The 144179-nt window shown below is 39.6% G+C and overlaps 1 protein-coding gene and 1 pseudogene across 1 annotated transcript; both read left to right on the top strand.

Annotated features, from left to right (window-relative positions):
- Positions 1-82275: 82275 nt before the first annotated feature.
- On the top strand, positions 82276-83025 carry LOC115851214 (BTB/POZ domain-containing protein KCTD5-like; annotated as a pseudogene).
- A 2832-nt stretch (positions 83026-85857) lies between these two features.
- On the top strand, positions 85858-143675 carry NOX3 (NADPH oxidase 3). Its single transcript, XM_030852849.2, has 13 exons — positions 85858-85905; positions 86525-86620; positions 86737-86847; positions 87849-87933; positions 96240-96385; positions 98855-99036; positions 102544-102673; positions 107798-107890; positions 109804-110057; positions 116321-116483; positions 127691-127837; positions 132585-132709; positions 143549-143675. The coding sequence occupies exons 1-13, from the start codon at positions 85858-85860 to the stop codon at positions 143673-143675; spliced, it is 1707 nt and encodes a 568-aa protein (XP_030708709.1).
- The last annotated feature ends 504 nt before the right edge of the window (positions 143676-144179 follow it).

Raw genomic sequence — 144179 nt, 5'->3', positions numbered from 1 at the left:
ACTAAATGAAGAATAATATTGTAAAGGAGAGTAGACAAATATATCCAAATTCAGAAAAATCGGAGAGGCCAAATGCAGGTGCATTTTTATAAGGAACATTAGGATTATATAATGAACATTGTATATAATAGTAATTTTATAAATTATGGAGAAGTACCCTTTATAAAGTCATTTCTTAGCTTGACCTTGGAAAAGGTGAAAAACATGTCACTGTATTGGAAACTTGTCAAATCACTTCTGCAGAAAGTTGAACACTAATGTGTTCCAGCCTTGTAGCATTTCAGCGACCTAACTTGATACAAGGGTAGATCTTAGAGAATATGGAGAAATGAATGACCACTGCTTTTTAAATGGTAAGTACTTAATTTTTATAATTTTGCACATTAAAATGTCACCAATTCCACAAGAAATCCATGTTTTACTAAAAAGAGTAAGTTCCGTTGTATCCTTAAATATTAGTTGTTTAAAACAGAGACCATACAAGAGACGTTTTGTATCCCTGAAAAGAAACAACCCACAAATATTTATCCAAGAGCCCATGGTAAATTGGGACTGGGAATACATTGTTAATTCTTGTCGTAGATTTTCAAACTGTAATGGTGATTAAATATTGATCAGTAAACGACTTTTTCCTTGATATTTTTTTATTGTGGTTTAAAAAAAACACACAATGTTAAATTTACCTTCTTAACTATTTAAGTGTACAGTTCAGTGGTGTTAAGTATATTCACATTTTTGTGCAACAGATCTCTAGAATTTTTTAAACTTACAAAACTGAAAAACTCCACTGATTCAACGCTAATCCCCTTTCCTTCCTGCTCTTAACCTTTGGAAACCACCTTTCAACTTTCTGTTTTGACTAGTTTAGATTCTTCATATGAGTGGAATCTTACAGTATTTGTCCTTTTGTGACTGGCTTGTTTAATTTAGCATAACATCCTCAAGGTTCATCCATGTTGTAGCATATGACAAGACTTCCTTCTTTTTCAAAACTGAATAATATTCCATTACATGTATATACCACATTTTCTTAATGCATTTATCCATCAAAGGACATTTGGGTTGCTTCCACCTCTTGGCTATTATGAATAATACTGCAATGAACATAAGCATGCAAATCTCTCTCTAAAATCCTCCTCTGAATTCTTTTGAATATATACCCAGAAGTGGGATTGCTGGGTCATTTGGTAATTCTACATTTAATTTTTTAAGAAGCCTCCATACTGTTTTCCATAATGGCTGCAACATTTTACATTCCCGCCAATGGTGCACAAGGGTTTCAATTTCTCCATATCCTTGTCAACACCTGACATTTTCTTTTGTTAGTGGTGATCCTAACTTCTGTGTTGCCCTATCAAATATCAACTGTGCCAGCCAGTCTCGTGATAGGAATACTGTATAGCAAGCAATTCAAGATGGAGGTTGTTTGGATGCCCTGAATTGTCAGGGTTGCAACAATCTTAAATGTATACATTTAATTAATTTGAAATGGTTTAATAATGGTGGGCAGTCAAATAGTGGTGCCCATGCTATACAGTAGTGGTCTTTGTTGATGCAGTAGTCTTCGGTAACGTGGTATAGCGCTGTCAGAGAAGACGGCTTGAGTTTCCCAACCCTGATCCTGCCACTATCAAGTTATAGGATGTGGGAAAATACTTAACCACTCTGAGCTCATTTCCCACATTTGTGAATTGGGAATAATGATATCTAGTGCACAGCACATTGTTGGCATGAGGATTAAATGAAAGGATGTACGTAAAGTGTCTGGCACATAATATGCTATCAACAAATGTTAGCTTCTTTTTGCTTAATCCCCAAATCCATTTCTCATGCAAGTTAATATATTGAGAGATCAAGCCTGAATTTTTAATAAAAGTATGATAGGAAGTTTCAGGAGACATTCAACAGTCACTGTAATTTTAAGGAAGATTTTTTTATAGTAGTCTACACCAGACATTCAACCTGAAGCTACCCTACATGAAGAGGAATCTGCCACCCCAGATAAGATTTAAGCAATGCCTTCTGCAGAAGAGTTGCCTTATCTTTATCTTTAATATAAGATGTTAAATCAAAAGGGCTTTCATGAGTGAGTTGTCCTAGCATCTTCAGCAACTGGGGTCTGAGAATCTATACTCATAGGCCCAGAGGAACATGGAGAAGGCCTTAACACTGATGTCTTTGGTAGTTTACCAGTCCATTCTATTTAATAAATGCATTATTAATCTATTTTCAACAGATCAGCCAGAGGGATGTTCTCTAGCTATTATACCTCTTAATCCTGTCACACCTCCAACAGCTTTCTACTAGAAAGTTATTAAGCCACAGATGGCAGGAATCTCTGTCCGTTTTGATCACTGCTTTAAACTTAGTACATAGAATAGTGCCTAAAAGATAAGAGGCCCTTAATAACTACTTATTGAATAAATACATATATGAGTAAAGGAATAAACGAAACAGTCAAACTGAAAGGATTTCCATACAGTATCCCAGGTTCTGATTAAATGTCCTACTTCTTGTCAAGGCCTTCCTTGACTTCTAACCAAGGTCTCTGAAATAGAGTCAGGAAACCAGTCAACCCCTGGCGATGCAAGTGTGTGTCACTTCCTCTCTGATGTTTGAATCTACAGTCAGTACAAACATCTCTCCCTAAAGATTTCCAGGCTTGAACACTGTAAATTGCTTTCAACTCCTCCCCGCCCCCCACCGCCGGAGGAGAGACCTCACTCCAGTTCAGGCTCCAAGTCGGCATAAAAACTCAGGGCATTATTGGGGAGGGAGAAGCAAGTCTAGGGCACCATTATACTTTGAATTCCAACTAAGATGTTCTTCTCACGGACAAACAAGGATATGCTAAATAGTCAATTATCAATAAATTTTTGCTCCTTCGATGCAAACGAGGTTACCGCAAGATTTATCTTTGAGTTTCACTTAAATATATTGAGTTGTAGTTGTGAGTTTGATCCAAAATTTCTCTTGCTGGATAGGATATCATTGTAAGAACAATGGCCTATTGGGAAACAATATCCTAACATTATCCTAAGCTAGGTAATCTAGCAATAGAATTTTTTTTTTTTTGCGGTACGCGGGCCTCTCACTGCTGTGGCCTCTACCGTTGCGGAGCACAGGCTCCGGATGTGCAGGCTCAGCGGCCATGGCTCACGGGCCCAGCCGCTCCGCGGCATGTGGGATCTTCCCGGACCGGGGCATGAACCCTTGTCCCCTGCATCGGCAGGCAGACTCTCAACCACTGTGCCACCAGGGAAGCCCTAGCAATAGAATTTTATTAGAACCATTTCTATTCTTGACATTCGGACTCCCAAAATTACTGTGTCAAATAAAGGGTGCCTCAGACATATAATGCTTAACCAGCTCTCTACTTGGGACCATAAATCTGGACTTTCATATGCCTACTGGTAGTGTGTGTGTGTGTGTGTGTGTGTGTGTGTGTGTGTGTGTGTGTGTGTGTGTGTGTGTGTGTGTGTGGTGGAGAAACAGAGATAGGGACAGAGAGAGAGTGAGAAAAAGAGAGAACATACTCAGAGCTGGCTTGCCAATTAGTCAATCAGGAATTAGACATAGATTCTCATTGGTTTACATTGAGATAGTTTAAACATGACCTGATTGATACTGATTTCACTCAGTGTGATCAAGAAGTCCTGAACTCCACTAGACACGTGTGGTTGGGTGATATTCTCTCAAAAACACAGAAAGGAAAAAAACATAAGTAGAGAAGAAAGGTTACTATATTGAAGTATCAATAAGTTAAATTTAGAAAACTGGACTGAAGGCCTTAGAATATTGTTTTCAGAATTGAAAGTGCACACATATCACCCAAGGATCTTGTTAAAAATGCAAGTTTTTGCTCAGTGGACCTGGATTGGGACTGAGATTCTGCATTTCCAACAAGTCCCAGGTGATACTGATGCCTGCTGGTCCACAGATCACACTTTGACTAACAATGTTTGCAGACATGCTGACAAAGGCCTGGTCCCCCCAAATGAGAAAGAAGTCACCCAAACAAGGCAGGTCAAAGCCCAACGTGATTTTAGAAAGCCCCTGAATCATTGTCAACTCATTGGAAGACCATGATTACATTATGGGAAGAAATCAGTATTTTATCGTGTGTTATAGTTCAAGCTCCCTTCCTGTCACAAGCACGAATCATTGACGCTTAGTCTGCGGTTGTTGCCATGAGTTTTTATTGCTTGAATTCAAGAGCTACACAATAAGTCTCACCTTTAGCACATTCCACGTTTATAGGAAAAAGAAATAGAATCCTGTGCAGCAGCACTGTATAAAACCAGTGATCAGGGCTTCCCTGGTGGCGCAATGGTTGAGAGTCCGCCTGCCGATGCAGGGGACACGGGTTCGTGCCCCGGTCCGGGAGGATCCCACATGCCGCGGAGCAGCTGGGCCCGTGAGCCATGGCCGCTGAGCCTGCGCGTCTGGAGCCTGTGCTCCGCAACAGGAGAGGCCACGGCAGTGAGAGGCCCGCATACCACAACAACAACAACAAAAAAAGAGTCACATCTATCCAGACAAAATTTTGTAAAGAACGGAAGAGTCAGGATTGAGTTTGGTGAATGGCTACAGTTAGGAAGAATAAAGGCTGTTAGAAGTTCATCTGTAGACATGATTTGTCCACTTAGCCTTGAACTTTAGGAAAAGTCTTTAAAGTGTGACCAGGCGCGTTGGGCAAGAAGGCCTAGAGAAGCTCTGCACCACCTGGATGCCTGCAGCTTGCCGCTGCCTTGCCTCCTGGGGGCGCTCTGGTCCCCTGCCTCCTCCAAGCACCACGCTGGGCCACGGCGAGCATCCCTGCCCCTCCCCAGGACACATTCAGCATCAGAGGCTACACCTGACCAGCACAGAACAAAAGAAAGGAGACAATTATGTGAAAAAGCCTAGGGGGAAATACCAAATAAAAGCACTCAGAAAAGCTCTTCAACTTGCTGAAAATTCATAACTTGAGTAAAAGTCATTTACTTTTGAGCTTTTCCTACAGAATTCTCTGGCGTGTCCTGTTGTGCTGCATTGAGAAACAAAGCAAAGTCAGACAGTTATTTTCCTCACTGACTGAGCAGAAGTATACGTTGGAGTAGATGTGAGTATACCGGAAACAGCAAACTCATCCACCTACGGCAAAGAGAAGACGCAGAGACCTTTGAATTTGGAAGTTTCAAGGTTTGACTTCCTTGTTCAAATAACAAAACATAATTTATGGGCCTTATATTACCATAGTTCTAGACAAAATGGTTTTGGCTATGACACATCCAATTGAATACTGAGGAGAAAAAACAACTTATTCTTTAACAGTTGTCAGGGTCAGTGTGACTTGCCTGAATATTGAAGCACATGTTCTGTGGGCGGGTAGGACATTGTTATAGGTTGAACCCTATGAGTATTGGAGTGAAATGGGTAGGAGACATTGAGGGCCTAAGGAATGTGTTATTGAAGAAAATATAACGAAAGACAGAGCCAAGGACTTAACTTCAGGGAAATTTTATACTTAGGGACGGGAAGAGAGAGAAGAGCCATGAAAAGTCACTAAAAGGACTGGTCAGAGTCAAATGTATTAGCACAGAAGCCAAAGACAAGAAATGACTTGGGAAAGGGACAGAGGTGCCCAATTGCATTAAATATTCAAGAAAACTCAAGAGGTATGAGCACTGACAAAAAGTCACTGGATTTCACAAGCAGCATTTTACCTTGAGTATGTAGCGTAATTAGAGTTAATATGAATGACATTAGGAAGGGTTAAATTTAAAAGATAATGTGTTCGCAGGGAAATGGAGAAGTTTAACCTTGTATGAAAGAAGGTTAAGAGGGAATAACAAAATTAAGAGTTTTGAGAACGGGATGGAGAAAACACATTTATGTCAACGTAACATGGAGAGGATCCATGCCAGACGGGTCAGTTTTCTAGTCATGGTAGGTGATGCCACATCATTTCGGAGAGGGACACACGGAGCAGAGCTAAAGGAATATAATGGGCTTTGCTCTGAAACAGTTGGGAAATTAATATGAGAAGGATACAACGACTGCTCTGTATTTATGTACAAATATAAATACACTTAAAGTGGGTATAATTTAGCACTAGAATGACCTTAAAACTCACTTTATAAAAAAACATCGCTCATTTCTTTGATTTCTTGGAGTTATTAGTTTTATCCCTTGGTAATAATACTATCGTTTGATAATAATTTTATAGAAAAATCTTTCTAAACAAATGTATTATATTTATTTTTTCTGTGCACATCTCTGCTCAGCCCAAGTCAGAGCAGCAAACATGGAAATGAACATGGCAGGAAGAGGCCTTGGGAATCTTCTGGTCCAGTCTGAGCCCATTTTTTGCCTCACTGAATATGCAATACTGTAATTATCACTCATGGGTGTTACCCACTGCCTTCCCTACTCTCCATTCTTCAGAGGAAGGAAAAAACATAAAGATCCTGTCATCCTCTTGACATTACATACCCAACTGGTGATAGATAAAAAATGCCAAACCTCTGTTTAAGACCCAGTCCTCTGTCTGTACCTCAGGCATAGCCCCCTATTTAGCCAGAACTCTTAACCTCTTAACAGAGACCTGAGTTCACTCAACATTTGATCTATTTGGTAATCAGTCATCTTAATAGTAAAATCTAAGAGGGTTCACCAAAGGAATGTGTTGTCATTTAAAAATATTTAGTATATTCAATAATAGTCCTATATAAAATAACTCAAGACATTATTCTATTATTTATTTATTTTATAAATTTATTTTATTTATGTTTATTTTGGGCTGCATTGGGTCTTTGTTGCTGCATGCAGAGTGGGGGCTACTCTTCATTGCAGTGCGCGGGCTTCTCATTGTGGTGGCTTCTCTTGTTGCAGAGCACGGGCTCTAGGTGTGCGGGCTTCAGTAGTTGTGGCGCACGGGCTTAGTTGCCGTGGATGGCACATGGGATCTTCCCAGACCAGGGCTTGAACCTGTGTCCCCTGCATTGGTAGGAGGATTCTTAACCACTGTGCCACCAGGGAAGCCCTACTGATTATTTTAGGATACACAGTTATGCCAAACAGACTCTCCCTGATTGCCAATTCTGCACACACAAATCCTTGGTTTTTCTTCAAAAGTAACTTGCATGTGTTTATATTATCTTCATATAAAGATTTGTCCCTGCCCCCTAGTCACCAAAATGTGTATCTGTATGTGAAACTCAACACTGGTATCATTGGCCCTGGGCTACCCATACTCCTTTGCTTAGAATCCTTTGTGATGGAGTGTATATTCATGCAACTTTTGACCTGCTTAAGTGTATCATCCAAATAAAACAGTCATTATTTCTTTTGTATAAACATGTGGTCTATATGGAAACTAAGCCTAAGAATTTGGACTCATTAGCATGATGTTCAAACTGGCTTTGTTAACTCCCAGGAGGCATTATTACCCTGAAATATTTTTATTTATAAATCAGAATACAATCTCATGCTAATATATCAGTATTGTCGGAAAGGGTGGTGCTCTAGGAAGATTTCAAAAATAAAGCAAGGAAACAGGATCAGGTACCACAATACAGGCAGAGACACTGGTACACACCAAACGTGTACAGAGGTAAACAACAAGAATCCTGGTCAAAAAAAGAGCGGAGGGTCAGAAGCCAGCAGTTCATGGTGATCTGTGCTGGCTGATCACTCAGAGCGAGGGAATGAGGAAATACACAGGCACGAAGGAAAGACAGTATGAGTTCAGAGAAGCAGACGTGCTCCACAGGAAGCGAGGGGAACACACTGTGAGGTCAAGTTCTACCAGAGCCAGGAATTTCCTCCCACATGGAGTATCATTTTTGTTGCAAACAAACCACCTTAGAAATGAGTGGTTGAAAACAATATCCACTCTTACGTAACACAGGTATAGGGACCCACTGGACAGTTATTTCTGATGATGTGGGCCAGGCTCAGCTGATCTTGGCTGAGCTCCTCATGTGTCTGTGCACAGCTGGGGTGTTGGCTGGGGCTGGCTGGCCTCGGAGGGCCTCGCCTCAGAAGACTCAGCTCTTCTATTTGTAATGAGGTGGACAGACCTAGAGTCTGTCATACAGAGTGAAGTCAGAAAGAGAAAGACAAATACCGTATGCTCACACATATATATGGAATTTAAGAAAAAAAATGTCATGAAGAACCTAGGGGTAAGACAGGAATAAAGACACAGACCTACTGGAGAACGGACTTGAGGATATGGGGAGGGGGAAGGGTAAGCTGTGACAAAGTGAGAGAGAGGCGTAAGGTTGATAGCTGGTGGGAAGCAGCCGCATAGCACAGGGAGATCAGCTTGGTGCTTTGTGACCGCCTGGAGGGGTGGGATAGGGAGGGTGGGAGGGAGACGCAAGAGGGAAGAGATATGGGAACATATGTATATGTATAACTGATTCACTTTGTTATAAAGCAGAAACTAACACACCATTGTAAAGCAATTATATAAAGATGTTAAAAAAAAAAAAAAAGAAGACTCAGCTCTTTTCCAGGTTAGCCTGGGTATGTTCTCACAGTGAAGTACAGGAAAAGAGATTACACAAGTGCCTTTTTCAAGCCTTTGCTCACATCTGGTCTGCTGTCGCCCCATTGCCCAAAGAAAGTCATGCAGTTAATCCTGGAACTAATATGGAAGGGCACAACCAAAGAAGATGGTGTTAAGTTGGAACCTTTCATACAATCCATATACCATACTAAGGAGCCAGTATCAGGGCATTGGTAGTTTGGAGCTAAATGATAAGGACAGGTAAGTGCACATACCTTCTGATGAAGAAGAGCCTGGGAACTGATGCAGGGAAGGCAATATTTCACTTGTAAGTACTTGCTGAAAAGTAATTAAAGGAAGACAGGCCACTCAAAACCTGGCTGCACGTTTCTACCCGCTAAGATTTCAGGATGCAGCATGGGAGACTTAGGCTAGATGTAAAGAAAATCTCGCTGACAATGAAAGTTTTTAAACACTGCAATGGATTACTAAAGGAACCTGTAATTTTCTTTTAAAGTACTTAAAATCAAACTAGCTACCTTGTTATCTGGTATGTGCCCTTGGACAGAAGCAGAAAGACGAACTAGTTGACCTTTCAGAGTCCCTCCAGACCTATTATTGTCACGCTGAACCTATTCGCACCGTGGAAGAAAGACTCTAACAGCCTGCCTTTGATTCCTACACTAAACGCACATTTATTACAGACCCTCTCTGTGCTTGGCACGCTGCTTGGTGCTAGAGATATAATCTCAGCCTTTAAGGAGATCACAGGCTTTGGTCAAAAGGTGAAGCAAAAATGCTCCATCTACATAAGTGTTAACACATGGGTGATAGAAGATGCTATTTAAAACAGTGAATGTCTTCAAAGGACAAAGGCTACTGTGAAGGGGAAGACCCCTTGCCCTGGGTCTCTGCCTATCTTTTGAGCCGCCCAAGAGACCAGAAGGCTCTTTTGTTCAACTGGGCCCATTGATGGGTTTGAGATAGACAAAGGGACTTAGAGCAGAGTTACAGGTATGGGACTGGAGAGAGCAGAGTTCTCTGCATAATTAAGTGAGAATTTGTGATTTGCTGGAAAACTTAGGTAAGACTGGGAGCAGAATAGGGATGGAATAGGGAAGGCAAGAGTCCAGGCATTACATGGGGTAACATGGCCAGGGAGAAAGCCCTTGGTCTGTGGTGGCTAAAGCATATCTATGAACCTAACAATCTCACTTTTAAAAAGCTAACAAGAGAGACTTCTGTCCAAACAAGATAACTAGTATAGACTCGTCTCTCCCTACTTTTTCCTACTTAGGATAACGATAAACACTGGAAATAATGCAGGATAAAATCAAAGGAGAACTCTGAGAGGTGGTTGGTGAAAGGCAAACTGCTTTAAGGAGCCCAGGACCGAAGACACAGCATTATGTCTGGGCATCTTACAACCTCATGCCCAACAGAAGGGCACACGGTTGGCATTTCCCAACCCCCAAAACTAACGACAGAAGGTGTTAACGTAGTCCACAGGGGTTTGACCGAAGCCCCAGTGAAAACAGGTTACCCAGGGAAATATTCTCCTTCCCTGACAGTCCTAGGACTCCCCTCTCCTACTCAGAGACACCCACGAAGCAGATCCCACCACAAGCACCTTCCCAGGAAGCCCTCTCTGTCCCCACAGGTCAGAGACTTCATTTTCTCACCTCGAGATTCAGGACAGGTGACACACCTGATGCCATTCCTTCCACCCCTTCAAGAAGCACCAGCGAAGATCTGTTGGAGTCCCATGGCTGACCTTAAAGAAGGGCCAGAAGAAGTTCTTCAAACAAAAATGAAATGAAAAAGAAGGTTTCCAAGCCACGAAGAAGGAAGAAAAAAACAGCGAGAAAAGCAATACGACTGTCATTCTTCTCTTGAGTTTTCTAAAATATGTGTTATGATTGAAATTAAAATTATAACACCATCTAATACTTAAGACAATGATATTTAAAGTAGAGAGGGTAAAAGATAAATTGAAGTGGGGTTTCCACATTTAACTGGAAGTGGCCAAATGCTGATACCAGTAGTCAGTGGTAAAGCATGTATATATATTGTAATGCCCAGAGCAGATACCAAGAAAACTATACTAAGCAAAATTCTCAAAAATACAAAAATTACATCAAGGTGGAATCTTTAAAACATGTTCAAGTAACCCGCAGGAAGGCAAGGGGGAAAAAAAACAAAGAACAAGAAACAGAGGAAATAAACAGAAAACAAATAACAAAATGTTAGATTTAAGCTCTAACACATCAGTAATTACTTTAAGGGTAAATGGTTTAAATATGCCAACTGGAAGGCAGAAATTGGCAGACTGGATTTTTTAAAAAATGATCCAATTACGTGCCGTTAACAAGAAATTTACTTCAAATTCAATGGCATAGGTAGGTTGAAAGAAAAAGGATGAAAAAAGGCATATCATTTTGTTTATGAAAAGGGATTGAGATACATGCATAAGCTTGTATATGTATAAAAATGTTACAGAAGGGCTTCCCTGGTGGCGCAGTGATTGACAGTCCGCCTGCCGATGCAGGGGACACGGGTTCGTGCCCCGGTCTGGGAAGATCCCACATGCTGCGGAGCGGCTGGGCCCGTGAGCCATGGCCGCTGAGCCTGCGCGTCCGGAGCCTGTGCTCCGCAACGGGAGAGGCCACAACAGTGAGAGGCCCGTGTACCGCAAAAGAAAAAAAAGCACTGAAAAAAATGTTACAGAAGGCTACAAAAAACCATTAACAGTATTTAGTTCCAATGAGGGTAATTGGGGATCTGGTATGAGAATACTTTTCACTGTCTACCCTTCCATGCACTTTAAAAAATTAACACATGCACTGGTAAAGTTTATGCAAGTTTATGTAAAAATAAACTGAAGAAAATAACTTTGGTTAATAAAACGTAAGGACTATCTACTAAACAATGTTATGTTACTATAGTAGTGGAATAATAGACCCCACCAAGGCCAACCACAAACCATTAGTAAAAGTCCCACATTATGTGATTTATCTGCATTAATATTGCTCTAGAGTTAAAGGAGAATCATGGAAAAGGATCCACGTTCCCTCTTTGTGTCAACACTGGGACTGAGATATAGGAATAGCCACAAGCTAAAGAATGAAGAATAATAGCTCAGCAGAGGCAAGAGAGAGCCAAAGTTGCTCATAAAAATATAAGTCCCCCTTGCCCTCCCATCCCCACCCACCAGAGAGTCACAGAAATCTTGATGAAGCCATTGAATTTTACAGTCATGTGTGGTTGTTCAAGCTCATCTCCTTTTCAGCTCAAAGAAGAGAGACTTTTAGCTGACCATTAGGTGACAGCAGCATGACCTATACCTTGGTCTAGGCCACTTGTGTCCACTTGTGGAAAGACAGCCTTAAATGGTTTGACCAGGGCTTCCCTGGTGGCGCAGTGGTTGGGGGTCCGCCTGCCGATGCAGGGGACACGGGTTCATGCCCCGGTCCGGGAGGATCCCACATGCCGCAGAGCGGCTGGGCCCGTGAGCCATGGCTGCTGTGCCTGCGTGTCCGGAGCCTGTGCTCCGCAACGGGAGAGGCCACAACAGTGAGAGGCCCATGTACCGGAAAAAAAAATGGTTTGACCAAAAACAATTCATCCAGAGTTCTCAAAATTTTTCAGTGGTAATGCCCATTGACAAGATTTATTATTTTAATTACTTAAGTATTATTTCTAAATTATAACAAAAGAATCATGTTCCTTAGATACAAGCTACTTAAAGCATCTATACCATGTTTGCAATATACCTACATCCATTTTCAAATTCAGGAAGAAAATGCCCCATGATCAGAACCCTGATGACAAATTCTGTTTCCTCTTTCATGACAGTAGCAGTGGGTGAGATAGATGACTCAGTGCTTTCATACATTATGGTTTCCCCATTAGCTATTTATACGGAAATCTTTTAAAAATGTTTATGCTTAAAAGTTTAAAGTGTGTTTCTCAGGACATTACACTGACAAATAGATATTCTGTAGGTTCTTTCACTCCAGACAATTTTATTGCCAAAGGAAACAGAAAATGTAGAACGGTTCAAGTTCCTGATCAAAACCCTTAAGTAGGGACTTCCATGGTGGCACAGTGGTTAAGAATCCACCTGCCAATGCAGGGGACATGGTTTCGAGCCCTGGTCCGGGAAGATCCCACATGCTGCAGAGCAACTAAGCTCGTGCACCACAACTACTGAGCCTGCCCTCTAGAGCCCACGAGCCACAACTACTAAGCCTGCATGCCACAACTACTGAAGCCCATGCGCCTAGAGCCCGTGCTCCACAACAAAGAGAAGCCCCGCTCACTGCAACTAGACAAAGCCCACGCGTAGCAACGAAGATCCAATGCAGCCAAAAATTAATTAATTAATTTGTTAAAACCTCAAGTAAAAAGAGAATTTCTTCCTAGATAAAAAATATTATCCAAAAATCCTTAAATTAAAAGAAAACAAAACAGGATTTTTTTCCCTAGAAAAAATACAACAGTACAAGACAATACACTTGTAAGCGTGATTCAAACCTAGGAAAGAAGTGGTATTTGGAGGTACAGGAAGAATATTTAGATTAAATGGAAGAAATGACAAGAAAAACCACCAAAGAGGAGTTGGTCTTAAGGACCCCATTGCCTATCCTTGTCACCCGTCTCTTCTGTCTAGTGGCCTTAGAAGTGGCACATTTCTAAGTGAAGAGATGAAGAAATTACTGTAGCGGTTGCCATATTAGAATTCTATCTACCTCACTGTCAAGTGAAGTTCATTTGATTCCTGTGCATAACTAAGGTGCATTAGTCAACACATTGAGATGGAGCGGTTTTTTATATAATCAAATGACCTATTTAATTGAAAATCATGATTTCATCTTGGACAAACTACTTTTGGCCTATGCTTGCCTAACAGTAAAAACAAACAAAAAAAAAAAAACAGACCAGATCTTGCACTAGCATTCACCAGTAGGCTTAAGCTTCTTGGATACACTCAGTTTCCTTAAAGCCAAGAATACAATCTTCCACTTGGCTCCCAACCAGAGACGCCAAAACTCATTGCCTAATGCTGCAATTTATTTTGTGACAGCCCTCTTCTTAGCCCATATTTAAATTCCAGTACAAAATAGATACAGAAGGCACTTGGGATTTCAACTCTCTCATGGATTATATTGTTTAAACCTAGAAGAACAAAATGCCCTAAAATAGTGTATGCAAAACATGTATAAGTATTTTGAAGATCCAAATTTCTTTAAATCAACATAGTATTCCCTTTCTGCTTTCACTATAGTACTAAGTGGCATATGTGAAGGACATAGGCAAACCTGTGGAACCCGAGTCTGAAAGATTTTAAGACAGCAGCCCATAGAATAATAAAATCACTTTTAATTCAACAGAGTTACTAGGATAACCTAAAGTTATATACCAGCTTTTTAAAAAAATATATACAAAGCTTAATTCAGCTGACTCCCCTAAGTTTTTTCCTTGTATTCAAGGAATTTGTAACTGAATAGTATAACCAGCATACCAAATTGTTCAGTGATGCAAAAGATTATAAAGAGAAGAAGAGAGGTAAAGAAGGAAACAAGAGCCACCATTGGAGAAAGGAAGCAATGATTTACATGGAATATTTGGCATGGAATGCTTTACCTTGTCAAGACTTGCTGTGCACTGTAAAATCCTGTTTAGAAACTATGGCAGCATATTAAGGAGATTTAGTGTTATGAAAACAAATGGGGAACTAAAAGTAATAAAACGAAGTTTCTAATGTCAACTGACACTAAATGTGTGACCTCGAGCAAGTCACTTAACTTCGTAAGTCTTAATTTCTATGAAGGCCTTAAACTAGAATTATTTCTAAGCTCTACACAATAGGAAATATGTTTTTTAAGTATTAGGAGTCAAAATTTTAAAACATATTTTGGAAGAAGTAATACATTGACTATTGTTTCTTTTAGAAAAAAATTTTTACATTTGATATTTTGCAAAAATAATTTCTATTAAAAAAGACATCTATGATGTTTTTCTCAAGAATTTTGCATTATTAAAGGTTGGAAAGTCAGGTGAGACTTGAAATGTTTCTGAATAACAACTATGTCTAAAATGTTTTTAAATTATTCAGTCTTCAAACAAGTTGATAATTATTTATTTTAAAAATATCTTGCAATATGATAGCAGAACACGTGATACCTGTAAAAATCTTTTGTCAACTGAAAGGCAATAAAAAATATAAATATCACTGCTATTATTGTTAGTGCTAGAAAATTCTACATACGCTGCTGAGTTCTTAGGTTTATGGATTATTCCTTTACATTTTTAGTGACGATAAAATCTAGATGTTAAGTTCTAAGCAAGATCCTATAATGAACAGCTCATATGAATGTTCTTTCCCCTTAGCTTTTAAAATATTTGGTAAACCCAGATCCTATGCATGATTCTTCAACAGTTTTATTCAAATACAGTACTAGTACTGATTTTAACTTAAGAAGATATCCATTGTCACTCATGTAGCTCTGGATGAATGAATTTTAATTTGACCCTCAAGAGTCAGTCTAGCCAAATAATAACAATGAAAATGCATGAGAACAGTAATTTCAACCTGGCTATTTCACAGACAAGCTTATTTTATGCATCAATAGCAAATAAATCAAGAAATTGGATGGACTTGCTGAATGTCTTTCACTGCTCTAAGTAAATCCATCTAGCTAGCGTAACAAGCAGTTCTGAAGATTGGAATGTAAGCAGAGAAGAAATATTGATTGATTGCTTTATTTAGAGTAGAACTGTAACACCACCTATGCAAGGCATTTAGCATATCAAGCTAGGCAGTACCATCTTGTTGCTATAAACTTAACTGCAAGATAGATTAGACACTGGTGTGTGGAGTCTGGTCCCATAACTAAGAGCCATCTCTAATGGCAAAGCAGCTCCTACGAAAGGCATTAACTTTAGGGAGATGCAAGTGACTGCTGGCTGGCACATTGGATTTCCATACTGCAACACTACAGGGCAGCTGAGCATCTGTGGGAATGTCAAAATGCGCGTGTGGGAGTGAGTTGTTTCCAATCGACCTTGTAGGCACTTTAAAGAGGAAGAACGCCAAATTCGTGCACCATTTTGGATGTTTGGACATTGTTATGGACACGTAACAGCAAAGCACCCTCTAGAACAGTGGTCCCCAACGTTTTTGGCACCAGGGACTGGTCTCGTGGAAGACAATTTTTCAACGGATGGTGGCGGGGAGGGGGATGGTTCAGGCGATGGGGAGCGGCAGATGAAGCTTCGCTCGCTCACCCACCGCTCACATCCTGCTGTGTGGCTAGGTTCCCAACAGGCCACAGACTGGTACCCGTCCACGGTCCAGGGGTTGGAGACTCCAGCTCTAGAAAAACCTCTCCTTCCTTCTCAGCAATTCTTATTGTTGTTGTAATTATTATTTCACAAATAGAAATAATACAAATAAGCCCTGGCCCATCATCTGAGACCTAGTAGATGTCCTACTGAGCCTGAAAGAACATAGAAGAATTTAAAGAATGGGAAATACCTGCATTAGCAATATACCTGCCTGGCAGAGACATGTTTAAGTGCTTATTCCATGATGAGCAGCATCTTAATAACAATGCCAGCCCTGAGAAAAACTGGGAAAAATAGTTACCAATCTCATAAATTTCTAGACTAATCCACAAGATTATCCAGATCACTCAAGTTTTCCAGTTGATGTTTCTCTGGGATTGACACATCTATTCTGATGCCTTGCTTGAACAGCCTCCAGCCGGGGCTACATTCATGGGCATTTGAAATGCTTGCCTATGCCTGGTGCCTGAGTTTTCAGGGCACCCCTCATGCTCCACGCTCCATCTCCCACTTGTACAGTGTTGATGCAGACACTCCTTGGGGACCTTAAAATATGGGGGAAACAAACTTTGAAAGGAGACAACTAGAAATTCAAACAATTGGTTACCTTATGCCAAGAAACCAAATTGTCCGAAGTAATAGAGTGACTCGACATTCAGGGAGACCTAAATCCCAAGAGCTTTGCGTACTACAAATGAACACCCAACAACATAGCTTATAAATCCTTCTATAAAATAAAGCAAGTTATATCTGAAAAACAGACTCAAATGATGTCTGCAATTGCTCCAAAGAGTTACCTTGAATATCATAACCAGTAGAGGAATCCCAGTGCATGGAATTCCAACTGCTTTTTCAGAAAAATGACAAATTGCTATAGACCCCAAGCCTTGAGGAGGGTCACTTGTAAATGTAACTGCTCAACCTTAATTTATTACCGTGTAAAACCTTACAGGCATTCTTATCAGAAGAAGAATGTTTGTTCTCACAAATAACTTGATATAATCAGTTGTAATGTGATTCAGAAGTAAAATCATTGGTTATATTTGATACAAACGTCAAGGGAAAGTGTTTAAATATATTTTTAGTACAATCAAATGAACATTAGTAGTTTGTTAACTTTAAAAGAAGAACACGATTATAATTCTTTTTAAAGGCTTGGTTTACAAAGATCTTCTCCAATAGCCTTCAGAGACTCTCCTGTGAAACCGATGTTTGTCTAGCTTTTACTCTGCAGTTATAGTACTCCAGCGAATCCATCATGACAAGCCTTCTCTAAACACCACAGTTCCTACACTGGAGGATTACAGAAATAGGTGATATGTTCTACTGAATGTTACAGCTTTCACTCTGTTGCAGTGATGTCACACAATGTAAGCATCACTTGTGTGAAGGTTCTGGAGCGACCTGACCTGGGTCGCTCTCCTTTTCCCGTGAGACCTCACCTCTCCTTGGTGCTCCTGCAGTTCTCTTTACCTCGATCCTGGCACATAACCCACCGTGTTGATATTAATCCAAACATCATGTGAATGAACAGACAATAAGCTCTACAGGAGTAGGAGCTTTCTGTTACTCAGCTTTGTGTCTGCAGCCTCAAGCAACAACTGCACGTCACTCAAAAGTTCACAGAACATGTTCTTACCGGTTGAACTGAACAGTGACCAGGCATTTGACTATGTCAGCTTATTTTTTCTTCTTTTGTTTTTGCGGAATCTAAAAAAAAAAAGATACAAATGAAGTTATTTACAAAACAGACACAGGTTCACAAACATAGAGAACGAATTTATGGTTATGGGGCTGGGGGGAATAGATTGGGAGTTTGGGATTGACATGTACACACTGCTATATTTAAAATAAAATGCCCTTCCATATGTCAGCTTTCTATGTCTAAAGACCAATACTTTCATCTGAGGCCCCAAGAGGCATAACCAACCAACTTCCTGGCAGCAGCTCATAGGACTTTTTGGTCCTCAGGTTTTAGAAAGGAAGCTACTGTAACTTTACACAGCAATGCTGAAGGAAGATCTAAGTGCCTCTCTGTGAGATGCAGAAATGGGAATAGTTTATCACCTACTATAAATAGAAAAAAATGAGCATGTTTACTCTCTTTTCTTGTAGTACAGTATGAAAAAAAATTGAATAAATATCCTTGATGCCAAACTCATTAGGTTTCATTCTAGAAATGATTGTGTGAAAAGGGAGAGTTTCAGAAAAGCTTTTTCAAAATGAGACTGTTTAAGTAGGTTTTTTTCCTCAATCCAAACTACAAATTTTGATTTATAAACCACAAGCAGTTTCAGAAGCATCTCTGAAAAGGCTACTTATACTCTTCCAGGCAGGAATCTGATAGTGCTGGGTGGTTATTTTTCTAGAGAAAATGCTGTCTTCCAACAGGTTGGGCTTGCATTGTTCCATAGGAAACCACATTTCTCCCATCAGTGAGATCTCCCCGCTGAAAAGAGAATTCCATTTTCTTGAACCTTCTTTCTGCCACATCAGAGAATAAATACCTAGAAGTTTGCACAAAGCTTGCCGAGGATTGAGCTGCAACAGCATGAAAAGACTGGTAAACTCCCCACCTCTCCCTATGGGCATGGTGGCATCACGCCACGCGACTCCTGTGGCGGGTATCACATGCTCTGTCATAGAAGAGGACAGAGCGTCTGTGTCTATTCTAGATTTCTCTAGCAGTGATTTTCCTGTTCCTGTTCCTATTTGAATTGCCCCTTCTCTTTCTTCACAAAACATATCCCAGCTTCATTTTCAAGGCCAAGGAGGAGAGTAAGCTGTTTCCATCCAAGGGTGATTTTCATAATTAGTCAGTTCATCCCATTTCACATTCCCAATTTATTTCATGTATCTTCCAGTCCCAATAAAGGACCATATGAGCATTTTTATTTTTTTAAAGATATTTTGCAAATGGAAAAAAAAGAACAGTTTTAAAGTGTCCTCTAAAGTTGTCAGGAACATAAAATTAAAATCCCTTTAAGATACCAAAATCAACCTAATGAAGAACAGATTAATAAGATTTCAGGAAACCTTTTTTTATTCCCTTAATCAGCTCCAGCTAAGAAAAATATAAATTCAACTCAACAGTAAATTCTTTCATGAGAAATGATTAAGGTTTGGAGAATGAAGTTTAGGAAGGGAAGAGGGAGGCCATTCTTCCACAGTGAGGACTAATTTCTAAGGTTAACATCATTCACTCACATACAAAATGGTTCTGAAAATTTATGTGGACAACTTACTATATCTACAGAGTAAGGAAACCATCATGAAAGATTTCACCCATGAAGGATTAACTGCTATGAAAATTTCCACCTGCAATAAACAACTAGAAAACGAGACAATATATATGAAACAAATATTTTCAAACAGTGAACACCAGGCAATGTGTAGGTCAGTGGTTCCTAAGAGAAGGAGAAAATGAAGTAAGTCCTACAATTGCCCTTGTTTACTGCCTGGGGTCAGTTTCGAGGTCCAAAACAGTGAAGCAGGAAATAAAGAGAGGCTGAAGTTCTCACTGAGTTGAAGAGATCAGGTTTGGAGTTTGATTATCTAAGCCAGATTGTCTAAAATTTACAGAACAGAATAGGGGAGAGGAGGGAGCTACACAGAGGTAGCTCCAGAGATCTGCAGAAGTGTCCACTGAAATCGTTGCCTAAATACTAAACTATGCATGTGTATGGTAGAACTCCAGAATGCTGGGGGAAGAACCAGAAAGCAGTAGGATGAAAAATTAATCTAAGAGAAGGCAGGAAAAACAGGAGAAAACAACGACCAAAAAACCCCAGATGGGACAAATAGGTAACAACTAGCAAGACGGTAGATTTAACCCAAAACTTGTCAATAATTACATTTAATATAAATGGTCTAAAAACTAATTAAGAGACAGAAATTGTTAGATTTAATAAAAAACCAAAACCAGCTATACGCTAGCTTCAAGAAACCAATTTTAAATATAAATACTCAGATAAATTAAATATAAAGGAATGGAAAAAGATATACCAAGAAAAATAATCTAAAGAAAGCCAGAGTGGCTATATTAACATCAGACAAACTAGACTTCAGAACAATAAATATTACCAGTAATTAAGAGGGATACTTCATCACAATAAAACAGTCAGTCCAACACAATCTTAAAGGTGTACATACCTAATAACAGAGCCCCAAAATATATGAAGTGAATATTGATGGAACGAAAGGGAGATATAGATGAATCCAAAATTATTGTTAGATATGTCAATAATGTTTTTTTCAGTACCTGAAGTGACAAGTAGAGAGAAAAATCATTAAAATATTGAAGACTTGAGGAATAACACTATCAATCAACTTTGACCTAACTGATATTTATAGAAAACTCCACTCAAAAACAGAAGAATAGGGCTTCCCTGGTGGCACAGTGGTTGAGAGTCCATCTGCTGATGCAGGGGACATGGGTTCGTGCCCCAGTCCAGGAAGATCCCACATGCTGCGGAGCGGCTAGGCCTGTGAGCCATGGCTGCTGAGCCTGCACCTCCGGAGCCTGTGCTCTGCAGTGGGAGAGGCCACAACAGTGAGAGGCCCGCGTACCGCAAAAAAAAAAAAAACAGAAGAATAAATATTCTTTTCAACTGTAGATGAAACACATTTACCAAGATAGACCATGTTCTGAGTTATAAGACAATAAATTTATTTATCTCAATAAATTTAGACAGACCAAAATCATATAAAGTATATTCTTTGATCACAGCAGGATTAAACTAAAAATTTAAAAAGATATCTGGAAAAATCACCAACTATTTGGAAATTAAATAACACACTTCTAAATAATCCAGGGGTCAAGAAAAATTATAAGGAAAATGAGAAAATATTTTCAACAAATGATAATGAAAATACAACATTTGATATCTGTGGAATGTAGCAAAAGCAGTGCTTAGAGGGAAACTCAAAGCTTTAAATACTTATATTAAGAAAGAAAAATGGTCTAAAAATTATTATCTAAGAAATTAAACCCAAAGTAAGCAGAAGAAAGGCAATAATAAGAAAAGGGACTATGAAATAGAAACAGGACACACAATAGAGAAAAAATCAGTGTAACCAAAAGCTGGTTATCTTAAAAAAAGAGAAAGAATATAAATTACCAATATCAAGACTAAATGAAGTGACATCACTTCTGAGTCTATAAAAATTAAAAGAATAATAAGAAAATACTATAAACATATTTATACTAATAAATTTGACAGCTTAGATAAAACAGAAAAATTCCTTGAAAGACAAAAAAAATTCACTCAAGAAGAAATAATGTTAAAGACCTATATCCTATTCAAGAAGTTGAATTTATAGTTTAAACACCATCCCACAAAGAAAATTCCAGGCTTAAGTGACCTTATTGGTAAATTGAACCAAACATGAAAGGAAAGAATAACACCAAAGCTTCCAGAAAACAGAAGAGAAAGGAATATTTCCCTAAGACCAACACTATCCCGATTCCAAAACAAGACAATAAAATATTACAAGAAAAGAAAACTACAGTTGAAGATCTTTCATAAACATAGAGGTAAAAATTTTTAATGAAATATTAGGAAATCAAATCCAGCCATATATAAAGACAATGCACCATGACCAAGTGGGATCTATTTCAGGAATGCAACATTCAAAAATCAATGTAATTCACCATGTTAAGATGTTAAAAAAAAAAAAAGCAAAACTACATGATCATTTCAATAGATACAGAAAGAACATGTGAAAAAATTCAACACATACTCATATCAAAAACTGTCAATAAACTACAAAAAGAAAAAAACTTCCTCAACTTGATAAAGAACATCTACAAAAAAAAATCTTCAAATCACACTGTAAAGAAGGTAAGTCACTCTTGGAGGAGATATTTTCAAAACATATAGCTGATAAAGGACTTTTACCCAGAATATCAAAATAAGTCATAATTTGTTAAGAGGAGAATCCAATAAAGACTGGGCAAAACATGTGAACATTTCTTAAAAGAAGATATACAAGCGGCAAATAAGCACATCAATAGGTGCTCAATATCATCAGTCATTAAAGAAATTCAATTGCTACTCACGCCCACTAAATTGGCTAAAATTAAAGACTAACGCTACCAAACGTTATTGAAGATATGGAGTAACTGAACTTTCTTACATTGCTTCAATGTATAAATAAAATGAAACTTGCTATAGCTACTACGCGAAATAGTTTGGCAGCTTCTTAGAAATGCTGCAAGTACATTTACCATACTACACAGAAATCCCACTCCTATATATTTACTTAAGAAAAATGAAAATATATGCCATGCAAAGATATACCTGAAGGTTCATAGCAGTTTTATTCATAATAGCTCCAAACTGGAAACAAGCCAGATATGCCTCAAGTAATGAGTGAATAAACAAATGGTATAATTATACAGGTGACTACTACTCAGTCACAAAAAGAAATACTGAAAGACTTGAAGCATAGATGATTCTCAAATGAACAACGCAAGTGAAAGAAGCCAGACACAGAGAACCTACAGGCCAAATGACAAAGACAAAACTAATGTCATGCAAAGATCAAGAGTTTCCAGCGTCCAGAGCAAAGGAGAGACTGAATGCAAAGGGTCATAAGAGGATTTTAGGGATGATAAAAATGCTCTATATTTTTATTGTGGTGATGCTTACTTAGCAGTATACATTTGTCAAAATTATACATTTAAGTTGATTAATTTTATCGTTTAATTGTTCATCAATAAAGCTTATTCTTTAAAAATATCAGAAGGAAACATAATAAAAAGAAGCCATCATCATTTATTTAAAATTCTATGCAAAAAGATATTGCTCTTTTTTCCCTATTATTGTGTGTCCTGAGGTGTGTTTTATCTTTTATCGAATAGGGGAAAAATCAAGCTATTTTAAACTGAGATTATGTGGAAAGAGCTTCAAGTGGTATAAATACATTTATATTAAAATTAGAGTACTTTACAATAACTAATTGATGGGGTTTTTTTAACATATATTTTAGAAGTGCAGAGAATACACATGGATGCTTATCTTTTTAAAATTAATTTTTATTGGAGTGTAGTTGATTTACAATGTGTTAGTTTCTGCTGCACAACAAAGTGAATCATCCATACATATACATATCAGATGCTTATCTTTATTGTGATTTATTAAGTAGTTGGATGGCTCTACTCAAATCTCAATATTTACTACTTTCAGTACTTCATTTGAATTACAGTTTCATTTAGAGAATTCTAATTTTTATAATCAATAAGTCATTACTTTTCACATACAATTATAATGAACATAACGTTGGGATAACATTATGTTTACTGTTTTGCAGTTTCACTTCTAGACTATTTCGTAAAAAGTTGAAAAACAAATTCACTGATGGGAATAGATTTCCTCTGCTTGGCTTTCAAATTCATTGTAATCAATCCTGTAACATTAAGCACATTTCCTCATCAATACAAAAATTAAACTTCAGGGACTGACCTTATAAATAGATCAGAGAAAGCAGAAGGACACTGAGAATAAGTTAACAACATTTCCAGATAATCAAGCCCAATAAAAATGTAGTGTTTGAATGTGAATTTGCAAAATAAATCAAATTGAAAGGTATGTTCCCAGACTTTAAATAGCCTATGCTGGGGCTTCCCTGGTGGCGCAGCGGTTGAGAGTCCGTCTACAGATGCAGGGGACGCGGGTTCGTGCCCCTGTCCGGGAAAATCCCACATGCCGTGGAGCAGCTGGGCCCATGAGCCATGGCCGCTGAGCCTGCGCGTCCGGAGCCTGTGCTCCGCAACGGGAGAGGCCACAACAGTGAGAGACCCGCGTACCGAAAAAAAAAAAAATAGCCTATGCTGAAAGAGAAAAGAGTAACCTAGTAAATCTTGATCACTTTAAATTGGCAACACCGGAGGCTTCCGGGAAGATGGCGGAAGAGTAAGACGCGGTGATCACCTTCCTCCCCACAGATACACCAGAAATACATCTACACGTGGAACAACTCCTACAGAACACCTACTGAACGCTGGCAGAAGACCTCAGACCTCCCAAAAGGCAAGAAACCCCCCACGTACCTACACCAGTGGGAGGGAGCTGTGAAGGAGGAAAGGTTTCTACACACGAGAAAGCCCCTTCGCGGGCGGAGACTGCGGGTGGCGGAGGGGAAAAGCTTTGTAGCCGCGGAGGAGACCACAGCAACAGGGATGCAGAGGGCAAAACGGAGAGATTCCCGCACAGAGGATCAGGGCCGACCGGCACTCACCAGGCCGAGAGGCTTGTCTGCTCACCCGCCGGGGCGGGCGGGGCTGGGAGCTGAGGCTCGGGCTTCGGTCGGAGCGCCGGGAGAGGACTGGGGTTGGCGGCGTGAACACAGCCTGCAGGGGGTTGGTGCACCACGGCTAGCCGGGAGGGAGTCCGGGGAAAAGTCTGAACCTGCCTAAGAGGCAAGAGACTTTTTCTTCCCTCTTTGTTTCCTGGTGCGCGAGGAGAGGGGATTAACAGCTCTGCTTAAAGGAGCTCCAGAGACGGGCGCGAGCCGCGGCTAAAAGCACGAACCCCAGAGACGGGCGGGAGACGCTAAGGCTGCTGCTGCCGCCACCCAGAAGCCTGTGTGCGAGCACAGGTCACTCTCCACACCCCCCTTCCAGGGAGCCTGTGCAGCCCGCCACTGCCAGGGTCCCGGGATTCAGGGACAACTTCCCCGGGAGAACGCACGCCGCGCCTCAGGCTGGTGCAACGTCACGCAGGCCTCTGCCGCCGCAGGCCCGCCCCGCACGCCGTGCCCCTCCCTCCCCCCCACCCCCGGCCTGAGTGAGCCAGAGCCCCGGAATCAGCGGCTCCTTTAACCCCATCCTGTCTGAGCGAAGAACAGACGCCCTCCGGCGACCTACACGCAGAGGCAGGGCCGAATCCAAAGCTGAGCCCTGGGAGCTGTGAGAACAAAGAAGAGAAAGGGAAATCTCTCCCAGCAGCCTCAGGAGCAGCGGATTAAAGCTCCACAATCAACTTGATGTACCTGCATCTGTGGAATGCATGAATAGACAACGAATCATCCCAAATTGAGGAGGTGGACTTTGACAGCAAGATTTATGATTTTTTCCCCTTTTCCTCTTTTTGTGAGTATGTGTATGCTTCTGTGTGAGATTTTGTCTGTATAGCTTTGCTTCCACCATTTGTCCTACGGTTCTATCCGTCCGTTTTTTTTTTTTTGTTTGTTTTGTTTTCTTAATAATTATTTTTTTATTTTAATAATTTTATTATATTTTATCTTTATTTTATTTCACTTTATCTTCGTTCTTTCTCTTTTTTTCCTTCCTTCCTTCCTTCCTTCCTTCCTTCCTGCCTCCCTCCCTCCCTTCTTTCTTTCTTTCTTTCTTTCTACTTCTACTAATTCTTTTTTTCTCCCTTTTATTCTGAGCCGTGTGGATGAAAGGCTCTTGGTGCTGCAGCCAGGAGTCAGTGCTGTGCCTCTGAGGTGGGAGAGCCAACTTCAGGACACTAGTCCACAAGAGACCTCCCAGCTCCACATAATATCAAATGGCAAAAATCTCCCAGAGATTTCCATCTCAACACCAGCCCCCAGCTTCACTCAACGACCAGCAAGCTACAGTGCTGGACATCCTATGCCACACAACTAGCAAGACAGGAACACAACCCCACCCATTAGCAGAGAGGCTGCCTAAAATCATAATAAGTCCACAGACACCCCAAAACACACCACCAGAAGTGGACCTGCCCACCAGAAAGACAAGATCCAGCCTCATCCACCAGAACATAGGCACTAGTCCCCTCCACCAGGAAGCCTACACAACCAACTGAACCAACCTTAGCCACTGGGGACAGACACCAAACACAACGGGAACTACGAACCTGCAGCCTGCAGAAAGGAGACCCCAAACACAGTAAGATAAGCAAAATGAGAAGACAGAAAAACACACAGCAGATGAAGGAGCAAGATAAAAACCCACCAGACCTAACAAATGAAGAGGAAATAGGCAGTCTACCTGAAAAAGAATTCAGAATAATGAGAGTAAAGATGATCCAAAATCTTGGAAATAGAATAGACAAAATGCAAGAAACATTTAACAAGGACCTAGAAGAACTAAAGATGAAACAAACAACGATAAACAACACAATAAATGAAATTAAAAATACTCTAGATGGGATCAATAGCAGAATAACTGAGGCAGAAGAACGAATAAGTGACCTGGAAGATAAAATAGTGGAAATAACTACTGCAGAGCAGAATAAAGAGAAAAGAATGAAAAGAACTGAGGACAGTCTCAGAGACCTCTGGGACAACATTGAACGCACCAACATTCGAATTATAGGGGTTTCAGAAGAAGAGAAAAAGAAAGGGACTGAGAAAATATTGGAAGAGATTATAGTTGAAAACTTCCCTAATATGGGGAAGGAAATAGTTAGTCAAGTCCAGGAAGCACAGAGAGTCCCATACAGGATAAATCCAAGGAGAAATACGCCAAGACACATATTAATCAAACTGTCAAAAATTAAATACAAAGAAAACATATTAAAAGCAGCAAGGGAAAAACAACAAATAACACACAAGGGAATCCCCATAAGGTTAACAGCTGATCTTTCAGCAGAAACTCTGCAAGCCAGAAGGGAGTGGCAGGACATATTTAAAGTGATGAAGGAGAAAAACCTGCAACCAAGATTACTCTACCCAGCAAGGATCTCATTCAGATTTGATGGAGAAATTAAAACTTTACAGCCAAGCAAAAGCTGAGAGAGTTCAGCACCACCAAAACAGCTTTACAACAACTTGTAAAGGAACTTCTCTAGGCAAGAAACACAAGAGAAGGAAAAGACCTACAATAACAAACCCAAAACAATTAAGAAAATGGGAATAGGAACATACATATTGATAATTACCTTAAATGTAAATGGATTAATGCTCACACCAAAAGACACAGATTGGCTGAATGGATACAAAAACAAGACCCATATATTTTCTGTCTACAAGAGACCCACTTCAGACCTAGAGACACATACAGACTGAAAGGGGATTGAAAAAGATATTTCATGCAAATGGAAATCAAAAGAAAGCTGGAGTAGCAATTCTCATATCAGACAAAATAGACTTTAAAATAAAGACTATTAGAAAAGACAAAGAAGGACACTACATAATGATCAAGGGATCGATCCAAGAAGAAGATATAACAATTGTAAATATTTATGCACCCAATATAGGAGCACCTCAATACATAAGGCAAATACTAACAGCCATAAAAGGGGAAATCAACAGTAACACATTCATAGTAGGGGACTTTAACACCCCACTTTCACCAATGGACAGATCATCCAAAATGAAAATAAATAAGGAAACACAAGCTTTAAATGATACATTAAACAAGATGGACTTAATTGATATTTATAGGACATTCCATCCCAAAGCAACAGAATACACATTTTTCTCAAGTGCTCATGGAACATTCTCCAGGATAGATCACATCTTGGGTAACAAGTCAAGCCTCGATAAATTTAAGAAAATTGAAATTGTTTCAAGTATCTTTTCCGACCACAACGCTATGAGACTAGATATCAATTACAGGAAAAGATCTGTAAAAAATACAAACACATGGAGGCTAAACAATACACTACTTAATAACGAATTGATCACTGAAAAAAATCAAAGAAGAAATAAAAGAATACCTAGAAACAAATGACAATGGAGACACGACGACCCAAAATCTATGGGATGCAGCAAAAGCAGTTCTAAGAGGGAAGTTTATAGCAATACAATCCTACCTTAAGAAACAGGAACATCTCGAATAAACAACCTAATCTTGCACCTAAAGCAATTAGAGAAAGAAGAACAAAAAAACCTCAAAGTTAGCAGAAGGAAAGAAATCATAAAAATCAGATCAGAAATAAATGAAAAAGAAATGAAGGAAACAATAGCAAAGATCAATAAAACTAAAACCTGGTTCTTTGAGAAGATAAACAAAATAGATAAACCATTAGCCAGATTCATCAAGAAAAAAAGGGAGAAGACTCAAATCAATAGAATTAGAAATGAAAAAGTAGAAGTAACAACTGACACTGCAGAAATACAAAAGATCATGAGAGATTACTATAAGCAACTCTATGCCAATAAAATGGACAACCTGGAAGAAATGGACAAATTCTTAGAAATGCACAACCTGCCAAGACTGAATCAGGAAGAAATAGAAAATATGAACAGACCAATCACAAGCACTGAAAGTGAAACTGTGATTAAAAATCTTCCAACAAACAAAAGCCCAGGGCCAGATGGCTTCACAGGTGAATTCTATCAAACATTTAGAGAAGAGCTAACACCTACCCTTCTCAAACTCTTCCAAAATATAGCAGAGGGAGGAACACTCCCAAACTCATTCTACGAGGCCATCACCTTGATACCAAAACCAGACAAGGATGTCACAAAGAAAGAAAACTACAGGCCAATATAACTGATGAACATAGATGCAAAAATCCTCAATAAAATACTAGCAAACAGAAACCAACAGCACATTAAAAGGATCATACATCATGATCAAGTGGGGTTTATTCCAGGAATGCAAGGTTTCTTCAGTATACGCAAAGCAATCAACGTGATAAACCATATTAACAAGTTGAAGGAGAAAAACCATATGATCATCTCAATGGATGCAGAAAAAGCTTTTGACAAAATTCAACACCAATTTCTGATAAAAACTCTGCAGGAAGTAGGCATAGAGGGAACTTTCCTCAACATAATAAAGGCCATATGTGACAAACCCACAGCCAACATCATCCTCAATGGTGAAAAACTGAAAGCATTTCCACTAAGATCAGGAACAAGACAAGGTTGCCCACACTCACCACTATTATTCAACATAGTTTTGGAAGTTTTAGCCACAGCAATCAGAGAAGAAAAGAAAATAAAAGGAATCCAAATCAGAAAAGAAGAAGTAAAGCTGTTACTGTTTGCAGATGACATGATACTATATATAGAGAATCCTAAAGATGCTACCAGAAAACTACTAGAGCTAATCAATGAATCTGGTAAAGTAGCAGGATACAAAATTAAGGCACAGAAATCTCTGGCATTCCTATACACTAATGATGAAAAATCTGAAAGTGAAATCAAGAAAACACTCCCATTTACCATTGCAACAAAAAGAATAAAATATCTAGGAATAAACCTACCTAAGGAGACAAAAGACCTGTATGCAGAAAATTATAAGACACTGATGAAAGAAATTAAAGATGATACAAATAGATGGAGAGATATACCATGTTCTTGGATTGGAAGAATCAACATTGTGAAAATGACTCTACTACCCAAAGCAATCTACAGATTCAATGCAATCCCTATCAAACTACCACTGGTATTTTTCACAGAACTAGAATAAAAAATTTCACAATTTGTATGGAAACACAAAAGACCCCGAATAGCCAAAGCAGTCTTGAGAACGAAAAACGGAGCTGGAGGAATCAGTCTCCCTGACTTCAGACTATACTACAAAGCTACAGTAATCAAGACAGTATGGTACTGGCACAAAAACAGAAATATAAATCAATGGAACAGTATAAAAAGCCCAGAGATCAACCCACGCACATATGGTCACCTTATCTTTGATAAGGGAGGCAGGAATGTACAGTGGAGAAAGGACAGCCTCTTCAATAAGTGGTGCTGGGAAAACTGGACAGGTACATGTAAAAGTATGAGATTAGATCACTCCCTAACACCATACACAAAAATTAGCTCAAAATGGATTAAAGTTCTAAATGTAAGGCCAGAAACTATCAAACTCTTAGAGGAAAACATAGGCAGAACACTCTATGACATAAATCACAGCAAGATCCTTTTTGACCCACCTCCTAGAGAAATGGAAAGAAAAACAAAAATAAACAAATGGGACCTAATGAAACTTCAAAGCTTTTGCACAGCAAAGGAAACCATAAACAAGACCAAAAGACAACCCTCAGAATGGGAGAAAATATTTGCAAATGAAGCAACTGACAAAGGATTAATCTCCAAAATTTATAAGCAGATCATGCATCTCAGTAACAAAAAAACAACCCAATCCAAAAATGGGCAGAAGACCTAAATAGACATTTCTCCAAAGAAGATATACAGACTGCCAACAAACACATGAAAAAATGCTCAACTTCATTAATCATTAGAGAAATGCAAATCAAAACTACAATGAGATATCATCTCACACCAGTCAGAATGGCCATCATCAAAAAATCTAGAAACAATAAATGCTGGAGAGGATGTGGAGAAAAAGGAACACTCATGCACTGCTGGTGGGAATGTGAATTGGTACAGCCACTATGGAGAACAGTATGGAGGTTCCTTAAAATCTACAAATAGAACTACCATATGACCCAGCAATCCCACTACTGGGCATATACCCTGAGAAAACCATAATTCAAAAAGAGTCATGTACCAAAATGTTCATTGCAGCTCTATTTACAATAGCCCGGAGATGGAAACAACCTAAGTGCCCATCATTGGATGAATGGATAAAGATGTGGCACATATATATAATGGAATATTACTCAGCCATAAAAAGAAACGAAATTGAGCTATTTGTAATTAGGTGGATAGACCTAGAGTCTGTCATACAGAGTGAAGTAAGTCAGAAGGAGAAAGACAAATACCGTATGCTAACACATATATATGGAATTTAAGGGAAAAAAATGTCATGAAGAACCTAGGGGTAAGACAGGAATAAAGACACAGACCTACTGGAGAACGGACTTGAGGATATGGGGGGGAGGAAGGGTAAGCTGTGACAGGGCATGAGAGAGAGGCATGGACATATATACACTACCAAACGTAAGGTAGATAGCTAGTGGGAAGCAGCCGCATAGCACAGGGAGATCAGCTCGGTGCTTTGTGACTGCCTGGAGGGGTGGGATAGGGAGGGTGGGAGGGAGGGAGACGCAAGAGAGAAGAGATGTGGGAACATATGTATATGTATAACTGATTCACTGTGTTACAAAACAGAAACTAACACACCAATGTAAAGCAATTATACTCCAATAAAGATGTTAAATAAATAAATAAAATTGGCAACGCCTGGAGTGTGCTCTGCAGAAGGTTTGTGTCAGATACACACACACATACACACCATGGGTTCATTATCAAACCAATCACAATAATGTAGATGTAAACAAAATAAAACCAATTTTCTCATATCAGGACGTCTCAGAACCTTTAATATGCTAATCTACATTGGGATTCTTACTGGAGAAAGTTGCATGTACCACAAATTATTTAACTATGAAATCTTTTATCCAGGATCAGCTACTGGAGTTTGTATTTTAAAAACGAACTTTGGGAAAGCTGGCCTAAATTGGTGTTTATTTTCCCAGAGAAACTCTTACATATATGAGCACAGTTCTCTAAACCACATCTTACTTAATCTTTTAATAGGTATGTTGTTTTATTTGTTCTGTTTGGTAAATGCCCGAAATAATTATTTTGTTGCTTGTTTTTTAATAATCTCTTGGAAAGTGTTTATTTGTACACATTTTCAATAAGTAAATAATTATAAAATGTATGTATATAATTTAGCTAATGATGAATGGCTCTATAACATTTTCTAAACCTAGGCAAAGCTAGTCTGCTTTATAGTAGATAGATATACCCTCTTATCTACAAAGGGACACTTTTTAAACAAGAGCAGTTGTTAGAAGACAATTCTCCATGGGTCTCATGCATTTCTGCATGTCTTATGACCAGAGGCATTGAGAGTTTTTTCAGTACTATCTTTTGAAAGACATTTGTCTAGCAAACAGCCTTGGAAGATATAGAGTCTTCCTCTGGGGCACAGTACTCCAGACAAAGGTTGGGCAGGTTTGCTAGCAGTCCCCTTCAAAAGAATAATTCCTTTAAAGTTTGGTCCCTGAACTCCCTTTAAACACTCAGGGCTTCTCAGCCATGAGACAGATGCACTGCATTGGAGTGTCCACCTGGGCTACTCCGTATCACACCCACGGGCCTCACGGTGCAAGAGGAACATTGTGAACATGAAGTTCAAGCTTCCTGCTGTGCCATGAGTAATAAGATCCTTTGTCTCTGACCCAGGAGTCTCGTATCTGCAAGCATCCATGAAACTGTGACAGGCTATCATTAGCTTGCAAATAGGATAAAAGCTCAGACTTTTCATAGTTCTTGGCAGCGGTAACATTTACACTGAGGTGACACTTTCAGGTGAATAACTTCCTGTATAACAGCAAGAAAAGTTTGAAGATGTCAGTGGAGGATTGAACAGCACAAGACAGGGAAGGAGTAAGGAGGCTTAGTCTTTTATTTTATTTTATTTTTATTTTTATTTTTTGGCTGTGTTGGGTCTTCGTTGCTGCGCACAGGATTTCTCTAGTTGCAGTGCACGGGCTTCTTACTGCGGTGGCTTCTCTTTTTGCGGAGCATGGGCTCTAGGTGCACGGGCTTCAGTAGTTGTGGCATGCAGGCTCAGTAGTTGTGGCACATGGGCATAGCTGCTCCGTGGCATGTGGGATCTTCCCGGACCATGGATCGAACCTATGTCCCCTTCATTGGGGGACAGATTCTTAACAGCTGTGCCACTAGGGAAGTCTCAAAGGAGGCTTAGTCTTATTGAAAGAACCAAATACATACCATTGGTTCCCAGGAATGGCCAATGTAAGACACAATGACAAAGTCAGAAAGAAATAACAGAGGCAGAATTTCAGAACACAGTGATTTTGTTTTCATGGTCCAGCTGTACCTTCTACACAGTTTATGGGACTTACAAGCAGAAAAGAGTGACAGGAAGCTAGAATCTGGGAGAGTCAGGATAAGTCTATTCTATAGGTCTGCAAGAAAAAATCTAAAAAGCTAAAATAGTTCTGTGTAAACTGTAGTACGTCTTATTTTGGTTGCTCAGGCATGATCAGAATACGTACTTCATGCTTGCAATTCTAGAATGGAAGAAAGGACTTGAAAGGTAACTTGGAATAAGGACAAACTGCAAAGGAGAACATTCCAGAAAAATAAATGCTCTAGAATTAGAGAAATAAGATCCTACTGTCTACACTCATGGTTAGCACCTAACAAGTTATTCCTATACCATTTTGTTCATTTTATTCTTTTAGGACCCAAAAACCAAAAATCCCAAAGTTTTGGATGATGAAACTCTGGGTCTTATTATTCAATACTGTGGTAAGCAGAATAACAACCCCATAAATATTCATGCCTTAATCCTCTGAACCTGTAAGTAAGTTGCAGTACATGGCAAAAGAGACCTTTCAGATATAATCAAGGTTACAAAGTTGCAAATGCGGAGATTATTCTGCCTTGTTTGGGTGGACCAATCTAGTCAGGCAAATTCCTGAAAGCAGAGAACTTTTTTCCAGCTAGAGCCAGTAAAGATGCAGCAGTGGGAAAGTCGGGGAGATTTGAAGCATGAGAGGGACTCGACTAGTTGTTGCTGGAGGGGCACCACATGGAATGCATGAAAAGGAATGTGGGCAGCCTCTAGGAGCAAAGACCAGCTAGGGGCAAGACCTTTGCTGACCATCAGCAAGAAAAGGGAGACCTCAGTCCTACAACTTCATGGAACTGAATTCAGCCAATGACCAGAATGACCTTAGAAGTGGATTCATCCCAGAGCTTCAGAAAGGAGTGTAACGCTGCCGTCACATTGAATTCTGCCTTACAATCCTTTAAGCAGAAGACCCAGCTAAGCTAAGCTATACCCGGAAATTCTGACCTATAGAACTGTGTGATAATAAATGGGTGTTGTTTTAAGTGCTAAATTTGTGGTAATTTGTTATGGCAGAAATAGAAACTAATACAACACTAAACTCCCTCTGTAACCGCTGATGGACAATTTGTCTGAAGATTTTATATTTGAGGATTCAAGAAGTGATGTCCCGATAAGCAAACCTATGGAGATGGTACCAGTTTTTAATTCCGGTGTCATTTATTTGCCTACAGACATTTGTCTAGTAAATGAAATAACTTGGTGAATAATTGAAACTTTGCTATTTGATACCTTTTCAATTATTCAGTAACAAAAGAGAATAACAGTATCATTCCCAGAGAGTTTAAATAAATATTTCTCTCCTGAATTTATTTAACTCTTACACTGTGACCACAATGTCAAGGCTACCATGCTGACAGTGAAGATTGGAAAACTTCTTTTGAATTATTCTTTTAGGCATTGCATGTGAGGTCGCTGTAGGTTAGTGAAGCACATATGTTAGTATTTGCATCAAGATGCAGTCCTTCTAAAAGGATCTTTCTCGTTCCTTTGGACTAAGGAAGCTAACTTTGAGAATAAAATTCCTTGACAATCTAAACAGTAGAATTGGAGTGTTGTAACTTTGGGGAGATGGTTATATAGCTGATCATTAGTTAACTCACTGCAAGATTATTTTTATTAACAACACAAGAATAGTAGTAAAGAACGGAAAAGAGAGGAGTGGTCTCTCTAGGATACAGTGAGTGGTTTGGAAAGATCACGATTATTTATGTGGTAACTCTGAGTCAATACTCCAGAGGAGGGAATGCTTTTCAGTATCACTAACGAGGTCTTAACTCTTCACATGTTTTCTCCCCATCCTTTCATTTAATATTAAGGTACGTTAGCTAATAATAACAGATTACCAATTACCTCCTTCCAAACATAAATCTCAGAAGCAGAAGATTCTATTTTCTGTCTTCTGACATCAACAACAAAACTAGAATAGAAAAAGATGCTGGTACCTCCCTAGAAAATGTTCTGCACTGCAGAACGTGGTAGAGAGCATTAAACCCCTGCCAGGAGAACTTCCACTTTGATAATAAGAATACACCATATCTCACTTACAATGTATGGTCTCCAGTAAAGGAGTATCAGAAAAATTGAGGGGAAATTCTCCTTATTGAGTCAACATTTATTTTTTAAATTGTACCCGGACATCTGTAAAGGGCAAACTCAAAGTGGAGCTTACTATGTAATATGTCCTCTTCTTAAGAAGGACAATACCATCTCAAGTGGATAAAATTTCCTGGTTTGAAAAAGTCCTCTAGAAAGGGGAATTTCCCAGTGTCCTATGGCAACTCATATTGATATAGCATTTTTGGAACATTTATTGTCATATGTAACTCAGCTGTTGAAGTCTGCTTCTTCTTGAAAAATCTTTCAGTCAATATTTATTAAGTACCTACCATGGTCTGATTCTTCCTATCTCCTATTTAACAAAGTTATTGAGCTATAATTCACATACCAAAAATTCACCCATTTAAAGAGTTTTTAAAGTGGTTTTAGTGTATTTAGAGTTGTACAGCCATCATCCCAGTCTGTTTAGAACATTTCCATCACTCCAGAAGGAATCCCATTAAAAGTCTTCCCAGCATTCTTTCTTCCCCCAGCCACTGGCAACCACTAATCTGCTTTTTGTATCTGTAGATGTGCTTGTTTTGGACATTCAATAAATATATGGAATCATATCTTTAAGACTGTTTTTTTTCACTTAGCCCAATGTTTCAAGGTTTATCCACACTGTGGTATGTATCAGTTCATCATTCCTTTTTATGGCTAGATAATATTCCACTCTATGAATATATAGCATTTTATTTACCCATTTATCAGTTGATGGACATTTGGGTTATTTCCACTTTTTGATCATTATGAATAATGCTGCTTTAATCATTCATTTGTCACACAAGTTTTTGTGCAGATGTATGTTTTCATTTCTCTTAGATACGTACTAAGAGTGGAATGATGGATCATATGATGTGGTTAACATTTTGAGGGACCACCAAATTTTTTCCCAAAGTGGCTGCACAGTGTTACATTCCTACCAGCAATGTCCTACACATCCTCTCCACACTTGTGATTTGTCTTGTGTCTTTTTTCTTACTGCCATTCTAGTTGATCCACAATCAAATTTTCATGTGCTAATTAACCACTTATATATCTTATTTGGATAACTGTCTATTCAAATAGTTTGCCCATATGTTAATTGGGTTATTTAACTTTTCTATTATTGAGTTGTAACAGTTCTTAATATATTCTGGATACAAATATTTTATCAGATACTTGATTTTCAAATATTTTCTCCCATTCTGTGGGTTGTCTTTTCATTTTCTTGATGGTATTTGCTGAAAAAACTATTTGTTTCTCTATTGAATTGTCTTGACACCCTTGTCAAAAACCATAAATGTATGGGTTTATTTCTCAACCTTGAATTCTATTTCATTGATCTACATATTTTTTTTTTTTTTTGCAAGTACCACACTACCTTGATTACTGTAGCTTTGCAGTAAGTTTCAAAATTGGGAAGCATGAGTCCTTTAGCTTTTTCTTTTTCAAGATAGTTTTTGCTATTCTGGGCCCCTTCAGATTCCATATGGATTTTAGAATCACTTTATCAATTCCTACCACAACCAAAGAAAAAGCAACTAGGATTTTGACAGAGATTGTGTTGAATCAGAAGATCAGTTGGGGAAGTATTGTGTTTTAACAATACTAAGTCTTCTGTTTTGTGGTTTGCACTCCTTTTGTTAATTTGTTTCTTTTGTTAATGTGTTTTACAATCAGTCCCATGAATTAACTGTCACTGTGCCTACTGACCAGGCAGTTTGACTTGTTATGTATAAAAGTTCTTTAAAGCTGCAAATTCTCTTTTCTGTTGACTTTGAATCTCCCACAGCACCCAGTTAGAGTATAAGATACTCCACAGAAAGTTAATTTGTAAGCACTGAATAAATAACTTTTACTGAAAGTTGATTTATTACCTATTGTGGGAGCTGAATGATCCAATGATCACGAACGAGGAAATGAAGATAATATGCCAAAAGATATTGGAGAAAGTCACCCCAGGATTGGTTGCTGAAGACAAAAGATGCAGTCCTTGACTTACAAATGATCTTTGGCTGTATAGCAAATGCTGTGGCCTTTACATTTTTTTTCCACCTCCAGAAACCCAGACATCCATAAAGGCGGGGGGCATAGGCACAAGAAGCCTCTTCAGTCAATAGCAGTGTCAACATTTTTATTCTAAAAAGGATCGATAGTAAATACGTTTCGGGCTATCTGTCCTCTGTTACAGCTACTCAGTTCCACCATTGTAGCACAAAAGCAGACACAGACAAAACATAAACAAATGAGTGTGCCTGTGTTCCAATAAAACTTTATTTACAAAAATAGGTAGCAGATCAGATTTGGGCAGCAATCAGTACGTAGTCAACTCCTGGTCTATCATGATGTACCTAGAACACAGTGCTGTCATTACAGACCTGTTTAACTAAACAGCATGGGCAGAGGGTGCTAGTTCAAAGAGAAATCTTTTTCATTATTACAACCTAAAGTATCAGAATCACATCTGTATCAGGCATTCAGCTGACCAAGAGGAAGATAGACTGCCGATTCTATACCTTCAGTGATGACTGACTCCTGAGGAGGGAGCTGGGTTCATGCAGCCAGAGAATGGGGAGCTACAACTGCCCAAGCCTTCTGGATTAGTTTGCTAGGGCTGTTGCCACAGACTGGGAGGCTTAAACAACAGAAATTTATTTTCTCACAATCTTGGAGGCTGGATGTCCAAGATCAAGCACGTCAACAGGCACCAGTCATATTAGATTAGAGCCCACCTTAATGACCTCAGTCTAATTTAATCATTTAAAGACCCTGTCTACAAATAGTCACATTCTGAGGTACTGGGGGTTAGGACTTCAATGTATGAATTTGAATACAATTCAGCCTGTAATACCTTCTCTCAGAGAAAACCCAGAAACACTTAAGTGTAAAACCAGCCCCTATATTTTCCTTTTCTTTGTTTCACCTGTCTCCGTACCCGTACTTCCCACTTCCCTTTCCATGGCCACCACCAGCTGTGTAGGATCTGGATTTCTTCCCATCCTAGTCTACCAAAGAACAGATAAAATCTCCCAGCTTCTTCCTTATTTCTCCAGCCTATAGAGCATGCTCATAGCCATCTGAAGATTTCCATATGTTTAAAGTAGTGTGTAATAAATATTCTTTCCCTCTTTCAGAACTTAAACCTTGTTAGGACAGACATAGTTATACTAGAAGAGATCGTTGTATATACAATGGACAGAAGAAAGATTTGTCTAGTTTACTGTTAATAACACTAACTCACATTAACATCAAACTTTGCCGGCCACCATAATATACATATACATATATCATCACTTTTCATCCTTATGGTAGCCTGTGAGGAAAATAGGTCACCCCCAATTTACAAATGAAGATCTGAGCTTTAAAGAGTTTCAGTGATTTTGCCTAAGATTATACAACTAGGTTATACAACCAGAAAAATCCCATGGCTCTGACAAAGACTTGGGGCTATTTGTACCTGATATTATTCAGATATTCAAAGCTAGAACCTTCCTATTTTAAATGTAAATGAAAGTGTGTCATTTCTGTCCATCAGCAGATGAATGGATAAAGATGTGGCACATATATGCAATGGAATATTACTCAGCCATAAAAAAATGAAACTGAGTTATTTGTAGTGAGGTGGGTGGACCTAGAGTCTGTCATACAGAGTGAAGTAAGTCAGAAAGAGAAAAACAAATACCGTATGCTAACGCATACATGTGGAATCTTAAAAAAAAAAAAAAGGTACTGATGAACCTAGTTGCAAGGCAGGAATAAAGAGGTAGACATAGAGAATGAACTTGATGACATGGGGTGGGAGGGCGAAGCTGGGGCAAAGTGAGAGTGGTATCGACATATATACACTACTGAATGTAACATAGTTGGCTGGTGGGAAGAAGCAGCATAGCACAGGGAGATCAGCTCGGTGCTTTGCAATGACCTAGAGGGGTGGGATAGGGAGGGTGGGAGGGAGGCTCAAGAGGGAGGGGATGTGGGGACATGTGTATGCATATGGCTGATTCACCTTGCTGTACAACAGAACTAACACAGTATTGTGAAGCAAGTATACTCCAATAAAGATCTATTTTATAAAAAAAAGTGTGTTATTTCTGATTGAGAAAAAGGAGGTAAGGATGGAGGGTAGATTTGCCCAAGGAGTAATGAGCAGATTCAGTCCTAGGAGAAACGGAAGAAAATATGTAAGGTAAGTAGGCTGCAATATTCAGAAAGTACAATACAAACCCCAACCAGGAGGGGAAATAGTGTGCTTCCCCTCCCCACACCTCTGCTAGGCTGAGGGTCCCCAGACAAAAGTTTGAAGTGCTAGCTTAGGGGAAACACGAGGGAGAAGATAAGCAGAGCTGCCTGGGCTTCCCAAAACCATTTTCTAAAAGGAAAGATGGCAGAAGGCTATCCCAAGAGGTAGCTGCTCCCACGACCACGGGGGAACAAGTTTGCAGACCAGTTTCAGGTGTTCCAGGCCAACGTTCCTTAATATGCAGCCTATGTATGTCAGACACAAGTAAGCCTGGATCTGCCTGCAGCCTGTTGACAGAAGAAATGGTCTGTCTTAGGTTTATCTTAGGGATAGTTTATCTTAGGGATAAACCTAAGAAGAAATCCTCACGTTGGAATACTCAGTGTTGAAAAGAAATTGTACAATCCTTCCCTCCCTGCCCTCCAGAAAAGGCTTTTTATTTTCTAAAGGGCATGATGCTTAAATTGTTCCAAGGCTGTGCAGAGCTCTTCAAAGGGGCTTCTGTGGCTGCCCTTGGGAGACAGTGCCAAAATACATTAGATTTTGAAGCTCTAATTTGAAAAAATGTTTCTCATTCAGATCCTCCAGTTTCCTTTAGTAAATATCACAGTATTATTTCTTGTTATACTTCCTCTTGGCACTGTATATAATCCTACCCTTCTTCTTACCCTTTAGCTAGCGGTCAAGAGTTATTGCATCTCTCCAATTCATCACTTAGTTAAGACGTATAAAGCATAGTGAGTTATTTTAGCCACCTTTCTCAGGCTTAAATCCTTAACATGGTCTCTTTATCGTCCCTAGCACTTTTCTGGCAGAAGATCTCAAAGCTGGGAGAAATTTTAAAGATCACCTTAGTCCAGCCACCTAATTGATATCTAAATCCCATTCACCCAGAAGACCAATAAAAAGAACCCCAAATGGCTACTCAGCCCTCAGGTAACTCGGTACCTTGTGAAGCAACTCTTTCTTTGGACAGTGGATATGGTTTTTCTGTGTGTTCTTTTGTTCTAGTGAGGGAAAAAAAACCCTGTGGCTTCCAACTATTGTTCCATGCTCTTAGCACTAAACAAGAGTCTATTCTTTATACATGCAGCTGATCAAGTATTGAAAACAAGTTTCGAGCTCATTGACTATCCCCAAGACTCTAGCTAAGGTCAGATAGTAAGGGCGTACGTTAAATTTAACTATGAAGTACGCAAATTGTCTACCTACTTACTCATTAGCTTGACTGGAAAAAACACAAAGAAAGCATCCAAGTGCTATTTACGGAATTTCCACCCTCCCCATGTCTTTTTTTGGTCAGTGTCCTGCTTGTTCTCCCTGGAGAGCCTTTACTTTTACCTTTTCCCCCATCATTTACCTATATTTTCCTTAAGTCCCTACTACGTAATTGGTTAAAAATCTAACATGTGAATTTGAACGACTAAGTGACCAGGACAGAATGACTTAGCCTTCTCTGACAACATCATTTTATGAGAGACCATCAATATTTAACACTAATAAATACAGGATAGTGCAAACACCAGATGACCTAATAGTTTGAAAGGGGTGAGACCCTGAGCTCTGGAAAGTAATTTTGACCCTTTTAAAAGTACATTGTTTATCTAGCCTAGGGCTCAGTGCTGGAGAATAACAATAATGTGTTTCAGATTCTTGAATAAACCTCCATGTCAACGTTAAAGAATTGCTTATGTTTTTTTGTTTGGGGAGATGACTCAACACTTCCAGCGTAAGCTGCAAATCAGCTCAGCTGAATTGCATTTGCATCTGGGAAGTAAGAAGCTTACCATAAGCATTCTCCCTTGATTAGTCATATATTCAAGGGCAGAAAGGTCTTGACTATATCTTTACCCTCATTTCTAGAAATCCCTTCATTCTATGGACAGAGAGACCCATTAGCTTAGCTGTTTCTCTACCAAGGCAGCACTCCTGCACCTTCTCTGACTGATGAGAAGTTAAAGGTTTCCCAGGAAGCAAATGCCACTGACTCCTGTGGTTACTTTTGTCAGTGTGGCACGTAAATATGCCTGTATGTCGCCCTGCCCCTCCCACCCTGATTCCAAACCCTCTGAGCCTCCCTGCCTTTTTCTACTATCCCCATGAAGGCATTTTTCACCCTTCTGGTCCTGACAGATTCATCTTTGCTGGGCCAGCTCTGACCTCAAAGAACTCCAGACGTTCCATTTGCTTCCAGAGTAAAAGCCGAAGTCTGACCAGGCATTCCAGATTCTTCCTGAGTGAGCCTCTTCCCACTGACCTGAACTTCAGTGGGGCTGTGACTGACCTTCCCACTGGGGCTGACCTCCCATATTCCCTTCACAAATCCTCTTAGGCAGAGCTAACCATTGGGCTCACCTCCCATAAACACAGACCCTTTCACACCAGCCCTTGATGTCCTTTCTGCCTGGAACTTCCTTTGCTACTTGTTCCCAAAGGGATACGTTCTGCTGCCCCTCAGAATCTAACACTAATGCTTCCATCAAGGGTTCTTTGATATTGCTCATAACATTTCCTTCTAAACTCTCAGGAGACTGGCTTTATTACTTTTTTGTGGTACTTACAAATAGCCTAACTTGCACTGTTTTATCATCTTCCTACCTGCCTATACTAATGTCTTACACCAGCACCTAGTACTGTGTTTGAATCCATTGGCGCTCAGTAAGTGCTTACCAGATGGCAACAAGCTAAAGCCATTAACCTGAGTTTATTCATAAACTCAAATTCCAATGAAAAAGACATAAGAAAGAAGAGATATATAAATGACACATACACATGTTCACTTTAGGCCCAAGACCAGCTTTTTAGAATATGGACCTTGGGCACTTGATCCAAGGCATTTTTGTGGTTGTATCACTGAGTCCTATGTTATTTATATATTTTGCTATTAGAAGACAATGAAAAAAGCTCATCACCACCAAGTTTTAGTACTGATAAACCACCCTGGAAACTCTTTTGTGTTTCATTCATTGCTGGCTCCGTCACAGTGTTGCATTCCATTGGTGCTCTTGCTTTCCTTTTAGCATTTCCGGGTTGCTCTCTTAAAGTCCTTGGAGTTGTTGCAGAATAACATTGTGTCTTGTAATCACTGAGAAAAATGGAACAATTCAATTTCCCACCAACATAACTCTGGGTAATCCTCCTTTGCTGCTAATTCTGGAAAGGACCAGAAAACACAAAGAAAACTTCAAAGTGCTCTTTCCTGAAGTAATTCCATTCTCCTCAGTGCCTTCTCGAAAGTGACAGCAGAAGCAGAAGCTACAAGGTGCAGCTCGCAGGAGCTAATGACAGTGCCGCAGTCCAGGACTGCAGTAACTGAGTTTTAATGTCCTGAGCTGTTGCTTGTCATAAATCCTCTATATGTAAAACTCTAGCCTCCGCTAGGCGAGATGAATGGTTAGCAGTGTATATATTATTTATTAAACCTCTTTTTATGTTGCTTGGCAATCTGTGCTACCTTCAAACAAGTTGAAATAATTGACATTTAGCACATCAACCCGCTTTTGACTGAGAAGCATGACATTCATGTAGATAGTAAACATTTAGCAATTGCTGTAAATGTCTCCAAATTTAACGTCATGACCTTTTCTCAGGTAAATGTTTTTGGATAAAATGTAAATAATGATTCACTGTATGTCAAATACCACAGTATGTCAAATACTGTGCAGTGTCAAGTTTACTGTCTTGTTACCCTCCAGAGGTTCATAGATTGGTTGACCTGTTGCATCTTTCAGTGAGTTTTATATTAAAACTCACCATTATTTATTGTAATTTATTGGCTTTCCAAACTTTTTCCCCCACAATACTTCTGATTAAGAAGAAGTGTGGTTTGGTTTCATTGTTTAATTAAATGAAACTTGGCATTTTAAAAATCCATACTGCGGCATGAAAAAATTAATTCTATTTCAGAGGCTTCTAAGCACAGGGATACACACATGCCTCGGAGTCTCTGGAAGTAGTAACTGCAGATCATCAAATAGAAAGTAAGACTAACGGATTCAAGGGGCCCATTTTTTACCCTCCAACATCTTTGGGCTCTTCTCCAATCACATAACAAATGCTAATGTTATGAAAGTATAATGTAACTGCATCTAATCATGCTGCTTTATAAAAATTCATCCTCATTCATCACCATGAAAAGGATCACTCTAATTAATAATCCATAGGGCCTTTGTTACTGCATTTAAATCCTTTCCCTAAGAAGAGTTCTACTTTTCAGATGGCGTTCTCTTTGTACATGCTAAGTGCACGTGGCACTTTTTCATGCGTCTTCCATTCCTTTAGTTTAACAAAGTATTCTAGACAGAGTATTTTGCAACTGTTGAAGTGGTTCAATTAGACTATTTTAATGTAGCAATAGAAATAGATATGCATTGACATGCTAAGAATAAAATGAAATCTATTTAAATTTTTTTTCTGATGTTGAAAAATAAGATAAGCGATTCGGTCAAATTTCTAGAGAGGTTCCTACAGAGGAACTCAGATAATCAGTTAAAGAAGAAATAGGTATGAATTCTGTTTTTAAATTGAAGTTTACTTGATTTACAGTGTTTCAGGTATATAGCAAAGTGATTCAGTTTTATACATATATATAATACATATATATGTAAGTATGTGTATATATATATATATATATATACATTCTCAAATATATATACATATTCCAAAACAAGAATTTTAAAAAAAGAAAAGGCTATGAAGACCCATTGTGTGCCTGACATTCATTTTGCATTTTGATCACCCTTTAGTAAACAGTTTTTTCAACAGAATTTTATTAAGCGCCTACTCTGGGCAAAAAGTCACTCTAGACCTTGTGACTTTCACGCTGGATGAGGCATTGGGGTGCCTTCCTCACAGAGCTTACACTCTGGGGGAAACTTTACATTACGCAGACTCACCCTCTCTTTGTTTTCACAACACCAAGGCACAGTTAAAACTGTTGAAACCTAAGAGATCACTTTTTCCAACACCTTCATTTTCTACATGGAAAACTTTAGTCCCAGGATTTCTCTCTGACTTGTCCGAGGTCACACGCTCTCAGCAGCAGAAGGAAACGAGAATGGAGTTCTCCCACCTCCTGCAGGGTTTGTGATCCTCCCACTGTCCACCTAATTCATCTTCTAGTCCATTTAAAATTCAATTCAAAATGCACCTCATACAAAAGTTTGGGGAAAATTATCCTATCCTTATGCAATTGCCATTATGGGGAAACACAACACACTGCATAGATATTTAAATATCTCTTGGGAATACTGTCAAATTGTGGTTAAAAATAATAGTGATGATGATAATAATATTAAACTCCTTTATCATGCCTCTTAGCTTCCAAATATACTTCTAAGCCCTTTACGTATATTAGCGCATTTAATCCTCAAAACACTATAGGGCAGGTCCTATTATTCCCACTTTACACAAAGACACAAAAAAGGCACAAAGAAGCAAAGAAACTAGCTCTTAAAATATTCTTCAATTTAATGAGACAGTGCAGCCATTAAAAATAATAAGCTGACAATGTGTACATACTGTACACATTATTGCTACTGTAAGATTTCCATAGTTTATTGTTAAGTGAAAAAAATATGCATTTATGTATGTGTGTAAATACATATATGTATATATATGTACATATGTACCTATATATGTGTGTGTGTTGCTATTGTTTGTTTTCTTTTAATCGCCAAGGAACTTTGTCAAAAATATACTTTCCACACTAGTCAGGCATAAAAAAAGAATGAAATAGTGCCATTTGCAGCAATATGGATGAACCTAGAGATTATCATACCAAGTGAAGTAAATCAGAAAAAGAAAGCAAATATCATACGATATCACTTATATGTGGAATCTAAAACATGACACAAATGAACTTATCTACAAAACAGAAACAGACTCACAGATAGAGAGAACAGACTTGTAATTGCCAATGAGAGTGAGGGGATGATTTGAGAGTTTGGGATTAGCAGATGCAAATTGTTATACGTCAGATGTAGAAACAACAAGGTCCTACTGTCTAGCACAGGGAACGATATCCAATATCCTGTGATAAATCGTAATGGAAAAGAATATGAAAAGAATGTATATACATGTATAACTGAATTACTTTGCTGTACAGCAGAAATTAACACAACACTGTAAATCAGCTATACTTCAATAAAATAAAGTTAAAATAAAAAAGTATATACATACACGTGTACATACATATACTTTCCAGTGTCTTAACTCTAACCTATCAAATTAGAGTATCTCTGGATGGGGTCTACACCAACTGATTCATAAATAGGTGATGCATCTAAGCGCCCTTGGTTAAGATAGCCTGCCCTAGTGGAGTCGAACTCAGCAGGGAAACGGCATTCTAATTAACTGATTACTATAAGTTATATTAAGTTATGAAATCCAATAACCTTAAAATTCTCAAGGCTTATTTACATATATATAAATATATCCCACATCGTGTACAAGGAAAGGACACATGAACAGGAGCAAGAGCTTTCAGCTCATTGCTAACGATGGGCATCCAAGAAATCTTTCCTGTCACTAATACACCAGAAAAGCAGGCTTCAGAATTTTAATTGTTAATCCCTGACTTAGACCATTGAACTGCAATGCCCTTTAAGGCTAAACTAAATTTTCAATTCAATTCACTTGAAGGAGTTCATGGGTGACCTTTGAGAAATCAATTGTGTAGTATTCCAGGCAAAAAGATGATCTAACTTCCCTGTAAATTGATGACCTTAAAAGTCATGTACCATCCCTACCAAATATATTGGGAGTCCACTTTCACGGTTCAAGTTCGATGACAGACTCTTATGTCCTAATGGGAAACTTTGAGTCTCCACAAAACGAGGGATGAACACTGAGAGCCAGCTCTGAGTTTGGTTCTCTGGAGAAACATTTAGCAATTTTTATAAACACTGTTTTGGTCTCACCCACTCATTGTTTTGATTACTTAAATAAAAATTAAAGTCAGTCCTTGATTAAAATCTTTATTTTAAAAGTAATAAATGTTCTGTTTTGGAAAAATAAAAGGTGAAGTGGTTTGTCTCTAGACACAATTTTCAGTATATAGATGCAGGAAACAGTAGCCGTCACCATGAATTGTCATAACACTCGAACGAGTCCACCTCCCACAAGTGGCCATGGCCTCACCACGTGCTTTCTGTCTGTCAGGGGCCCAGGATCCCTGACCATCCAGATTCAGGAGTCCCTTTCCTAAGGCTGAACCTTGTTTCTATTAAATTTTATATCAAGATCAGTGGACCTCCCCACATGACGTACGACCTGTTGCAGAGAAGCTCCCTCTCCGGAGACCCCTGACATCGAAGCAGCCCTTGTCCCATGGAAGAGCAAACCAAACTCCAGTATGTTAGCCGGGGTGGTGGCCATCCCTTGAGATAACTCCGTGATTGACTACAACCACCAGTTCCTAATTTTACTGGCACTTATTAGTTTAATAAATCCACTAATGAGGTAAACAACCGAGTACAACGTTTAGACAAAACAAGGAGATGACCCCTGTTTTGTGAGATCAGCAGAAGCTTAGAGGAAAACAGAACTGGCCCAGAATAACGAAAGAAGTGTTAAGATGCCCCACGTTTCATTTGTTTTCAAGGAGTGTTTGTCAGCTCCCCTCTGACTCTCAGTTAATAGCGGCCCAGGTCCCCGTTCTATCGGCCCAGCCAGCAGAGTTAAACACTGCTTCTCAGGACAGCCTTATATAAATAAGTTATGGACAATATATTGCCAGCTTCCACCACCTAATAACATCATGTATTTTTCATGTATTGTTGGGATTCGTAAGTTGGAGGCATATCCATTGAGATGGATAATGGCTGTGCTCTTTTATTTTATGCACTTAACCTTCTTATTGAGAACTGCATTAATCTTGTGTTTTATAATGGTGAATGCCAAAGATGTGTCTCTCCTTCTCCGATTACAAAAAGAAAATCCTGTTTTGACTTCTAATATACTTGCTACTTCCGTTCATCCCCTGCTTAGACAGTTTTTATTAGTATAATTGTTTTTAGAGTCATAAACCAAAAGCTGAAATCTAAGGAGATCAAATTCCTATGGAGTAGATTTATGATCCAATATGAAAAACTTTTGTACTTTGAGATGCAGTCCCCAAAGTCAAGAAGGATTTGATGTCAGAATGTTTTTAAATCATTTCCTAGAGGAGATCTAATACAAGTGCCTGGAAACGCTAGGGCTCCAACAAATGGAGTTAAATTTCAGATTAATTTGCATTGATATCAAGGAGTATTAGGTGATTTAACCATCATTAGTTTCAAATTGTTATACAGATTAAGCAGCTATTTTATCCTAAATGCAAACACAATGGCAAAACACAGAACTACTATTTAATTGTTTTAAATAGGCTGTAATTTTGAATATTTCTAGTGTGACAGATTTTCTCAACCCCTCTGAAATAAGCAATGCTGCAAATACGTGAACAAAAACCAGTTAGTGCAAACACACCATTACACCGTAGAAAAGCAAGCTTCCGCAGATACAGGCTTTCTGCAACTACGTGGACTTTCTAACAAATTTCTTAGCTTACAAGACATCAGAGACCAAAGGGACTGTGAAAGATAATCTAGTCTTGCACCTTTATTTTACACCGGACATATCTGAGTGGAGAAGTGGATTATCACACAGCTGTTTGAAGGAAGAGATTATGTAAGAATACAGGACTCTGTCTTCTACGACAATATTGTTTCCACCAGACCATCTCATGTCTACATGACCGTAGAAAAGCAAAGTGGTAGAGTGTGTGTGAAATTTTTTGCCATCCTTGAATGACAATTTGAAGGACTCTATGATTACTATAATATTTAAAAAAATAAAACTAGGTAAAAACCAAATTGTTCTTGGGTGTTACATACAATATCAGCCACTTTTTTTTTCTATTTTTGTTGTTTTATTTTTACTGATGGTTCATGGAACTTATTTTTACTGTTTCTCTAACCTTGAAATTATCTTTTAGAAAGCATTGTTTTCTGATCTTTGTTGTTTTCACTTAGGGTTCAGGAATTGTGAATACTTTGTTAAGATTTGAAAAGGAATATCCGAGGCATTGTGACAAAGCTATTAAGAGCTATTACATCTATACCATCAAATCACTCCATTAGACATACACATTTTCATACTAAGCCTAAAAATGTGATTAAGACCACCAGAATGAGAACCAAGAGGACAAATCTAATTGTTGTACTTATATCAGTATTTAAGATTGCACTGTTACACTGTTGACATGTTGCACGTTAGTAGAAATGTAAATTGGTGCAGCTACTATGAAAAAGAGTATGGAGGTTCCTCCAAAAATTAAAAATAGAACTACCATATGATCCAGTAATTCTACTTCTGGTTATTTATCTGAAGGAAATAAAATCATTATCTCAAAGAGATATCTGCACTCCCATGTTAAATGCTGCATTATGTACAATAGCCAAGACATGGTAACAACCTAAGAGGCCACTGACAGATAAATGGACAAAGAAAATGCATATATATATATATATATATTCAGCCATAAAAAGAAGGAAATTCTGCCATTTGTGACAATATGGATGGAACTTGAAACATTATGCTATGTGAAATAAGTCAGTCAGAGAAAGACAAATCCTTGTATGACTTCACTGATATGTGGAATCTTAAGAAAACTGAATTCAGAGATACAGAGAACAGATTAGTGATTGCCAGAGGCAGGAGTTCAGGGTTGGACAAAATGGGTGAAGGCGGTCAAAGGTACAAACTCCCAGTTATATGACAAGTCCTGAGGATGTAGGGTACAGCATGGTAAGTATAGTTAACAATATTGTACTGCATATTTGAAAGTTGCTAAGACAGATCTTAAAAGTTCTTATCACAAGAAAGAAAAAATTTGTAACTATGTCTCATGATGAATGTTAACTAAAAATTATTGTGGTAATCATGTCCCGATATATACATATATAAAATCGTTAGGTTGTACACCTAAAACTAATCCAATATTATATGTCAATTATATCTCAATTTTTAAAAATTAAAATATATATGTGTAGCAATAGTTAAAATTTATTGAGTACCTATTGTGTGCCAAGCCCTTGTGAAGGGCCCTATATATATATATATATATATATATTTTTTTTTTTTTTTCATTTAATTCTCAGCACAAAACTACAAGGTGGATAGCACTACTGCTCCAGTATGCAGTTGAAGAAAGAGAAGGTCAAAGAGAACTTGATCAAGATCATATTGCTCGGGAGTTCGGGGTTTTTGAGTATGAGCCACCAATTCCTTTTTTTGTTTGTTTGTTTTTTGTGGTACGCGGGCCTCTCACTGTTGTGGCCTCTCCCGTTGCGGAGCACAGGCTCCGGACGCGCAGGCTCAGCGGCCATGGCTCACGGGCCCAGCCGCTCCGCGGCATGTGGGATCTTCCCGGACCGGGGCACGAACCCATGTCCCCTGCATCGGCAGGCGGATCCTCAACCACCGCGCCACCAGGGAAGCCCCCGAGCCACCAATTCTTGCTTGGCCCTGCAATAAATCTTTCTCTGCTAAAAAAAAAAAAAAATTAAAGAAAAGAAAGATCATATTGCTAACCAAAGATACGTCAACGTTCAGATCCCGGCAATCTGGTTCCAGAGCCTTTGCACTGAAGGAATCCAATGGAAACTTATTAAGAACTTCACTTGGAGCAGATTTAGGACCAGTCTATCTTCTACTATGCAGATAACAACTTCATGAGATTTGAAAGCTCTTTTTCCAATAGCCTCATCAATTGCTTTCAATTTCTTATGCAAATGAATTTACAGATATGTAAATGCAAGCTCAAAGCAGAAATGCAAACCTAATAAATCTGTAATGAATGCAACCTTTATTAACAGTCTATGGTTCCAATGAGAACTCTTCCTATAATTTACAGCAGTGGCATAATTATTCTATTTCCCATAAATGGCTACCATAGTGATACCAAGTTTGTAGCTTGTCACATGGATGACAGCACAAGTCATATATAGCTGTTCATTTTTAACAAGTCAGATACATTGTGGGTATTCCCTAACAATAACATTATGAAATATATTTATGAATGTATGGGGACATTTACTTAATGGCACAAATTAAAACATTAAATAAGAAGTAAATATGATAAACAATGAACTGCAGCATACAAATAAAATGTTGTTATACATTTTGTCATTTTTGCCTTGCTACCTCTATACTTATCCATTTGTGCCCTGTTTTTAGTTAATGTCTGAGTGACAAATGTCACCACAATTAATCCTCCTGTGAAGAGAACTATTTCTATCAATGTAGTTATGAAGGGAAGAATGATATCTGGAAATACTTTGGAGTCCTATTTCTGAAATATTGGTATTAAATACCAAAGAATGGCTTAATTATCTTATGTCATTATTTTACTTCAAAGTCTAAAATATTGATAATGAAGTGATTCACAGGGAGTGATGACAGTAACCTTTTACCTTTGTTATGTCTTGAAAGGTCACTTGGTTTTATGGACTTCTATGGGCACTTGTTTCGAGTAATTGTGCACTATATATCAGTGAAATCAGATGTATAATGCCAGAAGAGAAAAAATGCTCCAGCCTAATTTTACCCTATGTCTTCTAGACTGAAGGTCACAATGATGTGTTTTCACATTCACTTAGTTTGCTCAAACAATTACATCTTGGATACCTTCAAGATGACAGAAAATGGTGTAATGAATCTTAAGTTTGTGACCCTCATGTTTGCCCCATAACACTGTGTTTTCTTATGTCTCATTGTTCTGTAATTGTCTATTTACTAATTTAGGGGGCCTATCTCCCCCTAAATTATAAGTTCCTTGAGATGATGACTGTGTCTTCTTCCTCTTTGAATCTGCATGTTCCTCTTTGGATTTTCAATACAGGCACATTACCTTGAACACAGTAGGCATGTGACATCCATTTGTGGAGTGAAGAAAGGAAAAAAAGAGGGAGAGAGGGAAAGAGTGATGGAAGGGAGGGAGAGAGGGAGGGGAGGAAGGAAAGAAGGAAGAGAGGAAGGAAGGAAGGAAGGAAGGAGGAATGAATTCTGCTGCATCCTCTTCTTAAACTAACAGACTCCATCCTTGTAGTCCTAGCAATGACATACATATGAAGGAAATGTGAATTCTAGATGAAGATATCACACAGATACAATTGATACCAACAAAAGACATCAGCACAATGTTCTGCTGCTATGAAACTTAGAGAAAATTCCTCTGGTTACAGTGTGCTTGGAGTTCTATTTAATTAGGTTAATCAAGCATGAGATCATACTGATCATTGTTTTTTTTTCTTTTTATACATCTTTATTGGAGTATAATTGCTTCACAATGCTGTGTTAGTTACTGTTGTACAGCAAAGTGAATCAGCCATATGAATACATATATCCCCATATCCCCTCCCTCTTGAGCCTCCCTCCCACCCTCCCTATCCCACCCCTCTAGGTGGTCACAAAGCACCAAGCTGATCTCCCTGTGATATGCTGCTTCTTCCCACTAGCCGTCTATTTTTCATTTGGTAGTGTATATACGTTGATGCTTCTCTCACTTCCCGCTCCCCCCGTCCCGCATCCTCAAGTCCATTCTCTATGTCTGCATAATTTTAAAATACTCAAGTAGTGTTTATTAAGTGTCTAGCACAAGTCTGATATTATGCTATCCACTGAAAGAAAAGCAAAAGAAGTTGTGCAATCATCCATTCATTCAGCATTTATTATTTAGTAATTTGCCAGATGTGTTGAACATTTTCCCTGCCCTTGAGATAATTACATTGTTCCTGGGAAACCAAGGCCTGCAAGTGTAAAATAGGACACTGAGAACACTGGCATAAATATAAGCATTTAATGATAAAGGTAGTATTAGCCAACATTTAGTAAGTGCTTACTATGTGTCAGTCAAGGTGTCAAGCATTATACATGCATTACTTTATTTAATGTTCACAGTACTTTATACTCATGTCATTGAAATACCCATTTTATAGCTGAGAAGTCTCAGCCCAAAGCATTTAAATAATTTGCCAATTCATTTGAACCAATGTTCTTTCTGGCTCCGAAATTCATGCACTTAACCATTATGCTCTACCGTCTCTGGTCACCTGCCTAAATTTTTGGAAGTAGACAATATACTCTAAGGAATAGAGATTCTGTTTTGGCTAAAATTAATTTTTTTTAAGTTTCATGGAATAGACAAAACTTGAGATACAGGTCCTGAAGTGTGGGCATGATTTATATTATTTGAATAAATAGAAGAAAGAACTGGTAATATCAAAATGAAAGTGTGGAATAGTAAATACAAAAATGTCAATGCAAATTTATGTGAAATGATGAGATCTGTCTAGGAGCAGATAATTTAATGGGATGGACGCTTTTTGACCATGAGTCTACCAAGACCAATGGATATGCTCAAGATGGCAACCTAAAACTAATGAACCACCATCCTCTCCTCCTCCATCAGCCCTTTCTTAATGACACCAAGACTGTTCACTTAGCTTTTGAATCAGTTTTCTCCTTTCCATGTCCACCAACAAAACCTTAGTTCCCAACTACACAATTTCTTCCTCAGATTTGTGCTCCAACATAACTTACTTTCATGCAAAGTATTAAATCTCTCTCTAATCCTAAGTTTTCCTATTAGAGAAGTGAATAGGAGAATAAAACATGTTTCAAGGCTAGTATGTGCATTGAATAAAACAATACATGTAAAGTACATAGCTCAGTACTATTTACCTGGCACATAGTATGAACTCAATAAATATTAGTTTTGCCATTTTCTTATCTCATCTTTTTATGATGTCTCCTCTGTTACTTATCTCCTAAAATACTGCTAGAGTTAATGTTTCCCTAAATGCACATCTCATCATTTCAGTTTGCTGCTTTAAAATTTTCCAGTGAGAGGACCTTCAAAATGGTGGAGAAGTAAGACATGGAGATCAGCTTCCTCCCCACAAATACATCAAAAATATCTCTACATGTGGAACAACTCCTACAGAACACCTACTGAACGCTGGCAGAAGACCTCAGACTTCCCAAAAGGCAAGGCACTACCCACGTACTTGCCATGTGGCTGACAGTGTCTTGGTGCTCTGGCCAGGTGTCAAGCCTATGTCTCTGAGGTGGAAGAGCCAAGCTTAGGACATTGGACCACCAGAGACCTAATGGCCCCATGTAATATCACTCGATGAGAGCTCTCCCAGAGATCTCCGTCTCAACACTAAGACCCAGCTCCAGTCAATGACCAGCAAGCTCCAGTGCTGGACCCCACATGCCAAACAACTAGCAAGGAACACAACCCCATCCATTAGCAGAGAGGCTGCCTAAAATCATACTAAGTTCACAGACACCCCAAAACACACCACCAGACGTGGTCCTGCCTACCAGAAAGACAAGATCCAGCCTCATCCACCAGAACACAGGCACCAGTCCCCTCCACCAGGAAGCCTACACAACCCACTGAACCAACCTTAGCCACTGGGGGCAGACACCAAAAACAACGGGAACTATGAACCTGCAGCTTGCGAAAAGGAGACCCCAAACACAGTAAGTTAAGAAAAATGAGAAGACAGAGAAATACACAGCAGATGAAGAAGCAAGGTAAAAACCTACCAGACCAAAGAAATGAAGAGGAAATAGGCAGTCTACCTGAAAAAGAATTCAGAGTAATGATAGTAAAGATATCCAAAATCTTGGAAATAGAATGGAGAAAATACAAGAAACGTTTAACAAGGACCTAGAAGAACTAAAGAGCAAACAAACAACGATGAACAACACAATAAATGAAATTAAAAATACTCTAGATGGGATCAATAGCAGAATAACTGAGGCAGAAGAATGGATAAGTGACCTGGAAGATAAAATAGTGGGAATAACTATCACAGAGCAGAATAAAGAAAACAGAATGGAAAGGAATCGAGGACAGCCTCAGAGACCTCTGGGACAACATTCGAATTGTACCAACATTGTACATGTTGGTACAACATGGTAAATGTATCAACATTCGAATTATAGGGTTCCCAGAAGAAGAAGAGAAAAAGAAAGGGACTGAGAAAATATTTGAAGAGATTATAGTTGAGAACTTCCCTAATATGGGGAAGGAAATAGTTAATCAGGTCCAGGAAGCAGAGAGAGCCCCATAGAAGATAAATCCAAGGAGAAACATGCCAAGACACATATTAATCAAGCTATCAAAAATTAAATACAAAGAAAAAATATTAAAAGCAGCAAGGGAAAAACAACAAATAACATACAACAGAATCCCCATAAGGTTAACAGCTGACCTTTCAGCAGAAACTCTGCAAGCCAGAAGGGAGTGGCAGAAAATATTTAAAGTGATGAAAGGGAAAAACCTACAATGAAGATTACTCTATCCAGAAAGGATCTCATTCAGATTTGATGGAGAAATCAAAAGCTTTACAGACAAGCAAAAGCTAAGAGAATTCAGCACCACCAAACCAGCTTTACAACAAATGCTAAAGGAACTTAGCAAGAGAAGGAAAAGACTGACAATAACAATAACAAACCCCCCAAAATTAAGAAAATGGTAATAAGAACATACATATCGATACTTACCTTAAATGTAAATGGATTAAATGCTCCAACCAAAAGACATAGACTGGCTGAAGGGATACAAAAACAAGACCCGTATATATGCTGTCTACAAGAGACCTGCTTCAGACCTAAGGACATATACAAACTGAAAGTGAGGGAATGGAAAAAGATATTCCATGCAAATGGAAATCAAAAGAAAGCTGGAGTAGCAATTCTCATATCAGACAAAATAGACTTTAAAATACAGACAGTTAGAAGAGACAAAGAAGGACACTACATAATGATCAAGGGATCGATCCAAGAAGAAGATATAACAGTTGTAAATATTTATGCATCCAACATAGAAGCACCTCAATAAGTAAGACAAATGCTAACAGCCATAAAAGGGGAAATCAACAGTAACACAATCATAGCAGGGGACTTTAACACCCCACTTTCACCAACAGACACATCAACCAAAATGAAAATACATAAGGAAACACAAGCTTTAAATGATACATTAAACAAGATGGACTTAATTGAAATCTATAGGACATTCCATCCAAAAACAAAAGAATACATTTTCTTCTCAAGTGCTCATGGAACATTCTCTAGGATAGATCATATCTTGGGTCACAAATCAAGCCTTGGTAAATTTAAGAAAACTGAAATCATATCAAGTATCTTTTCTGACCACAACACTATGAGACTAGATATCAATTACAGGAAAAAAAAAAAAGAATACAAACACGTGGAGGCTAAACAATTCACTACTTAATAATGAAGTGATCACTGAAAAAATCAAAGAGGAAATCAAAAAATACCTAGAAACAAATGACAATGAAAACACGACATCCCAAAACCTATGGGATGCAACAAAAACAATCTTAAGAGGAAAGTTTATAGCAATACAATCCTACTTCAAGAAAAAAGAAAAATCTCAAATAAACAACCTAAACTTACACCTAAAGCAATTAGAGAAAGAAGAACAAAAGAACCCCAAAGTTACAACTATTTGCCAATAAAATTGACAACCTGGAAAAAATGGACAAATTCTTAGAAAAGCACAACCTTCTGAGACTGAACCAGGAAGAAATAGAAAATATAAACAGACCAATCACAAGCACTGAAATTGAAACTGTGACTAAAAATCTTCCAACAAACAAAAGCCCAGGACCAGATGGCTTCACAGGCAAATTCTATCAAACATTTAGAGAAGAGCTAACACTTATCCTTCTCAAACCCTTCCAAAAGATAGCAGAGGGAGGAACACTCCCAAACTCATTCTACGAGGCCACCATCACCCTGATACCAAAACCAGACAAAAATGTCACAAAAAAAGAAAACTACAGGCCAATATCACTGATGAACATAGATGCAAAAATCCTCAACAAAACACTAGCAAACAGAATCCAACAGCACATTAAAAGGATCATACACCATGATCAACTGGGGTTTATAACAGGAATGCAAGGATTTTTCAATAAACGCAAATCAATCAATGTGATACACCATATTAACAAATTGAAGGAGAAAAACCATATGATCATCTCAACAGATGCAGAAAAAGCTTTCGACAAAATTCAGCACCCATTTATCATAAAAACTCTCCAGAAAAGTAGGCATAGAGGAAACTTACCTCAACATAATGAAGGACACATATGACAAACCCACAGCCAACATCGTTCTCAATGGTGAAAAACTGAAACGGTTTCCACTAAGATCAGAAACAAGTCAAGGTTGCCCACTCTCACCACTATTAGTCAACATAGTTTTGGAAGTTTTAGCCACAGCAATCAGAGATGTAAAAGAAACAAGAGGAATCCAAATTGGAAAAAAAGAAGTAAAACTGTCACTGTTTGCAGATGACATGATACTATACATAGAGAATCCTAAAGATGTTACCAGAAAAATACTAGAGCTAATCAATGAACTTGGTAAAGTAGCAGGATACAAAATTTGTACACAGAAATCTCTTGCATTCCTATACACTAATGATGAAAAATCTGAAAGAGAAATTAAGGAAACACTCCCATTTACCACTGCAACAAAAAGAAAAATATACCTAGGAATAAACCTACCTAAGGAGACAAAAGACCTGTATGCAGAAAACTATAAGACACTGATGAAAGAAATTAAAGATGATACAAACCAATGGAGATATACCATGTTCTTGGATTGGAAGAATGAACGTTGTGAAAATGACTCTACTACCCAAAGCAATCTACAGATTCAATGCAATCCCTATCAAACTACCACTGGCATTTTTCACAGAACTAGAACAAAAAATTTCACAATTTGTATGGAAACACAAAAGACCCCAAATAGACAAAGCAATCCTGAGAAACAAAAATGGAGCTGGAGGAATCAGCCTCCCTCATTTCAGACTATACTACAAGCTGTAGCTTGTAGTGCTCAAGACAGTACGGTACTGGCACAAAAACAGAAATATAGATCAATGGAACAGGATAGAAAGCCCAGAGATAAACCCACACACATATGGTCACCTTATCTTTGATAAAAGAGGCAAGAATATACAACGGAGAAAAAACAGCCTCTTCAATAAGTGGTGCTGGGAAAACTGGACAACTATATGTAAAAGAATGAAATTAGAACACTCCCTAACACCATACACAAAAATAAACTCAAAATGGATTAAAGACCTAACTTTAAGGCCAGACACTATAAAACTCTTAGAGGAAAGCATAGAAAGAACGCACTCTGACATAAATCACAGCAATATCCTTTGTGACCCACCTCCTAGAGAAATGGAAATAAAAACAAAAATGAACAAATGGGACCTAATGAAACTGAAAAGCTTTTGCACAGCAAGGGAAACCACAAAGACAAAAAGACAACCCTCAGAATGGGAGAAAATATTTGCAAATGAAGCAACTGACAAAAGATTACTCTCCAAAATATACAAGCAGCTCATGCAGCTCAGTATCAAAAAAACAAACAACCCAATCCAAAAATGGGCAGAAGACCTAAATAGACATTTCTCCAAAAAAGGTATACAGATGGCCAACAAACACATGAAGGGATGATCAACATCACTAATTATTAGAGAAATGCAAATCAAAACTACAGTGAGCTATCACCTCACACCAGTCAGAATGGCCATCAACAAAAATCTACAAACAATAAATGCTGGAAAGGGTGTGGAGAAAAGGGAACCCTCTTGCACTGTTGGTAGGAGTGTAAATTGACACAGCCACTATGGAGAACAGTATGGAGGTTCCTTAAAAAACTAAAAATGGAACTACCATATGAACCAGCAATCCCACTCCTGGGCATATATCCAGAGAAAACCATAATTCTAAAAGAGTTATGTACCACAATGTTCATTGCAGCACTATTTACAATAGCCAGGACATGGAAGCAACCTAAGTGTCCATCGACAGATGAATGGATAAAGAAGACGTGGCACATATATACAATGAAATATCACTCAGCCATAAAAAGAAATGAAACTGAGTTATTTGTAGTGAGGTGGATGGACCTAGAGTCTGTCATACAGAGTGAAATAAGTGAGAAAGAGAAAAACAAATACCGTATGCTAACACATATATATGGAATCTAAAAAAAAAAAAAAAAAAAAGGTTCTGAAGAACCTATGGGCAGGACAGTAATAAAGACCCAGACATAGAGAATGGACTTGAGGACACAGGGAAGGGGAAGGGGAAGCTGGGACAAAGTGAGAGATTGGCATTGACATATATACCCGACCAAATTAAAATAGATAGCTAGTGGGAAGCAGCCCCATAGCACAGGGAGATCAGTTGGGTGCTTTGTGACCGCCTGGAGGGGTGGGATAGGGAGGTTGGGAGGGAGGGAGATGCAAGAGGGAGGTGATATGGGAACATATGTATACGTATAGCTGATTCACTTTGTTATACAGCAACAACTAATACAACAAAGTAAAGCAATTATGCTCCAATGAAGATGTTAAAAACATAAATCAATAAGAATAAAAAAATGTTTTAATTAAAAAAGAAATAAAAACTTCCAGTGATTTCTCTTTGCATCCAGGATGAAATTCAAACCACTTAGTCTGGTACTAGCCTTGTAGGCCATTCATTCATTGGTAGATTAGTTTCATTTTAAAAATAAGTAAGCACCTCTTATGTGCCAGCAACTATTCTAGATGTGCAAACAAAAACAGCTACAAACCTGGTAATTCAAAGTCTAGAGCTCAAGATGAAGTTCTGGACTAGAAATAGTTTGGGGTTCATCATCATTAGGGTGAAACTATGGGGCTGGTTGAAATTGCTGATGGAGAACATGAAGCTTGAGAAGAAAAAAGGGTCAAGAATAAAACCTTTGAGATAACCAACATTTGATGTGATGTTGATCAGGATAGAAAAAGAAGAGTTCATGAAGGAAATTAGAAGGAACAATTGGGAGAAATACAATGGGAACATATAAGGCTGACAATAGTCAAGGAGGAGGAAGAAAGGAAGGAGAGAGTAGTCAACGACATAGGTAAGTAGACCCTGCAATGAGAAAGCCATCAGTAACGTGTGCCCTGGCAAGGGTAGAAACCTACCTGCAACAGCTAGAAAAGAGAATGGCAGAAAAGAGAATGAAACAATGAAAGCAAGGTTATGGGCTACATTCTTAGGTGCTTCTTGGTGAAATGAAAGAGATACATCCCTCTATGCCCACCCCTGCAACTCCACACAGCCAAGAGCAGAATATTCTTTAAAGAAAGATTTCATTTGCCAGGAGCTTTCAACCCTGCCTGCTAATTAGAAGCACTTCAAGATAGTTTAAGAAATAATGACACTGTGCCTAAATTCTTATCCAGTTGATTTTGAAATAGATCTGACATTCATATTGTTTTAAAGTTTCAAAAGTGATTCGAATTTGCAGCCAGGTTTAAGGACCATTGTCATAGACAACAAGGAAGAAACGAATCACAAGCCTTCTGGCTATCTCATGAAAGAAATGGGTAGAATCCTGTTGCGTGGCAGGGACTTTGAGTAATAATAACTAATATGTTTTATGTGTTTATGCTGCACTGTGCCCAGGAGTTGATGTACACCATCTTAATGTATCCTTACCATCACGCTGTGAGTATGAGTATGATAATCATCCCCATTATATGGCTGTGGAAACTGAGGCTCAGGAAAGTTAGGACTTTAGCCAACGTTAGTCAGCTGGTAAGAGCAGAGCCAGGTTTCACAGGAACCCAGTCTGTTGATTCCAGTTTCCTGTATGCCTAACCTGCTCAATCCCACCACAAAAGCACTGTGGTTGACAACACAGAATAACTGTGACTCTACAGACAAAAGCAAAAAACCAGAAGTGAAAATTTAAGACTAACAACACAAACCAACTCTATTGTAGGTTCTACTAGAACATTCAGAAGTACTATGTTGTTAATTTCCAAAGTTATCCCTACATCATTGACTTGGCTAACTCTAGACTGCAGAAATTTAATTAGCAGGTCCAACACAATCCAGATAAACCACTAGACAGATAATTAATTTTGCTTAAACTAACACTGAACCTGAACAGCACTTCTATTCTACCTTCCTAAGTGACCCCAAACCGAAAGGATGTGATGACATAAACTTAAATAATGATTTAGTAGAGCAATTACCAGAAGTTAAAAATGTTCTCCTAAATGATCTGCATGATAGAGAGTCCTAAATTTGCACGTAAGTGAAAGTTTATAAATTATTCAAGACAGGTGAGTGGAAGGGTATCACCAGCCGCCCTAAATTGTAACTCATTGTAACTAAAATTCATTTCGTGGCACACACACATACAAATCACGCCTGTCCTCAAGGAGTAGACATAAATATGTTAGCACGTGTGTGTATGTGTGCGGTATTCACATGTTCCCTAACATGGAAGAGCTTAGGTCAATCACAGCATCTACGGTCGCACTGACAGCCACAGCATTTTAGGGGCTAAGTAAACAATGGATACTTTTTTAATTTGCAAGTGACAGGATGAAGAATATTGTGGATTTTCCCCACCAGACTATAACAATATTAAGGTAAATCAAATTTTGCACCTCATTTATTTAACAATGTCATTTTTCAGTTGCTATGGGGTTTTTTAGCCTCTCAGAACACAAGGCTGCACAAATTGCCCAGAACTTATTTTTGCAAAGAAAAAAAAATTGTCACCTCTTGAACCCTTAATTATAATTGGTTATGCTTCTTTTCTTTTATTAAAAGATAATTTATGAAAGACTATTTCAAGATTGTCTAAAATGCTGCCTTTGGAAAGACTGAAGCAAGGGAATGTAATCACTATGTAATGTAATCAGAATATGTAATTAACATATAATCATAAAAGAAGAAAATAGTCTCACAGCATCTGTGCCCCAAAGTCAACAACAGGACTGTATTTAAAAGGCTATATATGTTTTTAAAAAATATTTTTAATGAAGATAATAGGGTATTTTATAAAATATTTTCTCAATCTTTTTTTTAAATTTCAAACAGAAAATTTAAAAATTTGACCTAGAACTTAGTACCGGAAGGATGCTGTCTCTGGTTTTCAAATCAGTTCACACATCCCTCCATATTCCCCAGCTCCCACTGAGCTCCCAATCATTCTCCATCCCAAATGTTTCTCCAGTCAAATCCTCCTCCATCCACCCCATACATTTCTTCTTTCTCTTGAGTCTTTGTTTGCTACTGAGGGCCATCCTCCAAAACCAAGACTTTGTTATTTTTAATTTCTGGTCAATTATTTTTCCTAGTTAAGGATCCATAAGAACATAGAGAAATGCAATCACGGAAAATCACTGAGGATGGGGAAGTCACATAATTTTGTACCCCAAATCCACGACAAAACACAGGGCAAGAGACAAATTTGATTGAGTGATAAAGGTAATACTAAGAATCATAATAGCCAACAAAATTCAGAATCGAGTGCCTTTTATACGTTCTCCTAGTTGTAGACATGAGGTGGTTTCAAATTTATTTCTTTAAAAAAATGCAACAAGGGCTCCCCTAGTGGCGCAGTGGTTGAGAGTCCGCCTGCCGATGCAGGGGACACGGGTTCGTGCCCCGGTCCGGGAAGATCCCACATGCCGCGGAGCGGCTGGGCCCGTGAGCCATGGCCGCTGAGCCTGCGCGTCCGGAGCCTGTGCTCCGCAACGGGAGAGGCCACAACAGTGAGAGGCCCACGTACCGCAAAAAACAAACAAACAAAAGAGCAACAAACTTCTTGTACATATCTCCCTGGATACATGTGTGAAGCTTCTTTAAGGCAGGTACCTAGCAGAGTTGCTAGGTGGTAGGGTGTACAAATATTCCAGACAGCTACGTACTACTCAAAGCCTTTCCAGAGTGGTTTTAACAGTTAAATGGTTGGGGGAATTCCTTTTCCTTAATCCTTGCCAACTCAGTATACTCTGGCATTTAAAATTTTGCCAATCGAATGTGTCAGAAAGGGTTCTTTGTTTCTTCAATTTGTATTTCTCAAATTATTAATGAAGTTAAATTTCCTTTTATAGGTGTGTTGACCAATTTGATTTCCTCTTCTCATTGCTGTCCAGATTCGTGTGTTTAGTTTTCTAGAGCGTTTTCTGTCTCTTTCTTATGGATTTCTAGGATTTCCTTCTATCTTTATATTAAAGGTATTAATTATATAGCATTAATATATGTTAACATTTTCTCTCGGTTTTCACACTCCTTTAACTACATATTATGTTTGTTATTGTATAAATTAAAGCTTTAATTTTGGTGTGGTCAAATTTATAAATCTCGTTTTTTGTACCTTGTTTAAGACATCCTTTTTTATTCCCAGGTGATAAATCTATCTCCTGTATTTTCTTCTAATAGCTTCAAATTTTTGGTTTTCATCTCTATGCATTTAATCCACACAGAATTCATTTGTATAGATAGAGTGAGAAAGGGAACCAATTCTATTTTTTCCATATTGAAAGCCATTTATCTCCTTAGCACGTATTAAACAGTCCATCTTCTGCCCACTGAGTTGTAACGGCACCTCTCATATAAGTTCCCACATAAGATAAATCCTCTACTAGACGTTATATTCTGTTCCATTCAGTAATTTGTTCTTATTCCAAAACCACATCATTTTATATTGTATCATATTTTTAATTAAGCTTTATATTATCTTGATACTTAGAATAATTGTCCTTTCTTTGTGCCTATTACCTTTACTTAATTTTGCTTTTAGAATTATCTTATTTTTCAAGTTTTTATTTTTCCATTTTAATTTTTGAATCTCTTTCTCAAATTCCAAAAACTTAGTTATGAGATTTTAATGTAATTGCATTGAATTTAAAAATTGATTTGGTGGGGAATTGGCATCTTCATTATTGTGAGTCTTCTCATTCATGAAAATAATACATTGTTTATTACTTTAAGCTGATTTCAATGTTTACATTTCAAAGTTTTATAATATTTTCCATAACAATATAACATATGTTTTGCTAAATATGTTCCTGGCTACCACATAAATTTTATTGCCATTGTGAATAGGATTTTATCGATTGTATTTTAGAAATAGAAAATCTATTAACTGTGTATATTAATCTTTTATATACCAACTTTCCTAAAGTCTTTTAGTTGTAATTTCTGATTCTTTTGGACCATATATGTAGATAATCGTTCGCAGTCTGCCTTTTTCTTTATAATTGTATAAATTGTAGTTCTATTTCTTGTATTATCTTCTTGGTTAGGTCCTCGAGAACAAGGTTGGATGATTATAACGAGCATCTTTGTTTTATAAAGTACACTAATGGAAAATGCTTTTAAGTTTTATCATTAAGTCTGAGGTTCATTATAACTTTTTGTTAGATGCCCTTCTTTAGTTTAAGAACTCTATCTCATATTCATAGTCTAATAAGAGCTTTCATCATAAATGAATATTGACTTTTATAGAATAATTTTTCTCCAACCGTTGAGACAGTTCTATTGATTTTGATCTGAATTTGTTAATACAGTGAATAATATTTAGAGATGTCTAATTTTTTTAAAAAACATTCTTGAATTCCTTAAATAAACAGTAGTTTGTCCTAACAATTTTTTCTCTATACACTTATAGTCAATTTGCTAATATCTTACTTAGGAATTTTACATCAAAATTTGTCTATAATTTTCTTTTCTTGTACTTTATCTAGTTTGGCTATCAAGATTATACTAGCATAGAATTGTTTTTACAAGAGAGACATCTCTTGTAAAGGTTCCATAAGACTTTCTTCTAAAACTTCCCGGGCCCTTTGTCCTATCACTGCTTTGGGAAAGGACAGGGTAGGATTTTGACTATTAATTAATTTCTTTAATAATTACTTTTCTACTCAGGTCTTCTATTTCTCCTTGAGTACATTGCACTAATGTATATTTTTCTTGAAAGTCATATGTTTTATCTATTTTTTCAAAATTTTAGAGAGTTATTCATAGTATACTCTGATGCTTTAAAAAAAATCTGTGTTGTTGGGTTCATTGTTTCAGTTTTGTCTTTACTATTTTGTTTTACTTATCTTTCATTATTTCATGCTATTATTTAATGATCATCTTCCTCTCTTAACTCTCTATTTTAAACATTTATTTTAAAGTCTCTTTCACATTTTTCTATTATTTCTTTTTCTAGAACTCTTTATTTTGTTAAATATTAGAGAGGGTAATATTATGAACCCACATGTACTTGTCCTAGATTCAAAAATAATAAACTCTCGGCCAGTCTTTATTCATTTTATTACCCCCCCCATCCACTTTCTCCTACCCCTTGATTATTTTTAAACAAATCTCAGACATTATATCTTTGCATCCACACATATTTTAATATATATCTCTAAATGATAAACTCTTTTTTAAATGTAATCACCATAACATTTTCATACCTAAAGATTAAATATATATATATATATATATTTGATATCACCAGATCCACTCAGTGTTCAATTTTCTTTACAGTCTCATAATTTTTTATAGTTTTATTTTCAGTTTTTTATTAAGGTCCATGCACTGTAACTGGCTAATGTGTCTTAAATCTATTTTGATATATAGATTTCCTCTAACTTTCATGTTGTTGTCTGAAGAAACTGAATAGGTTGTCCTACAGAGCACCTCTTAGTCTGGAATTTGCTAAATGCCTCCAGGTATTATTTTAAATAATAGAGTATTTTATACTCTACTATACCCACTATTCCCTGAAAATTGGTGGTTAGATCTAGAAACTTTATCATATTCAATATTTTGCTCGGCAAAAATACTTTATAATGTTATGGACCATGAAGAGATTCATAATGCCTGGTTGAATTTCTTTTTTTGATGTTATCGACTAGTGATAAAAGTTGCCTAAGTCCATTCAAGTTGCATTTCCAAATGATAATTCTAAAATTTTATTATTCCTTTTGCAGTCATAAGCTTGAAATCTAGAAAGAGAATTTTTAGATTCTAGAAAGAGAATTTTTCTTCATCAATTATTTGGTTACCCTAGGGACAGTTCAAGCAGAAAGGATAAAAATGTAAAAATGGTTGACTCTTTCCTTTTAACAGGTTTCAAATGAGCTGGTGTCCCAACAGCTTTGAAAGGTGATGAAGGAGGTGCTTCCTTTTAATATCTTTATGAACTCATGCCTTTAACTATATTTGATATGTGCTGTCTTTCTTGGTCCTCAAATTGTTCCACCTCTGGCCTGTGGGAACTTTCTCAGTTTGGCACTGAAGTCTCATTGACATGTTACTTGGAGTCTTTGATAGTTCCCTTGTTTTCTGGCATGACAAGGTAGTCCAGGCTCTTGTAAATTTCCTGCTCCAGAACTCAGACACTTCTCCATGGATTTGTGGTTGCTTTTATTGGCAAATGGTATTTAGAAACCACAACCTGAGCCAAGAGATGTTCATTGCCCCTTTGCCACTTGGTCCCCTCCCTGTTCCCACCACTGGCCTTTTTTATTAGCATAACTAGAAAATAATCTTTTAGATAAATATATCATGATGTTATACTGATATTTCTAGTTCAAATCCATAATTATAGAGTTTCCATTTATCCTCATTAAGCTCACATATGTATCATTTTTCCCCACATTGAAAACCTTGGTTCTCAATGACACAAAAATAAATATTCATTTTCTTTATCCTTCAATACACACAACAGTCTTACAGTAATATTACCAATAAAAGTATACTTTAGTTCTTTCAGTCCTTACAGTCTATACCTCAAATGTAGTTCAATTACTTCTAAAAATCAGTTGGAATAATTCTTTTTTATGTAGTTATTGCTCCTTTATTCCTAATAATTTAGATGATAATTATCTAATTTACTATGGACTGTCTTGCTGTGTACCGAACCTTAAATGTACTATGTAAAATTTCCCTATGTAAGGTTATCTCTCAATCTTAAAGGAAACCCAGTAGTTGAGTGCTACCTTCCATGGGACATTTTCCAGTGTCTCTGCCAAGACCTTAAAAGTTTTGCTGGTTATGAACCATTTTTACATTAATTCATGGCTCTATGTTTATTGCCTTTTAGCACAAATTCAGGGTTCCAACTCTCAAGGCAATTGTCTCCTCCCACAGTAAGGTATGAACTCCTGTCTTCCAGGATTATAAGCAAAGATCTTTCAGTTCTTATTGACAGACAGGACAGTGATGTCACAGCTTCTTCCATTGGGTAGGTAGCCTGTATCACCTCTTGGGTATGTGTGGGGCATCTTTCCTGACCTGTAAGTCCTGAGGTGAGTTTCCACACTGGAACCCACCTCTCACCACTGCTTCTCTGCGTACTGTGCCCTCTTCATTTTGCTACCTGGAGTTTTCTCATAAACTTGGTTTCTTAATATTTAAAAATAATTTAGGTGGCAATTTCTGTGTACTTTAAGTAGTAGTGGAGTTCCCTGCATCTATGAACACCACAGCCTTGATCAGAAGTGTCAGAAATTAAACTTGTACAGATATGTGCACACAGTCCAGAAAATCCAGGTGAAATCTGGAAGCTTTCTTCATCCAGATATTTTGATATTTGTAAACATCTGAATAATTGAATTTTTCACCTGGACACTTGAGTTCATGTAGATATATATCCAGTTTAATTTCTGGTACTCATTTTAGACAGTTTTTAATCTTTTAATTTACGTCCTGCAATAATTGGACCTTGAACTTGATACTTACACTCTCAGTGATTCAATGGGGACTCTGCCTTCTAGATCGTGTGACTATAACTGATGCACTGATGCACTACAGGCTAATAGATCCTACAAGTTTGAAAGCTTTTTCTCTGCGTGTGCACCCGGCACAGTTTAGGGGTATTATCTTTTCCAGTTCCTTATTTAGTCAATTGTTGTTCTGAAGGAGGCTTCAGGGCTCCCCAAGTGTCTCATTTGCATTTGTTATTAGGTTCCTCAAACTTAGTCCCCATCTCTTCTTAAAAGTTTAATTTTTCAGAAGAGAAAGAACCACATGTTTTCAGCACTTTCTTCTTTTATGTCTTAAACCTATCTTAACACGATTTTTTTAAGATATTTTAAAATTAAATTTATCCCTCGGTAATTTGATTTGTAGGGTAAGGAGAGCAAAGTTTTACAAATGGAATACTTTTAAATAAATCATAATTAATTAACTATGCAAATATATCAAATAAGTGTGGATACATAGTTAGATGACTAATTACCATTCAGAAAGGTTAGAAATTGTAATACTATTTTTTAGCTTGGTTAATATAATATTATAATTGGGGTTGCTTTGATCATAGGGAATGTCACAGACAATAATTTTTCAAGCTTGGCTGATTTTGAAATCATATGGTTATGAGTATTAGCAGCTTAATATAAAATGTGGTGCTGTCCACAAAGTTAAAAGAAAATTATTTTTGTCATAATAAGCTATATTAATTTAATTAGTTGTGCATATGGTTACATTTTTCATTTGAAAATGAAAGCAGAATGTTCGTTGATCCAGTTTTTTAAAAAGAGAAAAAAGAATTCTTTGATATTTTAATTCTACAGGAAAAAATGTTTGTCTCCTTAGGTTTTATTATTTCATATGTCCTAGTTTTTTAAATGCCTGTTAATTCCTGTATCATTCAGTAAGTGTTCACAGGGGCTCGGTGATGCGTTAGGGCTGCCACTCCTTGAATTAACTGAATGTGCTCTCTCCCAGCCTAATGCAATGACCTTCTACTTTGCCTTCTGGCTTCTAGGCTCACTCCCTCAGATCCATCCTCCACCCTGACACCAAGATCATCTTCTGATGCTGCAATCTGGGGCTGGTACCCTGTGTTTCACATTTTTACAGGGCTGATCACCCCTTGGTTCTCAACCAAGGGTCCATGAGCCATTCCCAATCAACAGATTCATTTCTGGGGCTCATACTGTAATATAAGCCTTGGTTTAATTTTCATTTAAATTTGTTCCCAAATTTTAAAATAAAGAGATTTTATGTAAAATTCTAGAAATCTGACTTTTCTTCAAGACTTGAAAAGATATAATAATGCTGGCCCATGTTCCTTCAGGAGCGGAGTAGTGGCTGCTCCTCTCAGATGAGGTCGGTCACAGCAGACAACTTGGGCCCCAGCTCACTGACATTAACCACCTGGAATCTGAATCTGTGGTCCCTGAAAGCAGGCTCAGATCCAAATCTGTTATTTTTTTCCTACAAGGTTGTAATGGATTAAATTGTTGCCCCCAAAAGATAGGTCCACCTGGAATGTCAGAATATGACTTCATACAGAATAAGGGTCTTTGCAGATATAATAAAGGTAAGTATCTGAGATGAGATTATCTTGGATCAGGACAGGCCTTAAATATGATGATGGGTTGTCATCATAAGAGACAGAAAAGGAGAAGACAGAGACACACAAAGAGCAGAAGGCCAAGTGAAGACGGAGGCAGAGATTGGAATTACACTGTCCCAAGCCAAGGAGAGCCAAGGGTGTTGGCAGCCACCAGCAGTGTAGGACAACAGCTTTCTGTTGTTTTAAGCTTCCAGCTGGTGGTAATTTGTTATTGCAGCCCTAGGAAACTAACAAAGTCCCTCTGTGATCTGGCCCTGGTCTACCTCTCCAGTCTCTGCCCCTGTACATGCTTGCCGTTCCCTCACAGCCATGTGGTTTTGTGATTCTGTTTTTGCACCTGCTGCTCCCCCTGCCTGGAAAACTCTTACATCTCTTTCTTCCTGGTTGAATTTCACTTCACTTTAAGGCTCTTATCAGAGGGCAAACTCCTTGGAGAAACCCTCTTCCTTAGCTGGGAAAATGAGCAGACTGCTGCCCCCTAGTGGTAACAATGTTCCTTGACCTACAACACCTTTTAGTACTCGCCACACTAGGCTGAAAGCATGCCAGAGGTGTTCATATTTGAACTAATCCTTGATGGCGGTGAAGATTATGAGGCATGTGATGGTTAATTTTATGTGTCAACTTGACTAAGCTATGACTAAGCTGTGACAACGTTGTTTGGTCAAACACCAATCTACATGCTACTGTGAAGGTATTTTTTTAGATGTATTTAACATTTAAATCAGTAGACTTTGGGACTTCCCTGGTGTCACAGTGGTTAAGAATCCGCCTGCCAATGCAAGGGACACAGGTTCGAGCCCTGGTCCAGGAAGATCCCACATGCCACAGAGCAACTAAGCCCATGCGCTACAACTACTGAGCCTGCGCTCTAGAGCCTGCGAGCCACAACTACTGAGCCCATGCGCTGCAACTACTGAGGCCTGCATGCTCTAGGGCCTGTGCTCTGCAATAAGAGAAGTCATCACAATGAGGAGCCCATGCACCACAACGAAAAGTAGCCCCGCTCACTGCAACTTGAGAAAGCCTACACGCAGCAACAAAGACCCAATGCAGGAAAAAAAAAAAGAAAAAAATCCATCTATTAAAAAAATATATAAATAAACCTCAAAAAAAAATCAGTAGACTGTGAGTAAAGCAGATTATCCTCCACAATACAGGTGGGCCTCATCCAATCAGCTGATTTGTTCTGTGCTTTAGAAAGGTAGCTACTTTGATTGCAATATCAAGATGGAAGCAGAATAACTACAGACAGATATCAATTATGGACTGTTGCAAAAATGCAAGTAAAATGTAATAAAGGCATGTAGTGAGGGACCTAGAATGAATGGGATGGCTGGCGTGCTGCACTGTAACTTCTTGAAGTCAGGCTTATGTCTTATTCCTCTTGGCCCCCCAGAGCCCACCCAGCACTCATAGGACACAGAATGCAATAACTTGTTAAATGAGGGATAAATGGAAGAATATACAGGAGAAGAATGAAGAAAGGTTTAAAGACAGCCTTGATGCTTCTATTGATACATCAGCATATCCATTCTTTTCCCTTTCAGTGTCTTTTTAAAGTTCTACTTCTTGCCCATCCTCAAAATCTGTATCATCTAAAAATAATCAGAAACAGCGTGGATTTAACTTTGCACAAAACTTCTTCCCCCTTGAGCCTTACCTCTAACCTCTTCCCTTTTTCCATCCTCCAGTTTTCCTTTGTATCATTTGGAGCCATGAATGTATGAGATGTGATTGATGAGTATGAGGATATGGTGATCAGTGAGGAGAGCTAGTTTAGGGAAGTGGAGTCAAGGTTGGTTAGAAAAAATATTGTGTTAGCAAACTTACGGGAAAATGTATAGGTAGTCAAGGCCTACCTGTACAATGTGGACAGGAAGAAAATTAGGACGATGTCAAGATACCATCGGGTATTTTACAGTCATCTGACAAAATCACCTGAACAGAGTCAGAGTGTGACCAATCAGTTTTGAGAAAACCCAAATTGTACTTTGTACCATATTGGTCACCTTGACAACAAATCCTCTTTCTTAGGACAATAATATCATACCAAGAAAAGTGCTTGCAAATTAAGAAAGTATTAATTATAGGTGGAATATATATGGCTAAGCTAGCTCCACCTGAAGAAATAAGTGGGAAGGTATCTGAAGAGATTGTACCACTAACAGAAGATGGGGTAAGGAGGAAATATTGAAGTTATATTACAAAAAGGATAAAGTACAAAGAACAGATGGGTTTATTCACAACCAGCGTCAATCAGTCAAATGATGTGCAGCCAGGATTTTGGATCCATTGGTCTCACCTCCTGGAAGTGACTTTAAACTGAAAAAGGAACAGTTATGGTAGGAGACTGTAGCATTGTAGCACCTGCAGCTTCAGTTGACACAAATCAGCTGGGATGATTGAGGCCACACAGAGAGGAGGAGAACCAGATATCAAAAGTGACAATAGACCAAAATACTGATTTTCGACATACTTATAGGCGCTCATTGTTCTTAATGAATATCCATCTTCTAAAAAGCACTCTAACATGGATTCTGAGCAATTTTGTTTCCCCCCCCCACCCTCGGCCAAAAGAATTGCTAAAAATATGGCATTGGGAAAAGTAAATTTTATTTTTAAATTATCTACAAGTAACAAAGCACTTCTTCAGGACTATTGTCCTATTAAGCTGTACTTTTCCCAGGAAAATTTAGGTTTTAAGTATCAACTTTTAAACTTTGACATAAAATCCGCAAGAGCTATGCTGTCAGTGAGGCCAGAGGAGCGCTAGATGACTGATCCCATCTTTACATGCGCCAAAAACACAGCTTAATGGCTCTAGTCATTCTGAATAATACTTTTTCTTTATTGGTTCAAGTTAGTTAGCCAGACCATTGTAAAATGCATCTAGCTCTGGACACCAGTCAAACAGAAGCCTCCATGCGCATAGGGGAAGTTGTCATTGGTAGTTTGGGAAGTGCATAAGTGCATCTGTGCATCTGTCTTTAGAGTAACAGGCAGACCACAGGACCAGGGGTCAGGCACGTGCAGCTCAGCTATATTTACTAACTAGGAGATCTTAGGATGACTTCTGAGCTTCTTTGCATCACTATATCCTCTTCATCTGTAAAAAATGCCTTATGCCACTCTCATAGATCTGCAGGATTAAGTTTCATAATATATGAAATGCCTGGCACCTGGGAGGCTCTCTGGGAATGTCCACACTCCAGGCTTCTGGAGAGTAAATACATTCTCCCTATTAGCACTTCCAGGCCCCATTGTGTAGGACCCAGGCTCCTGGAGTGAGCCCTTTGATGCTTTTCGCTAATTATTTCACCTCTGTATACTGTAGACTGCAAAGATATGAAAACAGAGGTGTAGTGAGTGATACAATGGAATAGCCGGTAGACTTGAACAGCTGGACTCTTGTCCTTTTTTACTATTAACCTGCAATATTACTTTAAACTAGTCCCTTAAGCTCCCTGTCTCTGTTTTCTCCTTTGTAAAGTGAAAATGTTGATCTACATGATCCCTAGGTTTCCCTCAGTTCTTGAGTATTATGATTCTAGGCAATTTTTTTATTGTATAAGTTTTGGGTGTACAGCATTATAATACGACACCTGTATGCACTACAAAGTTATCACCACCACAAGTCTAGTAACCACCCATCACCACACAGCTGACTCCCATCACCCATTACCCTGCCCCCAACACACTTCCACTCTGGTAACCACTAGTCAGTTCTCTGTATATATGAGTTGGTTTATGTTTTATCTTGTTTGCTCATTCATTTTTTTTTTTTTAGATTCCATGTATGAATAAAATCACAGTATTTGTCTTTATCTCTCACTTACTTGACTTAGTCAAATATCTTTAAGGTCCATATGTGTTGTCACAAATGGCAGGATTTCATTCTTTTTTATAGCTGAGTAGTATTCCATTATATATATGTGCCACATCTTCCTTATCTATTCACCTATCAGTGAACACTTAGGTTGTTTCCACATTGTAGCTATTGTAAATAATGCTTCTATGAACATAGGGGTGCATATATTTTTTCTAATTAGTACTTTCCTGTTCTTCAGATGAATACCCAGAAGTGGTATTACTGGGTCATATGGTAGTTCTATTCTTAATTTTTCGAGGAATCTGCATACTGTTTTCCAGTTTATAGTTCTACCAACAGTACAGGATTTCCTTTTCTCTACATCCTCTCCAACATCTGTTATTTTTGTCTTTTCAATAAGACTCACTCCTGTCAGCATGAGGTGGCATCTCATTGTGGTTTTGATCTAGTTTCCCTAATAATTAGAAATGTTGAACATCTTTTCATGTACCTGTAAGCCATCTGTATGTCTTCTTTGGAAAAATGTCTATTCAGATCCTCTGACCATTTTTTAATCTGGTTGTTTGTTTTATTGTTGTTCACTTGTATGCCTTCTTTATATATTTGTATATTAACCCTTTATTGGTTATATGATTTGTAAATATTTCTTCAATTCCATAAGTTGCCTCTTCATTTTGATATGTTGCAGAGATTTTAGTTTGATATAGTTCCATTTGTTTACTTTTGCTTTTGTTTCCTTGCCTTTGGATTCAGATCCATAATAATACCTCTAAGACAGACGTCAATGAGGTTACTGCCTATGTTTTCTTCTAGGAATTTTATGGTTTCAGGTCTTACATACAAGTTTTAAATCCATGTTAAGTTAATTTTTGTGTAAAATGTAAGATAGGGGTCTAGTTTCATTCTTTTGCATGTGTGGCTATCCAGTTTTCTCAACACCATTTATTGATGAGACTATCCTCTTTCCTTTGTGTGTTCTTTGCTACTTAGTTGTAAATTAACTGTTCATATATATGGGGATTTACTTCTGGGCTCTCAATTCTGTTCCATTGATCTGTGTCTGTTTTTATGCCAGTAAAATATGGTTTTGATTACTATAGTTTGTAACATATTTTGAAATCAGGGAGCATGATATCTCCATCTGTTCTTTAGAATCTCTGCAGATTCTTTTGACTATTTGGGATCTTTCATGTCTCCATACAAATTTTAGAATTATTTGTTCTTGTTCTGTGAAATATGCCATTGACATTTTGATAACAACTGCATTGACTCTAGATTAGTTTGGGCATTATGGACATTTTAATATCAATTCTTCCAATCCATGAACATGGAATATCTTTCCCTTTATTTGTGTCTTCTTCAATTTCTTTCATGAGTGTCATAGTTTTCCATATACAGGTCTTTCACATCCTTGGTTAAATTTATTCCTAGGTATTTTATTCCTTTTTGATACAATTGTAAATGGAAATATTTTCTTAATTTCTCTTTCTGATATTTCCTTATTAGTGCATAGAAATGCCACAGATTTCTGTATATTGATTTTGTATTCTGCAACATTACTGAATTTGTTTATTAGTTCTAAGTTTTTCGATGGAGTCTTTAGGTTTTCTATATATAGTATCCTGCCATCTGCAAATAGTGACAGTTTTACTTCTTCCTATCTGATTTGGATGCTTTTCATTTTTTTCTTGCCTAATTGCTGTGGCTAGGACTTCCAATACTATGTTGAATAAAAGTGGTGAGAGTTGGCCTTCTTTTCTTTTTTCTGATCTTAGAGGAAAAGTTTGAGCTTTTCACCCTTGAGTAGCTGTGGGTTTGTCATATATGACTTTTATTATGAGTCTTCTCTCTTTTTATTTAAGTCCTCTTTCTTTTTCATTGAGAAGCTTTGTCAAAATGGATGTTGGATTTTGTCAAATGCTTTTTCTGCATCTATTGAGATGTTCATATAATTTTTATTCTTCATTTTGTAAAGTATCACACTGATTGATTTGCAGATGTTGAACCATGCTTGTAAACCTGGAATACATCCCACCTGATCATGGTATGTGATCCCTTTACTGTATTGTTGGATCTGGTTTGCTAATATTTTGTTGAAGATTTTTGCATCTATGTTTATCAAGGATATTGGACTGTAATTTCTTCTTTTGTGGTATCCTTGTCTGGTTTTGGTATCAGAGTAATGCTCTGTTTTGTAAAATGTGTTTGGAAGGTTTCTTTCCTCTGCTATATTTTGGAAGAGTTTGATAAGGATGGGTATTAAATCTTCTTTGATTATTTTGTAGAATTTGCCAATGAAGCTGTCTGGTCCTGGGCTTTTCTTTCTTGGGAGATCTTTGATTACTGTTTCAATCTCCTTACTAATAATTTGTCTATCCAAATTTTCTGTTTCTTCATCATACAGTCTTGGAAGATTGTATGTCTCTAGGAACTTATCCATTTCTTTTCTTATTGTTGTCCAACTTGTTGGTATATAATAGTTCTTATAGTCTCTTATGATCCTTTGTATTTCTGTGTTATCTGCCATAACTTCTCTTCTTTCATCTCTGGTTTTATTTATTTGAGTCCTCTCTCTCTCTTTTTTTGTTAATTAGTCTAGCTAAAGGCTTATCAATTTCATTTATCTTTTCAAAGAACCAGCTCTTAGTTTCACTGATCTTTCTATTGTTTTATCTGTCTCTATTTCAGTTATTTCTGCTCTGATCTATATTATTTCCTCCCTTCTCCTAATTTTGGGCTTCATTTGTTCTTCCTTTTCTACTTCCTTCTGGTATAAAGTTAAACTGCTTATTTGAGATTTTTCTTGTTTCTTGAGGTAGGCTGATATTGTTATGAGCTGCCTTCTTAGAACGATTTTTGCTGCATCCCATAGTTTTTGGTATGCTATATTTCTCTTTTCATTTGTCTCTAGGTATTTTTTAAATTCTTTGATTTCTTTGATTACCCATTGATTTTACAGTAGCATGTTGTTTAATCTCCATATTTTTTGTGGCATTTCCCTTTTTTGTGATTGATTTCTAGTTTCATGCCATTGTGATCAGAGAAGACGTTTGATATGATTTCAGTCTTCTCGATTTATTGAGACTTGTTTTGTGACCTAACATGTTATTTGTCCTGGAGAATATTCCATGTCAATTTGAGAAGAATGTATATTCTGCTCCTTTTGAATGAATGTTCTATGTATATCTATTAAGTTCATCTGCTTTAATGTGGTGTTTAAGTACAATGTTTTCTTATTGATTTTCTGTCTAGATGATCCACTGATGTAAGTGAGGTGTTAAAGGCCCCTACTATTGTTGTATTGCTTTCAATTTTCCCCTTTAAGTCTATTAATATTTGCTTACATATCTTGGTGCTCATCTGTTGGATACATATACTTTTATAAATGTTATATCTTCTTGCTGGATTGACCCCTTTGTCATTACATAATGCCCTTCTTTGTCTTTTATTACAGTCTTTGTTTCAAAGTCTATTTTGTCTGATATGAATAGCTACTCCATGTCTCTTTTCATTACCATTTGCTTGAAATAGCTGTTTCCATCCCCTCACTTTCAGTCTGTGTATGTCCTTTCTACTGAAGTGAGTCTCTTGTAGAAAGAATATAGATAGCTTTTTTTTTTAAATCCATTCAGTCATTCTGTTTTTTGATTGGCAAATTTAGTTCATTTACTTTCAAAGTAATTATTGATATGTATGTATTTATTGCCATTTTTATAAACTTTAAAAAAAATTAAATGCCAAAGCTTCATCTTTTCATTCCGCCTCCCTCACATTTTATATTTTCGATGATGCATAGGCAAGGCTGCCCCTAGACCAGCTGCAGAGCCTGGCCATGGCTACTATGGCATGCTGGTGGGCAAGGCTGGCCCCTGGAATGGCTACAGAACGTGACCACAGCTGCTGTGAGGTGCTGGTAGTAGGGCTAGCCCCCAGATGAGTCTAGGCAATTTTGATTCTAAGTATGAAGTTCTGAAGACCATCTTTTAAAAACTTTTACTTGGGGGCTTCCCTGGTGGCGCAGTGGTTGAGAGTCCACCTGCTGATGCAGGGGACACGGGTTCGTGCCCCGGCCCGGCAAGATCCCACATGCCACAGAGCGGCTGGGCCCGTGAGCCATGGCTGCTGAGCCTGCGCGTCCGGAGCCTGTGCTCCACAACGGGAGAGGCCACAACAGTGAGAGGCCTGCATACCGCAAAAAAAAAAAAATTTTACTTGGGACTTCTCTGGCAGTCCAATGGTTAAGTAAGACTCTTCACTTCCACTGTAGGGGGCATGGGTTCAATCCCTGGTGGGGATCTTGCATGCCGCACAGCATGGCCAAAAAAAAAAGTTATTACTGAGTCTTTTGTGTGTGCATGTCCTGTGTTGTTGGATGGTGGTTGTGGTGATGACTGTGGACAGGTTTGTCCCTTTTTGCCAGTTTCTAGTTTAGTGTTTATTGAATATCCATAGAAATTTTGTTAAGCTACCAAGCAAACATACCTCTTTTCTGTGCTTACAATTCTTTCTTCTATTTTCCATTTTTTAAATTTTTGTATTATTATGGTTCAGCTTCCTAACTGAGTCCTTTGTCAACAAAATGAATCTTTAATGTTGTAATAATACAAATATTGATAGCTGAGCAGAATAATAACAAATTGCACATGAGATGACGAATGAGCAGCAAATCATTTCATCCTAGAAGAGAGATACCGTTGTGCTTGTTGAGTGACATTGGCATCCTTCAGAACAAATGTACAATGCTTTCTCCAGCTAATACTTTCTTATCTGATGGCTTTATTTAAAAAAAAAATACAAAACCTTTGTTTCACCTTTCTGTTCTTTTCTGAATTCTGATCAAACAGTCCCACAGTTTGGCTTAAAAGTAAACTCTCCAGCTTGTCTAAATGGATCATGAAAACAGAATATTTCAATAGGTGTTCATTTGCTTTTTTATTTGCTACCAGAAAATTCATGGCTGTTACAAAAAAATATTTGTTTTTAGGAAGCTTGTTTTATGTTGCTTCACCCCTCCCCTGTCTTTTAAATCAAAAGGATGTAATCCACTGCTTGATGCCTCAGAAACTTTCCCTGCAGCACACAGGGGATTAGGAAGCATGCAATGTGAAAGAGCAGCAGGAGAGATGGTTTGGAAGTGCTCTCCTCATCACAAATATGTGTCTTCAATATTTAGTTGTTGTGGCAGGAAAACAGCAACAAATACATGAACTGTAAACCATCTGGCTTGAAATATGTTCAAATATGAATGTTCATCTTGAAAAATGAAATCTATGGAATTCTGGCATCCACTTTGACTTTTGAGAGATGAACAGCTTGGATATGCAAAGAAGGGATTTCTAGACTAGCCTTCTTAAACTTTAAATTTTCCTGAACTAGAAGTTAAATAATTCACTACCTAGACAGGAGAACTTTCCTCTCACTTTTAAACTTTAAGGAAAAACGTTGCTCGAAAATCCTGCAGTTGTATCTGTGTAGGGATTTGTACAGAATTGTCTTATGTTTTAGGAAGAAGAGAAATGAATGTGGTTCTGTGTTTATTATTTAACATTTATTAAGTTGCAGTGTATGCTAGGTATGATATAAAACACATAAAAAGCATGATAATTCTGACGTTCACCGGATTCCTAAACCAAAAAGTTAAAACTGGCAAAACAGGAGGCTTTGAACTGTTCCACTTAGTTTGGGGGTAAGAAATGATGAGTTAGTCACTCTGCTTGCTTTTGAACTATGATCCTGAGGCTACCCAGCATCCGTTCCCTATAAGAAGTAGCTCTCCAAATGACTTTCAGAAATATTTTAGGTGACTCAGTAAATGTAAAGATGAAACGTGCTGCAAACTTATGTGAGCGATAGGGAAGATGAAGGCAAACAAAGCACAAAGCCCTCTGGGCTTAGCAACCAGATCAGAGGTAACCACAGAAAGGACTAGAAGCAGGAGTAATTTTTGCTTTTGCTGTTTGATGTTTTGGGAGCTTTTCAAATTGACCCTTTGAGAGACATAGAAATTTAAACTTATTTGCCTCCTTCTCTTCTTCACGTTATATAATTTATTTTTGCGGTGCGCGGGCCTGTCACTGTTGTGGCCTCTCCCGTTGCGGAGCACAGGCTCCGGACGCGCAGGCCCAGCGGCCATGGCTCACGGGCCCAGCTGCTCCGCGGCATGTGGGATCCTCCCGGACCGGGGCACGAACCCGCGTCCCCTGCATCAGCAGGCGGACTCCCAACCACTGCACCACCAGGGAAGCCCCTATAATTTTTGGCAAAACCCAGATTGATCCCCATCTAGAGAGAATTCTCCCTACAGTAAATCCTTCAGCTAGATCTCTTTGTGCTTCAGTGACCCTCAGGTGGACAATCTCTACCACTCCAGGATGTACTCACTTTTAAATGATTCTTTAGTTGCTGCACATGTTCCCTGCTACACTGTAAGCTTCTAAATAGGGGACTATTCACTATTCACCAGACTCTAAGACCCTGTGTGCCTAGCATCATGAGATGTGTGCAGCGGTCTCAGTAAGTATTCATTTGAAATTATGAAACTTGGATAAATGAAAGAATTATGCCTAGGTGGGAAAAAAAAGGCTTGAACTGGATAATGTTAACAAAGTTTGTGAAACAAGCCATTTTTACATGACATTAAGAGAGCACAATGTTTCCTAAAACAAAAATACAAGAAAAGGTAGGGTATTGGTGATATATTTAATTAAATTTTATTTTAAAATCAGATATATTTCAATGCATGGCCTTTCTTTTCTCTTTTATTCTACTTTCTCTTTAAAAAGTTGGATTTATGGGCTTTCCTGGTGGCGCAGTGGTTGAGAGTCCGCCTGCCGATGCAGGGGACGCGGGTTCGTGCCCCGGTCCGGGAAGATCCCACATGCCGCGGAGCGGCTGGGCCCGTAAGCCATGGCCGCTGGGCCTGCGCGTCTGGAGCCTGTGCTCCGCAACGGGAAAGGCCACAGCAGTGAGAGGCCCACATACCGCAAAAAAAAAAAAAAAAGTTGGATTTATTCAACATATGATTTATCTAACAGAATTTCATAATTTTCACAACAAATGTTCTTCAAAATAACTATGTAAAGACCTGAGATATATGTGTTTGTATTTTTAAATTTTTTTTCACCTCTTTTCACTTTAATACTTAGTTGTTTATAAATGCTTTTAGGAAAAGGGGCAAAAACATGTTCAACGCTTAGAAGAGGAAATTTGGCAATGCTATTTCTATGCTCTGTGAACTCTGCTATATCTACAGGAAACTTAGATTTTAGTATGCAGCAGCAAAAGCTACTAGATGATCAATCTTGCCCTTGAGGATCAAAGTTCTTCTTTGGTCAACTGTTCAACTAAGAAACTAAAAAGAACTAAAAATATAATGCAGCAAATCCAGTCCAGGAATGTATTGTGGGCAGCATGGAGTTTGTGTCATACATACAAGCAATTAACCTGCCTTTGTAAAGGTATTTGTTTGGTTTCCCTCCTACTTGTTCCATTATAGAAAGTTTGTTGTTGGTGATCTTTACAAGGGAAAAAACCCACATCTTTTATGTAGTGAGCTGGAAGAACCAACCAGTATATCCATTTAATTAGAAAGACTGTATCTGCCTTAGAAACACACAATGCAGATTTCACTTCATTTGTTCTGAGAAAAGTCTGAAAATGAAATGGACACAACGTATTAGCAACGAAAAACAATTAGATGAGACTAGATCAAATTCTGAGCATTTATTTCATTTTAGTAGATTTCGTACAATTTCCTCTGCTTAGGTGCAACTCCATTCACTTGGCCCCAATTCTTGGGAGATGATTCAGATAGTTCTGATTTAAATTCTGATCTGTACAGATTTCTTCACTGAAGTAAAAACTGCGGCAGACATTTTGGGGCATGATAGGCATCCTCGAACTTCACCAGGTAAATTAAAATTAAAGAGCGCAGCCACAATATCTTAGTTATCAAAACTGAGAGCTTCTGAGGAGCCCAGAGGCTGAACTGAGTTGTACGTGGGTGTGTGATATAAGGTATGATATCTTGTGTTTTATAAAATCTGATTCCAACATTGTAAACCAACCAGTGATGTCAACAGATTATTCTTATGTGTGAATATAGAGAAGATGAGAAGAAAAGGTATGTCCATCAATTGAACAAGTGTTGAGTTCTGAGTGAATTGAATATAATTTGAAAGTCACATATTTTTTAACATGAGTAAACTAAATATCATGCAAGTTCTACAAAAATAAAATCTATAAAGAAAAGTGCTGAAGTTAAATCATGATTTATACTTTCATAATACAACTATGAGCCATTTTTTTACGCTGTAAGTGAATAATAGCTTCTCTTTAACACAAAGTATCTTTACATATTCAAAATGAGGAACAAACACATCACATTTTAGAAATAAGAATGGAGCATGCAAAGATCTGTTTTTAAACCTAAACTTTTATATTTTTATTGTAGCACTAGAAATAGTCTAAGCAATTAACAACAAAAATGTGACCACAATTATTATTCAGCAATATATGCTTCTCATTTGTAACACTGTGTGAAGAATACAGAAGGCTAGAAAAGCCCAACTCTTCCTGACACTCACTGAATCTAAAATAGACAAGATAGTATAAAATTCTGGAGGTAGTCTCTCTGAATTAATTTTTATAACCCAACTGAATAATGCCTCTAAGACATGTAAATCCTAAACACTTCAGAAATAACAAATCATCTCATCATGGAAGATTATTGGCTTAAAGAAATGAATATGAAGACTTTACACCTTTGTTATTTCTCACTGTTAAAAAAGCTACTGAGGATATTTCACTAGCTGCACGCTTACCTCAGGTTAATGCTGCCAAAATACATGTATTTTTATCTGTTTCTAGAGGGGAAGGTTCCTTACAAAAATGATATCTTTTTCTAAAGAGAAGCAAATTTGCTAATTTTTGTGGCTACTCTAAAACTTCTCCCAAAGAAGCATTATGTCACATAAGTGTGAGTGTTTTATAACTGTGTGGGTGTATGTGCCTTGGTTAGGGGGACTGGAAGTGGAGGAGGAATGAGGTTGAGTTCACCAGGTAGATATTACAATTAACCTCTCTAAGCAAATGTATAAACGGAGGCTCAAAAGAGGTAACACAGCCAGGTCTGGGTGACAAGGAGAAAGCTCACCCATCCATCAAAATGCTTAACTTCTGATACCAAAGTTCAAAATGGTTAGAAATATGGGTGTTTTAAAAGGTACCTGGGATTTGTTCCAGCCAAGTATGGTAAGATGACAGACATGGAGACGTCTGCCTTGAAAGAAGAGTTTCTTACCTAGAGTTCCCAAGAGGAGAGGACACACACACACCACACAGGGCCACACAGGGAAGCACCAGGGTCAGTCAGGAGGCAGGAGAAAGGGGATGAGCATGAGCCAGAGCCTTTATTGAGGTTTTTGTGGGAATGAATGGGTGAGACAGGGAGGGCAAACTGAGCAAGTTTAGGATTGGGTAGATTGAATAATTCCAATAGGCTCTGGGATGGAAAAGTGGTGCCTAGTTGTCCAGTATCTGGCCCTCAGGTGACTTAGGGAAAAGAGAACATTAGATTGGTGTGTGAGAGTTTGATCCAGGAGACGTTTGGGGAATGGGCTCTAGATTGATTGGTTTGCATATCAAAGGCTGTTCTCTGCAGGTTGCTTTCTATCGCTAGGAATTAGCCAACCCTGGAAGATACAGTTCCTCCCCTGAGTCTGCAAGTCTCCAACATGTCAAAGACATCTTCCTATATAGAAAATTAAAAAGAAAATGGTTAATAAAATAGGATAACATATATTCATTTCTCTATAACCTATCGGCATTATGTAGAAATAGATGGCATACTTAATCACATATAACAGCATACAGTTAGTGCTCTGTACCTGCAGGCTCCACATCCACGGATTCAACAACCACGGACTGAAAAAAAAAATTTTTTTTCCATTTCAGAAAGTTCCAAAAGGCAAACTTGAAGTTGATGCACTCTGGCAACTATTTACTAGCATTTTCATTGTATTAGGTATTATAAGTACTCTAGAGATGATTTAAAGTATACAGGGTGATGAGTATAGGTTATACGCAAAGACTACACCACTTTATATAAGGGACTTGAGCATCCGCAGATTTCGGTATGCGAGGGCGTCTTCGAACCAATCCCCTGCATTTACTGAGGGAGGACTGTGTTTATTCACAATTAATTATTAACTAAATTAAATTAATTCCTATGACATAAATGTGTCCGATTACAAGAATGCAATTTATACTGTATGTTAAGTGTGTTTGATGCACAAATCCATTTATTAGTACTTCATAAAAGGAGATGTTTAGGGAGCTGTGCTGGGGTTTGCCGCCATCTTGGAGGAGAATCGCTGCGAGCTCCTGGGGTTGGGGGTTGGCCTCGGGGCGGGGTTGGGGGTTGGCCTCGGGGCGGGGTTGGGGGCGGGCAGGGGCGGGGCTGGGTGGCCTCGGGGAGGGGCTCTGCGCCTCAGCGCGGCACCGCCCCGGAGCGTGTTCTGCCAACGGCCGAGGCACCGCTCCTCAGGCGTTGTGACGGGGATCCTAAATCCTTCCTGCACCGTCTGTGCCAGGCCCCCCTGGACCCGGACTCGGACAAGCATGAAACAGGTGTCTCTTTCATGGTCAGAGACGCCAGCTAGTTCGGCCCGTGGTGCCCTCCCCGAGACACTGGTCATTCACAAAGACCTTGCAGAGGGAGCGGAATTTTACAATATCACCTCACTAGTAAAACTTGCAAAGGACAGAATTAGAGAAGGAGACAGCAAAACATCACAGCTGCGGGTGACGCATGTGCACCGAGGGCTCCAGGTTCCAGGGGCGGAGCTCCCGCAGACCGGGCCCACCAGGCCGATGGCGGGAGGTCCGAGCAGCAGCATCGGCTCTTCCTGCAACGACAGGGGTGCAGAACAGGTGGGTTCCTCTGCGGGGTTTCCCAGGAGTTGCTCGACTCCCCCGACGGCCCACGCAGGGAGCCCTGCGAGAAGGCCACCATTTTGTAAGCACGGGGTTCAAGGAAGGATGTGAGGAAGACAGTATCCACAGCTTTAGAAATGTTTTACCTTTTCCCAAGATGCAATGGTCCCCCATGTCGAGGAAGACTGGCTGTGAGAAGAAACCTGCTTTGTACAATTTCTCGAGAGAGGTCTGGGTGTGACTCCTGGGCCCTGGAGGTGGGCGGTGAGGGACGGGGCCAGCTGTCCAAGGCCGGGCGTCCCCACCCAGGAGGCCACGGTGGGCGTCCCCATAGGGACTTCCGCTTGGTTTCGCCAAGGACCGCTCAGGCCTGAGGCCGGGCGCTCCTGACTGACCCTTTTAATCACCGAAGATAGCTGAAAGGACAGCGTTCCTGGTGCTACATAAACAGACTGTAACGGAGCCCGGGCCACACTGGTGGGCAGTGGCAGCAGCGCCCCGGCCCCGGGCTCTGGGTGCCCGCTGCTCACCCTGGCAGCACCAGGCCCTGGTCCTCGGGGCAGGGGGTCTGCGCTGCCTCCTCGATGAGATGGGTTGGTGGTTTCTCCTGGCCTCCGCGTGTTCAGTGCTTCCCGGGCCTCCTTCCTGACCCGGCCCGGAAGAATCGAGGCTTCTGCATTGGTCATTTCCAGGCGAGAGCCCTGCGCATCCTTTCTTTCCCTGTGTGGACGCTTTTACTTCTTTTACTTCTTAGATATGCCTGAAAGTCCTGCTGCCTTTGGGGCTGATCTGTTAAGTCAATTTAAAGGAGGTACAAGTTTTGCCTCGTCGGACCCACACGGGGCCTCGGGGGACCTGGCGCCCATTCCTGCCTTGGTCTGGCCTGGGATGGAGGTCAGGGCGGGGTGTCTGTGCAGTTTCTGGAGCCGAAACTCCGGGTCACGTTGCAAAGCGGACGTTTACAGCACATCTCAAACATCTCTTTCCCACGGGCCCCTAGTCCTCTTGTGTAACTATGCACGTCTCCCTGATATATCTGGGGCGTTGGTGACACAGCCTGCACGGGTCCTGCTCCCCGACATGACGTTGGCGCTGCTAGGATTCCTTTGAAACCTTCCTCGGCTGGTCGTGCGGCCTGTCAGTCCGGGGGGGCCTGGGTCGGAGGGCAGCTCTGCTACCTGACCTTGGGCTTCTAGGCAGGTCTGGCTCCAAACGCTTCCAGAGGCTTCTCGCCTGTGCCCTCTTCTCATTTGCCAATATTACCTGATGAACCAAGTTCTGCAGCACCTAGGACTTGCCTCCTCCTTTTTGTAAGGTCTGTTGTATGTTGCTAAATGTTTGGCTTCATTGGTTTATAGCAACCTTTCTATAGGGCACACTTAACCCTGCTGACGCGCCCTCCCCGGAGCCCGCAGGCGTGGGCGGCCCCTTCTTGGCCCGTGGGGCGCTGCTGTGATCTTGACATAATACAGAGGCTTGTGGCTTTTTTTTTTTTTAATTTAAAGATATCAAGACTTAATTCACTAAAATTTATTCTAAGTGGATATTTTTACTTTTGTACTTCTTTAAGTATCCATATTTTATCGGCTTACAGTTCATGCCTAAGTTTCCCCTGAAAATAGCAAATAAAATTGTGTATTTGTGGGGAAAAAAGAAATGTTTAGGGTAATGGTTAAAAATGAAGATGCTAAAATCAGAGAGAACTGGATTGAGGTCCCAGCTGCCCCTACTGCAAGTTACTTCATTGGGCCTGTTTCCACTTTTGTGTAAGGGGGCTTATCATAACCTACCTCATAGAGTGAGTCAGTGTATGATTTAATTGGACAATACTGGAAAAGTCCTTAACCTGGTGCCTGGATATTGATTTAGGATTTAGAATTACTCTTATTGTTTAGGTCAATGAATACTCATCATTATTATTCTCGACAGGTTTTTTCAAAGTTTTAATTTTTTTAGGATAACTAAATAGATTCACTGTATGAAGATGCAGAAAGCTTAAGCAATTATTCAAATGATTCAAATCTCCTCCTGTTTTCATCTTAATTGTCCGAAAATTTTAAATGAAATATTTGAGTCAAAACTAGCCAAAAATTTGCTTCAGGTGGGCCAAGTTTGCCTACCAGAGCAACCATAGTCACTGTCTAATAACTATAACTTAAACAAAATCAGAGAATGGACCAGGCTTACGCATAGCCACTCCTGGGATCACTAAGGTATGAAAGAGTATTCTCACTGACCTCATGGGTGCACCAAGTGGGATTAGGAAGAAAATAGGGTTTATTCCATCAATCCCACAAAAATGTCTCCTTTATTCTTCATAGCCACGTGTTAAATTTATGAAAATTCTTCCATCTGTGTTTTTTTAAGATCCTTTTCTTTTTTCTTCACCATCTTCTGAAAGATTGTTTAACTTATATTTATTTACCCGCTCTTCTATGTCTCCTATAAAAAGCTTTTTTCAAAGAGGGAGAAAGGAAGTAAAGAAGCTAAATAGAGAAAACTCTATAAAAATGTTTTGCTGTATCCAGCCATCAGCAGCTAGGTTATTCTTCAAATTTACATAAGGATTTATTATCATCTTGACTGCAATCATGTAGAAAACGAATGGGGTACAAAGTACATGAGGCTAATTTAATAAAACGAGCTTTCTTTGCTTGTGAAATCTTTGAAGAAAGGAATCATTAGACAGAGACTTGCCTTGTTTTCACCAAGGTCAGGAGGCATGTCAACTTGGAGATGTGCCCTTGGCGAGAAGTCCTTAATTAGAAATTCCTCGGGAGCTGCTCCCAGTAGGTGCTTCCTAAGACGAAAAGACAAAATAACTTAGCAGGGAAGCCCTTACTAAGGGTAAGGTTATAACGTCCAGGTTCAGGTGAATGAAAGAAACAATTTGCTGACAGCAAAAGAGCAAAGCTGTCATGATGGGTTGCTGGATTTTGAATGAAAGTCTCTCCATCATATTAGTAGTAAGTATCATTTTTGTTATTTAACTTTAAATATATACATTGAATGTCTTGATTCTTAGGACAGCTTGTAGAGCGATATGAAATAACTTCAAGTATTGCTCTGGTTAAAGGACTAAAACTTGTTAGAAAACATTCAATAGATATATTTAATTTACCCTTGCAGAATCATGTAAGTCATGACTTTTAAAGTCAAGTAGTTTGCTTTTGCATCATGTATGAATGTTTCTCTAAATCGAATGAAGGCTTTGAATTAGACTATGAAATTGGAATTTTTCCAGAGTACTTTCTGAGTTGTTTTTAAAGATTTCCTCCTTCTTGACATTATTGACTTAAAATGTTATAGCAGTGTTGATTAGGATGGTTTTGTACTTTTCATTAATTTCCTTAAAATACACCCATATATGTTTAAAGTCTTTTTTTATAAAGTTAACAATTTCTTACCAGTACGATCACTGTTAAAAAAACTGATCTATGAGAAATAAGTACTGTATATTGTGGTTGATATTGAGAAGCTCTTCATTTCACTTTAAAAGAAGAACCCCCAAGAACCCCAAGTGATTTTGAATAGAAGAAAAGGTTGAAGACAGTATTGATTGGTTCTTTTTTCATTCTACTCTAGCTCTCATGGCTGGGAGTAAATTTATATCTGTTTATTGACACATTCTGTTGGTACGAAGAGGAAGAGTCTTTCCTTTATACACGAGTTATTCTGGGTGTAAGTAGATTTGGGGACTACGCATTAATTATCATTTCAGAAAGAAAATGCATTCTCTTTTCCCCGGCTTCCTTGTTTTCACTGTATCTCTTTCTTGTGTGTTTATGTATGGACAGTCAACACTGGCTTGGGCTCGAGCATCTGCAGTGTGCCTGAATTTTAACTGCATGCTAATTCTGTTACCAATCAGTCGAAACCTCCTTTCACTCATGAGAGGGACAAGTAGTGTAAGTACTAAATTATCTGAAATAATTTCAGTTGTTATGATCTAATGTGTGTCATTGAAAACAAAGATGTACTTCACTATGAAATTCCCAATAATCCTGGTTAGATTGAGGTCTGTTTCTCTGTAGTGAGAACACAAGGACTAAAACTGAACGTCTGAAATTGGAACATCTGATTTGTCTTTTGCTTTTGCCATTGACTCCCTACATGACATTGGACTCATTGCTCAACCTTCCCCTGATGCATTTGCTTCATTGGAAAAGAAGAGCTAATAAGATTGACCTGACTTGTGAAGATGGAAGTACTATAACAGCTTGAATTACTACAGTTTCTGATTAAAAGGAGCTAAATAAGTAGATGAGCCAAATGCACTCAAGAAGCATCTCTCTGAGTTTTCAGCCCAGGAAAACACAGTCACTGTACATAGATTTTAGTATGTAAATTTTAGCCCCTACCAGACATATTGGGGTATTTCCTAATTATGTAGATTTCACCGTGTTGGGTGCTTACCTGTGTTTCCTGCCAAACAGAATAATGCACTGTACAGAAAAATAAGACCTTCAATAACCCTTCTAGACTACATAATTTATTATATAATCATTTTCATAATTTTATGAATATCTAGTTGTAGATGCATATAGAGCCTTTCTTGGTGTAGTAAGGAGTAATTTATAGACTACTTAAACCATGTCACTGAGGATGATGGTTATAATCTTCATTTCCTAAATTAGCTGAGGCATGATTATTAGCAGGTTTATTCTAGAGTTTTGGCTTATAGCCAGGCAACTACTAACTCAGTCACTTTTATTGAGTTGAAATTTCAGCAAAGCCAGTAATAACCATTTGATTTTGCTTGTTTAATTAATGGCCACTAATTTTTGTGTCATGTCGCCTCACCTTCAGTAATTTAGAGACAGGGCCTGAGTCTTGCTTTCTTAACTCTTATGACACTGTTATTGCTATGATTTTCCCTGAATAAGACTTTTAATTTTTGTTATTCTAGTGCTTCAGAGGACCATGGAGGAGGCAATTAGACAAAAATCTCAAATTCCACAAACTGGTTGCCTATGGGATAGCCATGAATGCAAGTAAGTGCTAGTTATTAATTGCCTGATTAATTTTATAATACCTCCCATTCACTTTATAGTTTTATTTCCTCCCTGCCAAAGACTCACCCTTAGGTAAAAGAAATCTTTGCCTTCCATCTGACCATACAAACCTTATATAAATGGATTTTTTAATTTCTGATTTATACTCATGCAGTCTTCCCTACCAAGCTTTCAATTTGTCAAGGAAAAGTTTATGAAACTTCATTTTCATTTGTGAATAACTAAGCTTGTTGATAATACCATGGTAAAAACCCACTTGAAAAATGAACACTTTGTTAGTCAATATAATTCACATCAGAAATAAAATTGACCTATACTCAAAATCCCATTCAGTCATAGGAAAATGACTGTCAAATGGTATCATGGGCAATAAAAAGAAAAAAGAAAAGCAAGATCATGTGAACAAGGTTCTGAACAGTATTGAGCTAGTGGATATAAAAGGATCTTGAAAAGATATGAAGCTTTATAGGTATATAAAGTGTTATCACTATTTCTTGAATAGAAAACAAGAGAATTCAAGATACAGGCACTAGAAATTAGCATCAAAGGTTAAGGTTAAACTCTGGTGAGGAAGAAAGGAACAGGGGCAATAACCAACTGGCTTGTGGTTTTGTTGGGCAACAAAGACATTGAAATAAAAGGCTATCTGAACAATAAAGAGTTATGATTCAGGACTGTTTCCCTCAAACTAATTTAACAATAAACTGTTTTTCTCATTTGTTTTTATCCTCTCATGCATAAAAAATAGCAGAGTAAAAAGAACACTCAAAACAAATGCGGGTTTAATTAAGCAACAAGACATGACAGACGGTGCCCCAGTGCCAATTAGCACAACTTCGGGTGTGCGCTGAGATGTGTGGGGAGAGTTCCCTACCGGCTGTCATCAATGCCAGATTAAACCAACCCCGGAAACGTTTGCAAAAGGTCTTTGGAGTTTGTTAAGACTTAAGCGTAAAAATACATCATGTCTTAGAGAACACTAGCGAAGGGATGGAGGACAAGGAACAGGGCTAATTCATGTTTGTGTTCCAAGGCCTGCAATAGCGCTGAGTATATGTAGGTGCCAATAATCTTTGTGAATGCGGGAAGGGATGAAGACTCAGGGAAGCAGATTTCAGCTCAGAAATGCAAGTCTTTGCCAGACCTTGAAAATTATCTAAAATTAGAACGAGGGTCCCCTGAGAGTGCTGAGTTCCCTGTTGGGGGAGGTGCCTAGTGGAATCCAAATTGCTCCTTGAAAAGCACTTCAGAGAAGGAATTCAAGGAATCTCTAGGCTTCCTTTAAAATCTTAAGAATCTTTAATTCTGTATTAAAAGAGGAGATAAAACACAGTACAATGGCAGGAAGAATATGATCACTCTGCAATAGCTTTAAGGCAGAATTGGACTCTAAGAGAAAGTTACAAAGATATTACAGAGAGAAGGAACAAAAAAACCCACAGCATCAAAACAATCAAAAAAGAAATCAAAGAATAAAGGAAAATATGTATTATACAATAGGTTTCTCCTTAAACCTTTGTGTATGTATAGTTCTTCATCTGGAATCATATATCAATAGTATACCTGCATCAGTGATGTGTACTGAATATCTCCCTCCCATGTGCAAGATACCCTGATAGGAGCTGTAACCATCTGAAACTGGTACAGTCAGTAATGTTTTCAGGATGGAGTATAATTCATAGGGACAGCAGTTGACTAGAATCAGATAACCAAGTTATTTTATACCCCTGCTAGTGATGGGTTGTGTGATCTCGGATAAGTTCCTCATGTCCTCCTCTGTGAAATTAAAAGAACAATAATCCAATCTATCCATCCTTATAAGATGCGCAGACCAGTTGTCAGGAGTGGACCTCTAGGAAACCGACAGACTTCAAGGTCATTCACTGTGGCTATTGCAAAGAGAATCAGGTCCAGGTTTAACAGGGCCAGCAGGCTCCGCTCGTCAAGCCCCGGCCACTGGTGCTTCCCCTCACCTCTCACCGCACCCCTTTGCTTTTCCCTAGCTCCCGGCGGTCCCTGAGCAGTCTGTGCCTTTGCTCTTGGTATTCCCTTTGTCCAAAATGCTTATCCTCTCCTTCTTCGTTGGGTAAGTGGTTGCTGTACCCAGGACTCAGCTGCCTGGCCAGCTTTCCTCTGAGCCTCCAGGTCTGGGCTGTTGGCCCTCCTCACCTGCGGGTCCAGCCGCACCTCCTGCCCTATAGTACTATTTCTCAGACTCTCATCACCTTAAAATTTGCGACTGTGCCTTATGCCTCTTGGCTTTCCTGGTCCCGGCACACAATAGGTCCTGAACAAATTGGTCAAACCTGAGGATGAGCAGAGAAGTCAGCTAGCAGGCAAAAGAGATCAAGAGAATTCCTGGAAAAAGAGACAAGATATGAGAGTGCGGGAGTTCCCAGGGAACCGGGAGCAGTTTGGGGTGGACAAAAGATAGAGTGGGCAGTGAAGAGGTTCAGAATGACATCAGTCATCCAAGGTAATCAGTTCGCATTCTGCTATGACAAGACAAAGCAGGCAGCTCTTTCTCCTCCGTCTTTCCCTCACAGATCCCTGGAGAGAATCAGGTATTCTCTCTGGCCCTCTTCTGCTTGAGTCCCCACTGTTTGCCAAGCTCCCAAACATCTCCCGGGGCTGTGCCAGCAGGGTCTGACTGCTTTTGAGAGCAGAGCGCCCCTCTTCTCCCACCTCCATGGCAACCAGCGGCGCTGCGGTTGTTTCCATTCCAGGCAAAGGCGGGAAGGTGGGGAGATCGCTCTCTGCTTCTCCCAGACCCTGACAAAGCAATTACTACATTTCACATTAACTACAAAACGTGGCTGGCAACGGTGCTTTTAGAAGAAAAAAAAAAATGCTAAGCCCTGGTTTCATAGATATACCTTTGCTTTTCACATTTTGTCCTTCCGGTGTATTCACTTGGGAGCAGCTGAAAATGTCCCCGTGCTTATTTTATTAGCATCGCCCATGATGCTGCTTTTCAAATAGCCGACTGGCTTAATAGAGGTGTGTAACCTTGGAAGAAGTGCGTCCACATCGAGGTTTGCGTGCCAGCCTCTAATTTCTCATCCATTCCCCTGTAAGTTGAACTGCAGGCTTTAATTGGTCAAATCATTAAAGGATGTAATTAGAGCCTTGTGAAAGTAGGCTGGGGTGGAGGAGGGAAGAGGCAGACAATGGTATCCATAATCAAGGGCATCACCGAAAATGCAGTGACAGGAACTCTTCTTCCTTTGGCTTCCTGCCTTCCTGCATGCCTGCCTATGATGAGAGCTGCTGGAGCCTTCTTCAGCCACTAATAAATCATTTTCAGAGCCCTGTAACCTCACTGGTATAAAAATCATAGTTTCGCAGCTTCTCCGTTCTTATTAATGCAGGTCTTTCTGGGCTCTCTGGTCCACAGTAGACCTTGAAGACGCTTCCAATGGAATAGTAGTACTTTGAGCCCGAGCTTCCTTCAAGAGGTCTGTGAATAGAGACCAAGGCAGCTCTCTCTGGCAAATTCTGCAGCTTGCATCCGCTAGGTTCCAGGGCGGACAGTGACCCACATGTAGCTCCTGATGAGTTGCTGATTAAACCTCAAGAAACACAACACAGACAGGTTGAGAGAAACGACCTCAGAATCGGGGTGCTAAGAAAAAGTGATTTGGAGGACTCACCACAGAGAACAGTCCCAGAGGCCCAAACTCTTCAGGACTTGATCCCAAAGGAATGGCTACTAGTTCTGCTTGAGGCACGGGGAGGTCCAAGGAGGCTCTCTACCCTGTCCTGCCTATAACATGATTTAATGGGATTTACAAACGAGTGGCATGCACAGGATGCCAGAGAATATGTGTGTTCTTGCAGAAATCAGACCACACACTTGAAAGTTTGGGGCCAGATTCTGAAATGCAGAATCAAGAAGCGCAGCCAGGATTTGTCCCAGCATCCTTCTTTCTAAAAGCTGCTTAATTAGGAGGTGACTAACTTCAGAATGACTGTTATCACTGACAGGCAGGCAGAAAGATAGCAAGAACTGACCACACTTCCAAGATTCTCCCTCAATCACACTCCCTTTGATCTCCTGCAAAAGAAAAAGAAGGAAAGAAAGAAGGGAAAGGAACTTTCTCAGGGCAACTGGCTCTAATTGTAGCCTTTATGGTTTTTTTGTTCACTCTTCAATAAAATCTCCTTATGTGAGCTCAGAAGTTCAGACACCAATGAAATGTGCATTTGTAGTGTGTCTAAGATTGTGGCTCTCTTTTAACTGTAAAAGTACTTTGGTAAGAAAATAAAATTGTGGGAAGACCCAGTCACAGCATCTTTTCGTCTGGCATTAAGGTGGGATCTGGAAATGCGTACCTAGGGCTCTTCCAAGGGCTTTGGCAGAAAGTCCCCAGAGGCACCAGGAAGAAGGAACCTGTGTAGTTGGTGACACTGGATTTGCCGTAACACTTAAGAAACCCCTTTGAGACAGTGTTGACTTTGAAAACATATTGAAACATAAGTTTCATGTTTGCATTGCTCTCGTATTGGACTCCAGCTCCCTTTTAGATTGACAGATACTCCCAATTAGCTTCAGACGGAGACACAGGAGCCAGACAGCTGGAAGGGAGCCTAGACATCAAGGTTTAGTCCAGTCCACACATTTTACAGATGAGAAAACAGGGACTGAAAGAAGTTAAGTAACTGAGAAGTATCCTCTTCAGTATTGTTTCTCCTACATGCTCATATCAAATCTAGTAACATGATATGATTTTGATGACTAAGAAAGAGGAAAATAAAACCATATCTCTATTTTATCACATACTTGAAGCAACCGTCACTGTAAATATAGCATGGCTATTCATATTAAAATAACTAAAATGTATAAAGGGAAGAATAGGAAATATAATGTCTGAAAAAGAACAAAATCAGTATCTCTCCTGGTATCTATCAAGTCCCAACAGTCCTGGATTTGGTAGCTGGGATACCTTTGGTTCCAAGCCAAGATCACAGTAAAATTAGGGTCTGATCTAAGAGGAAGTAAAACATTTAGACGAACAAAATGGGCACAAGCAGTATCCTCTCTGAGAATTCCTGAGATAAGTAAAATAAGATATTCTAATTTTTATTTTCTACCTGTGAAAAGAAAACAAAATAGAGGTAGCTGGAGCAAAGGAACATTTAAGACATGAATTTTAAAGTACGTAAAAAAACTGGAAAGAATAATTTTCAATATATTCCCTCAGGAGCTACCTTTCGCAAAGCATCTTGGGTTTTCTTATACTACTTCATTAGTTTCTTCAGCTCTGTTATGGGAAACCTGGCAAGAAGAATAAATAAAGAGTTCAATATCTTTGCTCATTCAATAAATGTACTTAAATTTAGTTTATCAGTGTCAAATTCTCATGTGGAAATCAACCTAACAGAAAATAGATTGTGATCAACAACTCATTACATGGGAGAAAGATGTTACAGAACGTAGACTATAAAAGACCTAGAATTTATCCTGTGTTCCGTTTCTGACCATCACATGTGGATTATGTAATGGTAAATACATCACTTAATTTTTTGCTTGAAGCTCAGTATCTATTTCTGTAAAATGGGAACAGCTCCTCTCTGTCTGGTGTGCTTTAGTCCACAAAGGGAGAATTGAAGAAAGCTAGGAGCAGAGGAGTGAGGGTAAAGGGATATAATGTAAAAGGAGTATTTATACCCACCTACAAAGAGGACTCCAAAGGTCATAAGTCTTAGGAGCTATTTGACTCTAGATTAAAGACACCAACTGAGCCATTCAAAGAGTCTAGCTAAGCCCTTAGGAGAAATTCATTTTCAGTAAACTGTAAGGATATAACAATTATTGATCAGTGAAAAGAAGCAGTATAACTTAAAGGTCAAAAGATGGGGCCCTGGAATCAAGCGAACAGGGTTTTATCCTACCTTTGCCATTAATGGACTACAGGTCTCTTAACTTGTTATATACTGGTCTGAAAAGTGGGAATAAGATTAATACTTGAGGATTACATGAGATCGTATGCCTAAAGAATTTATAACAGTGTTTGCGGTATAATAAGTATTCAATATCTGTTAGCTATGAAAAATATTACCTGTTTTTTTCAAAACTTTAAGATACTTACCAGAAAACAGCAATTAAAAATACTGGACAGGGGCTTCCCTGGTGGCACAGTGGTTGAGAGTCCGCCTGCTGATGCAGAGGACACGGGTTCGTGCCCCGGTCTGGGAGGATCCCACAAGCCGCGGAGCGGCTGGGCCCGTGAGCCACGGCCACTGAGCCTGCGCGTCCGGAGCCTGTGCTCCGCAACGGGAGAGGCACAGCAGCGAGAGGCTCGTGTAATGCACACACACACACACACAAAATACTGAACAATGTTTATGTTCAATTTAGCAAATAGTTCCTATTTTACATACAGCATATTGCAAGAGACTGCTGCCGGGTAAGCTTTTCTAGCTCTGTGGACGCTAAGACCAAACAAGGCAGCCCCTTCGTAGACGTGGCCGCATATAGTAACAAATGGAACTTAACGAGGAAAGACACCGCCCCTTTGGTGCTAACCTCACCAAACCCGTAAAGAGACAGTCAACAGCACAGACTCAGAAACACTATATAATATGCTTTGCCTTCTTAAGTGAGCTTCAACCAAAAGTATATTTGAACTGATTTCTAACTAAAAGGCTGTAGAAAAATGTGTTAAAACACATATTAGCAGGGAAAACGCTACTCCAACAATGTTGCACACAGATTGGCTCCCTGGACCTTTCTCCCTTTCTGTAATCTTATGGTCACTCTGCAGATCATTACTAAGGACAGGCTGGTGCTAAGCATGTGCCGGGTGTTGAGGTTTCAAGATGAACGAGTCTTGAGGCGTCAAAGTCCATCAAGAAACGCAGGTATAAAAAAAAAAAAAAAGAAACGCAGGTATAAATAAATACTCAGAACCATAGTATCTGGGAAATGTCATCAAGGTATGACATCCGTGCTTGTGGAATCGAAGAATGCTTGAGAAGACAGCTTTTGAATTGGGTCTTAAAGCGTGAGGACTGCTTTGCAGCGCAGAAGAGGGAATGGCTCTGTTAAAAGAAACTCAAGTGGCAGAGAGAAGAGGCTAAACAGAAGATGTCATTTCTAGATGTATCTGATACTGGGACCACAGGAATCAAATGCCACCGATACTCACAGAACTTTCTGCTGTTCCTTTTTCCCTCACTCCCCATACCTCCAGCCAGAACTTAGAGCCGTGGAGGACCCCCAGAATTCACCCACAACTGTAGAGATTTATAATAGTAGTAGCCTCTGCTGCTTTTCACTGTGGGTGCAGGAAAAAAAGAAAAACATATCAACTGGGAAATTATCTGTACTCTGGGTAATGAATTCTCATTTCACACTTGAATCTGATCCCAATGGCAAGTATCAACTGGCCACCCAGCAGGGCTTCCATTGGTAGGAAAAGACTCAGGATGTCTTTGTCTGGACGTTGTGACTGCTGGCTTCCCCACAGATTTCAGAAGACCGGGAAGAGTAGCATCGGGCACAGACTTCGTAGGCTGGATGATGCTGTGTTCTGAGCTTATTCTCTTCATTTGGAATTTAGACATCACCAATTCCCAGAATTAGAAAGCTGAATTTTCTTCTTAAGAATATACAAAGAGGCTTAGTTCCATAAATACTGGCTTATTTCAGTCCACTAGGAATAACACATGCAAGTATATGTGTGTATGTGTACATGTAGGTATATATATACATGTACACTAAAATGTATAAAGTAAGAATAAAAAATATAAAGTCTGAAAGAGAACAAAAACACTGTCTCCTCTGGTATCCATAACGTATGTCGTGTGCATATATATTAGTGTGCTTGATGTACAGTATTCTAGACAATGCTTTCTTATTTCTCGGGAAAGAAGGTGTGTGTGTGTGTGTGTGTGTGTGTGTGTGTGTGTGTGTGTGTGTATCTTCTTATATATATGTATAGGATGGAATACATATATATATATATATATATAAAATTAGCTTGTATATCATAATATCTATTCCAGGTCCAGAATGATTATATGTTTATAATTAAATTATGGTGAATTGAAATTTAATTTATGTGAATATAATTAAAATGAATGCTGTGAATCATACAATATCTTCAAAAGTATTTGATTCATTCCATTCAAGACACTTGGGAGAGATGCACAAATTACTCCTCCTTAGATATTACAAAAACCAGAACAGAGAAACTTGACCAGATAGGCACTGAGTTTCTGAGTAACTACCAAGGAAGAAATCCACATGGTACATGTCCCATATCATCCCTGGCCCGTAGCCATCCACATCTTGGCGCATTTGTGTAACCTGGAGTACTACCACTGGAGCCAGTCGCCGGAAGCAGAGGGACTTGTAGCTGCACTTTCCAAACTTGGCAACGCCCCAGATGAGACCTACCTCAACCCCATCCGGACCTTCCACACAGTGAGTTCTCCTCGCATGCCACCTGGCTGCTCATCCCCCAGATTCTTCCTTTTCTGATCCCTTTATCAGGAATACTGTATTTCAAAAGCTTTTACTGAAACAAAAAGCTAGAGAGGTTTTTATGCCAAATGCTAACATCAATTTCACCTTTTAAAAAAGTTATTTTCTTCTGCCATCAATGTTGCTGAGAAGTTATGAACAAGAAGAAAAACCGATGCCACTTAATTAGTTTATAGCAAAAAATAGTAAATACACCTAAACAAGAAATGCAATAACCTGTTAAAACCCTAACATTTAAATTTTTTTAAGTAGCTCATGATTAGATTTTTTTTGCCTATGTTAGAATCATAAAGAATGTGAAGTACCATCTAAATTCAGGGAGGAGGAATTGGATGTCTTCATTTTCAGTTTGCAGATTGTTTTCTGGATCCCTTCTCCTGTGTCATTTTTGGCACACAGGTGACTAGCTAGTCTGGCAAATCTGATGCTGGGCAAAGCAGCTAATTCCAGAATAAGACCCGCATGGCCAGTGACATCATTAATGCTAATTAGCTGTGTGCCCATGTGGGAAACAAAAAAGAATACCCAAAGTGTAGCCACAGAAAGCCATCTGTAAAGAGTAAGACATTTCTCTCCTTTAATCCACCCTCTACCTCTCTTTTCCTGATTGATTTAAACTTTTGCCATGTACTACCTGCTATATTGGAACATGTACCCAGCAAGTTGACGAAGCTCAAAAATCTGTACTGCCCAAGAAGAGCCCTAAGACAATACTCTCCAGAATGGGAATTTCTCCACTACCATCTGGGCCATCCCTTTAAGTGACCCTTTTGCCCACGCAGCCTGATTTGAAGAAGCAAAATTCAAAGTCTCTTTTTGGGGAAATTCTTCCATGTCATGTCCTCTAATTATCCTAAGATGATTTTGAAAAGCAGGCCACTGATCAAGTAGAGCTACATTTTCTTAGCTGACAACAATTAGAAGCTACAGATGCCCTAAGCTTGTGGGAATGGAATGCCTTTGGTGTACTCATCTGAGCTGCAGGATGTGTCTGGGCACCTACTGGGGTTAACTCTTTTCCCCACTAAGGCTCTGGAAAATTCACTGCAATACACACCCGAGAATAAATCTCAACATTTTGAAGAGACTATGTAATAAATAGCACTTATTATAAATATTTTTAAAGCAATTTAACAAGATGATTAAGCTACTCCCTATATGGTTATTTTGTAATTTTAGAAGCAATATACTATTTAAGTACTAATTAAGTTCAGAAAACCCTCTAATTTGGGATATTTAGAGAAAGATGGGTATCAGTAACACAGTGTGTACATTACAGAGTATTTCTAAAGAGACACAGTGGAATTGTTTAAGACAAATCATTGCAACTGAAACCAGTCTATAAATATGTCGTGACAAGAGGGAAGTGGGGATTTGCTTTAATAAGCAAAGAAGAATGATTTGTAATTAGCACATCATATGATGTAAATGGATTTCTAAAATGCCTGGGTACACTTGAAAAAAGTCTTTTAAATGTTTTACACATACCCCTTTCAATTTTATTTCCACTGTTTGCTCTATGAAGAAGAAATAAACAACAGAGAAGTCCCTGTCCAAATTACCTTAAGATCTCAAAGCAGCCCAAATTAATGAGATTTTACTGACAAAAGATATAGTGTGAGTTCACTGAGCTCATTGTTGTCTCAAAGATAGTAACACAATGTGTGAATACTAATGACTTGGCCAGAATATGGGAAACTCACAATAAAAACAAAATGCTTTGTGATTCACATTCTAAAAAGCTATTTAATCAACCTCTGCATTCACAGGGCAGAATTCTGGCCTTTTGGCAGGGTCTGTCTGATAAGGAGAGCTCTATCTTTATTGATCACCTGGGATTTACAAAGCCTTATTCCAAGCCTCCTGAGGTAACATGAAAGAAATGCAAGTCATGGTCCTTCCAATTAAAAAGCGAGAGCAAGGAATAACCGCCAGGGGAACAGAGTGTGCAGCTGCTTTGTTAGGAATGCCCCTGAGGGACCTCTCCAAAACAGTGTTTATTAATGTTAAGATGCAGTTAAGCATGGACATTCTTATTTTAAAAATTAAAAACTTGAAACTCGGCTTTATTTTGCAGTATTGTATCTTAAAATGCATTTTCATATATTGTCCTAATTTCAATTCAACATAATAACTTTGACTTGACAATTGATTTATACAGATGGAAAAATAAATGTAGTTAACAAAATGGCATTGGGCAAAATTTGAGCAGAGTGAATTTCTACCCTCAGGTGGAGTAGAGGAGAGGGCAAGGAAGTTCCCTCTTGAAGTGTATGGGGATGCTTTTCGAGGCTAATATGCTTCTGATGAGAACATTGTGAATTGCTACCTGCTTGGACTCTCAAATATTGATCCTAAAATGGAAAAACAGGACTGAGACATTAATGTCATGGTGCTTGTTTCTTTTAGAACACAATCACTGAGTTGCTAAGGACAGTCGCGGGTATTACTGGCCTGTTGATCTCTCTGGCTTTGATCTTGATCATGACCTCTTCCACCGAGTTCATCCGGCAGGCGTCCTATGAGTTGTTCTGGTACACACACCACGTTTTTATCATCTTCTTTATCGGTCTGGCTATCCACGGGGCAGGGTGAGTCCTTATGGCGTCTTAGAAAGTCTTTTAGATGGAAAAACGTGACATTCAAGACTAATGGACACATAGAATGTATGAAAAAAGCACATTCTCTGTGCCAAACACCTTTTTAATAATACTGAAAATAAGCTACGTAGGTGGTGAAGGATTATACTTTTCCTAGCTAACTCTGTTGGAGAGTCTTGACATGTATATAAGAATTTTAATGAATGCTGAGTAACAATAGATCTCTGTTTCATTCAGAACCTATTTTCACGATCCAATTTATATGGGATTCGTTGGGATATATATTTTTGACACCCAGAGTTTACTTCTGCTTGACCAAAATCATCCCAGTGTCGGGGAGGGGACAGTGTGTGAGATGGCCAATCTGACCTAGGCTCTGCCACTGGTCTTCAGAGTGACCATGTGCAAGGCTTTCAATTCCCTGAACCTCAGTTTCCCCGTCTGACCTCTAGGAATCCTTTTTCTTCAAACATCCAATAAAATGCTGTGCTGGCATTCAACACCCACCTGATACTCTTAATTCCTTCATCAGGAAGCTAGAGCAGCAGCATCTGAAGTATAGCACCTTCAAAGATAATGTTTTCAATTCTTTAAATATTACCAAAATGGCTCTAGACCAATTAACCAATTGATGTCTGTAAACTAGGTTGTCCCATATTAATTATTTCATAAATTGATGCCCTTTTTTCCCATGTTAAATTTTCAAAGTACATTTATGTATATGCATGATCAATTTGACCTTGAAAACCGTCCTGCCCAATAGAGACGGTGCTGTTATTCCTCATTTCATAAGGAGGAAACAGATGTTCAAAGGGTTAAGTGATTCGCTCAAGATCCCAGGACAAATAAATGGCAGAATCAGACCCAAGACACCGGTCTTCAGGCAACCAAACCTTTACTCGTAACAAGCCCTGAAGATTGGGTCTCTGCTTTCGTGAATAAACCATTCCTTGACACTTGCAAGACCGTGCCTGGTGATATTGCAAAGCCCTGTATGGCTTGCCAGAAGTTCTTCATCTGCTACCCACACTCACATGATACCATGTCCTGCACCTTGTTCTCCCACCACGGCAGCTGCTGAGTGCAGGGGGGCCGAGTCTCAGAGGTGGGCTCTGTTTCTGCCCAGACCTGGAAGGGCAAACACACGGCCCAAGAGGCTGGATGGCCAAGTAAGTCACACACCACGCGGTGACTGTGGATCCCATGCGGGGCCCTCTGGGAGCTCTTCTCAATCAGCACCTCCCAGCAAGTCAACTGCGTCCTCCAGTCTCCCTCCCACACTAGAAGCACCCCTCATCTCAGCCCTCCACTTCTTGAAGGGGCTCCGAGCGGCTGCCACTGCCTCTGCCCAGTTAAGAGCTCCCCCATCATCTGTCTGCTTGTCTGACACAGACATTGTAGGAGGAAGAATTGCCCCAGGGGTGTATTTTACCCTAAAAAATTGGCCATCCCTCTGCTAATCTTTAGAAACCTAGTCAGTCAGTGTTCACCATGATGCTGCTGCCTGGCTAAGGGCTTTCTAGCCTCTTTTAACTTTAAAATACCTGCAATTGACTCTTCTGAATGTGCCATCCCTCACCCTGACTTTTTGTATTTGGAGGGTGGGGTGGATGGTACGTAGTCCCCAAGCCTTCCACCCCAACGACTGTCAGGGCTTCCTTTCTCTGCGGCCTCTTCTGCCGGTGCCAGGGTGTTAACCCCTGTAGTTCACTTGAGAGACTCTTCGTAATTCACATGTGTCTAGAGGAACTCTTCACAAAAATGACACGTGCGTCGCCCTGATCCTTCCTCCCCGGCATTCACGCCCTGGTCCGTTGTAGAAGCGCAAGAGGATTTCAATGGGCAGTGTTTCATTGGAGATATTTTTTAATATCCAAATACCATTTCATAAGATGAAATTTTTTTTAGTCATTTTAACTTAGTTGGAAGGCTTATTTTGGGATAAGGGCCTCATTTAATCTTCTCAGCGTGAAGTATTCTACAGCTACTGTTTACAGCAAAAAGTAATTTGCAAATTCTGTACAAAAATGCCAAGTAGGATTATTGGAATGTGTTAAAGCCCACTAATCTTCTTATTTTGGGATGGCATAGATGAAGACATAAAAAGTTTAAAAATTTTTAAAAAGATACCTACTGCGTTTGAGAAGTGTTCTGAGGTTCCTTTAGGTAAAATAAGAAATGTTGTCCAAGGCCTGAGAACGAAGGTGTTAAAATTGACAGATTCTTTTCCTCTGGCTCCTATTTTTTATTCACCCTTCCTCTGTCTGGGCATCATTTGCTCATGGGAGATTCACAGATAGTTTTGCTCATCTAACTCAGTGGGATGTTATCAAGTTGGATGACTTCCATAAAACAGACTGGGACAAAGGCCAGGATGGCAGTTCTCCAGGCTGTTTCCAAGGGCATTGCCGTGCCCTCCTCCCAGGCCCTACGATGCAAAAGGAGACATGTTACTCCACAGGCTACCCAGGACCTGAGCTGTGTCATGCTAAATTTTCTCTGTGAGGATCATGTTCCTCAAAAGTTAATCCATGTATTTTACTCATAAACTGCTAGGAATTGAGCAACACCTGGATTACATGACCTCAGCATCACATGCTTCACAGCCTGTGCACCAGTGGGTAAAGGGAGGAATTTGTACCTAAGCGAATTGTCCAGGGTCAATGGGTACTGCATCTGTAGCAAATATAATATAGCAGGATCAGAACTTCCCTGGCAGTCCAGTGGTTAAGACTCCGTGCTTCCACTATAGGGGGCATGGGTTCGATCCCTGGTCACGGAACTAAGATCCCACATGCTGCATGGCACAGCCAAAAAATGGAAAAAAAAAAAATATATATATATATATATAGCAGTACCACAGGACTCTTGATCCAGTGCTCCATTCACGAAGGCCAGCTTCCTTTTTCACTCTCCAATTCAACAATATCGTCTTGAAGGCACATTTCACACTGACCTATTTTTACCCTGTCAAATACTACGCCTGCTATCGGTCACTGGCGGGAAAAATACCATTATTCAGGGCACTTCTTTTGACTTCTTCACTTGATAACTTCTAGGTGCTTCAGAAACTCCAGAAACAAACCAGGAAGGGTAGAAGTTCAATAAATTTGCAAAATTTCCAAATAGTACAAAGGTAGCCAATTAGCCCAAATCAGCACTCAGAACAAGACGTAACCTAATTAAAGTCAACAATCTACAAAAGGATGTGTTCCCACAGTTTCCCTTCATTATGAATTCTCTAATACAGACGCTTTCAGTTTAACACAGGATACCACCGAGGGGTACTTCTTTTCTGGTATCTTCAGAGTTACTCGAAGCTTCTTAAATTCCTATTTTTAAAGATGCTCAGGGAAATACACCCCAGCCCAGATTTCAAGACAGTGGAAATGTTATTGCAGAGTCCGTCGTAGACTATGTATATCTGTGGCATCCCAACACTGCACAAAATCAGTTTCAAATTTGGCGGTTTTGTTTTGTTTTGTTTTTAATGGCAAGTCGGATTGTTCGAGGGCAAACCGCTGAGAGTCTTCTGCTACACAACGTCACCTTCTGTAGAGAACACCTCGCTGAGTGGCAGACAGCTGCCCGGTGCCCCGTGCCTCAATTTTCTGGCAAAGAACCTTCGGTAAGAATGAGCCCAGGAGCTTTTAAAAATAGCTGTTGCCACAGTCGAAATAGCTAGAGCTTTTATATGCTTGAAAAAAGAACAGCGCATGTCACCATGAGACAAAGCCAACTCTTTATTAAGTGTGCTAATGGGGAACTCGAGTTATGGATCATTTTACGAGAGGTTGCCTGCCAAAAGCACTTTGTTCATTTTGAAATGTGTTCTTGCACTTACATTTAAATATGGATGGCTGAGAGGGTGGGAATTCAGAGCCCCCCCCCCCCGCCCCCGAAAGCACAGTCCTGTCTCCAGAGGAGTCAGAAAGCTGTTTGGCTCACCTCCCTCTGCACTCAGCTCCCTACCCCCTGAACAACTGCCCTCTCCACTCTGAGAATTAATAGCATCCCTTCCCAAATGAACATTAGGCGACGACCAAATGAGAATCATGCCCTCTCTATAAGCTTGCCTTCTTTCTTTCCACAACTTTCGAGATGGAAAAAAATTGAGTTTACGTGCATTTACTTCCTGTTCTAATTAAGCTTTTACTACTGAAATAATGAGAATATTAGCCCCAAATAGACTTAACTAGACGATAATGTCCACAAGATCTCAAAAGTAAGATTTCCAGGGTATGCTGTAAGCATGACACTTGGTGGCATAGATAAATAGAAATAGTAATTCTCTTTGGTATCCTCACAGGTCTTAGAACAATGCAAACCTTGGGGCAGCTGGGTAATGCATGAAGGAAAGTAAATAAAGCCAGCAGATTAAAACAAGGAGGAAACAAGTACCAAAAAATATGTATCATTAAACAATGGGAAGATAGTTTTCAGTATATAAATGGTGAGGATTCGGGAAATTATGTCATCAGCATATGAAGAATATAATGATTGACTTTTTCGAAAATCCCTAACTCTATTAAATTAAACGCTGGATTTTAAGAGTGGAAACAGCTAGGAAGAATGTTTAAAACCGAGAGAAGTGGAATGGATGTGTCCATTAGACTGTGGTTCTTTTAATGGCCGGTATAGATTGCCTCTGTCTTAAACCCAACCATCGGGAGCCACTACCCAGCCTGCATATTAATGAGGAGCATGAATGCTTCACTAAAATGTTCAGCTACAGTATCTCCATAAAAAAAATCAATACTCTCCCACACCTCATGAATACAGACTAGAGCCTGCTCCCAGAAGCGTGTGCTGACGTTAACCATCATGAGAAGGGGGGAACGTACCCACCTCTCTGTTCACTCTCCCCTGCTATACTTCCTTGCACACCCAAACTCAGGTTGTCACTCTTTCCCATTATTTTTAATGGATCCTGATTCAAAGCGTGTGTGGGCTCTGCAATTACCGCTTGGTTGAGCTGTACGACATTCTCTCTGATGTCTTAGAGACGCTGAATCCAAAAGGCATCCCAAGGACAAGTGCCCTCGCTTCACTGCACCGCACCTACCCCGTCTTTGCAGGAATCCATCTCTTCCTCTTTGCCTCTCTTAACTCGGTGCATTTTCACGGTGCTTTTCTCAATAGAATATTTATCAGTTCACCTTTAGGGGTGTACTACTCCCACGGTAGAGCTAAGGATGCTTTGTACATCACTTCATATAAACTGAACTGATCAAAGGAAACAGTTATACTTTGCAATCCCCTTTTCCCCCACTTGTCTCACTCCCCCTCTCTACCCAAACTCACAGACACATGCAGGACTCTAGACTCTATAGAATTCCTCATGCAGAATCCATCCCAAAAGATGCCTTGGTCTTCCTTAGCCAAAGAAGCACCTTAGTTCATTTAACTGCAACATTAACAAATAATAATAGTAATAAGACTGGCACTTTTTAAATTACTAGGGAATGATGTCAGTGGTATAGGAAAAAGCTTTAACTGAGGTAGAGTCAATTCAGCAAACTTTTGCCGAGTGGTTATTATATTCTTGGCATCGCAGTAGACGCAGGATTCAGGGATGTGGTTTCCGCTCCTGGAAATCTTATTGTCTAGAAAAAGAGGCCATTCATAAACACATACATAAAATAAAATCAAAGCCAGCATGTTCTTATTTCTGGTAGGAATGAAAAACCAGGAGTGAAAGTGGAGGAAACAAGTTTCATTACTGCAGCTTTTAAATCAACATGGTTTTATTTCTATCATAAAATACTCACTGTACCATGACTTTTTGAGTATTTTTAGAGAAGAAAAAATAAAGCTAAAAATCCACAGGTCTTTTAACATTAAAGAAACTTAGATACTAAATAGACCTGACCCTTTATTTAATAGATGGAGAAATCGAGGTCCAAGGAGCTTTTATTTCTTACCTATGGTCACAAAGGGCATTCCTAGCAAAATCACATCAAGGAGCCAGAGCTCCTAACTCTGTGGCCATGAACTTTCACCTCTCTACTCTTCGACATTCATTCTGAATCTCTGGCCTCCTTCCACTCCTCATTTTGTCATCTCTCTGCTGCTATCTACAGCTCTATGACCCCGACATTGTGTTTATCTCTGTGAGTAGAACTAAAACATATAAGAGCTTGGAGGGAACCCAAATAATAATTTCCTTCAATTCTCCCATTTTATAAAGCAGAAAATTTGAACATAAAAATACCCAAGATTTTCCTAAAGGCATAGGGTGAGGGATGGTTACCCCAAGACCAGAAGCCAGGTCTTCTGGGACCCAGTCCAAGTTCTACCTTGCCCCTCCCGCTCTGGGCCGTGTCTCCTTCTTGTTTTTACTTGCTCTTGCCTATCCTGGTCATCACTGCCGGGATATTTATCTTTGAATATTCATCTCTGGCCATCCTCTCCCCCCATTCCTACCTTCCAGGGGCCCCAGGAGTATCACAGTGTAACTAAACTGGGCTTTCTCCTCCTGGACCAATTTATATACTAGATAGAGATAGAGCCAAGGATTAATAGCTTACATTCTCCTCCCTGACTAACCGTACAAAGAAAAATAATCCGTTCCATTTTGTCAACATGGAAAAAGCAGAGAGCATGACTGACTTGACACCAACAAAATGAAGTGTATGATGTCGCAAACTTCCTAAAATGGGTGTGGAAGATTACTTGTAAAATTACATAGAAACCATGGGAGTGTTTTTGCAAATCTCTCTCTAAGCTCATATAGAAAGAATTGCATCCTTGTTATCATTTCTGTAAATATCCAAGCCAACTCTCAAAATATTTTTTGGTTCATTCGAGCATAAGAGACCTAAGGATTCACTGCTTTCGTCCAACCGCATCCTTCATGTCTACCCCTTCCTGCCTCATCCCTTACTCTGATCATCATCCTTACCTCACCCACAGCATAGGTGGACAGAAGGGTTTATTCTCTCTGCTATTCTGCACACATTGCTGAACCCCACTGAGGCAGAAAAGAATAAGTGGGTCAAATTGCTTTGTGTTGCCTACATAAATCGAGCCTTTGTCAGGCAAACAAGAGGCTCCCAGGGAAAAAGCACAGAAGGTTGATGTAGGTGAGAAAAAGTGCAGTGCAAACAGACCTAGAAATAAACAAAAGAGATTTAGAAGAAACAGGAAAGATAACAAAAGCAAAAATGATGCTGAAGGGCTTGTGTCGTCATGTCAACAGAAAAGACAGAGAAGGATAATAGATAGGGGAGTAATGAACAAGGAAGGTGATGAGTCCGTCGGTGAGGTTTTTAGTGAATATCTGAGTTCAAGAGAAGGGGACACCCTTTCTGTTCCTGAGATAGGATTCTAAGAGTAAGGTCGGTGGATTTAGAATTCCAAGGAGGGAATTCGGGGAAGTTAGGAGAAGGCATGGGTTCTAGTCCTGGCTCTCTTGGGACCGCCTTCTGTGTCCCTAGGCAACTCATACTCATTCCCAGAACGTTATGTTATTTCTTCTTTAAAAGAAGAACTAGACTAGATATCCAAGAACCCTTATCCTCCTAAAATTCAATGAATTAATGAGTCTCTAATAGTTTGTAAAATACGTACCCTTTCTAATGTCAGCATTGGACAGAAAGAAGCATGATAACATGGGAAAAGCACAGGCTGGGTGGTCAAGACCAGTTCATGTCTTCACTGTGCACCTTGTTTATCACCTTTGTGACCCTGGACAATTTGTTTCATCTTGCTGAGCCTTAGTTTCCTTTTCTGCAAAATAAAGAGAATATCATATGCCTCAGAAGGTTGTTTGATATCAAACCTAGATATCAAATCTTCAAAAATTTTAAGTTGCCGTTCCTTGCCTTTTAGGGGAAGCACACACCTAATGCTGTAACTCAACCCATGGTACAAGAGTGGCCTGCTGGTAAACTGACCCTCAGTAAGGCAGATTATACTCATAAAAGGTTAACACAGAATGGGGAAGTTCCCTGTCAAAATTCTCCAGACAAGTGTTGAGGCTTTTGCTCTGATTCTGTAAACCTAGATTTAAAGTGTTGAAAACTGGGGACTTCCCTGGCATTCCAGTGGTTAAGACTTCGCTTTCCAATGCAGGGGGTGTGGGTTCGATCCTTGGTCGGGGAGCTGTGATCCCACATGCCTCGTGGCCAAAAAAACCAAAACATAAAACAGAAGCAATATTGTAACAAATTCAATAAAGAAAGACTTTTAAAAAAATAAAGTGCTGAGAAACTAAGTTTGTTTTATTCCATATAACATTGGCTGCACGCATGTGTGGGAGTGGGAGTGGGAGGGTGGGTATGTGAGTTGCTCTAGGCAGATCCCCCAAGTTGTGATGCATTGTTGGCCCCCAAAATTACTGTTCGAAACATTTTTTATTGAATTCTCGTGTCCTATTAACTCAGTAATGTAGTTTGTAAGCCTTTGACTTTGGCTGAGTTTGGGAGCATTTATGACCCTATCATATATGACATAAACATCAATCTGCTTTCTATTTCTTTGCAAATGCAATTATTTCTAATTACATAAAAGCATCACTGATCAAGTAAGCCTAAAAACCAATACAGAAGGGTTTAGTCTCTTAAATAAGCTTGTAGACTTCAAGGAATAATTGAATGTTGTAGCATTTAATACAAGGAGATATCTTTGTTGTTGATAACTGGCCCAAACTTAAAGGAAAATGTCTAAACTCCGTCATGTTACATATTGATTGGTTCAAATTGGAAATATTTGGATTCTATTTTCATTTCCTTTTCCTCTCTCTCTGCAGGCTTGGAAATGGGTTTTAGGCCCTGTGGTCTTGTATGCGTGTGAAAGAATACTTAGGTTCTGGCGATTTCAACAAGAAGTTGTCATTACCAAGGTATGCATGCAGGTTTATGTCTGGATAAAAACCTGAGTGTAGATGAAAATTTTTTATTAGCCCAAGTTTTTAATTTGCCATTTTTATTGCAGAACCATCTGTAATTTAGAGGCTCATCTTCTGTTCTAATAATTTCTTGTATCCTGTGCATCTTTTAGTGAGACTAATTTTACTGAAGACAGGGAGCAGGGCTCTGACTGGTACACAGAATTCTGATAAGGGTTATGGTGCAGCCCTGGAGTCATCTGTATTTCTCTTTATTTCGGTGTCTCTCTAGGGGGAAAACGCAGGAGGGCTGAGTATGCTTTACATGGGTCATAGTGACTTAGAGTATAATCACTTCCTCCACAGCATAAAAATACGAACGTTGCGAACACGCAAATAATGTTCACATATTTTCAAATACACACACTCTCACTTGGAACCACTCAACAGAAGATGCGGGAACAGTCACCCTCAGGTTCAAAGGGAGAAAGGGCACTGGGGGGGTTCAAAATGGAGAGGAAGGGCCCTGCCCTAAGGAATGAAGGCACGGTGGTAATATTTTCCAATCTTGCCCTCCCTCCTCACCGCTCTCCAATTTTTACCTCATGCTGGAGGAAGACCTCAGCAGATAGATCAAGAATACGTGCCTAGGAGGACTTCCCTGAAGGTCCAGTGGTTAAGACTCCATGCTTCCACTGCAGGGGTTCAATCCCTGGTTGGGGACCAGGATCAGGCATGCTGCGCGGTGCAGCCAAAAAATGTTTTAAAAAAGAATAAATGCCAAGGAGACCGAAAGCCTACCCCAGACTCTCCCCCTAGTTGTTTCAATCTCTTAAAAGAAACTCTCTGCTAACCAAACCCATGCAGCTTTGCGAATACAATATTAACAGAATACTCTGTCTCTTTAACTGTCTTCATGAACGCAGATGCACAGAAATTGCTTCATATTTCTGTTTTAAACTGCTTCTCTGTTGCTGTTTTTAAGTTAAGCACCAAAGGATATCAAGCTGTATCAAGAGCCAGACAGTAAAACTTCTGGAAATCTACTCGAGCTGTTACTAGGGAGACCATTTAACAGCAGAATCAGAACGAGTATCAGTAGGGAGAGGAGAAACTAATGATTAAAATGCTGTGAAATTCTCTTCTGAATGGAAAAATACTGTCACAGTATCTAGACACTAGATTCTGCCCCCTTATACCTCCTGCCACAAAAGAAGACGTGGGGGCCTGGAAACAAGAGGGAGGTCTAAGAAGGGAAATTAGTTCATTGTCTCTGATAAGTAGCAAGTTATAGAGCTCTTTAAAAAGGAATAGCCTTTGCATCACGCTTTCTTACATCTAAGACTCAGAGCCTAGGTAGGAGATTGGACGAGACTTGACTAAAACCAAACCAAATGAATAAAACATTTCAGAGTACGAAGGCTGTTTTTTACACAGAATGGAGAAATACCAGGGTTAGTTCACAAAGAAGCAGGAAAAGATGCACATCATTGAAAGTAGTAACAAACTGGACCTATATTTTAAAACACGAAGTTGATTCTGTGGCTATTTTGATAACTTTAAGCATGATTAAGTGCTGTGGATGATATGCTAGTTTATATTCTCTTGGGCCTGAAATTAACTGTGCTATCGAAATAGTGGCCACTTGGGACAAACAGTCACGTGCTGGACACCACTTTGCCCCTGGATGCAGCTACCCAAATTTCCTACCTAGCGCGCTGAAGGAGGTCAATGCCGTTCGTGCTGGAGTTGCCATCACTTTCATGTCCGGGTTGGAACGATTCTTGAAAACTCATAATGAATGGTCTATGTCAATCCTACCTCAGAAAAGTTGATATAAACATTTTAAAACCTTTGATGGAATGAAGGCCATTGTCTTCGTATTTAACCTGAGTGAAAGAACCAGCACCTCTCTTGCTGTGATTTAGGTGGTAAGCCATCCATCTGGAGTGCTGGAACTTCACATGAAAAAGCGTGACTTTAAAATGGCACCGGGGCAGTACGTCTTGATCCAGTGCCCGTCCATATCCTCGCTAGAGTGGCACCCCTTCACCCTCACCTCCGCTCCCCAGGAGGACTTCTTCAGTGTGCACATCCGGGCAGCAGGAGACTGGACAGAAGCTTTATGCAAGGCCTTTGGGGCAGACGGACAGGCCCTGAAGGAGCCCTGGAGCCTGCCAAGGTGGGAGCCCATTTCTTTTTTATGTGTAAGTTAGAATATTATAAAAAATCAGGTCCTTTAGTGCATCAACATGCTAACAACTTCTGCAATATCTTATTCTGTATGGTAAATTCGAATCCATTTATAAAATTTGAGACTCTCTATTAAAAAAATATAACTCAGCAGATTTCCATTTGGAGCAAGTACATTTCTTTAAAAAACAAATGTTCAAGACAGGTGATGATCCAGGGAGGGGAAACATTTTGCTTTCCCAGGTCCAAAACATCACTTTGGCAAATTATAAGCAGCTTGTGATGAGTAAGGCAGACCGGTGAACTTTTTGCTGTCACGGTCCGAGGTTTTTCAATTGTATTTGTAAAGTTTGGTCTTCGTAAAAAGGATGCTGTACAGTCCAAATTAACCTGGCAGCCTCCATACACTGGAGAAAGAGCTAAACGATTAGACTAAAGCTCCGAAAATGACAAAATAATCTGAGAATCAAGAAAGTTAGTGGTGGTGTGCATTGTCAGTCCCACATGTGTGATTGCAAAAAGTATTAATTAACCTCCACTGTGTGCCAGGAATACAAAGATGGCAAAACATTGCCTCCATTCTCTAGGACTTCTGAAATCAACACTGGTGTGCAAACAAATGATTTAATTTTGCTACAAGGATGATGGGTAGACCTGAGAAAGTGGAATAACACTGATACCATATGTAGTTTCCTGGAGTTGTCGTAACAAAGTACCATGAACCAAGGGCCTTAAAACAACAGAATTGTTATCTCTCACAGTTCTGGAGACTGCAGGTCTGAAATCTCGGTGTCAGCAGGGCCGTGCTCCCTCTGAAAGCTGTAGGAAGGATTCTTCCTTAGCTCCTCCCAGCTCCTGGTGGTTTGCCAGCCATCCTCGGCGTTCCGAGGCTGCGGCTGTGACAGTCCAGTTTCTGCATCTGTCATTACATGTTGTCCTCCCCTCTTGTGTCTGTGTCTCTGTGTTTCTGTGGTCCCTTCTTGCAAAGACACCAGTCACACTGGATTAAGGGCCCATCTTCCTGGATGACCTCATCTTAACTTGATTACATCTGCAACAATCCTATTTCCAAATAAGGTCACATCGGAAGATAGGATTTCAGCATATCAACTGGACTAAACAATTGAATCCAAAACAACATCCTATTCAGAAAAGCCTGAGCATGCGACAGAAGTCCCAGTGTCCTTGGCTCCTTTTAGTAAACAATGGCTTAGAATTGATTCCCACTCTTGCTGCAGGATCACACAATAAGCACTCAAAGCCCATGTTTCGGGACCCAGAAAAACAGGGACACACACAAAAAAATGTTGAGAAAAACTTTGTGAAGGAATTTGATATTTCAAAAGAAGCCTCAGGACATCCCCTCTTCTGCCATCCTTGGAGGGTATCAGGAACTGCCAAGCAGGTGACCACAGCTACAAGACTTCAGGTGGTGAACCCAGTAAGGACACACTTAGAATGGAACTTCCTAAGGGCAAGAGGTTGTCCTCCTCTATATGTCCCATGCCTAGAACAGTGTCTGACACGTAGTGGATACAGAGTAAATATTTGATGAGGAATGAATACCTGGACCCAAGATGGACGCTTCAACTCATTTAATTTAACAAATATTTACCGGTGGTAAACTAGGCACCAGAATAAATTTAAGGCACAGGATCTACTCAGCTTATTGTCCCTCCTCTGTCTTCCCATGGGACACTGAACTGTGACTATGTAGCACTGGGCTTGCTTGTGTTGGGTGGGTGGGAAGAGCCACAGTCTTCATTTCAAACACTGGTACTAAAGAGCAGTGTGATGATAAACCAAGTACAAACATCATCTATTCAGACTAGAGCCCCAAGTCACAAGACATCTGACTATTCCATTAAGACCTTATCCTTTTTATCATGGAAAGGAAGCCATGTAACAGAATTCTGAGGTTCAGAGTGTAGTGTGAATGCTTAAAATCAGGAATGAAAGTAAACACACATACGCACACGCACATGCATGCACACACACAGGTCCCAGCCCTCCCTTGGCATTGCCAAGGTGGATACCTTCATCCTGTTTGCTAGCCTGGTTTCTGCTCTGAGTGTATACAGTCGTCCGGCCTATCGACCAACCGTCCTCTTCACAAACCAGCTCTCATTTCAGCCAGTCCCCCAACAAGAGCTCGGAAAGTGTTTCTCCGTAGTCGGTATGCTTGCTTTCTTTTTGTTTTATTGAAGTAGAGTTGATTTACAATGTTGTGTTAGTTTCAGGTGTACAGCAAGGTGATTCCATTTTACATATATACATATATCTATTTCTTTTAGATTCTTTCCCCTTAGAGATTATTACAAAATACTGTGTATAGTTCCCTGTGCTATACAGTAGGTCCTTGTTGGTTATCTATTTTATATACAGTAGTGTGTACATGTCAATCCCAACCTCCTAATTTATCCCTCCCCCACTTTCCCCTTTGGTAACCATATGTATGTTTTCTATGCCTGTGGGTCTATTTGTGTTTTGTATATAAGTTCATTTGTATCTTTTTCTTAGGGTTCCACATAATATCGTATGATACTTAGCATGCTTTTATCTCCAGAGTGCATCTTCAGCGCAAGGCCTGACATGATCTGGCCCCCAGACCTCCCTGGGCACCCCTGCTGCACCACCTGCTCCCTCGCTCGCTCAGCCACTCTTCCAGCCTCTTGCTTCCCTCCCACACCAAGCACACTCGCCTCAGGGCCTTTGCCGCTGCAGCTCCCTCTCCCTGGCACACTCTTCCCCCGGTCTCTGCTTGGCCGCCCCCTCACTGCCCCCAGGTCTCTGCTCTAATGTCTCCTAATGAGGCCTTCCCTTCCCATTTCCTGTGATCCAGCAACCCCGACAGACACTCCACACTCGTCGTGGTCACTGTGCCGCGCGCCTTACTTTCTTCCTCTCCACCTGACACACTAGATACCTGGTTGTTTATTTGTTTACCATTTATCTCCCCACACGAGAAAGGGGACTTTATCTCTTTGATTCACTTTGTTGTCCCCAGTGACCAGAACGGGCCCTACCTCTCAGCTGGCACTCAATAAATATTTACCAAGTGAATAAAAATGAGTCGTTGTACACAGTGCAGCTTCCCTTCATTTGTTAACTTCGTTTGACCTCTGCCTCTATATATGTGTAGGCATAAGAAACCCCCCAAAACCTAGAATTTGTTTAAATCTTCAGCACTTGACAAATCAGAATCTTATTGAACTTCCTTCGATGATTTTACCTCTCAACATTGTTTTAATTTTGGATTAAACGGAACAGTTTAGGGAGAGTACCATAATTTTTCACTGCTTTGCACCCAGAAAGGATTTAATCCAGTCCCAGGAACCTGTGAGACAAGCAGTGACTGAGGACCCCAAGAGGACATGCAAAGCTTAGTGAAGAGCAGGGAAGCTCTTCCTCTGAACTCAGGAAAAAGGACAATGAAGCTCTTTTAAAAGACTTCGCATTAACAGATACACACTACTGTATATAAAAGAGACAAACAACAAGGACCCACTGTATAGCACAGGGAACAGTATTCAATACCTTACAATAACCTATAATGGAAAAGAATCTGAAAAAGAATAGATATATATGTATGTATCACTGAATCACTTTGCTGTACACCTGAAACAATGTAAATCAACTATACTTCAATAAAAATAAATAAATAAAATAAAAGACCTCACCTTCTGAAGTAAAATGGAGGAATTTCTCAGAGTCTGTGTTAGGAGTTTTTAGCGATTTAATCTACTGCCCAGAGCCAAGGGTTCCAGCGTCCGACAGCCTGGGTTCAAAGCCCAGTTTTGCATGGGATCTTGGAGGATGTATGTAACACCTGCCTCAGTTTCCTCATCTGTAAAATGAAGATGACAATAATAGTACATAGGTTCTGTTTAGGATTAAATACGACAGTCCATATGAAGCCCTTAGCATAATGCATAGTAAAAAAAAAAAAAGTTAGCTACTATTGTCATTGGCAAAATAAGAAAGGTCATCTACCACAGAGTCGACAGTGAAAGTGCTGATGACACAGGAGGGACAGCGTGGATGAATAAAGTTCATGGGTTCAGAGAGACAAGACGGGAGGTTGATGAGGTGGTGGGTGGTGCTGCTGACAGGAGCAGCAAGGGCCAGGTGATGTGGCTGCTGGAAAGGGGACTCGCTTCTAAACTGCTTTATTAGAAACTGTATCCACATCAGACAGGAAGTAACTGAGTGAACTTGACAAATGAGAATTTGTGCAAAGGAAGCCAATTCAACATTGTGAGAGATGGAGATATTTTGGTCCAAAAAAGAACAATTGGGGTGTCATGATAGCTAGACCAACTAGTTTAAGGGTTGAGAGGCAGGAAAGGGAAAACACCTGGTTTGTTTCTCAGGCAGGCAAAAGGCATGAAACATGAGGAAAACCTGTCTAATACTTAGCCCTCCCTGCCCCTCTATGGAACAAGGGGCCCTACAATTTCACGTGGGAAAGTGATTAGTGATCAGGGATGTGAAAGGAGGGAATCTCTGTATGAACCAGGAGGTAGGACTCAATATTTCCTCCTGCTGCTTCCAGCTTAGGTTCTCAATTTTAATTATGTAGAAATTTGTTTATTATGCACTTCTATGAATTATATGACACAATTCTTCTTTGGGTTTAATTGTTATCGTTTAAAATCAGTGTCAAATAAATCCCAAATACAACTAATTATAAAAACAGTTAACAATAAGACACTTTAATCGTGGACCGTTTCATATTTATTCTCTTTCTCTCAATTCCCCTTATCTAATTATTTATAAAAGAATCTACCGTGGGCTGAGATACTAACCCTTTCTGATTAATGACCTTTTATTTTTATTCTTCTATTTCCATATATCAATATGTAATAAAGCCTTATTAATTAAGATAACTTGAGGAGAGTTAATTTGAATTGTTAGGAGGTCTGGCATATGGAATATTTTAAAATAAACCCAATTGAACTTTCATGAACACATAGTAAGCCCAAAAGGGGCAACCTCGGGTGCCTTCAACAGACACTCCTTAGGGAATGGTTATGAATAACTTAGAAGCTTCTTAATTAGCATATCTTTGTTCATATGTAAATGTGTGCTTTTGGAATAGTTGAGGTTATTTAATACATTCCGTTGACTGAAATATTTTAAACATTCCCTTTACAATTTATTCAATAAATTGTTATTGAACAGCTCCATGTAAGGTGCTGGGATACAGTGGTGGGCAAAGACAGACATGGTCCCTACCTCTGCAGACCTGAGAGTCTAGTGACCAAACAGACACAAATTAAGTCATGCACACACACACACACACCACCCAAAACAACTATAAAATTACAACTGTGATAAGGACTACAGAGGAGAGATGCATGGTGTTATAAATTATCTAAGAGGGGATTTAACCTAGTCTAAGAAATCCATGAAGACTTCCCCAGAGAAATGATAATTGGGATGAGACCTAATGGAAGGGTAACTATGAACCAAATAAGAGGATAGGAGAGAACTTGGGGCAGAGCATTCCAAGTGACTAGTTGGATTATCATGTGCAAAGGCCCCTTAGCCAAAGAGGGTCCTGTGTACGTTAAGAAACAAAAGAAAAGCCAGTGTGGAGAACTGGCCATGAGAGATGGAGCAGAATCCGGGGTCAGTCCATTTAGGACCAAGTTAAAGACAGTTGCACTTATTCAATGAATATGCATTATCTTTATAAAGAAAAATTTGCTAAGCAAAGACGAAACATCAGTGCCACCCCTGGCCTAATTATCACAGATTTTTGAGTTCGCATAATGTAAAATAATGAGTTTTAGAAATTCCACACAACTGACAAATTATTCCAAAATTATGTTTATTCCAAATGAATGGCTTCCATTAGACTAAAATTATATAAACATACGAAGAGGTGGGAACGGGGAGAATCATATTAGCAAAAGGACACGTAAGCCTTCTAAGCCACCTTGATGATTCTGTTTTTTCCCTCTGAGGGCAGATGGGAAAAGAAAGGAAAAGAAAAGGCATCTTCTACCAATCCTCATGATGCTTGAAGGCAAAACAAACTCTTAAGAACTGTAAAAAAGAGCTGTGCCATAAGGCCGGGCACCACAGCCCTACACTACGTGTGTCCCAATAGGGCATGCTCAAGCACAGAGCCAACTTCCCTGCACACCTTTGCTAACACATCCTATACAAAGCACTCGTTTAGGATGGCTTTGATTTCAAGAGCGGAGTGTTCTGAATGTCAAACGGCACACTTTGTGATTGCAGGCTGGCGGTGGACGGGCCATTCGGAGCTGCACTGACAGATGTGTTTCACTATCCAGTGAGCATGTGCATTGCCACGGGAATAGGGGTCACTCCCTTTGCCGCTCTTCTGAAATCTATCTGGTACCAATGCTGTGAGTCACAAACCCAGTGGAAGCTGAGCAAGGTATGGAAAATATCATCAGCTTACCCTTCCATGAATTCAAAGGTTCAACATCCTTCTATCTATCATCTGCCGATTCCTGGGGAGGGTTTTAATTAACTATGAGGGATAAACTCAAGGATCCTTAACTATACTTATGTTCTTAAAAATCTCCATTCAGTATTACATTTATGAGAAGGGTTATGTCTAATCTTGTTAAAGATGACAAGACATAAATTTTATTGCTTCATTGCCATTACAGGACATGTAATTGCTCATGTCAGTAAAATATGGACAGGCTGCAAATGGCTATGTGACTGCGCTGCAGTGAGTACTATTAACAGGCAGCCTTAGACTCGAGCTTGATACTGTGGTTGCAAGTGTACTATTCAATATCTTCATCTCATGGACTCGGGGTCTTAACTGAGAAGCAAAAATGCCACAGTTGGGATTCATTTGTCTGCTTGCCTGGTGTTGCCATCCAGCTCCAAATCTCCTTTTTGTCATTTCTTGTATGTTCTCTGACTAGCTGCCTCCATGGTTCCCTTGCTCCCTTTGTGCATCCCATGTTTTAACCCTCTTAGGATCAGCAACAGACACTAGAGCAGCAGGAGAAAGGGAGCCATGCTAACACTAAATGGTGTCAACTCAGGAGGGCCAAGGACATCGGGCAAACTTGGTTCTGGTCCTGGTTCTGCCGCTTCTCTTACTGACACTTTGGCTGCAGTTTCCTCGTCTATCCCAGGAAGATGCTTGATTAAGTCAGCATGTCTATGGGACGTTAGTCATATGAGAAGGTCCACTAAAGAGAATTGTGTAGTGAAATGATTTCAGAAATGCTGTCACAGATCCCCCTTTAGAAGATTCACATCTTCTATTGGCCTGTTAAATAAATTCTGCAGAAAAGAAACTCATTCAGTTTCATTTCACCCACCCTTCCCAAGCATATTTAGCCATGGAAACTTTCTTCATCTATCATTCTTTAAGAAATGGCACTTTGCGAAGCACTGGGGCAAGGCCAGAAGGGAAGATCTCTACAGGTGGGGCTTTCTCAACCAAGAAATTAGAGTAAAATTAGCTATCATTTCATGAGTTTCCAAGTGACAGGCGCTTGACATATGTTTTTTCATTTTATTTTTATAATCTTCCCAACAACCTTAGAAAGTAGATAGCACAAGCTCTGTTCTCCAAATAAGGCCTCTGAAGCTTTAGAGACACTAAAGTCACTTTCTTGGAAATACACTGTTAATGAAGGGCAAAATCAGGGTTCGAACTCAGGTGCATTTGGCTCTCTGGTTTGACATAACCAACACATGGTAGACATGGCTTCCACCTACTGTATTGTAGGAAGATCGTGGGATTCCTGGTCAGAGAATCTACCTCAGCCTGATTCCACCCTCACTAGACGCATCACCCTGAGTGCATCAGATCACCTCTCGGAGCTAGGTTTCCTGATATACACGATGGAGAAATAAGAGTCCATATCCATCAGGGAGTTTTAATACCAAATAAGACAAATAAATAATGTAGAAACATTACTGTATAAATGTGTATAAGATATATTAAGTGTGTATAAGATTATAATTAAATTAATTATATTTGCCAAAGATATAAATTACTAGTACTAATACTAATAGCCTAGATTAATCAATCATTGACTACCTAGAAGGCAGGGAGTTAGGCATTTTACACATACTATCTCACATCATCTTTACTTACCACTTGCCCATTTTACAGATGAGAAAACTGAAGCTGGATCACAAAGCTAATAGGAATGATAGAATCATATCATTGAATTGTTATAATACCTCTTTCAGATAAGTAGTATCCTCAGACTACCAGTGAGGAAACAGAAGCACAGAGAGCTAATAAATATCAGAATGAGAGTTTGAACCCGGGTTCTTCTTAAGCTAAATCCCATCTTCTTTCCTTTATACCACAATAAGATTAACCAAGTGTTTTAGTCTGTTCGGGCTGCTATAGCAAAATACCATAGATGGGGTGGTATACCATACATACAACAGAAATGTATTTCTCCTACAGTTCTGGAGCCTGGGAAGTCCAAGATCAATGCACCAGCATCAGACTTGGTGTCTGATGAGAGCCCACTTCCTGGTTTATGGACGGTCATCTTCTAGCTCTAACTTTCCACTGCAAAAGAGGGCAAGTTTTTTGGACACTGATGGGCACTAATCCAATTCAAGAGGGCTCCACCCTTATGACCTAATCACCTCCCAAACTCCCCACCTCCAAATACCATCACACTGGGGACTAGATTTCAACATATGAATTTGGGGCGGGGGCACAAACATTCAGTCCAGGGCACAAAGCAAGCAAAACAGACACTGTTTCATACATTTGGACTCCACTGCAAAGCTTTGTTATGGTTTATGTTGATTTCCCCATCTCTGTAAACTCTTTCCTCTTGCTGTCTACCAAGTGAGACCCACTTATAGCAGCGGCTCATTGCTTCATGGTTCTCACTGTACAAAAGGTCACATTATGCTTCACATGGAGATGGTGATGGAATTGTGTGTCTCACTTTCATTCACTTATTCACTCAATGAGTATTTATGCAGCACCTACTATGTGCCAAGCCCCACTCATACTGACTGAAAAGCCTATCACTCTCCTCTCACCAGACTCACAATACCTGACCCTTCTCTCAACATCCATTACCCCTGTGCTGTTCTCCTTTTATATCATTTATCCTTCTTTTTTATTTTAACGTTCACAAAGTACTTTATTTCCCTTAACAGATTCTGAGCTCCTTAAGCGTGGCTCTTCTCGATATCTCCATTATTAGAGATATATATATTTATATATGCACACACACTATAAATTTTGAATAAATCAATGAGTGAATAAATGTCCACTTGGCCAAAAGAATTAACAAATGGCTTCTGCACAATTTTCTGTAAAATTCTAGGTTACTAAGATTAATTTTTTTTATTTAAACAAAAGGCTATTAGTTCAGCAACTTTATAATTAAAATAATACATTCCAATTATTTTATCACAAATAGGAAAATTCTTCTAAGAATCCACAAAATCTTAAAGTCCATATTGGAACCCACAGAATATTAATACCACCTTCTCTCTCACCATTTCAGTGTTATTCCCGGGCTGTTTATGGGCTTTCTCAAAGCTGTTTCAGTGGGAGGGCTAAGGATTTACCACAAAAGTATAAAACAGGGGCTTTGATCTCTAGTCCAAAAAACAGAGATCATAGAATTGGAAATAAAACACACTGTTTTAATGACTTATAAAAATTGGGGGTAATATTGAGACAACCCTCAACTGAAAATAAAGGCAGGAGTTATAGTATATGGGAGAAAAGAAGCTAAAAGCATGAAATCACAAAATTGAAGGGGCTTGACCTTCCAGTTTTGCATAGGACAATACTTACAGTGGGAAGTGATTGGTCCAAAGTCCCTAACTGGCTAGCCACTGATTCAGGACAGGAGCCTGTGTTTCTGGTTTCAAAGCTCTTTTATGAAAGAAGTGAGGTTTCACACTACAGAAAGAAAGTTCAGGCTGAAAATCACACTTGACATCCACTTCCTCAGAATCTGCATGCTTGAGAAAAAGCTTAGGAAATTTCTGTTTTAAAGCAATTCTGTGTTTATTTGAGTACAGCTAACATTAGGCTTATGTAACTAATATTTGTCAGGGCCGCCCACATGCTTTTGAGATATAAATACTACTCCTTCCACTAAACTGTCAGCATCTCTATAATTTTTTAAGTGCGGGAGAGCAAAGCAGTACATTCTTATCTAACAGCATCTTCACAATTATAGATCTGGGCTATAGTTTTCAGAGTGTTCTTTTCTGCAACAAGGAAAGGGGAAAAAACAGCATAGAGGTTCAGAGCTGGAATTTTAAGTTTAAATAGTTAACTGCAATTGGTTCGGATTTTCTCCCTCTTGTGTAAAAGTTGGCATAAAGGCAGTCGTTTTTACGAACAAGGCTTATACTGCAAGTCTAGAGTAAAAAATTTGCACCAAAGTTTTCTTAGTTGTGACCATTGCAAACTACATCTCTTCCTCCTTCTCCTCTGCCACATTATTCTAGAACACTTCTAAGTAAAATGCAAAAAGATATCCAATAGGACTCCTGCATCTTCTTTGGGGTCATATGTAGCACTTTCTGTTTGAAGCTAGCGTTTTTCAAATTTTTTCTAGCTATGTGTTATTACTAAAGATAGTGGTGAGGAGCGGCAGAGGAAGAGAGAGAAGTGGTTAGGAGGACACTTCCCAAGAAGGCAAAATAACAATAAAGATAATGATGCCCTGCTGTGAAGAAAATAGGAAAAAGTTGTAATATATTAGAGGGATATTTCCAACCCAAGAGTAAGAGCCACACTTCACTTAGTTGGAGGCAAATGAGAACACAGTGCTCTTTTGGGATGAAGGAAGGGGGTGTGAGTGGCTGGGACATCCCTGTGATACAGTATGGAGGAAGCCGAGGGTTAAAATGCCCCTTGGGGATGAATGTCCCCCCAGCTCCTGCCTAACGGAGATGATTAATGCTACATCACACTCAATTTGTGAAAAGAGCTCTTGAAAAAAGTTAGGACAGTTTGCTTGTGCAAACTGTCAAAATGATGAATGGAAATAGGTGTGTACAAACCAGGGGTGGGGAGGGGGCAGATTGCTGACATAAATGTATTGGCCTCCACATTTTAGTTCCCTAATATCACAGCCGTGCAGTCAGAACCGAGAGGACGGCCAACTGGATGATTTGGTTCATTTTCTTAACTGCATATGTAATCTTCAGATGATAATAAAATAGATTCTAGAAAAACTGAGATAACCTAATTTCTTCATAAATGGTCTTCCTTCATCAGCTCAATAATACATAACCGTGATAATGAGTATTTATAGTGTGTCCCGCGCAAAATGGCCTTTGGGTTCTTAACCTAATATAATAAACAGATAATTCAAATAAAAAGACAGCATGGGCCAGTGGGAACAAGGCAAAGAGGCCAAGAAAGGCAAAAATCCATACTCTCCTTAAATATATTAATAAAACAAAGGAGGGCCTGCTCTCTTTTCTAATGAATGAAAAATGCATTTAATTTAATCTGTTTTGAGGAATTATTTACTTTCACTTTCCCTCACCCTGCTGCTCTGGCTACTCCTGGAACTGATCATCTCTGGTAGCCGCTGAGAGTGTCCTGATAAATTGAACCAGGGAACATGAGGCCAGCTTGCATCTCCAGGAGACTCACGTGCTTCTCACCTTTCACTAGGCAGCCTCAAAAGACTCCAGTCCCCCAGGAGGTCTCCCCATTGCCCTGTGGGGAAGTGACCAGTATTAATATTTTTAATATCTTGGTTTATTAACCACACAAGCCGTACATGACTACAGGGTCCTTGTAAAAGAGTCAAATAAAATACTCCGTCAAAAATCTCAATCAGAACAGACTTGTGGTTGCTGGGGGTGGGGTGGGGGGCGGTGGCGAGGGATGGACTGGGAGTTTGGGGTTGGTAGATGCAAACTATTACATTTGGAATGGATAAACAAGGTCCTACTGTAGAGCACAGGGAACTATATTCAATATCCTGAGATAAACCATAATGGAAAAGAATCTGAAAAAGAATGTATATATATGTATGTACAACTGAGTGACTTTGCTGTACAGCAGAAATGAGCACAACTTTGTAAATCAACTAGACTTCAATTTAAAAAAAAAAAGAATGTGTAAGCATGGCATTACAGAGAGCAAAGTGCACTGTTCTGGGGACCCTTGCAATGAAAGACATCAAGACTTCATTTAGCTGTGTTTTTTTTTAAACCTCATTTCTGTTTAGAAATAAATTGATTTAGCAGTTTGAAAAAAAAAATTCCCTTTATTCACCTCCCTTCCCAAATTAACCACCGCCACCACTTGGCCCTCCAGGGTTCTCACCTGAAACGGTTGAGCACATCTTATTCCATTCCTTTCCTGCACTTTTGTGTACACATACGCACCTACACACATATGCAAGGTGATATTTTATTTTTACATAAATAGGGATGTGGGGATGGGGAAGGAGGGAGAGAAAGAAAGGTGTGCAATTTGTGTTTTTGTTTTTCATTCTAACATGGCCTGGGGCTCCTTCAAGTGTCACTGCCTATTTATTGACTTTATTTTATTTAGCGCCTTCAGTGAGTTCTGTAGTATGACTATCTCACAATTGATTTTATCATTCTATTATTAATGAACATTCCAGTTGTCCAACAACTATAATTTGAGCAAACTGAGGCACAATAAACTTTAGGCCCCAGTCAAAGGGCAAAGCAGCAGCATAGCCATGAAATAGTTAACATTAAGGATAATGGCTTTAAACAATAGTCTTAAGGACTAAAAGTGATTGACAAAGGCTGGTCTTAGTATTACAATGGATAATGGGAAAAATAGTTTTATAATTTTATTTCTTTAAAACCATATGTGGAAGCCATGTTAGGGAAGCTTCTCAAAACTAGTTGCTTCAAAAACTGTTTGCTATTGTCTTCACCCACGATGACCTTGGTAACAGCAACCACAAAATAAAAACCAGGACAATAATAGTTACCATTTATTGAGGAGGTATTATGTTTTCTAAATATCAGTCTCTATCTTTTCAAAGAGAAAAGTTCTCTTTTTAGAAAATATTCATGATTCCCTCCATGGAAAGTCACCATCACCCTCCCTGATTGAAGCTTCTATCAGTTCTGTTACATTGTATAGGGAGCGTGGAATCTTAGCTCAGGCTACTATAACAAAATACCAAGGCTGAGTGGCTTAAAACAACAAACATTTCTCATAGGTCTGGAGGCTGGAAGTCTGAAATCAGGGTGCCAGGATGATTGTGTTCTGGAGAGGACTCTTCCTGACTTGCAGATGGCTACCTTCTTGCTGTGTCTTCACATGATGAGAGAGGGAGCTCTGGTCTCTTCCTCTTCCTATAAGGGCACTAATCCCATCATGGGGGCCCACCCTCATGACCTCATCTAAATCTAACCATCTCTTAAAGGCCCCATTTCCAAATCATCACATTGGCGGTTAAGATTTCAACACACAAATTTAGGGGGGATGCATTCATACCATAACAGTGGGGAACATAGGATGCTGCCCAGGAGAAGGCAAGGTCACAGTGCAATCCCACTGGCCTCCTAGAGGGAGCTGTTGTTCAAGGTCAAGGTCAACCCTGGCACCCAACATGGATCTTAGAGTACCTTTCACTAGTGAATGGATTCCTCTTTCAGAACTACATCTTTATGACCAATGCTGAGGTTTCGAGACTGGTGCTAGAGATTTTGGTTTCACCTCCTGTCAATAACCACCATCTCTATAGTTCAGGAGTGACGGTGGACACAGACCCCCAAGTAAGGCAAGTGTCCCTCTTTGCTCTCTAATATAAACATGTGGCATTCATTCTGTAAGCTCCTCCAGATAACAGTGAGGTAGTAGCAATATCTCAGCTAACATCTCAGAGCACTTACTGCATCTTTAGACTTTGAGCTAAATGCTTCCATGAAACCTATCCTTTCATCTTCAAAATAATCTCATGGATTATTGTTCTGTGTTTTTGTTCTGGGGTTTTTTTGCCATTTCAATGTGTGATAATCTAGACTCAAATTACATAACTTGCTCCCAGTTACACAGCTTGAAGGTGGTGAAGCCAGGAGACTAGGACAGGTTGCAGGACTCCATGCTCACAATGGTTAACTACTATGTTATATTACACCTTCAACCTGCACCCTCATGTGCAATTTCCTTCCTTAGAAAGGAAAAAGCCCCTTGGGTGCTCTCAGCAATAGATAGATAGATAGATAGATAGGTAATTTTTGTCCCCATTCCACCCTCAGGAAATTGATTTTGGGTCTAAAGAAATGCAGGTTGTATTTGAGGATGTGTCCCCTGCTGTGTTTGTGGGTACCTATCCAGGCCATGGCACGGGAATGTCTGATGGAAGAGTCTGGTGCTCTGGTAGTAAAATAGATAAGTAGCTTTTCTTATTTCATTTCCTGGAATTGTTTATCCAAAAATAGCATGGGGACATTTCCTACTGGGCCCAGATGACCTGGTCCACACTCTCTTAAAGAGAAGCCCAGGCTGTGGGAAAGGTGGGGATGAGCTGGAGCTGAGACCCAGGCCCCCCCTGAGATTGGCTCTGGCTGAGTTTATCTCGTGGTTTGTGCTAGGAACGATGTGGCAGCAAAGGCCTGTGATAGGCCACATGCATACAGAACTCCCTAACCCCATAACAACGTCCTGGAGTGGTGCCCTGAAACATCTGGGGATCCATTAGATCTACAAAAATGTGTGGGCTGAGTCCTGTAAAAGAAAACTTCATTACTACAGAAGTTCAGAACTTTCATCATTTTACTGAGGATGACTTTCTGTGTAACAAAACCTTTTAAAGTTACCTGAGGTATTTTAGGCCTCTGTTATCTACTATAGATTTCTGAAAGCCATGCTTTATACAGGTAACCGATTTTAGGGTGGTTTTATTTTTGGAGACTGAGGCGGGGCGAGAGTTGGGAAGCACAGATCACAGACGTGTAGCCTATTGTTTGGGACGTTTGTTCTGCCATTGACCAGACCCTTCCTACTGGAGGAAACACAGAGGTGGGGAGCCTCTGTCCCTTCACAGTGAGCGTCCCTCACTATTAGAAAGATGAAAGGGAGTCAAAGTAAATGTGCTTTTTCCTCTCTTCAAAGTCCATTTTCTTCTCTTTCTGCCCGAGGCACTTCACCAGAGCCCATTCAGTGCCCCTCCATTGCCTCTTGCACCAAAGCTGCCCAGTGTCACCTGTGAGTCAGTTACAGAGGGAAAAACACACAAAGCCATTACAAGGAAGCAGAACGTATAAAAGGCTTGGCGAACCCTCAGAACACTGACACACAGCTAAGCCACAGGAAAGTAAGGACAGGAATGATTTCTGTTTGAAAGAATAAGGGTCAGTAAGTGGAGGAAAGCTAAGATGTGACTGTTTTTCAAGTAAGGGTGATTGGGACTGGATTTGAAATTGACATGTTTAAAAAAAAACGATTTTTTGGTTTGTTGTTTCAGATGAATGTATTTTTAGCATGTTTCTTAAAGAGTGAAAATAATAGAAAATAAGTCAATGTTGTTTGTTCTATACCAAATGCACCGTTAATATTCTTAGATCAAACAAGCTACTGGGGCAGGAACAAGGGGAGGAGCATAGGTGAGAAGGGCATTAAATTCAGTTAGTTGGTTTTGATTTCCACAGGGAGCAAAGCGAGTTAAAGGCAGGGCTGAGGTTTTGAAAGAGTAATTTAAATGAGGCACTATACAAGGTGGAAAGAAAGAGGATAGCAGTACTCATCACCTACATAGCATATAAAATCAGCCTCTGGCCTCCATTCTTCCTTCCTTCCCCTACCCCTCCCCGATTCACCGCCCAGTCTATAAAAATGCTGCCAGAATGGTCGGGCCCAGGATCCTTCCTCAGATGACGTCATTCCCCTGCTGGGCACCCTGCAGTGTCTCCCCACCTCACTCAGAGTAAAAGTCAGGACGGCCTCACAGCCCCCGTCTGCACCTCTCCGCCTTCCCCTCAGACCTCACCTCTCGCTGCCCACCCCCCACCCCACACTCCACTCCACCAGCTCCTGGCTCCCCTCTGACAGCTCCCACCCCGGGCCTCTCCCCTAACCATTCAATTCTCTCCATGTCTTGGCTTCAATGTCCTCTTTCCTTGTCCATTTGACTTAATATTGCAGGACTTTCCAGCCTGCCTTTTTTTTTTTTTCAGAGTACCAATCACCCTCTGACATAGTCTATATTTTAGTTGTTAATTTATCATCTTTCTTCTCCCTCTAAAATGCAGACGCCATGAAGACAGGGAATTTTTGTCTCCTTTGTTTGCTCTTCGAGCTCCAGAGCTGAAAACAGTCTTGACATGGAGTGAGGATTCAGAATGTTCAGTACATTCAATTCAATTCTTTGAATCAACAAGGATGAACACGATTGTCAGGAGGGCCCCACTGACTCAGTTTTACAGCTGAGAAGAAGCTCCTTTTGGGGTAGGGGAGCTAAAATACCTGGGGATTATTAGTGGTCCTGAGATTAATATTCCAAGAACCCTTCCAAGCAGCAACTGTCCAACAAATATGTAGGCTCTAAGCTTTTGTTCTTCTTGAGTATTAATTTCATAAATTCCTGCACAAACCTGGAGAGAATAGGCAAGATACTTAGCCTGGAAACACGTTCTGTGATTTCTTTTTCCTCATGAATATGATCTGTTAATTAAATCTCGCCTGTAAATTTCATTATATGATGATGGTGAGCTTGCAGCCTGGCGGGGGAGGGGAGGGTGAGAACACTGGCTATTGGAGACGGTATTTCCTGGTGGAGATCAAGGCCGGCCCCCTCCTCTATCCTGTTAATCAGCATCTCTTTTGGAAGGGGGTGCAGGAAAGAGCAGTGGGCAGTAGGGGGTAGGAGTGTGAGAAAAAGAGGAGAATTAATAGACCTATCTCCCGTGGTTTCTTCTAGATACAATTATCTGAAACTCAAAGCACAAAATCTAAGCCTTTATTTTAGCAAAGCCAAACTACTTCTCATCACATGCCATTTGCTAAACACAGAGAGTTTAAAAAAAAAAAAAAGGAAAGAAAAGAAGAAAAGAAATGTTCCTCAGTGCAATTTCATTATAGCAGTTGACACACAACCTCTGCCACCACCCACCAGCTTCCTTGGACACTGATATGTCTGGCTGATGGGAAACTTCTGGCCTGTGTGGCTTGATTCTGCAATTACCATAATCTCCACCCTCCGGAGGGCATGGCTGGTGAAGTGGATTAGTGAACAAGCCTTTGGGTCTCTGGAGACGGTTCAAATCCAGAGCTTAGGTCATAAGTGAAGATGAAGGGCGTTGGTCTAACAGTTTATCCCCCTTTGGGAAGAGTGAAAGGCACAGCTAGTTATGATTATTAACCTCATTCAGAAGAAGCACAGCCAGGAATGGGGTAAATTGATCCTCATCCAGTGAAACTGGCAACAGCCCACAGGCTCCTGACTCTGAATTCATTCTGGGCCTTTTCAAACACAATGTGAATTTTTTCAAAAGAAATCACAGTGTGACTATTTGTTCGCTGGCAGAGGGAAGCGTGTTATTTTGCAGAAGTGCCCATTTGGGCTCAAATAATTTAGTGGAGATAAAGTAGTCTGCGATTATCAGCACATTATGAAAAGAGGGACAGATCTGTTTTCTTGCCTTCTCTCTTAACAGGTGTACTTCTACTGGATCTGCCGAGATCCAGGAGCCTTTGAGTGGTTTGCCGATCTCTTACTCTCGCTGGAAACAAGGATGAGTGAGCAAGGGAAAACTCACTTCCTGAGTTATCATATATTTCTTACTGGCTGGGATGAAAATCAGGTATAGATAAGGCTTTGAGAATGAGCAATACTATCTAACTTGTGTCATGATAGAGCAAAGAGAAGAGGAATAATTTCAATAATGAGCTACACGGTTATCTAGCAGCATGAAAGTATTGTTTTTATGTTCTTTAAAAGAAAAAGAATAAAATAAAACCAGATTAGAAAGAGCTATTCAATTGTAGCAATAAAAGCTACAGTTGGGCTTCCCTGGTGGCGCAGTGGTTGAGAGTCCGCCTGCCGATGCAGGGGACACGGGGTCGTGCCCCGGTCCGGGAAGATCCCACATGCCGCGGAGCGGCTGGGCCCGTGAGCCATGGCCGCTGAGCCTGCGCGTCTGGAGCCTGTGCTCCGCAACGGGACAGGCCACAGCAGTGAGAGGCCTGCGTACCGCAAAAAAAAAAAAAAAAAAAAAAAAAGCTACAGTTAATTTGCTGAGGAATAGAAAAGAAGATTGGAAAAAGAGGTTGGTTAAAGGGAGAAAACCCCAAGTTTGGAAATCCAAGAGAAATTATGTCATTAAAAGTTGCATTTAGGGCTTCCCTGGTGGCGCAGTGGTTGAGAATCTGCCTGCCAATGCAGCGGACACGTGTTTGAGCCCTGGTCCAGGAAGATCCCACATGCCACGGAGCAATTAAGCCCGTGTGCCACAGCTACTGAGCCTGTGCTCTAGAGCCTGTGAGCCACAACTACTGAGCTTGTGTGCCACAGCTACTGAGTCCGCATGCCTAGAGCCCGTGCTCTGCAACAAGAGAAGCCACCGCAATGAGAAGCCCGCACACTGCAATGAAGAGTAGCCCCCGCTCACTGCAACTGAGAAAGCCCACACCCTGCAACGAAAACCCAATGCAGCCAAAAATAAAAAATAAATAAAATAAATAAATTTTTTTTAAAAGCTGCATTTGAAATTTAGTAACATCAAGCAAACATTATGGATTGGCTATATTGTCTCGTTGAGCTCCGAATTGGTTCTAATTCTATGTTTTGAGCTGTTCAGAGTTAAACAGAAAAAGCTGACAGGTGTTGACGTTCAGCATTTTGTATTGTAAACCATGTGAGTTCCTACAGAAAATAATTATTATGAATACATGATTTATCTAGAGATTTATTTTTCTTAAGGCATTCTTAGAAATTGTGTGCACGTATGTTTATTCACCTAAGATCAAAATGATCTGTTGGGACAGGTGTTCTGCTGTGTCCATTAATATGTATTAATGACATATTAAGGTTGAGTTTACCAAAAATAATGCATATCAAAATATTGCACTATGGTACTATTTCAGTGTTGATAGTATTGAATGATAACTATTACATTTCCAATCTTTTTAACTCCTCAAATATGGAAGTTAACAATGAAGTGATTACTAGGTTATGACATTTATGTCCTAATCAGCACTTCTGTGACAGCTACTATAGATATTTAAGGAAAGTGTGTTTGAACCAGAGATTTGCATTAGTTACTAAATTTACAAATGAATGCACTCCTGAGAGCCTCTCTCTCTCTCTCTCTCTCTCTTTCTCTCTCACACACACACACACACACACACACACACACACACAAATTGGCCCTATAGAACATCACTGTAATTTGACTCTGTGCTTCTGCAAATGAATAAGACTTGCTTGAAATTCAGTAGCTAAACAATTTTTTAGGGTCTTATTTGCAGTCGGCCTTACATATTTATTCCTCTGGGATACTCTGAAATAGAGGTTTCCTGGGAATTAGGCTTGAAACATCTTCATGAATTAAATAGTATTAATTATATTTTCCAAACAAATACTTTTCTCATATTCAATGGGATTTTTGACTAATGATCCACTTGATGAAGTACAAACAAGCCTTTGTCTTCTGCTTTCTGGTCCTGTGCTGGCTCTTCTGCTTCTAAAGTGAATCGATCCTGAGTGTCCACTTAAGCAACCCCAGTCACTTGGAAGTTGCAAGACCGAGGCTCTGTTTGATTTTGTGACAACACAGCTCTACCCCATCCCATCCCTGCCACTTCCAAAAGTACGCTGTTAAGAGATAGTTTTCTTCTGAATACGAGCAAATTAAAATAGACATGTTCTTAAATTTTTGCCATGACATGTTGGAAATTCTTGAGATGCTTAAATTTCAGGACAAAATAATTGGTACATGCTGTCAGTCAGGAATCAAGAGGCTGTTTTAGAAACAGCCAATTGCTAAACTGAATTCAACAACCTCAAAGTGGCAGAATGACAAGAACAGAAGGGACAGATGGAAAAGGGCAAATTATTATTATTATGAAGGGCAAATCAACAGGGTTTGGAGAATTAATTGAACACTGGGCTGAGAAATATGGAGCAAACATAATTCCAAATGTTTGAACATCAGTGATTGGTAGCTGGAAGGTACCATGGGCAGAAGTGGGAAAAACTCTTTTTTCTACTGAATAATGCCCAAACTTCTTAGCAGATATTTCCAGGCCCCTCCTGACCTGACGGCAAAACCCACTTGTTCTATAGAATTCCCATCATTTTCCCCTGGCACCAGAGCCACCAAACAATACATGTTCTCCAATCACACCAAGGACTTTCTTAATTCCATCTCCCCTCATCCTGTTTCCTTTCCCTGACATGTCACTCAGTGCCCTCTGTCCCACCTGCTGCACTACTGCATGGAATCATCCTTTCAAGACCAGTCCCCACTAAGGCCTTGCCCAGTTCTCTTAGTCAAAATTACTTGGGGCTTCACCAGAGTAACATGCTTCCTTCTCCAGAGCACTTCGCTTCTGTCTCTGGTAAAGAAGGGTGGTGGTCTGAATCAGGGCATAGAAATTGTGCACATGGTCTGCCTCTCCCTCCAATGACCAGTGCCTCACAGAGCAGAGACCTTCTGTCTGTCTTCTTTGCACCATTCGATTCATAGCACTCTGCCTGCCTATGGAAATCACTTAACAGTTGTACGTGGAAGTAACTTGAAGTCACAAATTATTTGGAAAGTGAGATGATTCATTTATAGCTATGATGGTCAATTTGAAGGAACAGAAAGAATTCTACATAAAAATATGTTTGGGGAGTTTGAGATGCAGAATTCTACTCAAGCAGGAAGAAGAAGGCTTGGGAGAGAAAGTTTGAATTCATCTTTGTAGATTATGCTAATTGGATTGTGAAAATGGAAGCTCTGTGGGGAGTAGTGGTCCGAAAGAGATGCAGAGAGCTGAGCTAGAGACTGAGAAGGCAGCTACATATCAAGACAGGAGAATATGATAAGAAAATAACAACTACTGTTTCTTTCTTGAATCAGAGAGAAATAGAAGAACTAGGATTTTGTAATGCAAATAGAATCAAGAAGAAGCAATGTTCAACCACATGGTGGAGAAGCCAAGGAAAATAAGGCCTGAGTTGGTCGTTAGATTTGGCACTTAGTCAAAAGGGAGTCACCTGTCTCTGCCTTCTTATTCTGGCCACTGCTGGAACCAACTTCCTCTAGAGCACCAATCCATCCTACTGTTAAGCAAAAGCCTGTGGAGATGCAACACTGCCATTCTAATCCGGAGGCCGATACAACTCTGACCCTGAGTTCCAGTTCTGATAATGCGGCTTCCGCCAGTTTTCAAGGCTCTGTCCTCAACTACCACCTCCGTTCTTATCCCTGAACTCTCGTCTCATATTTCGTGCTTTGAAAAACTTGCCTAAGAAGGGGGTCCTGCCCCACTATTGCCAGTTTTCCCTCTCTTGCCTGGAGTCCTCTTACCAAATTCAGTTCCTGTAGTAGCCCTGCTACCTAGGCTCAGACTTGCCTGGTGCCAACTTCCTGCAGCCTGGATATCTGAGACTCCACCAAAGTCTGCCACCGTCTACTGCCTGTTAGGGTGCGGCCTCCCTACCCCTGGCTGCTTTCCTAGACTGATGTGAAGGCCAGCCGGGGAAGCCAGTGTTGCAGCAGGATCGTGGGGTAAGAGTTGGGCCCAGCAGGGTTGTTACCCATACTGCTCAGAGGATGTAAGCAAATGAAGTACTAAAGGGTAAAAACCCATGAGCTCAAGAGCTGTGGCGGGATCTGAGCAGAGCAGACACATATCCCAGGAGGTAAGAAGCAAGAATCCTTCTTACCTACCAGAGTTCAGCGTGGGCTGAAACAAATCATAGCAACTTAAAAAATCATCACTAGGCATGGCTATTCCCCAGACTCTTATTTATCGACCACTTGATGCCTGGGTGCTTTCGTGTAATTTGAAGGCAAGCCGTTGGCCACAGAGCTCCAGCCATGCCCCTTGCTAGTTCTGGCCACCTCTCTGCCTGCCAGACTCAACATCCTCCCAGCACTTGAACCTGGACACAGACCGTTTCACTCCAGTAGGCAGATCTCACCGTAAAATCCAGCTTCACCCTGGGCTTTTTCTATCACTTTAATCTGTCAGGGCCCTTCTCACATCCCCAGGATTTACTGTGAAGTGAATGGGGACAGAGCTAGAGATTACTTTTTGAGAAATTTGGCAGAAGAAAAAAAAAAAGGAAGTAGCTTAGTGCTTGCTTTCCTTTACCCCTTTTTACCGTATTACTCTCATCCTTTCAAGAAAAATCTTCTTTCCAGGCTCACGTTTCTGCACATCAACCACATAGAAAGCACTTTGTTTCAATAGTGCCCAAGGTAGACTACAAAGAATTTCCTATGAAAAGTTGTGTATTAAATCTACAAATGAGCATAATTACTTCATCCTTCATTTATTAGAGGTTCCTTTTCTTTTCCCTCTAAATGTCATCTGATACCACAATTTTTACTTTAGGCCTTTCACATAGCTTTACACTGGGATGAAAATACTGACGTGATTACGGGATTAAGGCAGAAAACCTTCTATGGAAGACCGAACTGGAATCACGAGTTCCGGCAGGTAGCCTACAGTCACCCCAGGTAAGGCAGCTCTCTCTCCTCTGCCTGCTGCGAGCCTCCGTGGAGAGACAATGCCTCCATTGCTGCTGGAATGGAAAGCTCTCGGGCACAAACTGGTTAATCTGCAGCAGTGGGCATCTTGTTTAGAGAGAAAACATCCACCTTAGAAAAGGTGGTCATGGGATGTTTCAGGAACTACAAACCTCTGCTTAAGCAGATTACAACATCTGACAATTATCAATTCCATTGAAATTTTTCACACTTAAACCCAATCGAAGATGGTATTTCTTTTTTCTTAAATTTTATTGGAGTAGAGTTGATTTACAATGTTGTGTTAATTTCTGCTGTACAGCAAAGTGTCTCAGTTATATATATTCTTTTTTATATTCTTTTCCATTATGGTTTATTACAGGATATTGAACATAGTTCCCTGTGCTGTACAGTAGGACCTTGTTGTTTATCCATCCTACGTATAGGAGTTTGCATCTGCTCATCCCAAACTCCCAGTCCTTCCGTTCCCCACCCTCCCTCCCCCTTGACAACCACACATCTGTTCTCTATGTCTGTGAGTCTGTTTCTGTTTCATAGATATGTTCATCTGTGTTGTATTTTAGATTCCACGTATAAGTGATATCATATGGTATTTGTCTTTCTCTTTCTGACTTACTTCGCTTAGTATGATCATCTCCAGGTCCAGAAGATGGTATTTCTTTTTCTTTTTTTTTTTTTAATTAATTTATTTATTTTTGGCTGTGTTGGGTCTTCATTGTTGCACACGGGCTTTCTCTAGTTGCGGGTACTCGGGGCTACTGTTCGTTGCAGTGCGCGGGCTTCTTATTGCAGTGGCTTCTCTTGTTGTGGAGCACAGGCTCTAGGCACGCGGGCTCAGTAGTTGTGGCTTGTGGGCTCTAGAGCACAGGCTCAGTAGTTGTGGCACACAGGCTTAGTTGCTCCATAGCATGTGAGATCTTCCCAGACCAGCAATCAAACCCATGTCCCCTGCACTGGCAGGTGGATTCTTAACCACTCTGCCACCAGGGAAGCCCAAGATGTTATTTCTTAAACTCCCTATGCCTTCAAGAAATCTTGGATGAACACAGTTGACCTCTAATTACTCAACTGGAGAACTCACTTATGCCAAACTGTAAACTGTATCTAGCATATCTAGCAAAGCAGACAAAACTACTCTACAACCAAGCAGGGATTTGGGGTGGTAGTAGGGACCCAGGAACTGGAGTCCTAGTGCCTGGGTATAAATCCTACCTCTGCCGTTACCACCAATTTACCATGAACAGGTTATTTAACCTGGCACTGACTTAGTCCCCGTCTCCGTAAACTGCAAATAATAAAACTGTTTACCTCCTAGGCTTCTGTGAGGATTAAATGTGAGAATACTTATAAAGAGCCTAAAACAGTGCTTTGAGTTCAGTAAATGTTAGCTGCTATCATTAATATTATTATTTTAATTATTACTATTATTATCATTATATGTAGAGGAAGAAGAGCATTTGCTCTGGGACTGTAAGGCAGGAGTGAAGGCTGATTCTAGAAGATTCTAGAAGATACTGGCTATGTGACCTTAGACAAGGCCTCATTATAAAACATGAATGATTCTATGCATCCACAGGGTTATTTTCATATTTTAAAGGTGCATAGTATGTTGAAGAGCTTCGTAAAGGGCCAAGCACTAATATAAGTAGTTGTTGTTACTATATATCGCCTAAATCACTCTTTGTTTTGAACCCAATCATCTAAAAATCTTGAAAGTAACCTGTCCTAATATGGTCTTTGTTTAAAGAATAGTTTCCACATTTGACGAAAGTCCTGGAGGGAGCGAGGGAGTGTGCCACATGAACAACTGGGAAAGAGCAAAAGGGCAGCACGTGCCAAGGCCCTGAGGCAGGATACACTGTTCCTGGCATGATCCAAGAGACCAGTGAGGTTGCGGAACACAGCGGTTGAATGAAAGAGTAGCAGGAGAAGGCATTTAGGAGAGACAACTAGGGTCATTTTATTTGGATTTTACTCTGAGAGGGGAAGCTACTTGAAGGATTGAGCAGAAGAGTGAAATAATCCATCCATTTTATGTTTAATTGGATCCCTCTGGCTGCTATAAGAGACGAGATTGTAAGGGGCCTTGGATGGAAATGGAGAGGCCAGTGAGGAGGTGGCCTGGATAGGGGGGGCCACAGTGGAGGTACTGAGAAGCCTTTGGATTCTGGATATTTCTTGAAGGTAGAGCCAGCATGACTTACTAATGGATTGGATAGGAAACATGGCCCAAGCTAGAATGGAGTTCCCAACAGCCGAGATGAGGACAGCTGTAAGGAGCGGTTGGCAGGCATGGGATGTCAGGAGTCCAGTTTCTCAACATGTTTAGCTTTAAGTTGCCTGTTATACATCCAGGCAGGGATGTTGAGTAGGCAGATGAATATGAGTCAGGAGTTCACGGGAGAAGTTCAGATTGGAGATACATGCTTGGAAGGTGTGAGCATATAAATTGTGTTTGGGGCCATGAAACTAGACAAGATGGAGAAAGAAGCAAATATAGATTGATGAGAGTTCCAAAAACCACAGTATTTGGAGGATAGGGAATTATATTGTCTATTTGCAGGTTATGGAGTTCAATATATATTATTCATCACTATTTTATTTAATCATGTTGTTTAGGTCTTCTGTAGAACCTATTTTCTATCCATTTAATCGGTATTGAACCAGTAACAGTAAAACAAAAATCTAAGGTATTTCTGACTAATTTCTCATTCCCTGTGATTTCCCTGTTGTCTTCACACCTTTCCCCCCAGTTCTGGCATTGATGCTTTGTGGCCTTCCTTCACAGAGGTTATTGCTTCATTAAACTTTTTGTAGTTCCCTAGCATTTTTCTGCTCTCTGGAATACTTTTCTGGTGAATATTATTCCTCTTTTGGTCAAATTGGATGCTGTTTTATACTTTTTCTTATATTCTCTTTGTGCCAGAACTATTCTACTTTTTTTAAAAAAAATTAATTGTCACTGAATCTGTTAGACTTCCCTGGACCAGCTATTTGAAGGAGGTTTGGTGAGGAGGGAGGTGTGCAGGAGGGACCAGATGGCTGCCCAAGGTTCATAACCTATCCAATTCCAATGGCTTCCTTTGTGTGAATTCACTCTGACCTAAACTGTCGTGCGCTGTGAGGCCCCCAGCCAACCCTTCTGCACCCTGTGCCCAGGCAGCCTTTGGGAGAAACCCTGGACCCCAAACAGTGTTCACTGCGGACACTCTGAACCCCTGACCACACCATGCCAATGTCAGCCCGGGGAAGAGACGGAAGGAGTGCTTGTGGGGACTTACTCCTGGTCTTGAATTGTCCTGAGAATAAAAGACTTCCAAAGGGAAAAGCCAAGAAAAGCTTAATCTTTGGCTTCAGGATTAAGGGAAGGAACGAGTGGACCAGCTGCACTACCTCTTCCTCACCTCGGGCTCAGCTTCAGATGCCCTATAAGGCTGGCCAAGCCCCGTGAAGGTGGCCTTGGGACTCTGCAGGCACCACTCCTGAAACCCAGCTGCTTCATTTCACCTCTTGCCTTGACTCTTGCTGACATTTGGTCTAGAATCCAATTCTCACCCTCCATCCGTCCAAATGTGGTGCTTTGAACCCATCCCGGCTTCTGGAGCCTCAGAATCCAGTTCCTCTGTGCTCCTTACTCAACACCCAGTCCTGGCTCCTAGACTCCCAGCCTCCTCTGAGCCCTGAAAGTCACCCTTCATCTCACACCCATCCAGTACTTCTCGTCCAGAGGCAGAGACTGGATTATTATATCTGCAGTTTCCTTTAAAAATTATAGGTCGAAAACTAACAAAATGTTACAAGCTTCTATGTTACAATCACATTGGTATTTTCTCCTTTTGGAAAAAAAAATCTATTCATCTGATAAATGTTTTACACTCAGTTTTCAATTATCATGGGGTGAATGTTCCCACGTTGCAGGCTTTTGACACGGACACATAGATCTTGGTTTTTAAGTTTTTATAGATGAGACTGCTCTTTGCTATGATTGTCCCTCATTGACTCCTCACATTTGTATTTGTGTTACACATGAAGTTTGCAGCCCAGTGGGAAGGCCTTTCAGATCAAACCATTTAACTACCTCCCTCCCCTCAGAAAGGTGTGAACCAGAAACACAGCATCAAGAGACCAAGAGTGGAACTGAGTTTGCACACACACTGTCTCCAAAATTATATTGCATCCTGCTGAAAAGTGAGTCTGCCTGATTTTGCAGGGAGTGATGAGTACAGAAGAGCTTGAAGGTGGGAAAACTATATAGCTCTCACTTTTCTCGTTGCCCTTGTGAGGAGTGTGTTCATTCCTTTTCAAAAGCCATAACCAAAGTGTAGTACATACATGTACCTAAAGCCCAGCTGAATCTTTCAGCACAGCTGAAAACTTGTGGAATCTCTCTCTTCCTAATGGATGACTTCATCTCTTCCAGAGTAGAAGGAGGCCCCAGGATTTGGATGTCCCTGAATTAAGCCTCTATATCATACTCCCTAGCCCCAAATTCTAAAAATAGTGTATTTGTGATAGATTTAGACTCTAGAACACTGCAACTTGTTATATAGCTTCAACTTTCAATGTAACTAATATCAGACATGTGTAGGCAAAGATCAATTATCATTTTATCCATGGAATGCCAGATCCCTGGGAAGAGACAAGTCACCAGTAAAACACGTAGCACTACTCTTCCAAAAGACCTTTTAAATGTCCTCCTTAAAATTTTGTTTTCTGCTGTGTAAAGAAGATTTATGTTTAATGAAGCTTTTAATGAAGAAATCTCAGAAAGAGAATGCCAATAGAATCTAATTTTTTAAAAAGAAAATCTAATATTGAGAAGTATTTCAATATCCTGGCCTTTGTCCAGATATAAATAAAACACACAATTCAATTATTGTTCTGCACAAAGGACAAGGTCACATTAATTTTCCTCAAGATGGTTATTAAAGAGATAAACGGTATGTTTTCCCCTGATTATGTCAAGGAGATGTTTGTTCCCTCCCAAGCCTTCTTGGCTACTCTTATAAGACAGGTCTGTCCTGTCATTAGCTCAGATCTTTTGGCAAAGATGGGCCATAAAGAATTGGTGTATTTGTTCGTGGCCTCAGAAAAGTTTCTTTGTTCTTGAGGGTCTTTGAAATAGGCTCTCAACCATTTCTACTCATCAGCATGAAGCCAAGGATTCTTAGGGCTTACTCTTTTAAAAACATTTACCTGTTCACTTAAAGCTGGACTCTGTTCTTGTTATAAGAAGAAGGAGTTGAATCAAAAGAATAAAGGGAAGAGGGGCAAAAATGTTTTTTTTACAGAACATGAAAAACAGCACCAAAAATAAAGCTTGAAGGGAAGCAGATCAAAGAGAACAGTGCACGCTATAAAGGAAGCAGAAAATTGCAATAATAACAGTAATAGAGAAACAAATTGATGGGCATCAAAATGAAAACAAATAAGGAAAGGGAAAGAAAAAATTAAAAAGAGATCAAAGACCAAGAGTAGAAAATAGGAAAGTATATTCTGTTGTTTTTATGTGCAATTAATTTTCGTAATTGTATCAGCTGTATTACAAAAACACAAGTATATTTTTAAAAGAAGATCAATAAATAGCAAGTGGATATGTAAAAAGTAAGTCTTTTACTGATACGGCCAAACTCACACACATGTGACAATCGTTGTATATTGCTTAAGTTAGACAAGCACAGAAAATTACTCTAAACACAAAAACAATGGAAATTATTGTCTTAATTAAAATAAATAGGTTAATTAAATACATACAATACATACCCTGATACCTATGTCTTATTAATCTTTAGAAATGTGCATCTTATACAAAAATAGAAGTTATATTTCATTTTTTGTAGATGTTCTCAATATGTTCCCAAGCTTTTGGCAAATGTTCAGAAAATCAGGAAATCGTTTCCAAGAAGGTAGACAGAATGCAAATAAATACATCTTGATCACATCTAGCTACTTTTTTGATAAACACACATTATGCGTGTACCCAGCCTTCTGGATTTGTAGATCAGTTGTTTTTAATTAATTGAATAAAATGATTCCATAAGACTTCAATCTTCGACCTTACATTTCACATAATATTTATAGTTTGCCGCTTTTGACTTATCTACTAATAACTTCACCATGCCTTTTAGGCATAAAACTTTATGCAACTAATTACCATAAAAACTTTGAAGGTTTGGCCATTTTTCTTCATAACTTCAGTAGAAGCGTTTCTTTTCTCTTGAAGGAAAAAATAAAGAAGAATACTACCATTTGTTAGAACAGCACAACCCAGCCCAACTGTGAAGGAAGGTGCCAATTTACCATAAGATTGGGAGCTTCTAATCCATGCTGCATAAATGTATTTTAGACCACCCATTGTTTTCAGAAATATAAAAATACCTTTATACTAAATCGAGTAAATGTGTCCATCTGGAACCACATTTGCTTGTGTGCACACCCTCCAATTCTCATTTGTACGTGCATATGTGCAAAATGTTTTCAAATGATATTTTTAAGAAATTAACATTCTGATTATAGCACACAAGTCTGCCTATCTAAAAGGATATCCTAAACATTCCTTACATGACTAAATTGTTCAGAATATTCAAAGAAATAGACTTAAGTGGAAATCCCACACAAAATAAATTATAGCTTCATAAGAAAAAGAAAGCCACCATAAACTTATGACTGGATATTATTAGCATACGTAAATATACCTTTGCACCAGAGGGCATCCAGCCCTCCAGTTATAATCAAGTGAAGATTCAACGAAAATTACTGGCACTATTCCATTTGTGGCAGGTGGGATTAGGGAGGTGGGTGAGCACAGGGTGGATCTATCACTATTCTGCAAATTTTCTTTGGTGATATTATCTGTCAAATCATTAGATATGGCAAAAATATTTGGATATTTCTGGGTGACGTATATCAGTGTGAAGGTGTATATTTTTTAGTGTTTTATCAGAAGGGGAGGGGACAAGATTGGCAGAAACATGGCTCTACCATTCCCAGGGATCCAATACTACGAGTCAACTGCTTTCATTTCTCTCCCCTCTTTAACTGTGACATCCTCAAGGGCAGCAACTTTATCTGTGCTCCTCAGAGCCAAGCACAGTAACCAGCTTCAGCAAGTGAAGGGACCCCAAGAGGGATGAGGAAGCTAGGACAAGAGTGCTGACTCGCCAAAGAAGATGGAGTTGGTGGGAAGAGCTAGAGAAGTGCCTCAGCCGTGAGCAAAGCACCATTAGGGACGCCTGTAGCCCCTAATCAACAACTGAATAATTAGGATGCAGAGAAAAGTAGTAGAGCAGGCTGCTGCAAATCAGTTGGGAGATGGGTTTAAAAAAAAAAAAAAAAGGCCAACACAATTATCATCTGTGGTTATGAAAAAGAAGGTGTTGTACAAAATATAATTATGTGTTGAATCTTCTGGAGGCATTTCTAATGAAAAACATTCTCTAGGAAAGATTAACCAGAAGTTGTGTCCATTGTCTGATACCGAGCTTGTAGCTCTTGTTGTCTCCTTTCTAAGCCTCCATAAATCCATGGGAAGCTTCTGTTTATCGATTTTATTTGCAGAATGCACTCAGGGCATAAAGTAATTTGATTTTTTTTAAATGGGGTTTAGGGTCTGCCCCTACAGGGTTATAACTTACCAAGCATAAAAGCCAACACAGAAAAACAAACATACAATTTAAAGAGAGCAGGGCTCAAGGCAGCAGAACCTGGGAAGCCAGCAAGATGGTGGGATTATTCCCAAGCACACCCACCCTCCCGTATATCTGCTGGGCGGAAATCTCCTGGGAGGTGACATTTTGGCTGCCTTTCAGGCATGGCATAGCTGAACTGTTTTGAAAAATGCATCAAGCCCACAAAAAAAGAGCACAATAGTTATTTAGCAAATAAGAGGGGGACAGGAGGATTTTCCTTATTGTTTATCAGAGCTAAAAATAATGCTGTTAATGTTAACCAGCTTTGCAGCTTGTGTAAAATTTGTCTTTTTCCCATGAAAGTCAGCAGCCCAGACTGATCGATGCCGCTAATGTTGTCCCTAATCCAGTGCCTCCCGGGTGTGCAAACTCTGCAGCTTGCAGGCTGTAAACTGAAGAATAATGCCTTGTGTTTTTATACTTCTTTTAGAGAGAATCTTTTTTTTTTTTCATTCTGAGCAATCGTGGATAATTAAAGTTTATAGAAGAATTTTTTCTTTACCAACCCCATTAGGGTTCTGTTGCAGTTGTCCGTTGCCTCATAAAAGAAAAAAATGCTGCCGCATCTGTGCCTTAACCACTTTGTGGGGCTTCTCAGCTCCATGCTTCACAGTAAGCCTTCGTGATGAGAAAGCTCCGTACTTGAAACCACAAACGCCGAGGAGGGGAAGCAAGACAAGCAAAAGAATGCCATGTGTGGGGACAGTGATGCAGGGGAGCTAGTGAACCACTGGCCTTTCTGCCTTAGTGGAAGGTAGATAATGAATGGCCTTTGTGAGACTTTTTGGTCATTGCGTAACCATGACAGTTACATAAATACAGAAACGTGTGTACTCAGCTGTGTAATGTCGTAGCCACAACTTCACAAGAGGCAGGGTGACTGTGAACTGCGGCAGACGCCAGTGGTACACCTGGCAGCCAGCAATCAGAATCTTTTGAAATGGAGTCTTAAAGGCAGAGCATCAAAGAGCATCTTCACGATCTGCAAACAGTCACCATGGCTGCAAACGAAAGGGCAATCTTAGCCTGTTGGGAATGGGCCAGTGGGCAATCTCTTTGGTAACACCTACACTAATGGAAAAATATCACCACCCATAACAATGTCTTTGAATATAGATGCAAGGATGCCTCGGGGCAGCAGACTGCCCACTGGGAAGCGTTTTGCCTGACCCATGTATCATTCAAAAGTCCAGAGCTCAAAAAACTTAGTGCAAGAGTGCTGATTCCAGGAAATCTGTAACCACTGCTGGGTTAACAGCCCACATCGCACCTTGTGATCAGCCTCGCGGAGCAGGCAGACATCGTGTGGGTCATAACGTAAGACAGCGGTTCCCAAGAGCTCACCGTGTGCTAAGTCTGGTCTAACCCTCACGGAGGCACTAGGAGTTTGGCATAGAACTGTCCCCATGGAGAGATAAAGAAAGGGGGGCTTTTAAGAGATGAATTAATATGCCCTAAATTTCCCAGCAGCGAAGTGGTGGAACCAGTAGCACTCTTAACCGTTGGGTGATATTTCCATAAACACCTTGAAAGTGCTTCATTAAGTCATAAACATAATTTTTCCAGTGGGCAATACTTTCTGAAAAAGTATTTTCTCGAATTTAGCCATGGGAATGATGTCTTTAAAAATAATACTTATACATTTTAAACATACTGTCATTTACAAATGAATCCACTTGATAAGTTCCTTTGAAGCTAGAGTTTGAAATGTAATTGAACCATCAATTTCTACCGTGGATATTATGGTCCTGGAACACATAATTAAATGTGGATTCAGTACATGGCACGGAACCATATTAATATACAAGCTAAGAAGAACGAGACTATAGAGGCATTTCCCAGCAAAAACGGTCTGAGGACGTAAAGGGGGTGCAGTGAGCTGGTCCCGGAGTCCGAGGAGTTTCTCTAAGACAGTGTTTCTCAAAGTGTAGCTCATAGTGCCACGTGCTTTAATGTCACCCGGGGGCCTTGCTAAAAATGCATTCCTTGGATTCAAGCCCGGGACTCTATGTTTTAATAGTCTGCCTAGATAACTTTTTGCACAGCAAAGTATGAGAACTTTTGATCCAGACTAGAGCAACTAATTAAGCTTGTGCCAGAGATTGCAAAAATACTACAAGGAATAGTTCAATGCAAGATAAGGGGAAAACATGGTCTCTACGAGTCCCTATAGAGACCGGCCCCTCCCGATTCCCAGAGACAACTTGAATCCTGGTGCTGACTCACTGTTTATATATAACGAGAGCTGTCAGTTGTGTTTACAAGGGAGTTGAGCAGCCCTGGGATAGTCAGTATACGCAAAAACACCTCTTCAACACTGTTTTCTGAAATGCCATAATTAGAGATGACAACTTTGGGGTGACTCCATTTTCAGGAATGTGATTTTCCTTTCCACCTCTTCTTTTTGACCTTCCTTGAAAAGTAAAGTAATTCCAAAGGGAGAGCTAAACTAAGTTGCTAGAACTTTTGTGTAAATGTTATCAACTATGAAAAGGCAGGGTTGAACAATAGTAATAACTAACACTTTTAAAACCTTTTGGAATGCATCATCTCATTTTGCTTTGGATAAAACATACCAAGTAGTCGTTATTATCTTGGCTTTAAACATGCGGAGATTGAGGTTTCGAGTCTTACTCAAGACCACGCAGATACTAATGAGCAGAGCCCTTCATTCATTCCTTCAACAAACAGGTATTGAGTGTCTACTGTATGCTGGATACTATTCTGAGTGGTAGGATTACAGTGATGAGTAAAACAGACCAGATGCCTGCTCTCAGGGAGCTTACATTCTAATCACCAATCCAAGAGGTGGACCAAAACTCCAGGCGTTACCACCTCTATATTGAAACACGCTCACCTGCCCTCATGGCCCCTGCCAGCCTCAATCTTCTTGGTCTCACCTACCTGTGTGATGCAGGGCATAACAGGACTCTGGGAACCTGTGGGAGAACGTGGTACTGAAAGTAGGAGAAAAGAGTCTAAGAAAAAAGGAAGTGGGTGGAGAAAAACAAATACATAAAGTCACAACCGCAGCTACTCACTGACTGTATCATTCTGTCTTGGCTCCTGGCTGGCCGTGCCCTGTGTAACACGTTCTACCCTTGTCTTACCTCTATTGCAGCAGTAACATTGGAGTGTTCTTCTGTGGACCCAAAGCTCTCTCAAAGATAATTCAAAGAATGTGCCGCTTATATTCATCAGCTGACCCCAGGGGCATTCATTTTCATTATAACAGAGAAAGCTTCTAGACTTCGGAGGAAAACAATCCACCTGTTGTGTAAGTGGCTGCAATCATATAGGTCAAGAGTCGGGAAACTTTCCCCATAAAGGGCCAAGTAATAATTATTTCAGATTCCGTGGACTACGTGGTCTCAGTGGCAACTACTCAACTCTGCCATTACAAGCACCAAAGTAGCCCCAGGACCTCAACAAATGGGCATGGCTGTGTTCCAGCAAAATTTTATTTATGGACACCGAAATCAAATTTCACAGTAGTTTCTTCTGTCATGAAATATTCTTCTTTTGATTCGTTTTCAACAATTTAAAAATGTGAAAGTCATTCTTGGTTCATGGGCTGTCCAAAAAACGGTGGGCCAGATTTGGCCTGTAGGAGGTAGTTTGCTGAGCCCTGATATAGGTCATCTTTCCCAAGCTTGTTTTCATGCTTAACAATATGTCCAAGTGGAGACCAGCATGGCTGCTTGGCTCGAAGCCTCCTTTAGAAGTCATTTCAAATTTCATCTCCCTGATGG

Source organism: Globicephala melas, chromosome 14 (genome assembly GCF_963455315.2).
Source record: "Globicephala melas chromosome 14, mGloMel1.2, whole genome shotgun sequence".
NCBI classification, from domain to species: Eukaryota; Metazoa; Chordata; class Mammalia; order Artiodactyla; family Delphinidae; genus Globicephala; species Globicephala melas.
This window is presented reverse-complemented; position numbering and strand designations above follow the sequence as displayed.

Excerpts from the sequence above, each read along its gene's own strand:
- NOX3 (XM_030852849.2), top strand. The coding sequence starts at position 85,858 with ATGATGGGTTGCTGGATTTTGAATGAAAGTCTCTCCATCATATTAGTA. Across the intron at positions 86,621-86,736 it reads ATACACGAGTTATTCTGGGT|TCAACACTGGCTTGGGCTCG; the intron begins GTAAGTAGATTT and ends ATGTATGGACAG. Across the intron at positions 110,058-116,320 it reads GAGCCCTGGAGCCTGCCAAG|GCTGGCGGTGGACGGGCCAT; the intron begins GTGGGAGCCCAT and ends TTGTGATTGCAG.